The sequence below is a fragment of the Coregonus clupeaformis genome, chromosome 35 (genome assembly GCF_020615455.1).
Source record: "Coregonus clupeaformis isolate EN_2021a chromosome 35, ASM2061545v1, whole genome shotgun sequence".
In the NCBI taxonomy this organism is placed as follows: Eukaryota; Metazoa; Chordata; class Actinopteri; order Salmoniformes; family Salmonidae; genus Coregonus; species Coregonus clupeaformis.
Genome location: NC_059226.1, coordinates 30,321,794 through 30,465,972, shown reverse-complemented (window position 1 = coordinate 30,465,972; position 144,179 = coordinate 30,321,794). Strand labels below are relative to the sequence as shown.

Genomic DNA, 144,179 nt, shown 5'->3' with positions numbered 1-144,179 from the left:
TTGAATTCCATGCTGTCACAGTCACTAGCCCATTCAAGCTTAACATCCTTGTCATTTATCGCCGTCCAGGTTCCCTTGGAGAGTTCATCAATGAGCTTGATGCCTTGATAAGTTCCTTTCCTAAAGATGGCTCACCCCTCACAGTTCTGGGTGACTTTAACCTCCCTACGTCTGCCTTTGACTCATTTCTCTCTGCCTCCTTCTTTCCACTCCTTTCCTCTTTTGACCTCACCCTCTCACCGTCCCCACCTACTCACAAGGCAGGCAATACGCTTCACCTCATCATTACTAGATGCTGTTCTTCTACTAACCTCACTGTAACTCCCCTCCAAGTCTCCGACCACTACTTTGTATCCTTTTCTCTCTCGCTCTCCTCCAACACTACTCACTCTGCCCCTACTCAGATGGTAATGTGCCGTCGCAACCTTCGCTCTCTCTCTCCCGCTACTCTCTCCTCTTCCATCCTATCATGTCTTCCCTCTGCTAAATCCTTCTCCCTCCGATCTCCTGATTCTGCCTCCTCAACCCTCCTCTCCTCCCTTTCTGCATCTTTTGACTCTCTATGTCCCCTATCCTCCCGGCCGGCTCGGTCCTCCCCTCCTGCTCCGTGGCTTGACGACTCATTGCGAGCTCACAGAAGAGGGCTCCGGGCAGCCGAGCGGAAATGGAGGAAAACTAGACTCCCTGCGGACCTGTCATCTTTTCACTCCCTCCTCTCTACATTCTCTTCCTCTGTTTCCGCTGCTAAAGCCACTTTCTACCACTCAAAATGTCAAGCCTCTGCCTCTAACCCTAGGAACCTCTTTGCCACCTTCTCCTCCCTGCTGAATCCTCCTCCTCCTCCCCCTCCCTCCTCCCTTTCTGTGGATGACTTCGTCAACCATTTTGGAAAGAAGATTGACGAAATCCAATCCTAATTTATTAAGTCAAATGACACCGTTGGTCCTGCTCACACTGCCCTACCCTATGCTTTGACTTCTTTCTCCTCTCTCTCTCTCCAGATGAAATCTTGCGACTTGTGACGGCCGGCCGCCCAACAACCTGCCCGCTTGACCCTATCCCCTCCTCTCTTCTCCAGACCATTTCCGGAGACCTTCTCCCTTACCTCACCTCGCTCATCAACTCATCCTTGACCGCTGGCCATGTCAAGAGAGCGAGAGTTGCACCCCTCCTCAAAAAACCTACACTCGATCCCTCCGATGTCAACAACTACAGACCAGTATCCCTTCTTTCTTTTCTCTCCAAAACTCTTGAGCGTGCCGTCTCTAGCCAACTCTCTCTCAGAATGACCTTCTTGAACCAAACCAGTCAGGTTTCAAGACTGGTCACTCAACTGTGACTGCTCTTCTCTGTGTCACAGAGGCTCTCCGCACTGATAAAGCTAACTCTCTCTCCTCTGCTCTTATCCTTCTAGACCTATCCGCTGCCTTTGATACTGTGAACCATCAGATCCTCCTCTCCACCCTCTCCGAGTTGGGCATCTCCGGCGCTGCTCACTCTTGGATTGCGTCCTACCTGACAGGTCGCTCCTACCAGGTGGCGTGGCGAGAATCTGTCTCCGCACCACGTGCTCTCACCACTGGTGTCCCCCAGGGCTCAGTTCTAGGCCCTCTCCTATTCTCTCTATACACCAAGTCACTTGGCTCTGTCATATCCTCACATGGTCTCTCCTATCATTGCTACGCAGACAACACACAATTCATTTTCTCCTTTCCCCCTTCTGATAACCAGGTGGCGAATCCCATCTCTGCATGTCTGGCAGACATATCAATGTGGATGTCGGATCACCACCTCAAGCTGAACCTCGGCAAGACGGAGCTGCTCTTCCTCCCTGGGAAGGACTGCCCGCTCCATGATCTCGCCATCACGGTTGACAACTCCATTGTGTCCTCCTCCCAGAGTGCAAAGAGCCTTGGCGTGACCCTGGACAACACCTTGTCGTTCTCTGCTAACATCAAAGCGGTGACCCGATCCTGCAGGTTCATGCTCTTCAACATTCACAGAGTACGACCCTACCTTACACAGAAAGTGGCACAGGTCCTAATCCAGGCACTTGTCATCTCCCGTCTGGATTACTGCAACTCACTGTTGTCTGGGCTCCCTGCCTGTGCCAATAAACCCCTACAACTTATCCAGAACGCCGCAGCCCTTCTGGTGTTCGACCTTCCCAAGTTCTCTCATGTCACCCTGCTCCTCCGCACACTCCACTGGCTTCCAGTTGAGGCTCGCATCTACTACAAGACCATGGTGCTTGCCTACGGAGCTGTGAGGGGAACGGCACCTCCTTACCTTCAGGCTCTGATCAGACCCTAAACCCAGATGAGGGCACTACGTTCATCCACCTCTGGTCTGCTAGCTCCCCTACCTCTACAGAAGCACAGTTCCCACTCAGCCCAGTCAAAGCTATTTGCTGCTCTGGCACCCCAATGGTGGAACAAGCTCCCCCACGACGCCAGGACAGCGGAGTCACTGACCACCTTCTGGAGACACTTGAAACCCTACCTCTTTAAGGAATACCTGGAATAGTATAAAGCAATCCTTCTACCCCCCCCACCCCCCCATAAAAAAATAAGAAAAAAAGTGGTTGTCCCACTTGCTATCATAAGTTGAATGCACCAATTTGTAAGTCGCTCTGGATAAGAGCGTCTGCTAAATGATGTAAATGTAAATGTAATTGTTGAGCACAGTGCTCATCCCTTTAGCAGTAACTGGAGGTAGAGCTGTAAGCGTTACAGGGTGCTGCGTTAGCCTCTGTCATTAAGAGTGGTGCACATTACCTTGTTGATGGTGGGAATGGCTTGTCTCATTATTTAATGTAAATTTGCCCAACGGTTTTGATGTCAGTTCATCATGATCGATTACACCTCATAGCAAAACAAACACCTTAATACTATTTTAGAACAAGGTACATGGCACTATTAAATATTCGTAACTTGCAAAAACGTAATAATTCTATATCAGCACAACACAGATAAATCAAGTGTTTTTTACTCAAATATCAATGTGTCTGACGATTACTTTGTATTTTAAGTAAAGATGTAAAACATAATAGAATCAAGTAAGAACAACTTATTTAATAAATGTTAGATTGACTTTAAAATATTAACTAATCATAACTTGTAAAAACTCAATAACCTTAGGTTAGTAGAATACAAATAAATAAAGTTATATTTACTCAATAACATAAAATTTGTTAACAGTACTCAAAAACATTCAGTGATAAGAAATCTTATTGACATGAGTTCAAATCAAATCAAATCAAATTTTATTTGCCACATGTGCCGAATACAACAGGTGTAGACATTACAGTGAAATGCTTACTTACAAGCCCTTAACCAACAATGCAGTTTTTTAAAGAAAAAAATGTAAAAGAAAATAAGTGTTAATTAAAGACAAATAAAAAATAAAAGCAAATAACTAAAGAGCAGCAGTGGTGTGGGGGGCAGCGCAAATAGTCTGGGTAGCCATGATTAGCTGTTCAGGAGTCTTATGGCTTGGGGGTAGAAGCTGTTGAGAAGCCTTTTGGACCTAGACTTGGCACTCCAGTAGCGCTTGCCTTATGGACACAGTTAATTTTACAATAATTATATTATATTATATATATATATATATATATATATATTTTTTTTTTTTTTTTTGCTCCTGAACTTCTTCTACTCTCAACCTCTCCGATCATTTTCATGATGTCCATCCGGTTTGCTTCTATATGCCATATCTTTCTAACTGTGCTCTTTCCCAAAAGCTCCCAACATACAACCTATATACTTATTATGGACACAGTATGCTTACATTATTAGCTACCTTCAACTCTATTCAATACCTCCCATCTATCTCTTAACACCATCCATATAGGATTTCTATTTGCCATATATATTTCAACCGTACTGTGATGTTTTACAAAAGTTCTGAACCTTTTTATTCTCATTGCTTCTACAGATTGTGAATAAAAAATAAAAAATGTTGCTAAAAGTATTATTATATTATTGATCGATTGACTATGACTTTTCAGATCACCCAGTAATGCTATCTGCAAGGTTAGCTCCAGGTAAATATTGCAATCCTTTAGCCATTCCTGGACCTGTGTCCAAAAACAAGCTACAAATGGACAGAACCAAAACAAATGATCTAATGATTCTGTCTCTTCACAGCAAAATCTGCAGAGCTGGGAAGATTGTATCCCCCATATAAATAACATTCTATTGGTAGCAAGAATTTTATATAATAATTTAAATTGAAAGATTCTAATTTTTGAATCCGGTGTCGTTTTGCATGTCAGTTCATAAACACTATTCCATGGGATCGGTACGTCAAAAATCTCTTCCCAACTATTTTGCAATCTATATGGGACGGCTGTCAATCCTTTGGTCCTTAAGTGAAACTGATATACTTTTTTATTTATCACAGTTTTCCTTAACCAATTATGTTCTTTAATGCAAGGCCGACAGACAAGTTCCTTACTTTCTCCCCCTTCCACTTTCTTCTTCCACTTTTGCGGTAAGGCTGCAATTATTTGGTTGTAATTTTGGGTAGAGCAGACATTTCCATATGTTTTTGTTAGCTGCATGTGCGACATATCTCCACCAGTCCTACCAATGATATCATTTACGAAGATTATACCTTTTTTAAACATTCTGTCAAAAAATAAAGTTTTTTTGTCAATTAGTATATTTGAATTTAACCACAATATTTGTTGCATTATTTGATCTGTCGTTTCTGGAGGATTAAATTGAAATTGCAACCAACTTTCTATGGCTTGTTTTAGAAATAGTGATATTTGGGAGATGATTTCCTTTTCAAATAACTGCAAATGAGTTGTTGTAATCTGAATAAAGGGAAAAAGGCCTTTCTTGAACATTGGGTGAGACAATTTTACTAATTTGCTTGAGAACCAGTTCGGATTTAAGTATAACTTTTGTATGACTGAAGCATTTAGTGATAGGTCTAATGCTTTAATATTTAATAATTTCTGTCCTCCGAATTCATATTCATTATATAAATATGCCCTTTTAATTTTGTCTGGCTTGCCGTTCCAAATAAGATTGAATATTTTATTCTCATATAATTTATAAAACTGTTCGCTAGGCGTAGGCAAGACCATAAGCAAATAGGTAAACTGGGATAATAATAAAGAGTTAATCAGGGTGATTTTTCCACAAATTGACAGGTATTTTCCTTTCCATGGTAGTAAGATCTTATCTATTTTTGCTAACTTTCTATTAAAATGTATTGAAGTGAGATCATTTATTTCCTTTGGGATATGTATTCCGAGTATATCCACATCACCATCAGACCATTTTATTGGTAAACTACATGGTAATGTAAAATTTGTATTTTTTAGTGATCCAATACGTAATATAGTACATTTGTCATAATTTGGTTGTAATCCAGAGAGGTTAGAAAATGTATTTAGATTCTCTATGAGGCTGTGGAGGGATTCTAGTTGTGGATTTAAAAGAAAACATGAATCATCAGCATACAATGACACCTTTGTTTTTAAGCCCTTGATTTCTAATCCTCTGATATTATTATTGGATCTGATTTTAATAGCTAACATCTCGATGGCCACAATAAATAGATATGCCGATAGTGGACAACCTTGTTTCACTCCTCTTGACAGTTTAAAACTTTCTGAGAAATAGCCATTATTTACTATTTTACACCTAGGGTTACTATACATGATTTTGACCCATTTTATAAGAGATTCTCCAAAATTGAAATGCTCCAGGCATTTATATATAAACCTCAGTCGAACTTTATCAAATGCCTTTTCGAAGTCTGCTAAGAATAGCAGGCCTGGTTTCCCATATTTTCCATAGTGTTCTATTGTTTCCAATACTTGCCTTATATTATCTCCAATGTATCTTCCATGTAAAAAACCTGTCTGATTAGAATGAATAATATCCGACAATACGTTTTTAATTCTATGCGCTATACATTTTGGTAGAATTTTTGCATCACAACACTGAAGTGTAAGGGGCCTCCAATTTTGTAAATGGACTGGATCTTTATATTTTCCACTTGTATCCTGTTTCAGTAATAATGAGATCAGACCTTCTTCTTGAGTGTCAGATAATCTACCAATTACATAGGAGTGGTTAAAACATGCTATTAACGGTCCTCTTAGTATATCAAAAAAGGTTTGGTGTACCTCGACTGGTATGCCATCCAACCCTGGAGTTTTCCCAAACTTAAAGTCTTTAATTGCATCCAGAAGTTCCTCCTCTGTAATTTCACCTTCACATGAGTCTTTCTGTGTGGCTGTTAATTTGACATTATCAATAGAAAAAAATTCTCTACAATTAGCTTCAGTTAGAGGAGATGGAGGCGACTGAAAAGAAAACATATGCTTAAAGTACTTTGTTTCTTCCTTCAAAATATCATTTGGTGAATTATGGTTGACTCCGTCAATTGTAACCAGTTTCATTAAGTTCTTTTTGGTAGCATTCCTATGTTGAAGATTAAAAAAGAATTTTGTGCATTTTTTCCTATATTCCATCCAGTTTGCTTTATTTTTTATAATATATTACACTTGATCTTTCTTGAAGAAGTTTCTCCATTTCTTTTTGTTTTTCCTCTAATTTATTCTGAGCCTCTATGTTACAGTTTTTATTGCCATCTATCTGTTCTGTTAGACTTTCTATTTCCTTTCTTAGTATAAACTCTTTTGACCTAAATTGCTTTTGTTTTCGAGATGAGTACTGAATTGCATGGCCTCTAAAGGCACATTTAAATGTGTCCCATACAATAAGGGGATTCGCTGTACCTATGTTATGTTGGAAAAAGTCAGTTATAAATTCCTTTGTTCTAATTATAAATAAATTATCATCCAATAGGCTTTGATTAAATTTCCAATATCCTCGCCCACGTGGAAATTCAGTAAGACTAATGTATATGCCTAGTATATGATGGTCCGACCGCATTCTGTCCCCTATCAACACTTTTTTTTTTTTACTTTTGGTGCCAACGAGAATGAGATAAGAAAGAAGTCAAGACGACTAGCTTGATTCAGTCTCCGCCATGTATATCTCACTAGATCAGTATATTTAAGCCTCCATATATCTACTAGTTTTAATGTATCCATGACATTCACCATTTCCTTAGGAGCATGTGGGTGATTGTTTGTGGTGTGATTTCCTTTACGGTCCATTGAGCTATTTAAAACAGTATTATAATCCCCCACCATAATAATATTGTCTTGAATTGCTTGCAGGGTTGATAATTGAGGGAGAGGTTGTTATCCTAGCACCACACGGCCAGGTCTCTGACCTCCTCCCTATAGGCTGTCTCATCGTTGTCGGTGATCAGGCCTACCACTGTTGTGTCGTCAGCAAACTTAATGATGGTGTTGGAGTCGTGCCTGGCCATGCAGTCATGGGTGAACAGGGAGTACATGAGGGGACTGAGCACGCACCCTTGAGGGGCCCCCGTGTTGAGGATCAGCGTGGCAGACGTGTTGGTACCTACCCTTACCACCTGGGGGCGGCCCATCAGGAAGTCCAGGATCCAGTTGCAGAGGGAGGTGTTTAGTCCCAGGATCCTTAGCTTAGTGATGAGCTTTGAGGGCACTATAGTGTTGAACGCTGAGCTGTAGTCAATGAATAGCATTCTCACGTAGGTGTTCCTCTTGTCCAGGTGGGAAAGGGCAGTGTGGAGTGCAATAGAGATTGCATCATCTGTGGATCTGTTGGGGCGGTATGCAAATTGGAGTGGGTCTAGGGCTTCTGGGATAATGGTTTTGATGTGAGCCATGACCAGCCTTTCAAAGCACTTCATGGCTACAGATGTGAGTGCTACGGGTCGGTAGTAATTTAGGCAGGTTATCTTATTGTCAAGCAGACTATGGTGGTCTGCTTGAAACATGTTGGTATTACAGACTCAGTCAGGGACATGTTGAAAATATCAGTGCAGACACTTGCCAGTTGGTCAGCACATGCTTGGAGTACATGTCCTGGTAATCCGTCTGGCCCTGTGGCCTTGTGAATGTTGACCTGCTTAAAAGTCTTACTCACATCGGCTACGGAGAGCGTGATCACATAGTCATCCGGAACAGCTGATGCTCTCATGCATGCTTCAGTGTTGCTTGCCTCGAATCAAGCGTAGAAGTGATTTAGCTCATCTGGTAGGCTTGTGTCACTGGGCAGTTCGCGGCTGTGCTTCCCTTTGTAGTCTGTAATAGTTTTCAAGCCCTGCCACATTCGACGAGCGTCAGAGCCGGTGTAGTACGATTCAATCTTAGTCCTGTATTGACTCTTTGTCTGTTTGATGGTTCGTCGGAGGGCATAGCGTGATTTCTTATAAGCTTCAGGGTTAGAGTCCCGCTCCTTGAAAGCGGCAGCTCTACCCTTTAGCTCAGTTTAGATGTTGCCTGTAATCCATGGCTTCTGGTTGGGGTATGTACGTACGGTCACTGTGGGTACGACGTCATCGATGCACTTATTGATGAAGCCAGTGACTGATGTGGTGTACTCTTCAATGCTATCTGAAGAATTCCAGTCTGTGCTAGCAAAACAGTCCCATAGCTTAGCATCTGCGTCATCTGACCACTGTTGTATTAACCGAGTCACTGGTGCTTCCTGCTTTAGTTTTTGCTCATAAGCAGGAATCAGGAGGATAGAGTTATGGTCAGATTTGCCAAATGGAGGGCGAGGGAGAGCTTTGTATGCGTTTCTGTGTGTGGAGTAAAGGTGGTCTAAAGTTTTTTTTCCTCTGGTTGCACATTTAACATGCTGGTAGAAATTAGGTAAAACAGATTTAAGTTTCCTTGCATTAAAGTCCCTGGCCACTAGGAGCACTGCCTCTGGATTAGCGTTTTCCTGTTTACTTATGGCTTTATACAGCTCATTGAGTGCAATCTTAGTGCCAGCATCGGTTTGTGGTGGTAGATAGACAGCTACAAAAAATATAGATGAAAACTCTCTTGGTAAATAGTGTGGTCTACAGCTTATCATGAGATACTCTACCTCCGGCGAGCAAAACCTTGAGACTTCCTTAGTATTAGATTTTATGCACCAGCTGTTGTTTACAAATATACACAGACCGCCACCCCTTGTCTTACCGGAGTCAGCCATTCTATCCTGCCGATGTAGCGTATAGCCCGCTAGCTGTATGTTATCCATGTCGTCGTTCAGCCACGACTCTGTGAAACATAAGATATTACAGTTTTTAATGTCCCGTTGGTAGGATAACCTTAATCTTAGGTCATCCATTTTGTTTTCAAATGATTGAATATTGGCTAATAGGATTGATGGAAGAGGCAGTTTTCTCGCTCGCCGTCGGATCCTTACAAGGCACCCCGACCTACGTCCACGATATCTCTGTCTCTTTCTCATGCGAATGACGGGGATTTGGGCCTTGTCGGATGTCTGTAGGATATCCTTCGCGTCCAACTAGTTGAAGAAAAATTATTCGTCCAATACAAGGTGAGTAATCGCTGTCCTGATATCCAGAAGCTCTTTTGGTCATAAGAGATGGTGGCAGAAACATTGTGTACAGAATAAATTACAAATAACACACAAAAAACACACATAATAGTACAATTGGTTAGAGGGCTGTAAAACGGCAGCCATCTTCTCCAGCGCTACTTCTTCTTAGTTAGTATCACTTTTATGATTTGAGTTCTACTGATGGTTGGAGATGTTTGAGTAGCCACTAATCAATGTATTTAATGAGTTAGGCAGTTACTTTTTACAGTGTATGAATGGTAGAAAGGACATGGGAGGAAACTTAACCCTTACCTTAACCCTAACCTTTAGAAATACCAAGACTACCAATATTTTACCCATTCAAAAATCACCCTATTTATTGTGTTGGACCATGTCAGAACCATGGATAGTTCCCTTAACCATTCGAGATTCTGCAAGGCCAATAGAACTGTCCATGGTGCTTAAAACGACCCACAGCAACAGTTCCGTCAACAAACAATTTTCAGCACCACGGACAGTTCCGTTTAGTCGAATCAGCTGTGTAGCGCTAGGGCAACAAAAAAAAGTGTGCACCCCTTTGTGTCCCCAGGACCAGGGCTGCGTTCAGTACGTTTTTACGTTCGTTCAATTGCACGGAAACAGTGCTGTACTGAACGACCAGTTGAAAAACGTTGGGTTGTGGGTTGGGGAACGCTGTCAGCATGGCCACTGCCCTTTAAATACGCCATAGTCTATTCAAGAACGTACAATGATGTTTTGGGGAAACGTGTTGTTCAGGACAAACCGTTCCACAACGTAGCAAAAGTTCAAGCGAACTGAACGCACCTCAGGATTAAGAAACACAAGCCTTGTCCGAATACCATACCAGCGTAGGCTACTACATACTTAAACTGCATAGTCATTTCGGCATTTGATCTAGTAGAATTAATTTGTCTTTTCCGACTCAAGTGTTTGACAACAGCTGATAATCAGATACATTGACGCGCTTTACCAAAATGAACGAATGGGGCGAGTCAACGCAATCGAGCATTAGATCATGCATTCGGAGTACTATTTTCGAAATGTCACATACTATAAAACTATTTTTTCGCATACTATTTAGTACGCTAGTATGGTTATTTGGACACATCAATTGCGCTAGAAGACACATAGTGGTGCTGAAAATGACCCAAAGCAATAGTTCCAACAACGGGTCGTTGAATTAGGGTTGATGCTGTGGACCATTTCAGCGCCACAGACAGCTATTGGCCCTGCAGCAGTTGAATGGGAAAATGGAACTAGCTACCCATGGTGCTGAAGCCGCCCAGTAGAATATGGGGATTTCTAGGAAAGGGTGATAGGATAGGATGAACTTTAATGTCCCCGAGAGGAAAATAGTCTTATACACACAGTACTGATGTATACAAAATAGACACTGTACATTACACATTCAGCATAATACATACATTGGACGTTACCCATCATACACATTGTGCACTTCTCATATAGCCACATACATAATACATATTGCACCCATTTAGGCCACTGTCACTCATGTGACACACATGGCCTTCCTGGGTGGATCATTCCCCCAGTCAACAAGCAAGAGAGACTTCTGAGGAGCGGTGGGGGTCGTGTTGAATTGGGCACGGCGGCGGCAGGCATGCTTGAGCTGGCCCATAGAAATAGAGTCCGTGAGCTGGCCGCTATCTGGCTCTTTGCGCCGGTTTAGAGATGCGCTCTGTCAGCTTGGATGAACCGCCGTGCCGGATCTAGCGCCTCCCTCCCCTGCAGGCGGCCTGGTTTGTGGTTGCCGTGTCTGTGTGTGATTCCGTGTCCCGTGGACATACCCGTCTGATGCTAAACGCATCGAATGCGCTTGAGCAGGTCGAACTCTGAGCTAGAGGAATACATCAAAATCAGAAACAGAAAAAAGCACTGTGTAGAGAAAAAGATGGATGGGTGGAGAGTGCAATATGGTACACAGTAGAATATCAAACGTGGGGTGTAGGGGCCAACTAAACTCATGAAAGAAGCACCTTTTTAGCTATGGCAGTAGGCCTATGAATAAATTGAAGGGGGGGGGTTAATTCTAAGATGTGTGTGTGTGTGTGTGTGTGTGTGTGTGTGTGTGTGTGTGTATGTATGTATGTGTGTGTATGTGTGTGTGTGTGCGCGCGTGTTTGCAGTGCATGTGTGCCCATTTGTCCCACGCTTCTGTGGCATACTTGTCACTGTCATTGTTTGATATATGCTGTCTGTGTGGCCAGCTGATAATCTCTGTCACCCTGGAGTGTGCTGTGCTCTCAGTCAGAGGTCCCTAATCATCCCCTGCAGGAGACCCGGTCTCTCCCCCTTCAAGCATAGCCTAGCCTAGCCTCATCCTCCTCCTTTTCCTCCTCCTCCTCCTCTTCCTCCTCTCCCATACTCTGTAGAAGAAGCACTGGGAAAATTGGAACTAAGATACTTACCAGCAATGAGAGAAACGCCATAGTCAACACCAATGGCAATGGACAACTAACAATGGATAAGTATGGGTATGTGTGCAGAGTTACAAAACCCTCTCAGGGGTGGTTGCCTTATTTGCCTGGACCCATAATAACACAGGTTCCAATAAGCACCCTCAATGGAGAGGTCCCTGAGTAGGCTTCATCTGGGTCTGTGCAACCATCCATATAACTTATGAAACCCATGTTAAGCCCTAGGTGGTGTTTTTCTGAAAGCTCAGGTCAGACCAAGCGGTGGGTGGGTGCATCCTGCAGGCTGTGAGGCTGGGTGAGGCTGGGTGGTTCTGGGTTGCAGCCTAAGAAGGAGCCGTATGTGACTCAATGATTCATAAAGCTGAATAATTCATTGGCTGGAGGCATGTAGAGCTTTCTCCCTCTGCCTCTGCCTCTCCGTCCCTGGTGAACCGTATCTCTCTGCCTCTGCTCTGACAGACCTACTGCAGTAAGTAGTCACTATGTGGACAGGCAAGAAAGAACAACTCCAGTAAGAAGTCACTATACAGACAGGCTACAAAGGACACAACTTACTCCAGTAAGAAGTCACTAGACGGCCAGGCTACGAAGGACAGAAATAGCTATGTTGCCAAAACGGTCATCTTTCTCCAATGCAGTGTCCCGGGAACCCACTGGGAGTGTAGGCTTTTGTTCCAGCCCAATACACACCTGATTCAATTTATCAACCAATTATCAAGCCCTTAAATCAGGTGTGTTAGTATTGGGCTGTGTGTGTTCATGTGATCAGGTTGATGAGTAGACTATGTTAATGATGCTTAAAACTGGGACTCACAGAATGCTCACAGATAGAGGGCTGCTAATTCCTCAATCCCCTGTGTGTGTGTGTGTGTGTGTGTGTCTTGGTGTGCTGTGCTGTGCCTGTCTAGGCGCTGCAGTACACACAGGCAGGCAGAAGCGGTGCTGATGTAAGCACAATACATTTTTGAACAGCTGGAATTATTAACCAGCTCATAAGTAGGCTCCTACTGCTCACAGTCTTCTACCAGAGGAGCAAGAGATTTTCTGTAACATTTTCAATCTAATTCAATGGTGTCTTCTTGGCTTACAGTACATACAGTACAGTACCGTGTAGTGCAATGCAAGAATAAGTGCAAATCATGTACTTCTCTAAGAGGAACCTATCTCTGCCAAATGGAATGTATCTCCATCAGATTCACTTGACATTCTATTTTCCTTGAGGAACACAGATTATTATTATTATTTTTTTAAATACGTTAAAAAAGGACTTGTTTTGCAAGATGAGAGGAGGTTAGCCTGGAAAGAGAAGAGGGAGTTGGGAGTGATGTGATGGGGATGGAGGAGACGTGTGGAGAGAGAGGGAGAGAGAGAGAGAGAGAGAGAGAGAGAAGAGAGAGAGAGAGAGAGAGAGAGAGAGAGAGAGAGAGAGAGAGAGAGAGAGAGAGAGAGAGACAGAGAAAGAGAGACAGAGAAAGAGAGAGAGAAAAAGAGAGAGGGAAGGAGGGAGGGAGGGAGGGAGGGAAAGAGCGAGACTGGCAAATCTGTCCTTGGTGTAAGTAGGCCAACATTGTTTGCTGGTGAGGATGAAGCTGCATGTAGTACCACCCCACAACTGTCAATCACATAGACCCCATTGAGAAAAGGCTCAGGGGGAGGAGCTAAGATGGAGAGCAGCCAATGAGAGCAGCCTGGAGGACTGAGTGAGGGAGGTGATCAGGCATGGAAGGCAGTCAGTGAGGCACGCACTGGATGACCTACCCTTTTCTCTCTCTCTCTCTCTTTCTTTCCTCCCTGCCTCTCCCATTTCTCTCTCTCTCTCTCTCTCTCTCTCTCTCTCTCTCTCTCTCTGTGTCTCTCTTTGTGTGTGTGTGTCTCTGAGCCATGATAGTAGTAGCACAGTCAGCCATTGTAGCAGTGTAGCAGCAACAGTAGCAGAGCTGTCTGATAGAACTGAGTATGTGGATTAGCAGTGCCTTAACTCAGCCAAACCACCACTGCTACTACTGGCCGACCTTCACAATTGGCAGTGATTACAGTCATTACAGACGTGAGGCCTAATCGATAGGAAGAGTGGGCTATAGGCATTACACGGATGTCACTCCATTTTAAAAGACAGTGTGTGTGTGTGTGTGGGGGGGGTGCTATGTGAGGGAATTTGATTGATTTGATGCATTAGGATCCCCATTGTTGCTGCTAGTCTTACTGGGATACTACACATAACGAAAAATATATTACAGATAAAATACTTTACAATTTACATACATTTAAAAACATTAACGTGTAGTGTGTGTGTGCATCTATCAGTTACACATACATGTCAGTACATACACACAACAAGTAGGTCACATGGGGGAGAGATGTTGTGCTGTGAGGTGTTTCTTTATTTGTTTTTTGAAACCAGGTTTACTGTTCACTTGCGCTATATAAGATGGAAGGGAGTTCCATGCACTCATGGCTCTGTATAATAATGTACGTTTCCTTGAATTTGTTCTGGACCTGGGGAGTGTGAAAAGACCCCTGGTGGCATGTCTGGTGGGGTAAGTGTGTGTGTCAGAGCAACTCTTAGCCAAGAGAGACTGGCATGCATAGTATTAATGTTAGCCCTCTGATTACAATGAAGAGCATAAGTGCCACTCTGTTCTGGGCCAGCTGCAGCTTAACTAGGTCTTTCTTTGCAGCACTTTATGTCTGGACAATAATCAAGATAAGATAAAACTAGAGCCTACAGAACTTGCTTTGTGGAGTGTGGTGTCAAAAAAGCAGAGCATCTCTTTATTACAGACAGACCTCTCCCCATCTTTACAACCATTGAATCTATATGTTATGACAGTTTACAATCTAAGGTAACGCCAAGTAATTGAGTCTCCTCAACTTCAACAGCCACACCATTCATTACCAGATTCAGCTGAAGTCTAGAACTTAGGGAATTATTTGTACCAAATACAATGCTCTTAGTTTTAGAGATGTTCAGGAATAGTTTATTACTGGCCACCCATTCCAAAACAGACTGCAACTCTTTGCTAAGGGTTTCAGTGACTTCGTTAGCTGTGGTTGCTGACGCGTAGCGTATATGGTTGAATCATCAGCATACATGGACACACATGCTTTGTTTAATGCCAGTGGCAGGTCATTGGTAAAAATAGAAAAGAGTAAAGGGCCTAGAGAGTAGAGCCTAGAGAAGGAAAGGTTCTCATTGAAGCGTTCATGATACAAGCAGGAACTATGATACTATACTCTCACCTAGTGTCTATGAGTAGTACTGTCAATGTGTCAGCCTCCCTCTCCTTGTAGCGACATGACGTCATCATGCATAGCAGACAGAGGGCACATCCTCTGCCCAGGCGCTGCTGACGCATGCCAGATCTTATAAGGCATGGATAGATATTTTTGACATATCAGCTAACCACATCATATGTTCTAGCAATAAGTCAGTCGATGACACAGTCGATGACGTTGTTATTAAGCATTGGTTGATTCATGCAACATCTGAGCAGGGGAAAGCGACCTGAATCTACCAAGATGCCACTGTTAGCTCTTCCACAGTTGGCTCTCCACTGTTTGCTCTTCCACTGTTGGCTCTTCCACTGTTGGCTCTTCCACTGTTGGCTCTTCCACTGTTGGCTCTCCACTGTTGGCTCTCCACTGTTGGCTCTTCCACTGTTGGCTCTTCCCAATACACACAAAAGAGGGCTGTAGAGCCTATCGCCACCTCCAGGCTGTTTATAATGTAAATATACCAACACAGGGATGGAGACCAGTTAAACTTCTCATTTATAGACCACTCAACTAACATAAAAATAATACACACAGTCCACCTACACCACAACACACACAGACCACCTACACCACAACACACACAGACCACCTACACCACAACACACACACAACACCTACACCACAACACACACACAACACCTACACCACAACACACACAGACCACCTACACCACAACACACACACACCACCTACACCACAACACACACAGACCACCTACACCACAACACACACACACCACCTACACCACAACACACACAGACCACCTACACCACAACACACACAGTCCACCTACACCACAACACACACAGACCACAACACACACACACCACCTACACCACAACACACACACAACACCTACACCACAACACACACACAACACCTACACCAGAACACACACAGACCACCTACACCACAACACACACACACCACCTACACCACAACACACACAGACCACCTACACCACAACACACACAGACCACCTACACCACAACACACACACACACCACAACACACACACACACCACCTACACCACAACACACACACACCACCTACACCACAACACACACACACCACCTACACCACAACACACACACACCACCTACACCACAACACACACACACCACCTACACCACAACACACACACACCACCTACACCACAACACACACAGACCACCTACACCACAACACACACATACCACCTACACCACAACACACACAGACCACCTACACCACAACACACACAGACCACCTACACCACAACACACACAGACCACCTACACCACAACACACACAGACCACCTACACCACAACACACACACACCACCTACACCACAACACACACACACCACCTACACCACAACACACACACACACCACCTACACCACAAAACACACAGACCACCTACACCACAACACACACACACACACCACCTACACCACAACACACACAGACCACCTACACCACAACACACACAGACCACCTACACCACAACACACACACACCACCTACACCACAACACACACACCACCTACACCACAACACACACAGACCACCTACACCACAACACACACAGACCACCTACACCACAACACACACAGACCACCTACACCACAACCCACACACATCACCTACACCACAACACACACAGACCACAACACACACAGACCACCTACACCCCAACACAAACAGACAACCTACACTACAACACAAAGACTACATTTTCTATCTGAACCTTCTGTAACCTTGCACCTTGCTGAACAGATTTCAGGTAGAGGACCCTCCCCAGATTTTCTTTCTTCTTCCCCTTCTCGAAATGTCCACGAGAATCTGACATCCTCCCAAGACCTAGTGCTCTTGCTCCTAGTTCTGGGTTTCCGAGACTAGTAAATCCAGCCAGTAGGCCCCTACCAGTCTCTCACTACATTAGAAACAAGGAAATAGAAAATCTAAAATGTAAATCTTTGTAAAATCTGTCATGATTTATGCGAAGAGGACCACAATGTAGCTATTAACATCCGAGTTGGTTTTTTAGATGTTTTCACTGCATAATATTTCAAAGTTGTCCTTTTTGGGTTTAGAAAAAATAAATGTAGGCTCATTTTGATGAGCGGCCATGAGGAGATTCTTGATCTATACCACACGAGTAGTCTCGAAAACACGACCCTAGGGAACAGAGTGACTAGAGTCTGGTTTCAATGATGGACTCTTTTCAGAGGAACTACGTCACCACCCACGTCACCACCCACGTCACTTCTTTATCCGCATTAATAAAATAAAACATTTTAGCTAGCAAGATGGAGATCACAGAGGTTATTGTCAATGAGTGCATTTCGCAAGTGGCTAGTTTGCATCAACTACCTTAACTAAAACCACTGCAAAGGTTTTGCCTGCAAACTTTGGTTTTGAATAACGATGTTCTGGAATGTCCGCGTTGTGATTTGTTGGGAGAGTCCCCAGAATGTATTTTTGTTCCTTTATCTACGTAGGCAATGACATCCCACTAAGCATTTACCAATGCCGACGTCTATTGGACGTCTCTTTTTGGTCCTGTCTGGGCCATCCGACTTCTTTTGGTGCAGTCCGGACCAAATCTGAACCAATCATACACATCTACTGTATGTCTCACAAGATTGAACAGCACAATACATCACAATACAGTAGAGCACAGCAGAGTATAGTACATTACAGTAGGTACTAACTGTAAGTCGCTCTGGATAAAAGCGACTGCTAAATGACTAAAATGTAAAATGTACACAGTACAGTAAAGAAAGGTAGAGTATACCACAGTATAGTACAATACAGTAGAGCACAGTTAAGTAAAGAAAAGCATAGTGTACTTTATGGTACCCTACTTTACTCTAATGTACTCTACTCTACTGAATTAAACTCTACTCTAGTATACTGTACTCTAATGTGCTCTACTGTACTAAACAGTGCCGTTGTCATGAGCACTCTCTCTCCCTGGTAGCAACATTAATTGCATTCATTATCTTCCACTCTGCTCACCTCCCTCTCTCTACTCAGCCTAACTAGCTCCACCTGCCCTGCTCTGCTCTTGTTACCTGGCCAGCTGCACTGCATTTCCCACTCACCATCCTCACCTTGCCTCACTCTGTTCTAATTACTCTGCCAGCTGAACTGCATTTCCCCACTACCTCTCCCAGTATATCAAGCCCTGTTTTTCAGCCAAGCCCTGTCAGATCGTCTTCAAACCCGGACCAGTAACCTGCCTGTCTGCGCTCTGACTCCTGTTTGTGATACCGATCCTTTCTTGACTGCCTCCTTGTTCTACTGCCCCGTCTATCCCAACCTGCCTTCTGGACCTCGACTACTCTCCGATCTTCAGCCCCTCCGGTAACTTCGTTTCTGCCTTCTGTCTCTCACCACGATATTTGCCCAGCCCTGATCTGTACTTCTGCCTGCCATTCATATTGCTGTTGTGTGTGTGTGTTCCCCCAGGTCTCCGACCACCAGAGGAGCGTGCCCAGACGTTTCACCACCCTCAGCCCGATACGCCGCTCCATCACTGGGGAACACACACACTAAGCACTTGGACTGGACACCCCCGGACAATTGGTGACCCCCGGAGCACAGGTACCCACAGGAGGACCCTGAAAGACCCCTGACACCCCTGGGACTCCTCTTCCCGCCTGTAACCTTGAATTAAGAACTCTGAATTTGAACTTGCGCTCTATGGGTCCTCTTCTGTTCGTGACAGCCGTATTGTACTGTGATGTTCAAACTTGTGAAATATAGCTTAGACGTCTATGATTCGTTCAGATTTGGATCTGGTCTAAACTGACCAAATACCCAGCATGCTTTGCAAGAGTTTGTTTTTACATTTACATTTTGGGCAGTCAGCAGAGGCTCTTATCCAGAGCGACTTACAATCAACAACATATTACAGTCATAGCTGTTCAAACCTGTAACCATTACTGAGAATGTTATTGTAGTTGAAGTGGTCTGTTGGGTGGACTACTTTGAACATGATCGCTGATATAATTGCATGTGATTAATGGGAGCAATAATAAGTGTTCTGTTGCAATCTCCAGTTGGCTCCTCTTTCCTATATTAAGTGGCTTGAAACATTTATATTGTGAAATAATGCTTACTTCATTGAGAATGTATATGCTGTTGAATTGTGGCCTTATAATCAATGACTGAAAAATATGCATTTTCAATATCTCTAAATTATGTCTTTTCAATGTCCGGAAATACGTATTTTTTTACATCTGAAAAATGCACATTTTCACCTTTCATTTAGCACCTAATTAGGTATTTTTCGAGGTCCGGAAAATACATATTTTCGCCTTTCATTCGGCACCTAAAATGCTCCTGAAGTCAACGTCTGGAAAATATGTATTTTCAATGTCATTTTGCTTACTGTGGTAGTTCCTCTGACAAAATAGTCCATCATTGAAACCAGACCCTAGTCACTGTTGCTTAGGGTCGGGTTTTCGAGACTACCCCAAGGGGAGATGCGTGCGTGGCATTTCCATTGTTTTGGTCGAACTCTGACCTGATCTAACTGAACATTCTGTAACCTTGTACCTTGCTGAACCAGCTGTGCAAGCAATATGAAGCAGAGGCATGACAACCTGGTTAAGGATCAAGAGAAAATGGACACCTACCTTCTTGGCTGCACCCTTCCTGTGCCCCTTTTTGTTTTGTTTCTCCCCCAACTGGAAGGTAGGCTATTTTAGGAAAGATAGCATGTCCCACAAAGATAGCATGAGCATAGCCTAGTGAGCAAAAGACAACACAAAAAAAATACAATAAAAGAGAACAATCTAAACAGCAGTAATCAAGTCATTTACCATTCGCAAAGAAAGAGGATGTATCCAGATTACAACCTCTCACTTTCAGTTAACTGAAAATTGAACCTTTTTCAAAATATCCCCCTTTCTAAAACAAGCCATACAAAGCTGGTTGCAATTCCAGTTTCATCCTCCAGAAAAGACAGAAGAGATATTACAACAAATAAAAATGGTTAAATTCAAATATTCTAATTGAAATATTTTTTTAAACTTTCATTATAAAAATGTATTATCTTTGTTAATAATATTATGAATAGGAAAGGTGGAGTTATGTCACATGTGCGGTTAACAAACATACAGTACAGTATATACAGTGGGCGAAAAAAGTATTTAGTCAGCCACCAATTGTGCAAGTTCTCCCACTTAAAAAGATGAGAGAGGCCTGTAATTTTCATCATAGGTACACGTCAACTATGACAGACAAAATGAGAATTTTTTTTCCAGAAAATCACATTGTAGGATTTTGAATGAATTTATTTGCAAATTATGGTGGAAAATAAGTATTTGGTCAATAACAAAAGTTTCTCAATACTTTGTTATATACCCTTTGTTGACAATGACACAGGTCAAACGTTTTCTGTAAGTCTTCACAAGGTTTTCACACACTGTTGCTGGTATTTTGGCCCATTCCTCCATGCAGATCTCCTCTAGAGCAGTGATGTTTTGGGGCTGTCGCTGGGCAACACGGACTTTCAACTCCCTCCAAAGATTTTCTATGGGGTTGAGATCTGGAGACTGGCTAGGCCACTCCAGGACCTTGAAATGCTTCTTACGAAGCCACTCCTTCGTTGCCCGGGCGGTGTGTTTGGGATCATTGTCATGCTGAAAGACCCAGCCACGTTTCATCTTCAATGCCCTTGCTGATGGAAGGAGGTTTTCACTCAAAATCTCACGATACATGGCCCCATTCATTTTTTCCTTTACACGGATCAGTCGTCCTGGTCCCTTTGCAGAAAAACAGCCCCAAAGCATGATGTTTCCACCCTCATGCTTCACAGTAGGTATGGTGTTCTTTGGATGCAACTCAGCATTCTTTGTCCTCCAAACACGACAAGTTGAGTTTTTACCAAAAAGTTCTATTTTGGTTTCATCTGACCATATGACATTCTCCCAATCCTCTTCTGGATCATCCAAATGCACTCTAGTAAACTTCAGACGGGCTTGGACATGTACTGGCTTAAGCAGGGGGACACGTCTGGCACTGCAGGATTTGAGTCCCTGGCGGCGTAGTGTGTTACTGATGGTAGGCTTTGTTACTTTGGTCCCAGCTCTCTGCAGGTCATTCACTAGGTCCCCCCCATGTGGTTCTGGGATTTTTTGCTCACCGTTCTTGTGATCATTTTGACCCCACGGGGTGAGATCTTGCGTGGAGCCCCAGATCGAGGGAGATGATCAGTGGTCTTGTATGTCTTCCATTTCCTAATAATTGCTCCCACAGTTGATTTCTTCAAACCAAGCTGCTTACCTATTGCAGATTCAGTCTTCCCATCCTGGTGCAGGTCTACAATTTTGTTTCTGGTGTCCTTTGACAGCTCTTTGGTCTTGGCCATAGTGGAGTTTGGAGTGTGACTGTTTGAGGTTGTGGACAGGTGTCTTTTATACTGATAACAAGTTCAAACAGGTGCCATTAATACAGGTAACGAGTGGAGGACAGAGGAGCCTCTTAAAGAAGAAGTTACAGGTCTGTGAGAGCCAGAAATCTTGCTTGTTTGTAGGTGACCAAATACTTATTTTCCACCATAATTTGCAAATAAATTCATTAAAAATCCTACAATGTGATTTTCTGTGACTTTTTCTCAATTTGTCTGTCGTAGTTGACATGTACCTATGATGAAAATTACAGGCCTCTCTCATCTTTTTAAGTGGGAGAACTTGCACAATTGGTGGCTGACTAAATACATTTTTTCCCCACTGTATCTGTAGCTCAATTGGTAGAGCATGGCGCTTGTAACGCCAGGGTAGTGGGTTCGATCCCCGGGACCACCCATACGTTAAAATGTATGCACACATGACTGTAAGTCGCTTTGGATAAAAGCGTCTGCTAAATTGCATACTATTATATTATTATGGAAATGTTTACTCTATCCAAAATTACAACCAACTGATTGCAGCATTACCACAAAAAATGGAGGAGGCAAGTGGACGGGGGAGAAGGTAGGGAACATGTTTTTTTGCCCTTTATTAAAGACCAACATTGGCAACAACAAAAAAATGAAAAATTTAAATGTATATCTGTTTTACTTGAGGACCAAAATGTTGACCGCGTGTGATGAGTGTGATGAAAGGAGTCAGGCGCAGGAGGGTAATCACCAAATACAGCGTTTAATACTTTGTTGACACATAAATGCGCTCAAATAGCGATCAACAAAACAGGCACAGGGGAAACTATCATCCCTGGCAAATACACTGTAACGGTAGAATCCAATAAACATAGGCACAGGGGAAAATTCTACCCTGGCAACAGCAAGGTAAGGGTAGCTCAACTGAGCTACATACAGCTCACTACAAACAATCACCCACACAGACAAGGAAGCAGAGGGAACACTTATACAATGAATAATGAGGGATAAGGACCAGGTGTGTGTGATTGATAAGACAAGACAAATGGAGTGATGATAAATGGATCGGCAATAGCTAGTAAACCGGTGACGCCGAACGCTGAAACCTGCTCGAACAAGGATGGGAGGCAGCCTCGGCGGAAGTCGTGACACCGCCATGCCATACAGGTTGCAAAATAGTGAGGAAGAGATTTTCGATGTGCCGATTCCATGGCACATGGTTTATGAACTTATACACAAAATAACGCCAGATTCAAAACGTAGTTTTTCAATTTAAATTATTATACAAAATTCTTGCCACAAACATAATGTTATGTATATGGAGCATACAACCATCTCAGCTCTGCAGATTTAGCTATGAAGAATCATTAGATCACTTATTTTGGTATTGCCCCCATGTAGCTTGTTTCTGATCATAGGTTCAGGAGGGGCTGAAAAAATCGCATTTATCAAAAAATAACCCTACAAATAGCATTGTTGGGAGATTTGGAAAACCATAGTCAATCAATCATTGTAAAAATATGTATCTTTAACTTACAATCTGTATATACTATGCGATTAGACAGGTTCAGAATTTAAGTAAAACATCCCTGCACAGTTGAAAAATATATGGCACATGGAAATCATAAGAGGGTGATTTACAGAGACACTGTAGGTGGGATGGACCGATTTTGCAGGTTTTCCTACTTACAAAGCATGTTGTCACGACTGTCTGTGAGATGCGGTAAACGAAGTCAGGCGCAGGATACAGAACTCTCGGATACGTACTTTTAATACGAAAAGGATCCAAAAGGACACAGAAAATAACTCCACGCAGGGAGGAAATAACCCGCTCACAAAATAGACAACCGTGAAGGGGAAAACAATCACACACAAGGTACAGATGAGAGACAGGGGTAATTATAAGGGAAACAATTAACATAATGACGAACAGGTGTAAACAATACAGACAAAACTAAACAAACACCGATAACATCGAACGGCAGTAGCTAGTACTCCGGGGACGACGAACGCCGAAGCCTGCCCGAGCAAGGAGGAGGAGCAGCCTCGGCAGAATCCGTGACACATGTAGAGGTCTGTAATTTTTATCATAGGTACACTTCAACTGTGAGAGACGGAATCTAAAACAAAAATCCAGAAAATCACATTGTATGATTTTTAAGTAATTAATTTGCATTTTATTGCATGACATAAGTATTTGATACATCAGAAAAGCAGAACTTAATATTTGGTACAGAAATTTTTGTTTGCAATTACAGAGATCATACGTTTCCTGTAGGTCTTGACCAGTTTTGCACACACTGCAGCAGGGATTTTGGCCCACTCCTACATACAGACCTTCTCCAGATCCTTCAGGTTTCGGGGCTGTCGCTGGGCAATATGGACTTTCAGCTCCCGCCAAAGATTTTCTATTGGGTTCAGGTCTGGAGACTGGCTAGGCCACTCCAAGACCTTGAGATGCTTCTTACGGAGCCACTCCTTAGTCGCCCTGGCTGTGTGTTTCGGGTCGTTGTCATGCTGGAAGACCCAGCCACGACCCATCTTCAATGCTCTTACTGAGGGAAGGAGGTTGTTGGCCAAGATCTCACGATACATGGCCCCATCCATCCTCCCCTCAATACGGTGCAGTCGTCCTGTCCCCTTTGCAGAAAAGCATCCCCAAAGAATGATGTTTCCAGCTCCATGCTTCACGGTTGGGATGGTGTTCTTGGGGTTGTACTCATCTTTCTTCTTCCTCCAAACACGGCGAGTGGATTTTAGACCAAAAAGCTATATTTTTGTCTCATCAGACCACATGACCTTCTCCCATTCCTCCTCTGGATCATCCAGATGGTCATTGGCAAACTTCAGACGGGCCTGGACATGCGCTGGCTTGAGCAGGGGGACCTTGCGTGCGCTGCAGGATTTTAATCCATGACGGCGTAGTGTGTTACTAATGGTTTTCTTTGAGACTGTGGTCCCAGCTCTCTTCAGGTCATTGACCAGGTCCTGCCATGTAGTTCTGGGCTGATCCCTCACCTTCCTCATGATCATTGATGCCCCACGAGGTGAGATCTTGCATGGAGCCCCAGACCGAGGGTGATTGACCGTCATCTTGAACTTCTTCCATTTTCTAATAATTGCGCAAACAGTTGTTGCCTTCTCACCAAGCTGCTTGCCTATTGTCCTGTAGCCCATCCCAGCCTTGTGCAGGTCTACAATTTTATCCCTGATGTCCTTACACAGCTCTCTGGTCTTGGCCATTGTGAAGAGGTTGGAGTCTGTTTGATTGAGTGTGTGGACAGGTGTCTTTTATACAGGTAACGAGTTCAAGCAGGTGCAGTTAATACAGGTAATGAGTGGAGAACAGTAGGGCTTCTTAAAGAAAAACTAACAGGTCTGTGAGAGCCGGAATTCTTACTGGTTGGTAGGTGATCAAATACTTATGTCATGCAATAAAATGCAAATTAATTACTTAAAAACCATACAATGTGATTTTCTGGATTTTTGTTTTAGATTCTGTCTCTCACAGTTGAAGTGTGCCTATGATAAAAATAACAGACCTCTACATTCTTTGTAAGTAGCAAAACCTGCAAAATCGGCAGTGTATCAAATACTTGTTCTCCTCACTGTATGTAAAATGTGTGTAGAATGTACATGTAAAACAGAAAGGAAAACGCTGCACACTGTACACGTAACAACTAAAGAAAAAGCTGTAAAAACAAAGTTTATTTTTGTCCTCCGAAGAGGATGGGCACTAAATAAATAAATAAATAAAAGGTGCATTGTGACAGCTGTGGAGAGCAGGGCCTGAACGAAGACCTGGTCATTGTCTATGACGTCCACAGGAACATGTCCATGGGAGATCTCAAGGAGTCAAAAGGATATTTTGTCCATCACCTTGCTCCCAGTGACCTACCACGCATACCAAAAAATATGGTCTTCATCGTTGATCGGAGTGGCTCCATGCATGGCAGGAAAATGGAGCAGACCTGTGAGGCCTTTTTGAAGATCCAGGTAGACCTGGCAGAGGACGACCACTTTGGCCTAATCACCTTCGACTACTTTGTATCTACCTGGAAGAAGGAGCTGCTGCCGGCCAACCAGCAAAACCTGGAGGCTGCCAAGAGCTTTGCACTACACATTCACGACAGAGGAGCCACCGACATTAATGCTGCAGTCTTGGAGGGTACAGCCATGTTACACCGACTCCCATGAGAGGGCTCAGCCTCCCTCCGCACACTGCTCACTGATGGAGACCCAACCACAGGTGAGACCAACCTGGAAAAGATCCACAAGAACGTAAAGGAAGCCATTGGTAAGAAATTCCCGCTCTACTGTCTCGGCTTTGGAATGGATGTCAACTTTGAGTTCCTGGAGAAGATGGCACAGTCTGGGATGCAGAATATATGAGGAATCTGATGCTGCTCTGCAGCTGCAAGAAAGGGAACACACACTGTGAGGCAGTGTATTCACACTACAGTCTCTGCACTACAATGGATTTGAATTTTTTCTTACATACACTACATGACCAAAAGTATGTGGACACCTGCTCGTCGAACATCTCATTCCAAAATCATGGGCATTAATATGGAGTTGGTCCTCCCCTTTGCTGGTATAACAGCCTCCACTCTTCTGGGAAGGCTTTCCACTTGATGTTGGAACATTGCTGTGGGGACTTGCTTCCATTCAGCCACAAGAGCATTAGTGAGGTCTGGCACTGATGTCTGCGTTCCAATTCATCCCAAAGGTGTTAGATGGGGTTGAGGTCAGGGCTCTGTGCAGGCCAGTCAAGTTCTTCCACACCGATCTCGACAAACAATTTCTGTATGGACCTCGTTTTGTGCACAGGGGCATTGTCATGCTGAAACAGGAAAGGGCCTTCCCCAAACTGTTGCCACAAACTTGGAAGCACAGAATCGTCTAAAATGTCATTGCATGCTGTAGCGTTAAGATATCCTTTCACTGGAACTAAGGGGCCGTTGTTGCTCCTAGACGTTTCCACTTCACGATAACAGCACTTACAGTTGACCGGGGCTCTAGCAGGGCAGAAATTTGACAAACTGACTTTTTGGAAAGGTGACATTCTCTGACGGTGCCATGTTGAAAATCACTGAGCTCTTCTGTACGGGCCATTCTACTGCCGTTGTTTGTCTATGGAGATTGCATGGCTGTTTGCTCAATTTGATACACCTGTCAGCAACGGGTGTGGCTGAAATAGCCGAATCCACTCATTTGAAGGGGTGTCCACATACTTATGGCTATGTAGTGTAGCTCAACATAAATCATAAAACACAAATGATCAAAAATGGTCCCGACTATGCTTCAGTAGCTGGAATATAAAAGGGCTAAACCAACCTTTAAAGCACAATTAGATTGTATCTCATCTAAGGAGGCTTGACTGTTATTTCCTGATTTCCTCAATGTAGATCATGTGAGAGGCAACAAGGAGGAGCAGGGGGCGGGACTAATGGCTTCTGGACATTTACATTTTAGTCATTTAGCAGACACTCTTTTTTTTGGGGTGGGGGGGGGGGCGGATGGATCAGCTTAATATTGCAGATAGATTGTATCTTCTATCAATGTAGTTGTCTGCATCACTTCCAATCCCCCATGTTTTTTTTTATATATATACTCCCTTTTATTACTTTTCACATTGTAGGATTTTTAATGAATTTATTTGCAAATTATGGTGGAAAATAAGTATTTGGTCACCTACAAACAAGCAAGATTTCTGGCTCTCACAGACCTGTAACTTCTTCTTTAAGAGGCTCCTCTGTCCTCCACTCGTTACCTATATTAATGGCACCTGTTTGAAATTGTTATCAGTATAAAAGACACCTGTCCACAACCTCAAACAGTCACACTCCAAACTCCACTATGGCTTAGACCAAAGAGCTGTCAAAGGACACCAGAAACAAAATTGTAGACCTGCACCAGGCTGGGAAGACTGAATCTGCAATAGGTAAGCAGCTTGGTTTGAAGAAATCAACTGTGGGAACAATTATTAGGAAATGGAAGACATACAAGACCACTGATAATCTCCCTCGATCTGGGGCTCCACGCAAGATCTCACCCCGTGGGGTCAAAATGATCACAAGAACGGTGAGCAAAAATCCCAGAACCACATGGGGGGACCTAGTGAATGACCTGCAGAGAGCTGGGACCAAAGTAACAAAGCCTACCATCAGTAACACACTACGCCGCTAGGGACTCAAATCCTGCAGTTTTCTGGATTTTTTTCCCTCATTTTGTCTGTCATAGTTGACGTGTACCTATGATGAAAATTACAGGCCGCTCATCTTTTTAAGTGGGAGAACTTGCACAAGTGGCTGACTAAATACTTTTTTCCCCACTGTATATTTCAACCGTACTGTGATGTTTTACAAAAGTTCTGAACCTTTCTATTCTCATTGCTTCTACAGATTGTGAATTAAAAATAAACATTTTGCTAAAAGTATTATTATATTATTGATCGATTGACTATGACTTTTCAGATCACCCAGTAATGCTATCTGCAAGGTTAGCTCCAGGTAAATATTGCAATCCTTTAGCCATTCCTGGACCTGTGTCCAAAAACAAGCTACAAATGGACAGAACCAAAATAAATGATCTAATGATTGTCTCTTCACAGCAAAATCTGCAGAGCTGGGAAGATTGTATCCCCCATATAAATAACATTCTATTTGTAGCAAGAATTTTATATAATAATTTAAATTGAAAGATTCAAATTTTTGAATCCGGTGTCGTTTTGCGTGTCAGTTCATAAACACTATGCCATGGGATCGGTACGTCAAAGATCTCTTCCCAACTATTTTGCAATCTATATGGGACGGCTTTCAATCCTTTGGTCCTTAAGTGAAACTGATATTCTTTTTTATTTATCACAGTTTTCCTTAACCAATTATGTTCTTTAATGCAAGGCCGACAGACAAGTTCCTAACTTTCTCCCCCTTCCACTTTCCTCTTCCATTTTTGCAGTAAGGCTGCAATTATTTGGTTGTAATTTTGGGTGAAGCAGACATTTCCATATGTTTTTGTTAGCTGCATGTGTGACATAACTCCACCAGGCCTACCGATGATATCATTTACGAAGATTATACCTTTTTTAAACATTCTGTCGAAAAATAAAGTTTTTTTGTCAATTTGTATATTTGAATTTAACCACAATATTTGTTGCATTATTTGTTCTGTCGTTTCTGGAGGATTAAATTGAAATTGCAACCAACTTTATATGGCTTGTTTTAGAAATAGTGATATTTGGGAGATGATTTCCTTTTCAAATAACTGCAAATGAGTTGTTGTAATCTGAATAAAGGGAAAAAGGCCTTTCTTGAACATTGGGTGAGACAATCTTACTAATTTGCTTGAGAACCAGTTCGGATTTAAGTACAACTTTTGTATGACTGAAGCTTTTAGTGATAGGTCTAATGCTTTAATATTTAATAATTTATGTCCTCCGAATTCATATTCATTATATAAATATGCCCTTTTAATTTTGACTGGCTTGCCGTTCCAAATAAAATTTAATATTTTTTTCTCATATAATTTACAAAACTGTTCGCTAGGCGTAGGCAAGACCATAAGCAAATAGGTAAACTGGGATAATGCGAAAGAGTTAATCAGGGTAATTTTTCCACAAATGGACAGGTATTTTCCTTTCCATGGTAGTAAAATCTTATCTATTTTTGCTAACTTTCTATTAAAATGTATTGAAGTGAGATCATTTATTTCCTTTGGGATATGTATTCCGAGTATATCCACATCACCATCAGACCATTTTATTGGTAAACTACATGGTAATGTAAGAATGGTATTTTTTAGTGTTCCAATACGTAATATATTACATTTGTCATAATTTGGTTGTAATCCAGAGAGGTTAGAAAATGTATCTAGATCCTCTATGAGGCTGTGGAGGGATTCTAGTTGTGGATTTAAAAGAAAACATGAATCATCAGCGTACAATGACACCTTTGTTTTTAAGCCCTGTATTTCTAATCCTCTGATATTATTATTGGATCTGATTTTAATAGCTAACATCTCGATGGCCACAATAAATAGACATGCCGATAGTGGACAACCTTGTTTCACTCCTCTTGACAGTTTAAAACTTTCTGAGAAATAGCCATTATTTACTATTTTACACCTAGGGTTACTATACATAATTTTGACCCATTTTATAAGAGATTCTCCAAAATTGAAACGCTCCAGGCATTTATATATAAACCTCAGTCGAACTTTATCAAATGCCTTTTCGAAGTCTGCCATGAATAGCAGGCCTGGTTTCCCATATTTTCCATAGTGTTCTATTGTTTCCAATACTTGCCTTATATTATCTCCAATGTATCTTCCATATAAAAAACCTGTCTGATTAGAATGAATAATATCCGACAATACCTTTTTAATTCTATGCGCTATAAATTTTGCTAGGATTTTTGCATCACAACACTGAAGTGTAAGGGGCCTCCAACTTTGTATATGGACTGGATCTTTATATTTTCCACTTGTATCCTGTTTCAGTAATAATGAGATCAGACCTTCTTCTTTAGTGTCAGATAATCTACCATTTACATAGGAGTGGTTAAAACATGCTAATAACGGTCCTCTTAGTATATCAAAAAAGTTTGGTATACCTCGACTGGTATGCCATCCAACCCTGGAGTTTTCCCAGACTTAAAGTATTTAATTGCATCCAGAAGTTCCTCCTCTGTAATTTCACCTTCACATGAGTCTTTCTGTGTGGCTGTTAATTTGACATTATCAATAGAAAAAAAATCTCTACAATTAGCTTCAGTTAGAGGAGATGGAGGCGACTGAAAATAAAACATATGCTTAAAGTACTTTGTTTCTTCCTTCAAAATATCATTTGGTGAATTATGGTTGACTCCGTCAATTGTAACCAGTTTCATTAAGTTATTTTTGGTAGCATTCCTATGTTGAAGATTAAAAAAGAATATTGTGCATTTTTCCCCATATTCTATCCAGTTTGCTTTATTTTTATAATATATTACACTTGATCTTTCTTGAATAAGTTTCTCCATTTCTTTTAGTTTTTCCTCTAATTTATTCTGAGCCTCTATGTTACAGTTTTTATTGCCATCTATCTGTTCTGTTAGACTTTCTATTTCCTTTCTTAGTATAAACTATTTTGACCTAAATTGCTTTTGTTTTCGAGATGAGTACTGAATTGCATGGCCTCTAAAGGCACATTTAAAGGTGTCCCATACAATAAGCGGATTTGCTGTACCTATGTTATGTTGGAAAAAGTCAGTTATAAATTCCTTTGTCGTAATTATAAATAAATTATCATCCAATAGGCTTTGATTAAATTTCGAATATCCTCGCTCACGTGGAAATTCAGTAAGAGTAATGTATATGCCTATTATATGATGGTCCGACCGCATTCTGTCCCCTATCAACACTTTTTTTTTTACTTTTGGTGCCAACGAGAATGAGATAAGAAAGAAGTCAAGACGACTAGCTTGATTCAGTCTCCGCCATGTATATCTCACTAGATCAGTATATTTAAGCCTCCATATATCTACTAGTTCTAATGTATCCATGACATTCACAATTTCCTTAATAGCATGTGGGTGATTGTTTGTGGTTGCTTGCAGGCTTGATAATTTATTATATATATTGTCAAATAATTGTGGATCATCATTATTTGGTCCGTAAAGGTTAATAAGCCATATCTGTTTATGGTCCAATAACATATTTAAAATAATCCATCTACCTTGCGTATCTATTTTGACAATTTGCACATTCGGATCGAAATTACAATTGATTAATATCATCACCCCTATTGAATTTCTTTGCCCATGGGAGAAGTATATCCCCCCCCCATTATTTATTTCCACGCTACTTCATCTCGAATTGTTGAATGAGTTTCCTGTATACAATAGATATTATATTCCTTCTCTTTGAGCCATGTAAATATTGTTCTTCTTTTGTTATTATCAGCTAAGCCATTACAATTACAACTGGCTATACTTATTTCACCATACACCATAATGAGATGCAAGTTTCAAGTCTATTTATCATTATATATGTTTGTAAATTTACCAATAAAAAGTACCGTAATGATTGAGTGTCCATATAGCTGTACCGTGATATTTGCATTGCTACGGAGTAACCCTTCAATTGTTTTCCACTAATTCCCCCGCTAAAGCCCCTCCCCATCCCAAACTGAGCCGTCATCCCAGTGATCAGCATCCCACCCACGTCCCTCCGGATCCCTAAGGCCCCGAGAGGCCAGGACCCATCCATCGAAAACAGCACACAGTGCCACCCACAAAACAGAAGCAGATTAACCGCCAAAAGCATTTCAAATGTTTTCACCTCTATATATATATATATATATCTATATAACTATTTTAAAAAAATTATGCATATCCTATTTTCCATCATTATCAATTAATATGCGTAATAATGTCGGCAGTTCACGCGTAGGATTCTAACATATAACCCGGATTGCCATTGTATTACATTTAATTCATTGACAAGCAATTATTATCCTAGCAAATAATTCCCGTGGTCCATCCCATACCCCCCCCCCCCCCAACATCCCCACCCCCCCACAACAGATGCCAGACAAGCACACACACACATACTCACATACTCCAACACACTCTTAACCAGAGTGTCTTATAGGAGCAATTAGGGTTGAGTGCCATGCTCAAGGCCACATTGATATATTTTTCACCTAGTCGGCTCTGGGATTCAAACCAGCGACCTCTCGGTTACTGGTCCAACACTCATAACAACTAGGCTACCTGTACTGTATGATTAACAGGGATTTTATGAAGAGGTGGCCACACCCCTATTGATGGACATGCAGATGGTGTACCTGAGTGGGGCTAACCTGACCCAGACCAACTTCAGCCAGTACTACAATGGCTCCAAGATCGTGGTGTCTGGCAAGATCACCGACAACAACATAGAGATGTTCACTGCAGAGGTCATAGCCATAATCGAAAATAAATAGGGTGATGTACTCTGAGACAATACCAATGGAGGACCCCATTGAAGCCAGTTCTGACAGAAACATCCAGAGGCTGTGGGACTACCTCACTGTAAAGCAGCTACTGGACAAAACGGTGCAGTCGAGCGGGAAGGCGAAAGAGAAGGTGTAGAATGAGGCCCTGGATCTTTGTCTGAAGTGTGGCTTCGTGACTCATCTCACCTCCATGGTGGTCACCAAGCCCCAGGGAGAGGACTCACAGGTGGCCCACAAACCCAAGGAGGGGGAGAAGCCCTCAGGATCCAGGCAAGGCTTCTCTGGGTCAATCTTCCAGTTCATGAGCGGCCACCCCGGACTCCCCAGGCTCCCTGCACAGCCAGGGCCAGATAATGGTGGACAAACTCCGACAAAAGGAGGAGTCGGCTTGATGCTTGATGCTGAGGAGGAGCATGAGTCATATCCTGCCTATAAAATAGTGAGACCTCTCATGAGGTTCCTGTTGCCAGCTTGAAACTTAAGATTCAGGACAAAGAAGTAGCTGTCTCCAGGAGCTTTGCTGTGGATCTCAGTGTTCGCTCTGCCTCCACCGTGGCATGCTGGTTGCTGACTCTTCAGTCTGCCCTACAGGGGGAGCTAGCTGATTTCACCATCACACAACTCTAAATTACCATGTATACTGAACAAAAATATAAACGCAACATGCAACAATTTCAACGATTTTACTGAGTTACAGTTCATATAAGGAAATCAGTAAATTGAAATAAATTCATTAGGCCCTAATCTATGGATTTCACATGGCTGTACAAGGGTGCAGCCATGGGTGGGCCAGAAAAGGATACATTTATTCAACAAGGATTTTGTAACAGGAGATGTTAGAAGTGTTATTATGTGAACTCATAGGACTCTATAAAGAAACCTCAGTCTTTATTGTTGCTCTTCTTAATTCTAGAACATAATTACTGAATGTATAGTGTTTATCAGTTGGTGATTGGAGCAACTATACTGAACAAAAATATAAACACAACATGTAAAGTGTTGGTCCTATGTTTCATGAGCTGAAATAAAATATCTCAGAAATGTTCCATACGCACAAATATGTATCTGAAATTTGCCACAAAAATGTGTTTACATCCCTGTTAGTTAGCATTTCTCCTTTGCCAAGAGAATCCATTCACCTGACAGGTGTGGCATATCAAGAAGCTGATTAAACAGCATGATCATTACACAAGTGCACCTTGTGCTGGGGACAATAAAAGGGAGCATGCAATTGGCATGCTGACTGCAGGAATGTCCTCCACAGCGGTTGCCAGAGAATTGAATGTTCATTTCTCTACCATAAGCCGCCTCCAACGTCGTTTTAGAGAATTTGGCAGTATGTCCACTTGGCCTCACAACCGCAGACCACTTGTAACCACGCCAGCCCAGGACCCCGACATCTGGCTTCTTCACCTGAGGGATTATCTGAGACCATCCACCCGGACAGCTGAGGAAATTGTGTGTTTGCACAACCAAAGAATTTCCGCACAAACTGTCAGAAAGCGTTTCAGGGAAGCTAATCTGCGTGCTCGTTATCCTCACCAGGGTCTTGACCTGACTGCAGTTCGGCGTCGTAACCAACTTCAGTGGGCAAATGCTCACCTTCGATGGCCACTGGCATGCTGGAGAAGTGTGCTCTTCACAGATTGATCCCGGTTTCAACTATACCGGGCAGATGGCAGACAGCGTATATGGCATCATGTGGGCGAGTGGTTGGCTGACGTCAACATTGTGAACAGAGCGCCCCATGGTGGCAGTGGGGTTAAGGTATGGGTAGGCATAAGCTACGGACAACGAAAACAATAGCATTTTATCTATGGCAATTTGAATGCATAACGAGATCCTTATTTAGACTTTTACTTTTGATTCTTCAGTATATTTAAAACCAAAGACTTTTAGACTTTTACTCAAGGAGTATTTTACTGAGTGACTTTCACGTTTACTTCAGGTATTTTCTATTAAGATATCTTTAGTTTTACTCAAGTATGACAATTGGGTACTTTTTCCACCACTGGCTATTGGTACACTGTAATTACAAGTAAGTAACCCTCAAGATAAACGTAATTATAACTAGCCAAATCCTGTGTAACATCTAGTATTTAAATTGTACTTATGTGAATATTACATGTACTCTATGGCGTACTAGTGTGTTTATTCTCCCACTTGGATGGCGCTTCCAGAAGCTTTAAATTGAGGGCCAGGTTGTCAGGATGGGCAATGTACTGTATAAGTACACATTAATTACAAATAAGTACCCCTCAAGATATACTTAATTTTAACTAGCTAAATCCTGTGTAACAACTAATAATTGCATTGTACGTAGGCAAACATTACATGTACTATGCTTTGAAATAGTGTCTTATTCCTCATCTGAGATGACACTCGTACTAGATCGGTTTTCGTAAGCTCAACCAAGTTAACACAGATAGTACGCTTTATTTTGTGGGCAATTGCTAGCAACAATGTTAACTGGAGATATATTTTGAACAGTGCACGTTCATGGTTAAGTAATTATAGCCTATTGAGCATAGGCTATAATCTCTCAGACATCCAGCGCTTCGACAAGGGATCCCAACCTTTGTCACAGTTGTTAATGAATCGGATGCAGCTGAGAAGAAGCAAAACAATTAGTTGGTGAATTTAGTGGAAACCTGCCCATTTGTAACAAGCATGGCAACAAGCATTCCTTGTTACACTTCTGTAATTACAGATCGGAATTACTACCAGTTACATGTTGTTATTAAACTGTAACTATGAGTTGTTAGTTAACTACAATACTTGTTACAGTGTAATTACACTGTAATAAGGACGCCTTAAAAGGACGTTTTACCAAAAAATCGATCTTAAGGGGGCTATCAGTGACAGAGTGGACAACAGACACTCAAAACAGACAGATTTTGCCTCTAAAAATAAAAGCTAAACACAAACAATTCTAAAATATGGAAAGTTATTCATTTGAAAATCCCCAATAAAAACATAATCATTCTATTAGAACTTTCAGCACTCTGATGGAGTTGACATTAGACAAAGGTTTGACAGAGTTGATGTTTTACAGTTGACAAAAACTGAATTGTTCTTCTTCATTCAAGTGGTATACACAGTAGCAATTCTAAAACCAAATTAAAATAAACATATTTGAACCAAAATTCATATTCTATCTTGATCTATTAGATAGATGGAGTTGACAGTTTATGGTTATGACCATGGTGATTCCAATATTGTTTGTTTAAATCAATCAAAAGTAGAGAACTTTACAGACCATGAGTGGTCTTGTTGCACTACATGTTATGAGGACATGAAGAAGGGGTCCTTATGGTATAGCTGACCATGCTTATTCCTGCTTAATTTATGATTTTAGACAAATCTGACGGAGTTCACCAAATCTCCTGACACATCTTTTAGGAATCACAGTTTTGAGAGAAATACTCTTTAAAGTCACAGAGGGCTATTGCAAGAAACTACATAAGATTATTTTTCAGTTAATATCCATTGTTGCCGTTTTTAGAATGGTAAACACTTTTTTGTTTGAAATTGGGATCCTTTGCTCCAGACAAGGGCATTTCCAGGCATGGAAATGAATAATTAAAGTATTTTGAATATTCCCAAAACAAATATTTTCCCTTATAAAATACCCTTATCTTTGATTTCTAAGTTCAAATAATGAAAAAGATTAATGTTTTTACTATAACAATAACGTTTCCCTGATGGACAAGGATTGTCCTGACATTCAAGAATCCCTGATTCACATGGTTGAAGGTCCTACTCACTTTGGCCAGAGAGATTGAGAAGTCACAGTCCTCTACGGCAATGGGGGCCCTCGTGGGAGCTCAAATGTTGAAGAGTACTTTATACTTAATCTATTTGTAATAGAGCAATAATCCACAGCCACATAATAGCCTGCAGACCCATTATGACATGCACCAGCCTCAGAAATACCACTTTTTGAGAACTTTTGAAGTGTTATCATGACATTGGTGTAGTTTAACTTATATTACATTTTTGGGGTGATTAGTTTGATATGTTGTTTCTGGTTGCTAAATTGTTTTTTCCTTATATATGCAGGCTACACAATGAGCAAAAAATAACATAGTCGCCCCATTCACAGAAGCATTTCTATAGGCACATTCAAAGTGACGGTTGGGAGGGTTGTAGTAAGCTGCATGACTGTCCTCAATAAAACCCCACCTGATTAGGCTATAATTGTGTCCTCTGTTGAGTAATGGCAGGTGGGTGCATCAACCATTAACCATTCATGGTTGGCTTTAGTTTGTTTGAGGCCCGCCAAAGAACCTGTTTTACCTTTGTTTGTTTTGTTGCATAAAAGGAGACTAGTTTGTCTAGTCAATCATTTGCATATGTTGTTTGTACAGCAGCAATTAGAGAAGTGTCCACATACATGTACATACCTACAGTGTGTATATCGGCTGAGTTAGCTTTGTAGAGTGTTTAACGCCAGAACTCATATCAGTCCTCCACACCCATGTCATCACCCTCCATTGTGCAAGATAGATGAAAGTAGTCCACAGAGAGGCTATGGTGGGGAAGTACGAGTAAGAGACGTTGGGATTTTATGAGTGTAGGTCATGCTTCACAAAGTTAGCACGACCCGGAGCCATATGTAGATATGGAAATAAATTACTTATTTACATAGCCTCTAACTGTATGGCTCTGGCATGACGTACAAAGATAGCATGGGCATAGCCTAGTGAGCAAAAGACAACACCCAAAAGACAATAAAAGAGCTCACAGCATTAGGCCTAGTTTAGTACCGTTCTTGTAAGACTATCTATTTGATTTAAAAAGACTTATACATTCCTTTTTTACATAGCCTTTATGCATTTGACATGGATAACATAGAAGCTTGTTGTAATTTCAGGGAAAAGGTTAATAGCTTGTTATTTTAGGCCTAGGCAGCTAGGCTTTATTTATTTATTGAAAAGTGTGATGATAATACAACTCCTGATTGTCGTGGAGCTTTATTTGGGTGCAATGAGGCTGATTTTATGGGAGGATACCATGGAGGATTGGTGTAGGCCTCCATTGTCATTGTCATTGTCATTGCACATTGGGACATGGGAAATGGGAAGATGGTGGAAGCGGATGATGAAGTGGAATCTGAGTACAATGGTGGTAGAATCAAGGAGAATTGGAGTATTGTTCAAAAGAATGGAAAACGGAGCAAAGTAGGGTACAGTGATGAGAATGACCCTTCGTATCTAGTAGGAGTACGGTTTGTTAATGAGGAGCAGCTGAGCAGAGTACCAATCTTGAAGAAACCATTTGAGTTATCCAAACTGGTGGAGAGAGTGCTGGGTAAAGTGAAGATGTGAAGATCACGAGAGTCGGGCTTGTTTGGATTTTTTGTGATTCTGCGGAACAGAAGGAACGTGCGTTGTGTATTAATCGATTTGATAAGTTTGAAGTGTTGTGTGTGTGTCTCTTCGGAACAGGGCACCCCTCAATGGGGTTATATCTGGCGTTTCGTGGGAAGTTGATTTGGAAGAGAAGAAAAATATTCCTGGAGGGATTGAAGCACGTTGGATGAATCGAGTGGTGAATGGGGAAAAAGTGAAGAGTTTATCTGTTCTTTTGTTTTTTGAAATGGAGTCTCTCCCAAATGAAGTGTGGCTAGGGTATATTGACTACAGAGTTAGAGCATTTATCCCAAGACCAATGCAGTGTGAACATTGTAAAGCTTTTGGTCATGTAGAAAGTGTTTGCAGAAGGGAGAAGCCGAGATGTACAAGATGTGGAAAATATCATATTATGTGTTATAAAAGTGAAGAAAATGTGACATGTTGTAATTGCGGTGGGAATCATGAAGCCAAGTCTTCTGAATGCACGACAAGGGTAAAGGAGAATGAGCTGACCAAAGTCAGGGTCGTACAGAGCATTTCATATGCAGATGCTGTGAAAAGGGTTGAGGGTTTGAATGTTGCACCAGAAGAGTCCATGGTAGGGGACAGGCCTTCACTGCAGGCTGCAGGGGTTCTCTTACACCAAGACGATCTGACATTTTAAAGGTTAAAAACGTGGACTTTGTGGCCTTTATCACAATGGTGATAAATGGCACTGCCAAGGTGGAGAAAAGATCTAGGAAGATTGAAATCATTGTGATTGCGGCGGAGCGATTCCTGGGGCTGAAAGATTTCACAGCAAGGGAGTTACATGGAATATTAGCAAAAGCCCTATCACCTTCTCAGGTACTAGAGCCTGAGAAGGGAGAACTAAAAGAAGGAAGACGTGGGATTTTGTTTGTTTAGGCAATGTACTATTTTTATTAGTGTGGATTGTTAGAATCACTATTAAGTATGGATTTATTTATAGGTATTTTATTTTGGGTTTCAAACCGTCCAGTTGGTGGCGGCAATACAACTTTTGGATGTAGTCCGCCATAAAACCCACAGAAGAAGAAGAAGAAAATACAGCTCCCACAATACTGTGCGTTTTCAAAATGTCGCCCTCCTTCGTGATCTGACTTCTGTACCACCAGACAACAACAAAGCATAGCTTCATTTAGAAAATCTGACAGTCTACATAAATACTTTTATTTAATGAAGCATGAGACTGCTAATTACAGTTGCCAGAATAATTCATAAACGGCCTTTGTGCAGTTCAACATCATGTATAAGTTCGGCAGAGAGTTGCTCCGGAGCTGCTACGAAGAGCGGCCTGCAGTTCAGAGATGACCAGCTAGTCTGCGGTTCGACCCGGGAGTTGGTCCAGAGGCTTCGAGGACAGGTGGAGGTGAGGACGGAATTCATAAGTGAGGAAGAGGAGGGTGCTCTCATTAAAGAACTCGAGCCTGGGCTGAGGAAGAAAAGATACGAGTTCGACCACTGGGACGATGTAAGTTGTAAATCGACCTTGCTTGTTGACTACAAGGTGCCCAGCTCACACTAACTAGCTAGATAATGGATGTGGCTAAAGCTGCTGCACGTCTTACACTCAGAGGGGCTGCTTCAGTATGCAAGGAGGAGCTCTTTTGGTAAATTTCCCTATTGGCATCATGCAAATGCTTTGTAGTCTTATATTTCACTTACAAACATGTAGAGATTAAAACAGTAGCAGCAATAACAACAATATCCATATTCTACTAGATGCTGTAAAGTGTCATATTTGAATTGAGTTAGGCTATTAATCATCGCCATTATGCATTAAAAGTTTAATAGATCTTAATTTAGATTTTTTTTTTTTTTTTTTCACCTTTATTTAACCAGGTAAGCCTCTCATTTACAACTGCGACCTGGCCAAGATAAAGCAAAGCATTGCGATAAAAACAACAGAGTTACATATGGGGTAAAAGAAAACATAAAGTCAAAAAAATACAACAGAAAATATATATACAGTGTGTGCAAATGTAGCAAGTTATGGACTTAAGGCAATAAATAGGCTATAGTGCAAAATAATTACAATTAGTATTAACACTGGAATGATAGATGTGCAAGAGATGATGTGCAAATAGAGATACTGGGGTGCAAATGAGCAAAATAAATAACAATATGGGGATGAGGTAGTTGGGTGGGCTAATTTCAGATTGGCTGTGTACAGGTGCAGTGATCGGTAAGGTGCTCTGACAACTGATGCTTAAAGTTAGTGAGGGAGATAAGAGTCTCCAGCTTCAGAGATTTTTGCAATTTGTTCCAGTCATTGGCAGCAGAGAACTGGAAGGAATGGCGGCCAAAGGAGGTGCTGGGTGGGTGTTGCTATGGTGACCAATGAGCTAAGATAAGGCGGGGATTTGCCTAGCAGTGATTTATAGATGGCCTGGAGCCAGTGGGTTTGGCGACAAATATGTAGTGAGGACCAGCCAACAAGAGCTTACAGGTCACAGTGGTGGGTAGTATATGGGGCTTTGGAGACAAAGATAGACTTTGGCACTGTGATAGACTACATCCAATTTGCTGAGTAGAGTGTTGGAGGCTATTTTGTAAATGACATCGCCGAAGTCAAGGATCGGTAGGATAGTCAGTTTTACGAGGGCATGTTTGGCAGCATGAGTGAAGGAGGCTTTGTTGCGAAATAGGAAACCGATTCTAGATTTAACTTTGGATTGTAGATTCTTAATGTGAGTCTGGAAGGAGAGTTTACAGTCTAACCAGACACCTAGGTCAAACCCGTCGAGAGTAGTGATTCTAGTCGGGTGGGCGGGTGCCAGCAGCGTTCGATTGAAGAGCATGCATTTAGTTTTACTAGTGTTTAAGAGCAGTTGGAGGCTACTGAAGGAGTGTTGTATGGCATTGAAGCTCGTTTGGAGGTTTGTTAACACAGTGTCCAATGAAGGGCCAGATGTATACAAAATGGTGTCGTCTGCGTAGAGGTGGATCTGAGAGTCACCAGCAGCAAGAGCGACATCATTGATATACACGGAGAAAAGAGTCGGCCCAATAATTGAACCCTGTGGCACCCCCATAGAGACTGCCATAGGTCCAGACAACAGGCCCTCCGATTTGACACATTGAACTCTATCTGAGAAGTAGTTGGTGAACCAGGCGAGGCAGTCATTTGAGAAACCAAGGCTATTTAGTTGAACAGTCAGGGCCCGGTTTCCCAATAGCGATGCAATTTAGGTTTATGCGTGTTTTAACGATGCATCGGCCGAAGATGTAACATGCGTTTCCCAAAACACCACGCAGAAAGAACGTTTGCCAAGTGCATCGTTGGATCGTTTGTTGATACTGATAGGTTTGAGAGAAAAAAGCTAGCAGTGCTCTCGGATCAGCTTTCTCCATTCAAATCTCATATTCACTTTAAAATTATTCCACAATACTGAATAGCTCAAGAGAGATATTATCACCTAGGCCTATATGGCTGCAAATATTGAGGCTGCTTATTCTAATACTTACCCAATAGTTATGCAATAAATCACAGATTTGGCACAATATTGCACACGTTACACATCATGAAATACACTGAACAAAAATATAAACGCAACATGTAAAGTGTTGGTCCCATGTTTCATGAGCTGAAATACAAAATCCCAGACATTTTCCAGACGCACAAAAAGCTTATTTCTCTCAAATTGTGTGCACAAATTTGTTTACATCCCTGTTAGTGAGCATTTCTTATTTGCCAAGAGAATCCATCGACCTGACAGGTGTGGCTCCGACCAGGACGTGTACTCCGAGCATGCGCTGACCAACTGGCAAGTGTCTTCACTGACATTTTCAACCTGTTTCTGACTGACTCTGTAATACCAACATGTTTCAAGCAGACCACCATAGTCCCTGTGCCCAAGAACACTAAGGTAACCTGCCTAAATGACTACCGACCCGTAGCACTCACGTCTGTAGCCATGAAGTGCTTTAAAAGGCTGGTCATGGCTCACATCAACACCATTGTCCCAGAAACCCTAGACCCACTCCAATTTGCATACCGCCCCAACAGATCCACAGATGATGCAATCTCTATTGCACTCCACACTGTCCTTTCCCAATGGACAAAAGGAACACCTACGTGAGAATGCTATTCATCGACTACAGCTCAGCGTTCAACACCATAGTGCCCTCAAAGCTCATCACTAAGCTAAGGACCCTGGGACTAAACACCTCCCTCTGCAACTGGATCCTGGACTTCCTGACGGGACACCCCCAGGTGGTAAGGGTAGGTAACAACACATCTGCCATGCTGATCCTCAACGCAGGGGCCCCTCATGTACTCACTGTTCACCCATGACTGCATGGCCAGACACGACCCCAACACCATCATTAAGTTTGCCGACGACACAACAGTGGTAGGCCTGATCACCGACAACGATGAGACAGCCTATAGGGAGGAGGTCAGAGACCTGGCCGTGTGGTGCCAGGATAACAACCTCTCCCTCAACGTGATCAAGACAAAGGAGATGATTGTGGACTACAGGAAAAAGAGGACCGAGCACACCACCATTCTCATCGACGGGGCTGTAGTGGAGCAGGTTGAGAGATTCATGTTCCTTGGTGTCCACATCACCAACAAACTATCATGGTCCAAACACACCAAGACAGTCGTGAAGAGGGCAAGACAAAGCCTATTCCCCCTCAGGAGACTGAAAATATTTGGCATGGGTCCTCAGATCCTCAAAAAGTTATACAGCTGCACCATCGAGAGCATCCTGACTGGTTGCATCACTGCCTGGTATGGCAGCTGCTCGGCCTCTGACCGCAAGGCACTACAGAGGGTAGTGCGTATGGCCCAGTACATCACTGGGGCCAAGCTTCCTGCCATCCATGACCTCTATACCAGGCGGTGTCAGAGGAAGGCCCTAAAAATTGTCAAAGACTCCAGCCACCCTAGTCATAGACTGTTCTCTGTGCTACTGCACGGCAAGTGATACCGGAGTGCCAAGTCTAGGTCCAATATGATCTCTTCGTAACAGCTTCTACCACCAAGCCATTAGACTCCTGAACAGCTAATCAAATGGCTACCCGGACTATTTCCATTGTCCCCCCCATGGGCTTGTAAGTAAGCATTTCACTGCAAGGTCTACACCTGTTGTATTCGGCGCATGTGACAAATACAATTTGATTTCATTTCATTTGTGCTCACCAGGCGATTCATGGTTACCGGGAGACCGAGCGTGCTCAGTGGGGAGCGGTGTGTGAGGGGGTGATGGATCGCCTCCGAGCTGTGGCGTTCTCTGAGGGCAGCCCTCTCCTAGGCCCTGTGCATGTCCTGGACCTGGACAAGGCTGGATACATCAAACCACACATCGACAGTGTCAAGGTAGGTAGACGGCTCTCATATTAACCTGAGATGAAATGCATGATAAATATGGAACATGGTGTTCTGTGTGCTAGAATTTTCCCCTGACATGATTATTGAGTGGACACAATGTGAATACTTTTTTGGCACAAGTGTTGTTTCATTTACAATGCTGTTTGGAACTCTGTCATTCTCTCGTCCCCCCTCACCCCTTTTTTTTTTGTCTTTCATCCTGCCTCTCTCTCTCCCTTTCTCTTTCACTGTCTCCCTGCCCCCTTCTATCCCTTCCTCTCCTCTCTCTCTGTCAGTTCTGTGGCAGCACTATAGCAGGGCTGAGTTTGTTGTCAGACAGTGTGATGCGCTTGGTGAGGGAGGATGAACCTGCTGAATGGCTGGACTTGTTTCTGCCCCGTCGCTCTCTCTACATACTCAGGTAAGGACCCAAGAAAACCTGCCATAGCAACATGCTGTCTTTCATTGTATACAAACGACCAGAGTCAGAGTCTACCTGCTAGGCCTAGTAGTAGGTTTTAACTACCCAAAACGATTATTTGAATTTATATGACCGGGGAAAAGAGCAACTGAGTAAATACCGTAATGAGAGTCTGCACTAAACAAACTCACAATATCTCCTGGGGAGAACAAGGACATGAAGTGGTTTAAAATGTACTTAATTGTTCTCTGTTACCTCCATGTTTGTATACTCTGACTGAACCCCTTCTATAGCATATAACTATACTTATGAGGGCCCAGAGGTCCGCCTGGTCAGATGGCCTGAGGTCGTATTCATTCATTCTTTCAAGCATTTCAGAGTAGAATTGCTAATCTAGGATCAGGTCCTCCCCTGTCCATGTTGGGGTTAATTCCACAGATTCTACAGTATTTCAATTCCCTCTCCCTGTAAATTCCATTTAATTCAATTCAAATTCCAGGACAGTCTTTGAATTGAGATAATTCCATTCCTCATACTGGAAGTTTAAATGATATATATACATTTTTAAATGCAGTCCACTTTTTATACTAAGTACATTCATTCCATTAACTGGGAATTGTACAAATATTGAATTCCAAAGATTACTTATTTTTTTTACAATTCCAATTCAAAGTCTAATTCCAATTCCATAACTTGAAGGTTGTTGACATTCGAATTGAATTCAACGTACAGTAAATTCTCCACTTCATGAGTGAATTCATTGGAATTTCTAATTAAATTGGAATTGACCAACACTGGTCCATGTATTCATATTCATTGTGATCTAAAAGGCATAACTGATCCTAAACCGGCACTCATACTCTGAGACACTTGATACAACTCCTGGCATTTCACACATTGTGCTTGTGTGGTGAATGACTGATGGCATTGTTTTCCTGCATCCATCCAGGGACCAGGCCAGATATAAGTTCACCCATGAGATCCTTAAAGATGCCGAGTCCGTTTTCTCTGGACAGAGAGTGCCCCGCCATCGCCGCATCTCTGTCATCTGCCGGAACCTTCCTGTTTGAAGCATGAGAGCCAAGAGAGACAACTGTGACAGTCTCACTGGCAATAGCCAGAGCTCGGTATTTGAGACGTTAAAAACGTCACTGTGTTAAAATTTTATGTACACACTTTCTCACTGTGCGAGAGACTGTTGTGAATGACGATTTAGACGTTTCCCTTATAATCAGTTTTCATTCAAGCACTTTTTTCAAAATAAACTACCTGTACAGGATTTAATTCTGAATTAAATGTTGGTACGGCATACAGGTATGATGCATTTCAAAGGGTCATAATGCATTACAAGACTTGTCATAAGTATCTATGAGCTTCTTATGCTAATTAATGCCATATAATGAATCTGAGTTATTAGCCTTTTCAAAAAGGCCACATAGAAAGGCATGTTGATAAGTTGTAGGAGAACCACTTGAAGGAGAACCTGCATTTTCTGGTGCGCTTCACTACCCAACTATCCAAGATCTGTATTAGGTATTTTGTTATTTGGTATTTTATTAGGATCCCCATTAGCTGTTGCAAAAGCAGCAGCTACTCTTCCTGGGGTCCACACAAAACATGAAACATGACATAATAAAGAACATTAATAGAAAAGAACAGTACAGAACTACATACATTTAAATGTAATTCACAATTGCGTTGAATTCTTTGAGGTAAATGGATACTTACTTCAAATAGTTATAGCCCTATATAGGACGTCGCTCATGGGCGTTCTGGAAGGCTACAATGCGGAGCCTGGAAAATAACTGCCAACATTTTTGAGGATACTTGTTTCATTTATGCCTTCATAATCATTTGATTCATACTGAATGGAAGTGCAATAAATGAAAATGGAAATTAAATAACACTTTTTGCTTAATTCCCCTGACATGAATATAGCAACCTTGTTTCGCTAAATTCCCCTGATGTGAATAAAGCTACCTTGTTTCTACAGCTACCGCCCGTAATGTGTATCCTGGGGTAAAGTATAGACTTTTTACAGTTACCACGCGCAATGGGTTTCATTAAGTAAAATGCAACATTCATGAACATGAAATAACCAGGCTTTGAATCTTGAGCCTTATTACTTACAGTCTAGCTCCCTTAACGGGATCTAGTATAACGTGTTACAGTCTACCGCTTATGACTGGTTAGCTGAGGTATTGTGCCAGGCATTGGACCTGTTTATATAATGAACAAGGTCCCTGTGAATCAGAGGGAGTTGTCATGCTCCTACTCATAAAATTAACCATAATCAGATGGGGGTTTCTTTAACTCTACCCACATGTACATATTACCTCAATTACCTCGACTAACCGGTGACCCCACTCATTGACTCTGTACCGGTACCCCCTGTATATACCTCTCTACTGTTATTTTATTTTACTGCTGCTCTTTAATGTTTTTCTTAACATTGTTGGTTAAGGGCTTGTAAGTAAGCATTTCACTGTAATGTCTACACCTGTTGTATTCAGCACATGTGGCAAATAAAATTTGATTTGATTCACCTAAGGTCCTTGGCTCATGCTGAGGCTTTTTTGGCGGTCGGTGCCGTTTAAGATGAGGGAGGACGATTTTCTTATTTTTTTATGAGCATGACCTTATTTCTATTACAGTGTATTGGATGACTGTCATTCATATTCCATTCACCCAGCTCAATGTATGTATCATTGATAGGTTTAGTTTACTACATGATACTCAAATTTTCCCTATACCCATCATAAGGTTGCTACAACCTAGCCTACGAATAAAAGTTTACAACGTAGGTGCACAGGTCGAGAGAAATTAGAGTAATCTAGGTGACAGACAGTGACACATTCAATACTGCGTTGCACACTCTTGCCTGCATCTAGCTGATCTAGGTTATAATCATTAGTCAGTTGAAAACAAGCGTTTTCTATTGGACAAATTCAGGAATGTTTATCCCCGCTTCGTTCCGTTTGTTTCCGTTTAAGAAACATTTTTCAACAGAATCGACGGAATGAATACACCCCTGATCACACGCAAACACAGAACTAGCAGACACATACAGTGTACAGTGAAAGTATTCAGACCCCTTGACTTTTTCCACATTTTGTTACGTTACAGCCTTATTCTAAAATTGATTAAATTGTTTTTTTCCTCATCAATCTACACACAATACCCCATAATGACAAAGCAAAAACAGGTTTTTAGAAATGTTTGCAATAAATAAATAAATATCACATTTACATAAGTCTTCAGACCCTTTACTCAGTACTTTGTTGAATCACCTTTGGCAGCGATGACAGCCTTGAGTCTTCTTGGGTATGACGCTACAAGCTTGGCACACCTGTATTTGGGGAGTTTCTCACATTCTTCTCTACAGATCCTCTCAAGCTCTGTCAGGTTGGATGGGGAGTGTCGCTGCACAGCTATTTTCAGGTCTCTCCAGAGATGTTCGATCGGGTTCAAGTCCGGGCTCTGGCTGGGCCACTCAAGGACATTCAGAGACTTGTCCCGAAGCCACTCCTGCGTTGTCTTGGTTGTGTGCTTAGGGTCGTTGTCCTGTTGGAAGGTGAACCTTCACCCCGGTCTGAGGTCCTGAGTGCTCTGGAGCAGGTTTTTATCAAGGATCTCTGTACTTTGCTCCGTTCATCTTTCCCTCGATCCTGACTAGTCTCCCAGTCCCTGCCGCTGAAAAACATTCCCACAGCATGATGCTGCCACCACCATGCTTCACCGTAGGGATGGTGCCAGGTTTCGTCCAGACGTGACGCTTGGCATTCAGGCCAAAGAGTTCAATCTTGGTTTCATCAGACCAGAGAATCTTGTTTTGGTAAACTCCAAGCGTGCTGTCATGTGCCTTTTACTGACGAGTGGCTTCCGTCTGGCCAGTCTTTTTTTCATTTTAGAGTAAGGCTGTAACGTAACAAAATGTGGGCTATTTTTAGCACTTTTCTGGGATGCTTGATTGTTTTTATTGCTTTACTTGCGAACCTTATCAGAAGTAGACATGACAATGTTATTTATGTTTGAGCTGTACGTGCAGTGTGCGCTGCACACACCGGACTTCATTCTAGGGCACACCGCCTCAGTGCTAACAGTTCATAGGCACATGATTACTGTATACAATAGATGTAGGATCGACAGAGGCATTCAGGGGAGTTAGAGGAACATAAATTAGGTGACTTATATTGACTGCCAACGCCCCTGGGATAATGTACATTTGCTGCAGCATTACCACAACTCAGCGACACAATGGTAGGGATTATCTGAGCTGGGCTTGGGTTGGGTCATTGATAAGTCATTGTCTCAATGAATGCATTGTTATTGATCCCTTTATATTTTAAAGTACTGTGGTGGCAGCATCAAGGTTGAATTAATTCAGCAAGGTTGGTAGAATCTTATTCAAAATTATTCACAGCTGAAGTGGCTGCCAAATGTGCTTCCAACAAGTATTAACTCTGGGGAGTGAAGACATATGCAATCAATACATCATCATTTTATATTTCTTAGTAATTTGGAAAATGTTATTAAATGTTTCTTTCACTTTGAAAATGTGGAGTAGGTTGTGTAGATAGATTGGTAGGAAATAAATCCAATTGATTCCCTTTTTAGATATAATTTTAAAACAGCTAAAATGTGAAGACTGTGCAAGGGGTGTGTAGACTTTAACTAGCGACTATGCTTAGATATGCCAGAAAAATACTTGGTTTAAATGTAATCTGGCACCTTATGATATCATGATATTTGTGTATTAATTATGATGCCATGATATGTGCCTGTATTGATTATGTGTGTTATGATCCCATGTACTGTGTTGTAATTTGGATGTAAAGTCTTAGGCATGTTAGGTTGCGTTTACACGGGCAGCCCAATTCACTAATTGGTCTTTTGACAAATCAAATCAGCTCTGAAAAAGATCTGACGTGAAAACTGTGGTAGGCAGTGGGAGGCTACACAGAAGTATTCAACCGGTGGTCCACGGAGTTACTGCAGGGGCTCCTCGATAAAATAATATACAGCTGTGGAAAAAATTAAGAGACCACTGCAAAATTATCAGTTTCTCTGGTTTTACTATTTATAGGTATGTGTTTGGGTAGAAATAACATTTTTGTTTTATTCAATAAACTACTGACAACATTTCTCCCAAATTCCAAATAGAAATATTGTCATTTAGTGCATTTAAATAAATACATATTTATTCAAAAAAAAAAAAAAAGATGCAGTGTTGTCAGACCTCGAATAAGGCAAAGAAAATAAGTTAATGTAAATTTTAAAACGACACAATACTAATGTTTTAATTTAGGAAGTGTTCAGAAATCAATATTTGGTGGAATAACCCTGATTTTCAATCACTGCTTTAATGCTGGATATAGATACTTGTGTACCTGTTTCCTCCAGAATCTTCACAAGGTCCTTTGCTGTTGTTCTGGGATTGATTTGCACTTTTCGCACCAAAGTACGTTCATCTCTAGGAGACAGAACGTGTCTCCTTCCTGAGCGGTATGACGGCTGCGTGGTCCCATGGTGTTTATACTTGCATACTATTGTTTGTACAGATGAACGTGGTACCGTCAGGTGTTTGGAAACTGCTTCCAAGGATGAACCAGACTTGTGGAGGTCTACAATCTTTTTCTGAAGTCTTGGCTGATTTATTTTCATTTTCCCATGATGTCAAGCAAAGAGGCATTGAGTTTGAAGGCAGGCCTTGAAATATATCCACAGGTACACCTCCAATTGACTCAAATTATGTCAATTAGCCTATCAGAAGCATCTAAAGCCATGACAACATTTTCTGGAATCTTCTAAGCTGTTTAAAGGCACAGTCAACTTAGTGTATGTAAACTTCTGACCCACTGGAATTGTGATACAGTGAATTATAAGTGAAATAATCTGTCTGTAAACAATTGTTGGAAAAATTACTTGTGTCATGCACCAAGTAACCAACTTGCCAAAACTATAGTTTGTTAACAAGACATTTGTGGAGTGGTTGAAAAACGAGTTTTAATGACTCCAACCGAAGTGTATGTAAACTTCTGACTTCAACTGTATACAGTGGGGAGAACAAGTATTTGATACACTGCCGATTTTGCAGGTTTTCCTACTTACAAAGCATGTAGAGGTCTGTGATTTGTATCATAGGTACACTTCAACTGTGAGATTTTGCATTTTATTGCATGACATAAGTATTTGATCACCTACCAACCAGTAAGAATTCCGGCTCTCACAGACCTGTTAGTTTTTCTTTAAGAAGCCCTCCTGTTCTCCACTCATTACCTGTATTAACTGCACCTGTTTGAACTCGTTACCTGTATAAAAGACACCTGTCCACACACTCAATCAAACAGACTCCAACCTCTTCACAATGGCCAAGACCAGAGAGCTGTGTAAGGACATCAGGGATAAAATTGTAGACCTGCACAAGGCTGGGATGGGCTACAGGACAATAGGCAAGCAGCTTGGTGAGAAGGCAACAACTGTTGGCGCAATTATTAGAAAATGGAAGAAGTTCAAGATGACGGTCAATCACCTTCGGTCTGGGGCTCCCCCTGCTCAAGCCAGCGCATGTCCAGGCCCGTCTGAAGGGAAAAAAGTATTTGATCCCCTGCTGATTTTGTACGTTTGCTCACTGACAAAGAAATGAACATTCTATCATTTTAATGGTAGGTTTATTTGAACAGTGAGAGACAGAATAACAACAAAAAAATCCAGAAAGACACATGTCAAGAATGTTATAAATTGATTTGCATTTTATTGAGGGAAATAAGTATTTGACCCCCTCTCAATCAGAAAGATTTCTGGCTCCCGGGTGTCTTTTATACAGGTAACGAGCTGAGATTGGGAGCACACTCTTAAAGGGAATGCTCCTAATCTCAGCTTGTTACCTGTATAAAAGACACCTGTCCACAGAAGCAATCAATCAATCAGATTCCAAACTATCCACCATGGCCAAGACCAAAGAGCTCTCCAAGGATGTCAGGGACAAGATTGAAGACCTACACAAGGCTGGAATGGGCTACAAGACCATCGCCAAGCAGTTTGGTGAAAAGTTGACAACAGTTGGTGCGATTATTCGCAAATGGAAGAAACACAAAATAACTGTCAATCTCCCTCGGCCTAGGGCTCCATGCAAGATCTCACCTCGTGGAGTTGCAATGATCATGAGAACGGTGAGGAATCAGCCCAGAACTACACGGGAGGATCTTGTCAATGATCTTAAGGCAGCTGGGACCATAGTCACCAAGAAAACAATTGGTAACACACTACGCCGTGAAGGACTGAAATCCTGCAGCGCCCGCAAGGTCCCCCTGCTCAAGAAAGCACATATACAGTGGGAAAAAAATGTTTTAGTCAGCCACCAATTGTGCAAGTTCTCCCACTTAAAAAGATGAGAGAGGCCTGTAATTTTCATCACAGGTACATGTCAACTATGACAGACAAATTGAGATTTTTTTTCTCCAGAAAATCACATTGTAGGATTTTTTATGAATTTATTTGCAAAGTATGGTGGAAAATAAGTATTTGGTCACCTACAAACAAGCAAGATTTCTGGCTCTCACAGATCTGTAACTTCTTTAAGAGGCTCCTCTGTCCTCCACTCGTTACCTGTATTAATGGCACCTGTTTGAACTTGTTATCAGTATAAAAGACACCTGTCCACAACCTCAAACAGTCACACTCCAAACTCCACTATGGCCAAGACCAAAGAGCTGTCAAAGGACACCAGAAACAAAATTGTAGACCTGCACCAGGCTGGGAAGACTGAATCTGCAATAGGTAAGCAGCTTGGTTTGAAGAAATCAACTGTGGGAGCAATTATTAGGAAATGGAAGACATACAAGACCACTGATAATCTCCCTCGATCTGGGGCTCCACGCAAGATCTCACCCCGTGGGTCAAAATGATCACAAGAACGGTGAGCAAAAATCCCAGAACCACACGGGGGGGACCTAGTGAATGACCTGCAGAGAGCTGGGACCAAAGTAACAAAGCCTACCATCAGTAACACGCTACGCCGCCAGGGACTCAAATCCTGCAGTGCCAGACGTGTCCCCCTGCTTAAGCCAGTACATGTCCAGGCCCGTCTGAAGTTTGCTAGAGTGCATTTGGATGATCCAGAAGAGGATTGGGAGAATGTCATATGGTCAGATGAAACCAAAATAGAACTTTTTGGTAAAAACTCAACTCGTCGTGTTTGGAGGACAAAGAATGCTGAGTTGCATCCAAAGAACACCATACCTACTGTTGTAGGGCTGTTTTCCTGCAAAGGAACCAGGACGACTGATCCGTGTAAAGGAAATAATGAATGGGGCCATGTATCGTGAGATTTTGAGTGAAAACCTCCTTCCATCAGCAAGGGCATTGAAGATGAAACGTGGCTGGGTCTTTCAGCATGACAATGATCCCAAACACACCGCCCGGGCAACGAAGGAGTGGCTTCGTAAGAAGCATTTCAAGGTCCTGGAGTGGCCTAGCCAGTCTCCAGATCTCAACCCCATAGAAAATCTTTGGAGGGAGTTGAAAGTCCGTGTTGCCCAGCGACAGCCCCAAAACATCACTGCTCTAGAGGAGATCTGCATGGAGGAATGGGCCAAAATACCAGCAACAGTGTTGTGAAGACTTACATAAAAATGTTTGACCTGTGTCATTGCCAACAAAGGGTATATAACAAAGTATTGAGAAACTTTTGTTATTGACCAAATACTTATTTTCCACCATAATTTGCAAATAAATTCATTAAAAATCCTACAATGTGATTTTCTGGATTTTCTTTCTCATTTTGTCTGTCATAGTTGATGTGTACCTATGATGAAAATTACAGGCCTCTCTCATCTTTTTAAGTGGGAGAACTTGCACAATTGGTGGCTGACTAAATACTTTTTTTCCCCACTGTACATGCCCGTCTGAAGTTTGCCAATGAACATCTGAATGATTCAGAGGAGAACTGGGTGAAAGTGTTGTGGTCAGATGAGACCAAAATGGAGCTCTTTGGCATCAACTCAACTCGCTGTGTTTGGAGGAGGAGGAATGCTGCCTATGACCCCAAGAACACCATCCCCACCGTCAAACATGGAGGTGGAAACATTATGCTTTGGGGTTGTTTTTCTGCTAAGGGGACAGGACAACTTCACCGCATCAAAGGGACGATGGACGGGGCCATGTACCGTCAAATCTTGGGTGAGAACCTCCTTCCCTCAGCCAGGGCATTGAAAATGGGTCGTGGATGGGTATTCCAGCATGACAATGACCCAAAACACACGGCCAAGGCAACAAAGGAGTGGCTCAAGAAGAAGCACATTAAGGTCCTGGAGTGGCCTAGCCAGTCTCCAGAACTTAATCCCATAGAAAATCTGTGGAGGGGGCTGAAGATTCGAGTTGCCAAATGTCAGCCTCAAAACCTTAATGACTTGGAGAAGATCTGCAAAGAGGAGTGGGACAAAATCCCTCCTGAGATGTGTACAAACCTGGTGGCCAGCTACAAGAAACGTCTGACCTCTGTGATTGCCAACAAGGGTTTTGCCACCAAGTACTAAGTCATGTTTTGCAGAGGGATCAAATACTTATTTCCCTCATTAAAATGCAAATCAATTTATAACATTTCTGACATGGGTTTTTCTGGATTTTTTTGTTGTTATTCTGTCTCTCACTGCTCAAATAAACCTACCATTAAAATTATACACTGATCATTTCTTTGTCAGTGGGCAAACGTACAAAATCAGCAGGGGATCAAATACTTTTTTCCCTCACTGTAGGCTTTAAAAAAGCTTAGCACTCCAATCAATCATACTCATCATAGTATATAATTCAGGGGGTCAAATTTACCTGTTTCAAATATTGAGGGGGTAATGACCCCCCTTCCCCTGTAAGTTACGCACCTGCCTATATAGCCCTATGTTGGATACAATGCTGCAGTTGTGAAACAAATAAAACATTTTTTTGATCTACTTGTGTCAGTATATTTTAATTATGGAATGATTTGATATGGTTTTATCAAAATGTTTGAGAAGGCTATACTGATGTTATGTAGTGCGGACCTGGTACAACGCCATAACACATTGCAATGTAGAGTCAACACCATAAATGCGTTAAAGTCGCCTATACATTTACCAGACATAAGTGATATTACATTTATGGTGGGGAAAACTTTTTTTTTTCAGCAAACCTATTTTAACAGTCCTGGTATTTTCTTAATGTGATACCTGAGATGGTGCGAGAAACTGGGATCGTCAGATTCGCTGCACATGATGTCACCTGTAAGGCTACTACACTCAGTATAACCCTTTTTTTCTAAGAGTGTAGCTCACAGGTAGCCTATAAGAGCGACCGCACCTTGCGCCTGCGGCTTTGCTATTGACATGTTTAGTGCGCAAGACAAGAGAGATAGCCTAGACCTCATTTATATTCTTCAGCTTACAGAAATAGGATCTAATACTGACTTTATTCGAGGAGGACAATTCTAACGAAACATTTTACAGGTTTGAATTCATACATTAACTTTGTGTATTTATGAGATACATATTTAAATAACACGAGGGTCTTGCCGAGTAAAACATTTGAATGATTATAATTCTAAATAGCCCACATAAACTATACGATTAATATTTCAAATGTTTTGCCTTCATTCATATTTGGCCTATGAATCCGATTTATAGGCCTTTTTTCTTTTGTTGAATGAATGGGTGCTTTTGACTTCAACACATTATTTTTTATTTAAAATAGTAGGCCTAGACATTTTCTTTCGACAAACTTCGTATAGGCTACTTTTAGCCTACTCTTGTTTGCGTTGCTAAAATAATGTCAGTGGTGTAGCCTATATGATCATCTGATGTTGTAATATACTATTTTGTAATATAGGCCTAATGAGCCTAACCGTTATTTCGATTAAACACATATTGTTAATTTGAAAAATCAAATACTTTATCTGTCGGTATTGGCGTAAGCTATTTGTCCTTTTGCTAAAATTAACATTATCATAATGCAATTAATTCCGTTTTGGACTCTTGAGCTTAATATTTATTTCAAAATAAAAAAGTAATTAAATGTAGACAGGAAATAAATACAATAAAGTAGCCTCCATGGTTAAACAAATAGGCTACAAAGAAATTGTAAACGAAACGAAAAGTGTGTTAATACATGTAAACTTGCGTTTGATGTATAGCATGTTATTAATTCCTTATTAGCCTAAATGTAACTATTCTTAGTTTTGTATTATCATCATTATTACGTTTTAATGTAGGCTATAAATAGGGCCATGAGGACACTGTCTTTCGTATTAGCCTACTTTGCTTAGGGCTTCATCGTAATAGCGTTCTGTGAATATCACAACTGAAAAATAAAAGTTAGCTTTCTTTGATCAGAGTGAGAGATGGATTCGCAGACTAAGGCTGAGCCGATGCGCGTGCTCGTCACGGGCGGATCCGGATTGGTCGGGAAGGCCATCGAGCACGTGGTGAAACAAGAAGGCGGCTGTCTCGAGGGCGAACAGTGGACCTTCCTCTGCTCCAAAGAAGCCAACCTCGTGTAAGTTATGTCACATTAACCTCATATTCTCAGCAGAGCTGGTCTGAGGCTTGGTCGTTGCAGATAAAAATGTCCTAGTCTATATAGAGATGCCATGATCCCATAGTCTACATGCCCGAGAAACACCAGCATGGCTGTTCTACATAACATATTTCTATAGGAAATGTATGTCACGTTGCACTGTATGAAACCCTGGTTTAAATATTTGTAAATTCCTGTTATGATCCCTTTGCTTCTGGGGCTGGTTTTGTGGTTCCAACAGTAACGAAATGGATAAAAGAAGTCCAAAAAATAAGTTCAATCCTGGAAAAATTATTAAATGTTCTGCTATTCAATTATTTTCTATTCAATTCTATAGATATATGGATTGATGGATAGATACAGTATATAGGTAGAGTTTCTACAGTGGGGAAAAAAGTATTTAGTCAGCCACCAATTGTGCAAGTTCTCCCACTTAAAAAGATGAGAGAGGCCTGTAATTTTCATCATAGGTACACGTCAACTATGACAGACAAAATGAGAAAAAAACATCCAGAAAATCACATTGTAGGGTTTTTTATGAATTTATTTTCAAATTATGGTGGAAAATAAGTATTTGGTCAATAACAAAAGTTTCTCAATACTTTGTTATATACCCTTTGTTGGCAATGACACAGGTCAAACGTTTTCTGTAAGTCTTCACAAGGTTTTCACACACTGTTGCTGGTATTTTGGCCCATTCCTCCATGCAGATCTCCTCTAGAGCAGTGATGTTTTGGGGCTGTCGCTGGGCAACACGGACTTTCAACTCCCCTCCAAAGATTTTCTATGGGGTTGAGATCTGGAGACTGGCTAGGCCACTCCAGGACCTTGAAATGCTTCTTACGAAGCCACTCCTTCGTTGCCCGGGCGGTGTGTTTGGGATCATTGTCATGCTGAAAGACCCAGCCACGTTTCATCTTCAATGCCCTTGCTGATGGAAGGAGGTTTTCACTCAAAATCTCATGATACATGGCCCCATTCATTCTTTCCTTTACACGGATCAGTCGTCCTGGTCCCTTTGCAGAAAAACAGCCCCAAAGCATGATGTTTCCACCCCCATGCTTCACAGTAGGTATGGTGTTCTTTGGATGCAACTCAGCATTCTTTGTCCTCCAAACACAACGAGTTGAGTTTTTACCAAAAAGTTCTATTTTGGTTTCATCTGACCATATGACATTCTCCCAATCCTCTTCTGGATCATCCAAATGCACTCTAGCAAACTTCAGACTGGCCTGGACATGTACTGGCTTAAGCAGGGGGACACGTCTGGCACTGCAGGATTTGAGTCCCTGGCGGCGTAGTGTGTTACTGATGGTAGGCTTTGTTACTTTGGTCCCAGCTCTCTGCAGGTCATTCACTAGGTCCCCCCGTGTGGTTCTGGGATTTTTGCTCACCGTTCTTGTGATCATTTTGACCCACGGGGTGAGATCTTGCGTGGAGCCCCAGATCGAGGGAGATTATCAGTGGTCTTGTATGTCTTCCATTTCCTAATAATTGCTCCCACAGTTGATTTCTTCAAACCAAGCTGCTTACCTATTGCAGATTCAGTCTTCCCAGCCTGGTGCAGGTCTACAATTTTGTTTCTGGTGTCCTTTGACAGCTCTTTGGTCTTGGCCATAGTGGAGTTTGGAGTGTGACTGTTTGAGGTTGTGGACAGGTGTCTTTTATACTGATAACAAGTTCAAACAGGTGCCATTAATACAGGTAACGAGTGGAGGACAGAGGAGCCTCTTAAAGAAGAAGTTACAGGTCTGTGAGAGCCAGAAATCTTGCTTGTTTGTAGGTGACCAAATACTTATTTTCCACCATAATTTGCAAATAAATTCATTAAAAATTCTACAATGTGATTTTCTGGATTTTCTTTCCTCAATGTGTCTGTCATAGTTGACGTGTACCTATGATGAAAATTACAGGCCTCTCTCATCTTTTTAAGTGGGAGAACTTGCACAATTGGTGACTTTTTTCCCCACTGTATATAGTTCCTGTTGGAATCACATTAAATTTTTAGCTAATTACATTTGTGTATGCATACTTTTATGAGATTGATGTGTTTGCCATTAAATGGGATGATGATGGTGATGAATGATGACAGTTGTACAATGTTCTGCCAGAGATCTACAACAGACAATAGCAGTTTTTAAGAAGTATCGGCCCACCCATGTCATCCACCTGGCTGCCAAGGTGGGAGGACTCTACCTTCACATGAAGGAGAACCTACACTTTCTGGTGAGCTTCATTACCTAACTACCCAGTTTGTTTCAATACCTAGGCTATATGTTTCTGTCCTAAAGTACATTTGTTCAATCAGGGATGGGACTAGAAATTCGGACCGGGCATTTCTAACTCACCGGACCATTTTTTTCCTCAAAGCTACCACACTGGCCCATTTTTTTACCTAGAGGCCCCGATTGTTAACCAAATAATGATCATTCTGTACAAAACCCCCAATTTAGACAGGCCGATGGGCTGGTTCCATCTTCAGCCTATCTGGCATTTTGCCTGAACTGTCCAAAGGCCAGTCCGTTTCTGTGTTCAATTCTGTAGAGTATTTTTTTCAGATCAGTGTGTTTTGGTCCCATAGCCTAGTATAATATTGAATGACACAAAACCGATACATCGAAACATACTATATGACTAAATATTTGTGTGTACTGTATTTGTTCTGTGTAGTTATGTCATATACAGTGTGTTTGTTTTGTGTTGTTCAGTATGTTTGTTGTCACAGCATTGCCGTGAAATGGTTTGTTTTATCTAGCTACCGGTTGAGTGCACTGACTGTAAGTAGCTCTGGAAAATATCTTCTGCTAAATTACCTAAATATAAATGTCCATGTTTGCCTGGCTGGGCAACAACCTAGGCTGACATTTAGTTGAACTTGTCAAAGCGAAGTTTACACAGTGACTTTGTTGGCACACTTCTTAATCTTATTCCGAAAGGGTATTAATCCATCTGTGAGGAGAGTTTACAGGGGAGCTTGTTATCACAGCATCCAAATGCATTCTTTGAATTAATTTGTGGGAAAACAAGTTATTGTGTAAAGCCGTAATACGGGTTTGATTGAATTGAGACCACAGTGTTTTGCCTTCACAGAGGGACAACCTTCGCATCAATGACAACGTGCTGCAGACGTCTCACGAAATGGGCGTCACCAAGGTGGTGTCCTGCCTGTCCAGCTGCATCTTTCCTGACAAGACCACCTACCCTATCGATGAGAGCATGGTGAGTTGAACAACCAATAAGACCTTATCGATGAGAGCATGGTGAGTTGAACAACCAATAAGACCCTATCAATGAGAGCATGTTGAGTTTAATACTAAAATACCATGGTTGCATCAAATGGCACCCTATTCCCTATATAGTGCATTACTTTTGACCAGAGCCCTAATGGCCCTGGTCAAAAGAAAGAGATCAACAGTATAGGAAGCCTTTTGGGAACCAACCTAGTATGTGCCCAGTGACAGTATAACTACTGTATGTTTGGGAACCTCTGGCCCTTCAAAATATGATTTTTAAGAAAAGCTGGTGTATGATCACTCATGCTTTCCTCCCCTTCACACAGATCCACAATGGGCCTCCACACGACTCGAACTTTGGCTACTCACATGCCAAAAGAATGATTGATATTCAGAACAGGTGAGCTGGTGACTAATCGGTTACCTGTGCAGGTACATTAGCACATAGTTTAAAGACCCACTCCAGCCTCCCTAGCACCTCATTTATCACCTGATTACATGGCACAACCCAGATAGCACATAATGTTCTGAGAACCATATGTTTCTTAGAGCTTGGTGAGAGTGTGGTTGTCCTATGGATATTTTCATTACAACCTTCCGACAATGTTCTGGGAATCGTGCAGGATACCCAGCTAGCACATAAAGTTCTGAGAACCATATGTTTCTTAGGTGGGAATTTCAGTACTTCAGCATAACGTTTCCTACAGGTTTCCTCATGGTTCTATTTAAAGTAATGTTCTCAAATTGTTCAGAGAACATTAAGAAACAACATTCTTCTGTGGGAATTTCAGTACTTCAGCAAATCAAATCAAAATGTATTTGTCACATGCGCCGAATACAACAGGTGTAGACCTTACCGTGAAATGCTTACTTGCAAGCCCTTAACCAAAAATGCAGTTTTATGAAAATAGAATTAAGAAAATATTTACTAAGTCAACTATTTTTTTATTTTTTTAAAGTAACAGGTTTCCTCATGGTTCGATTTAGTCATATTCTCAGAACATTAAGAAAAATGTCCATAAAAACCACAAGAACGTTCTAAGAATGTTATTTATAAACATATACATTCTGTTCTCAGCGTCAACAAAACTCTCTATCCTCTATCTTGTTAAGTGAGTTCAGGTATGTTGGCCCCACCCACTAATTGGCCACACCTGATCTTTATGAGTGCTTGTTTCCTTTGAAATGGGATCTGTTTGAATAGACTAAAATGAACAGCTTTGTATAAATTACAAAACATGGCATGCTAGTGCCATCCTGGTGGCGCAGTTGACTAATTCCATATATTGCAAACAGAAGATCATAGGTTTAAATCTCACTGGGTCCGTGCCACAATAAAAAAGAGATGTGTTTGCATGATTAATGCCTAAGCAAATATATTTCCATGTGTCCCATCTGTGCTTGGTGTTCAAAACAATTAACCTAACATAGCAGTGTTATTAAAAGTCTTATTGAAACATGTTCTCAGAACGTTATTTAATTACCTTCAAATAACCTATAATTTACGTTCTCAGAACATTAATAAAACCTCCCAGGAAAACTTTCAGGGAACCATAGGAAAACGTTCTCATAACTTCCCTGCAACCAAAAAATGGATGTTCCCAAAACAGGCAACACTTTCACTTCCGTTCTCAGAACGTTTCAAAAATGTCAGTTTCACCGGTGTTCCCAGAACCAATGGGAAACCAAAACCTTAGGTTCCCACAACTTCCAAGGAACCAAATATGCTAGCTGGGAAGTGGGGGGTGGGCCTTTCCTCTTTTGTCCTCTATTGCTCTTCTATTGTTCTGGGAAACAAGGGGGAAGAGCGATGACATCAGTGTGCATCCAATTTCAATTTAAGGGGCTTTATTGGCATGGGAAACATGTATTTACATTGCCAAAGCAAGTGAAATAGATAATAAACAAAAGTGAAATAAACAATACAAAGTTAACAGTAAACATTACACTCACAAAAGTTCCAAAAGAATAAAGACATTACAAGTGTCATATTATGTCTATATACAGTGTTGTAATGATGTGCAAATAGTACAAAAGGAAAAATAAACACAGCCGTATTCCATCATCCCAACCCCTTGAATTGCCAACTCCTTGAATTTCGCCATTGCGTAAAAAAAAAAAAAAATTTTGCAAAAAATATATGTTTTTACCCTTAAGGGTGTGTACCTTTTACTGTATGTATACTTGGAATATTGTTTTTCAACGGGAAAGTAAAAAAATAGCCGGTTGGGTCTTTAAATGTTCAAACCACAACATGATTGTGTGTGTGTGTGTTTGTGTTTGTGTATGTACAGTGGGGGGAAAAAAGTATTTAGTCAGCCACCAATTGTGCAAGTTCTCCCACTTAAAAAGATGAGAGAGGCCTGTAATTTTCATCATAGGTACGCGTCAACTATGACAGACAAAAGGAGAAAAAAAATCCAGAGAATCACATTGTAGGATTTTTTATGAATTTATTTGCAAATTATGGTGGAAAATAAGTATTTGGTCAATAACAAAAGTTTCTCAATACTTTGTTATATACCCTATGTTGGCAGTGACACAGGTCAAACGTTTTCTGTAAGTCTTCACAAGGTTTTCACACACTGTTGCTGGTATTTTGGCCCATTCTATAAGGGATCGGGGTTTGGCTGGGTCTAGACAGAGTCTGACACTCCCCCGATCTACAGAGAGGGGGAGTCATCAGACTCGATCTGTTTCACCTGAGTTCTGAGCACACCTGTCAGTAATTAGAGTTAGGATATAAGGTGTGCTCAGAAGTTCAGTCGGTGCGACGTATTGTTCCATTGTGACTTGCTAAGCCTTTTGTTCAGAGAGAGAGAGAGAGAGAGAGAGAGAGAGAGAGAGAGAGAGAGAGAGAGAGAGAGAGAGAGAGAGAGAGAGAGAGAGAGAGAGAGAGAGAGAGAGAGAGAGAGAGAGAGAGAGAGAGAGAGAGAGAGAGAGAGAGAGAGAGAGAGAGAGAGAGAGAGAGAGAGAGAGAGAGAGAGAGAGAGAGAGTGTTTGTTATTTTGATTGCCAGTGTATCAGACCTGTGCTTCGTTGTTTGACTCCCCGAATTGCTTAATCCTCTGCTTGTTTCTCCCAGTGATTACCGTACTCTGATCCTGTGTCTGTGCCCTCGACTACGACTACGCCCGCTCCCTTGGTACCTCTGCCTGTCTCTGCCTTGCCCGGTTTTCGACCACGATTAAGCAATTCCCTTGTCTGTACTTTAATAAAACATCGCAATTCTGCGATTGGATCTTACCACTCTGTCCGAGTATTCATTACAGAATACCTCGCCTCAACCATGGATCCAGCGGAATTACAGAGGCGATGGGAGATACAGGAGAAACGGATGGATGAACTCCTGCAGCTACTCAATGCTGGTGCGGCTGAAGGCACCACCCCGAGCACGGTCAGTCCTCGTCATGCACCTCCGATTTCTCTACCGACAAAGTACGACGGGGAACCTGGCAAATGTCAGGGGTTTCTACTCCAGACGTCCCTGTATACGTCTTATAATCGTACTATGTTTCCCGATGACCGTAGCAGGGTGGATTTCATGATTTCTCTGCTAACGGGAAGAGCACTGGATTGGGCTACTGCGCTGTGGGCAGCTGAGGTCCCCGAGTTGAATGCGGAAGTTCAGTTTAAGAAACTGTTCCGAGAGGTGTTCGACCACCCAGTATCTGGGCGTAGTGTTGGAGACCAACTATGCGAACTTCAGCAGGGCCGTCGCACAGTAGCCGACTACGCATTAGAGTTCCGTACTATAGCAGCCGGTAGCGGATGGAGCGAGACTGCTTTGCTCACCGTTTTCCGAAGAGGGCTGCGCAAAGAAGTGCAGACTGAGTTGGCTTGTCGGGGAGATATCACTGCGCTGCATGAGTTTATCAACATAGCCATCTCTATTGATAATTTGTTAGTGCAACACAAGGTATCCGCAGTCCGGGAGCCCTCGGTCACTGGTCCTAAGCAATCGACAGAGCGGAGGAGAGAATCTGAGGAGGAACCCATGCAACTGGGACGGTCACCCTTACAAAGCTCGGTGAGACAACAACGTCGGCAAGACGGACTATGCCTGTACTGTGGTCAGTCGGGTCATTTCATTCGTCAATGTCCGGTACGACCAAACCGTACCCCAGAATATCGCCTCGGAACTGCCAAACCGGTGAGTGAGACTCAAGTTTTCAACATTATCTAAACAAATGTATGTGCCAGTTACCTTATCTGTCGGAGAGAGAGTGCGCAGGTTGGAAGGTCTTATTGATTCCGGGGCGGCTGCCAGTTTTATGGATGTGGGTCTCGCTGAGGAATTGGGAGTACAACTTATCCCAATTCAACCACCCCTGCGAGTCAACGCGCTAGACGGTGAGCCCATGGGCACTGGGTTCATTACGCACCGTACAGAGGTAATAAAGTTACAAGTGGGCTCCATGCACCATGAGAACATCATTCTGTTCGTCATCTCCGCTCCACGGGAGCCGCTAGTTCTCGGCCACCCCTGGCTCGTCACCCATGATCCGGTCATCTCCTGGAAATCTGGTAATATCACTGCTTGGAGTGAGGTATGTAGGGCAGAGTGCCTTAATTTACCTTGCAAAACATCTACTGTGGAGAATGCGCAGGGTGCGGTGTCTACTGTTGTTCCAACAGAATACCAGGATTACGCGCAGGTGTTCTCCAAGGAGAGGGCTACCGTGTTACCACCTCATCGGGCCTGGGACTGCGCAATTGATCTGCTATCCGGGGCTACACCTCCTCGCGGAAGAATCTATCCTTTGTCACAGCCGGAACGAGAATCTATGAGCAAGTATATTGATGAGGCGCTACAGCAAGGGGCCATTCGCCCATCTACGTCTCCCGCCGCATCCAGTTTTTTCTTCGTTAAGAAAAAGGATGGCGGACTGCGTCCTTGTATAGACTATCGAGGTTTGAACGATATTACCATTAAAAATCGTTACCCTCTTCCTTTGATTCCGGCAGCCCTCGAGCAGGTGGGGCAGGCCTCAATCTACAGTAAACTGGACCTCAGGAGTGCGTACAATCTGGTGCGCATTAGAGAAGGGGATGAATGGAAGACCGCCTTCATCACACATCGAGGGCATTATGAATATTGTGTCATGCCCTATGGACTTACCAACGCGCCCTCAGTGTTTCAGGCGTTCATGAATGACATTTTCAGGGACTTGATTGATCGCTTTGTTATAGTGTACATTGATGACATTCTAATCTACTCTAACTCTCTGAGTGAACATGTGTCCCATGTACGACAGGTTCTGGACCGACTCCGACAACACTCTCTGTTCGTGAAGGCAGAAAAGAGTGAATTCCATGTCACTACGATTTCCTTCCTTGGGGCCATACTCACTCCCGAAGGGGTAAAACTGGATGAATCCAAGGTGCAAGCGGTACGAGACTGGCCTCAACCCCCAGACGGTGAAAGAGCTCCAGAGATTCTTAGGGTTTGCCAATTACTATAGACGGTTCGTGCGTAATTTCAGCACAACCGCAGCTCCCCTGTCGGCGATGACCAGCTACAAGGGTCGCGGTCTGAACTGGACGGAGGGGGCAGTGCGTGCTTTTGAGACTTTGAAACAACGCTTTACCACCGTTCCCATTTTATGTCAGCCGGATCCTACCTTGCCGTTTATCGTGGAGGTGGACACCTCGGACGTTGGAGTTGGAGCCGTGCTATCCCAGCGCCAAGGTGAGCCGCCTAAATCACGACCCTGTGCTTTCTTTTCTAAGAAACTGAATTCGGCCGAGCAGAACTACGACGTGGGAAATCGTGAATTACTGGCGGTGAAGTTAGCACTGGAGGAGTGGAGACATTGGCTGGAGGGAGCAGATCATCCTTTCCAAGTGCTCACGGACCACCGCAACCTGGAGTATCTTCACAGTGCTAAACGACTGAACTCCCGACAGGCAAGGTGGTCTCTATTCTTCAACCGTTTCTGATTCACGGTCTCTTATATCCCCGGGTCCAAGAATGGTAAGGCGGACGCGCTTTCCCGACGGTTCGAGCGCGCGGAAAGACCCGTGGAACCAGAACCTATCCTCCCCATGAGTTGCCGTGCTGGTCCTGTGAGGTGGGCTATCGATGACACTATTCAGGAGAGCCTACAAGCGGAACCAGCCCCTCCAGAAACCCCGGTGTCTAAGGTGTTTGTACCAGCTCTGCTTCGACCTCAACTGTTGGAATGGTGCCACACGTCGCTGGGATCTGGTCATCCCGGAATCACTCGAACTACATGACTCATCAGCCGAAAATACTGGTGGGATTCCCTAACAGATGACGTCAGAGACTATGTCTTATCCTGTCCAGTATGTGCTCAATCCAAGGCGCCTCGTGCATACCGGAGGGTAAGCTGATGCCATTGCCAACTCCTCAACGACCCTGGTCGCACATTGCAATGGACTTTGTTACAGATCTACCAGAATCAGAGGGCCATACTGTAATTCTCGTGGTCATCGACCGATTCTCCAAGATGTGCCGGTTAGTACCCATGACCCGTTTGCCTAACGCCACTCAGATGGCTGAGACTGTGTTTAACCAGGTGTTCCGGAAGTTTGGAGTTTCGGAGGATATTGTGTCAGACCGAGGACCCCAGTTTGTATCCCGGGTATGGAAAGCCTTCTGCGAACGCTTGGGCATCTCGGTGAGCCTAACCTCCGGATATCATCCCCAGGCCAATGGGCAGACAGAACGGCTCAACCAAGAAATTGGGAAATATCTACGGCAACAATGTTCGCGGCAGCCGCAAGAGTGGAGCCGATTCCTTCCTTGGGTAGAGTATGCTCAGAACTCCCTCATTCACACCTCCCTACGTCTAACGCCCTTCCAGTGTGTTCTAGGGTATCAGCCACCCCTGTTCCCGTGGGATACCGAACCAGGGATGGTACCGGCTGTAGACGAGTGGTTCCGTCGGAGTGCGCAGGTCTGGGAGACGGCCCATCAACATCTCAGTCAGGCCTCACAACAGCAAAAGACCTACGCCGACCGACGCCGGAGACCTACTCCCACTTATCAACCCGGGCAACGAGTGTGGCTGTCTACCCGGGACCTGCGGCTCCGACGGAGCTGCAAGAAGCTCCAACCCAGGTACATCGGGCCTTTCAAGGTACTGAGACGTATTAACCCTGTCACCTACCGTCTGTTACTCCCTCGACACTACAGGATAACCCCTACGTTCCACGTCTCTCTGTTGAAACCTGCCCACTATAGCCCGATGTACCCCCCAATCGCTCAACAACCTACTACACCACCTTTGGAGGATGAACAGGACACCACCTATACAGTCCACGAGATACTGGATTCAAGACGGAGACGAGGGGGCATCGAATATCTCGTGGACTGGGAGGGATATGGACCTGAGGAACGGTCCTGGATCCCTGCTAAAGACATACTAGATTCCGCTCTCAAGGCCACTTTCCACGCTGAACACCCAGATCATCCAGGACCCCGACCCAGAGGAAGACCACCCGGTAGAGGAAGAAGGCCGTCAAGAGCCGGCCCTGGGGAGGGGGATACTATAAGGGATCGGGGTTTGGCTGGGTCTAGACAGAGTCTGACACTCCCCCGATCTACAGAGAGGGGGAGTCATCAGACTCGATCTGTTTCACCTGAGTTCTGAGCACACCTGTCAGTAATTAGAGTTAGGATATAAGGTGTGCTCAGAAGTTCAGTCGGTGCGAGGTATTGTTCCATTGTGACTTGCTAAGCATTTTGTTCAGAGAGAGAGAGATTTTGTTATTTTGATTACCAGTGTATCAGACCCGTGCTTCGTTGTTTGACTCCCCGAATTGCTTAATCCTCTGCTTGTTTCTCCCAGTGATTACCGTACTCTGATCCTGTGTCCGTGCCCTCGACTACGACTACGCCCGCTCCCTTGGTACCTCTGCCTGTCTCTGCCTTGCCCGGTTTTGACCACAGCTCGCCCGACCACGATTAAGCAATTCCCTTGTCTGTACTTTAATAAAACATCGCAATTCTGCGATTGGATCTTACCACTCTGTCCGAGTATTCATTACACATTCCTCCATGCAGATCTCCTCTAGAGCAGTGATGTTTTGGGGCTGTCGCTGGGCAACACGGACTTTATAATAATAATAATATAATATGCCATTTAGCAGACGCTTTTATCCAAAGCGACTTACAGTCATGCGTGCATAAATTTTTGTGTATGGGTGGTCCTTTTGGCCCACTCCTCAATACAGACCTTCTCCAGATCCTTCAGGTTTCGGGGCTGTCGCTGGGCAATAGGGACTTTCAGCTCCCTCCAAAGATTTTCTATGGGGTTGAGATCTGGAGACTGGCTAGGCCACTCCAGGACCTTGAAATGCTTCTTACGAAGCCACTCCTTTGTTGCCCGGGCGGTGTGTTTGGGATCATTGTCATGCTGAAAGACCCAGCCACGTTTCATCTTCAATGCCCTTGCTGATGGAAGGAGGTTTTCATTCAAAATCTCACGATACATGGCCCCATTCATTCTTTCCTTTACACGGATCAGTCGTCCTGGTCCCTTTGCAGAAAAACAGCCCCAAAGCATGATGTTTCCACCCCCATGCTTCACAGTAGGTATGGTGTTCTTTGGATGCAACTCAGCATTCTTTGTCCTCCAAACACGACGAGTTGAGTTTTTACCAAAAAGTTATATTTTGGTTTCATCTGACCATATGACATTCTCCCAATCCTCTTCTGGATCATCCAAATGCACTCTAGCAAACTTCGGACGGGCCTGGACATGTACTGGCTTAAGCAGGGGGACACGTCTGGCACTGCAGGATTTGAGTCCCTGGCGGCGTAGTGTGTTACTGATGGTAAGCTTTGTTACTTTGGTCCCAGCTCTCTGCAGGTCATTCACTAGGTCCCCCCGTGTGGTTCTGGGATTTTTGCTCACCGTTCTTGTGATCATTTTGACCCCACGGGGTGAGATCTTGCGTGGAGCCCCAGATCGAGGGAGATTATCAGTGGTCTTGTATTTCTTCCATTTCCTAATAATTGCTCCCATAGTTGATTTCTTCAAACCAAGCTGCTTACCTATTGCAGATTCAGTCTTCCCAGCCTGGTGCAGGTCTACAATTTTGTTTCTGGTGTCCTTTGACAGCTCTTTGGTCTTGGCCATAGTGGAGTTTGGAGTGTGACTGTTTGAGGTTGTGGACAGGTGTCTTTTATACTGATAACAAGTTAATTAATACAGGTAACAAGTGGAGGACAGAGGAGCCTCTTAAAGAAGAAGTTACAGGTCTGTGAGAGCCAGAAATCTTGCTTGTTTGTAGGTGACCAAATACTTATTTTCCACCATAATTTGCAAATAAATTCATAAAAAATCCTACAATGTGATCTTCTGGAATTGTTTTTCTCAATTTGTCTGGCATAGTTGACGTGTACCTATGATGAAAATTACAGGCCTCTCTCATCTTTTTAAGTGGGAGAACTTGCACAATTGGTGGCTGACTAAATACTTTTTTTCCCCACTGTATGTGTGTGGGCTTGATTGACAACAGGGGATACTTTGCACAGCATGGGCGTCGCTACACCGCCGTAATCCCGACTAACGTGTATGGTCCCTATGACAACTTCAACTTTGAAAATGGTCACGTGCTGTCGGCACTCATGCATAAGACACACACTGCTAAAAGTAAGTAACACACACACTACTTGTATGCAAACACACACACACACACACACACACACAAACAGATACAAACACTTACTCCTTTCTACTCTCCTTCTAACAGAGGAGGGAACCCCTCTACAGGTGTGGGGCTCCGGAACACCCAGGAGACAATTCATCTACTCTCTGGTATGTTTAGTGAATTACTCTGTGTGTGTGTGTGTGTCAGATATGTGTGTGTGTATGCATTACATCTCTGTGTGTGTGTGTTCTCTCAGGATGTAGCACGTCTGTTCCTCTGGGTGCTGCGGGAGTATGATGAGATTGACCCCATCATTCTCTCTGGTGAGTCCAACATGGTGTGTGTGATCAGTCAATGTGTGTGTGTGTGTACAGTATGTAACTGGACCAAGCTCCTTTGACACTTGTCTCTCACAGTGGGGGAGGAGGAGGAGCTCCCCATCAAGGACGCCGTAGACATGATCGCAGATGCCCTGGACTTCAAAGGTCAAATAGTTGTATCCTTCCACAGGCTGTGTACTCCTGATAGGAGTTGCCCCTAGGCACATATCTAGGATCAGCGTATCTTCCCAAAATCCTAACCATTATTCCAATTTGACCTTAGATCAGTGTCTAGAGCCAATCTAGTACAATCCTTAGTACAACACCAGCAACCACATCTAGAGGTTCATTACACCTGTTGGACTGACAGACGTACAGTTGTAGTAGGTTAAATGCCCACTCGGGCTGGCTACCCCCCATATCCATTGTACTGTAACTATGTAATCTCCCTGTCCTTTGCCTATTGTGACCCTTGACCTATGACATCAGTTTGACACCAGCAAGTCAGACGGTCAGATAAAGAAGACGGCCAGCAACGCCAAGCTGCGACGCTATCTCCCTGACTTCACCTTCACGCCGCTCTCTGAAGGTCAGAGGTCAAAACACAGAGGGATGCAATTTCTGTCCAGAAAACATCTCAATGTTGTAGTGGGAATTAGTTGCCTTGTCAATAACACAGACACATTACCGCATGATATTTGATACCTATCCAGTTATCGGTAGTTTTATGATTATGATGAAAGGAACGTTCATGGTAATTAAACCACTCTTCCAAAATGCACAGTATCCATAAATGACTGACTGTGTCTCTCCTCCCCTACAGGTATCAAGAAGACCTGTGATTGGTTCGTGAACAACTACGACATAGCCCGAACATGAAGATAGAGACATGAAGATTGTTTAATGAAGAAGACTAGGGCTACGACCCAATACTACTACTGTGCCTTCCTTCTCTTGTGTCCTTGCCTTCATGTCAACTGATAAGTGAAAGTTCTGGATAGGTTTCACCATATGGCCGGTTAATTTCTGTCAGATCAGTGGTCATGAAGGAAAGGCACACAGCACACACAATCTCTGTGAAAGTGGAGGCAGGTATACCCCACCTTGTTGTTCTCCCCAGCACTGTCTGGAAGCCATTTTGGATCCTCTCTCCTCTATTTTCACCGTTGATGTCAGGGATTGACATTAAGGTCTGAAAGGCTCTTGCCCATCGGACAGCAGTATTTTTTTGGTGGTTGCCTGATGATTATTGTCACCAGAAAATTTGAAAGTAGTTGTTTACACGCAAAATGGTCAATTAAAGGGATACTTGGGGATTTTGGCAGTGAGGCCCTTTATCTACTTCCTCAGAGTCAGTTGAACTTGTTGATACCATTTTTATGTCTCTATGTCCAGTATGAAGTTACTTAGAGGTAGTTTCGTGAGCCAATGCTAACTAGCGTTAGTGCAATAACTGGAAGTCTATGAGTATCTGCTAGCACGCTAGGAAGCAGAAAAATATTTTTGGATGCGTAACTTTTGCAGAGCGTGAGACCCTCCGACAACCTGGTTGTAAGCGTGCCGGCTCTGGGGGAGACTTATATTTCAAAGCACAGCTCACACCTGAGAGCAATAGGATATAGTATTGGCTGGCGCTCTGCTCACCCTGACCAGAAGTTACACTTCCTGTGTAGTAGGTCAAAAAAGCCCCAGTGTAGCCCCTATGTTAGGCTACTGAAATTCAGCTTTTAAAAAATAACCTGGCTAATGGGGCAACCACAGAGCAGGTTCAACTTGTTCAGTGCCCATAAATTGTCTGTCTTTCACTTAAACAATGGAGTGGTGCAGTGGTCTAAGGCACTGCATCGCAGTGCTAGCTGTGCCACTAGAGATCCTGGTTCGAATCCAGGCTCTGTCGTAGCCGGCCGCGACTGGGAGACCCATGGGGCGGTGCACAATTGGTGTAGGGGAGGGAATGGCTGGCAGGGATGTAGAGCATGGCGTTTGCAACGCCAGGGTTGTGGGTTCGATTCCCATGGGGGGCCAGTATGAAAAAATAAATAATAATGTATGCACTCACTGACTGTAAGGCGCTCTGGATAAGAGCGTCTGCTAAATGACGTAAAATGTAAATGTAAAAAAATGGGATGAACCAGAAAGATCTATTTTAGGCTAGGTCTACTGGAATTTTTGCAGTTTTGTTTTCAGTAAAAATAAAAATCACCTGGGAAAACCTCAGAGCAGGTTCAACTTGCCCGACTGCTCAGTTCACTTGCTCCAGGCAATAGGGCAACCCTTAAGGTCAATCCCTGATTATGTCCTTCCCTGACGGTGGCTGAAACGGTCCAGCCACCTGATCACCTATGACTACCAGTTACTATGAGCAATACTGCAGGGTAATGTTTACACTCAAATATATCACATTTTTATTTCAATATCTAAAATATATAGTTGAAGTGTATGATCTATTTGTGATTGAATATTGACAAAAATATTAAAGGGCTTTTTCTTGATGTAAGAATGAGGTGTCAGTCGTTGAGGAGAGTGATACTGCATGACGTTTTCTCACTACAAAACAACAAGTAAAAGCCTACAGTAAAGTAGCCTGGATCTAATCATTGGAGCCAACTGTTTCTCATCATTCACTTGCCTTGGTCCAGACACTGCAGATAATAATACTGGTTTGTATTAAAATAAGATAGACACACCATGTGATTTATCTGGGATGAACATAAACTAGAAGAATAGGCCTACCTATGTAGAGCCATCAGACACTGTAATATAAAGTCAACTTTCTGAAGAATCTTGAGATTTATGACATCACGGTCGCTCCATCTCATTGTAAAAAATTAAATCAATCAATCATAGAAACAGGAGCGGAAGCAGGTTTTTAGGAGTCACATGACAGTTTCAAATGTCAACGAAGTTTGACGATAACACTGAGGAAACCAAGATCAGTTGGGATCTGCCAGTAATCGTGCCATTAACAGACGGTCAGATGTGCCATTAGTAAATTTGACTCTACTTGGCACATCTTAAGCAATTTTCCTCAGGAGAGGAAGCAGGTGTACCATTAATAAGCCTACACCTGTCATGTCATGCTGAATAAAGATGAATGACTCATGACTTATGTTTAACATGGTTTCTCACTACACAACCACTTCTCTATGGCATGAAGAGCTACAGTCCAACAGTACTGTCATTGAAGTAAGTACACACTGATATTATCCAAGTAAGTACGTACACATCGGTGCCAACAGTTACTGCAAAGTAGATTTCCAATGAATCCACTGGATAGCACAGTAGACTTCCGGCAGAACCTCAAAGAATATTAGAGCTTCTATATTGAAGAGCCTTAAGATGTATGACATCCTTGTCCAGTGTTCTGCTTCTAATTATGCAAACCAACCAGAAACATGACAAGGAGACCAGCCACGGCAACAGCAGAGTTTTTATTATAAATGACAATAAACAAACAAAACATTTGAGAAAAAGATAACCCACACTTGTTTTGTTGAATCCAGTGGTTTGTTGTGGGAGATGAGTCGGCAGGCAAGATCTACACGGAATGTTTTCATTGATACCTTCACATTGACTAATTCATGGATAAACCTATGTCTTGTAAGAGTAAGTGGTTTGACCTGAAAGGAATGCCACAGGTACACTTAACTTCAAACCATTTCTAGAGACAGATATTGAAGCTAGTTTACACCGCATCTCAAATCACCGTTAAATAACACTTTTCTTTTTACCTTACTCCACTTTTTATTCCTCGTCTACCCTTCCTCTTCCTAGGACCCTATTCTATTAATCTCCTCCTTCCTCCCTGGGTTATTTTCATTAGGCACCAAAGGGACTGAAACAGGGACTTGGACTTTGTTTTCCATTTTAAAACGCATGCCCTAATGAAACACGAGTCTGGTTCACTCGGTGAGATAGAAGTGCATCTTGTCGTTGACATTCTTCCTCTCAGGGTTGAGGCGTTTGAGGATCTGGGCCAGGTCGTTGACCGTCTGCTCGCTGCTCAGGCCCGTCCTCTTTGTCTGGAACTTCTTCAGCAGGTCCTTGGTGGTCATGGGCTTCCGAATCAGGTAGCCGCGCACCGCCTCCTCTGTCAGCTGAACATCACTGTGGAGAGGGAGGGGAGGATGGAGAGGGGTAAAACAAAGCAGGGGGAGGGTAGGTTGTGGAAGGGGGGAGGGAATGAGGCAAGAAGAGTAGGGGAGAGAAAGAGAGGGTGATAGAGAGTGGGAACATGAGAAAATAAGAGAGGAGGGGAGAGAAGAGGAAGAAAGAAAGAGTGTGTGTGTGTGTGGGAGAGGAGAGTAGGGGACAGAGAAAAGAGGAAGAGGAGAGAGAGACAAAGAGAGAGAACGAGTGTGTGTGTGTGAGCTAGAGAGAGGGTAAGGGTGAGAAAAGAGAACAAACAGGAGAGATTGAAGAGGAGGAATATACCTGGAGCTGGGAGTTGATTTGCCTGAGGGGGGCAGGACTCTGGGTGGTGATAGCCGTGCTGCTGGACTCCATCTTCAGCCTCTTGGCAGCTGGAGACTCAGAGCTACCACCCACCACCTGTCTCTTACCTGTGAGGAGGGAGGGAGGGGGGAGGCAGAGCGCAGGATGACGGAGACAGTGTTAACAACCCTTTATTGTTCAATCAAGAAGAGTTAGCATACAGTGCTGAGGTCACACATAGCCTTAAGGTAAGACAAACAAAACAAGACTTTCAGATCCTGTGAATGTTAATATACATGCAAATATTACAAATATAAATATCTATTTCCGATATGTGAAAATGTGTGTGAGTGCGTGCGTGTGTACCTTGCTCCAGTTTGCTAGCGGCGGCTCGGAGTGTGTTGGAGGTGGAGGCGGAGTCTATGGACGGTGTTCCGGAGTGACTGCCAGTCCTGGAGCTGCCTCCAGAGCCACGCCCACCACCACGCTTAGGAGGAGTACGCTTCTTCTGAGAGGGGGGGGGGAGAGCGAGCAAGAGAGCGAGGAAATTGGGAATGGCGGGAAAACAGAAAATGTCAAGAGCGGAAGTCAAGAGTAAAGTCCACGAGAGCCACTCTCAACCTCTCAAGATCCAGACCAAGAGACACCCAGTGTTTAGAGACCATTACCACACCAAGACCAGTTGAAATGTGGAAAACCAAGATCGAGAGCCAGACCAACACCAACCACATCAAAGTGTTCAAAAGGCATATTTTTGTGCCCACACTGCTGCCACACTAGAGAAGCAAGATACCCTAGAAATTGTGTGTTGTGTCACCCCTTTTGTGCCACATAAAAACGACAAAATATGGCATCAGGTTAATCAACTACCATAACCAGGGTCTTGTTCAAGACTTTTAGAAAAGACCCAGACCAAGATCTTGGGCACCATGACCCAGATCAAGAACACGAGATCAAGACTCCATCTCTGCGAGAAAGAGAGAGAGAGTGGGGTCGACATTGAACAGTGGCACTACAAAAGGGACCACACACAAACTGTAACACACACTTACTTTCTCTCACACACACACACACACACACACCACCATGAAGAGAGCTGAGGCTGCCTCTCCATCGATGTCGCTGTCCTCTGAAGTGTCCGACTCACCACTGCTGTCTGAAACGCACACACAACATTGTTATCACAACATAGCCTTCAACAAAAACACACAGTATATTTCCATGGGTTCAAGTCTTTTCACTTCCCTGTGAAACCTGATCAGTAAAGATTCAATAAAGATTCTAAAGAAGAAAAAAGACTGCTACCTCTCTTCTTCTTCGTCTGGACCGGGGTCTTCTTCCCTTCCTCTTCCTATTCCTCCTCCTCCTCTTTCCCCTCTTCCTCGTTCTGTTTCTCCTCCTCGCTCTCCTCGTTGATTCCTGTGAACATAGTTAGAGTTCTTAGAATTCACACACATGCACACGTTGTATTGTTGCCATGGGGGTGCCCTCTGACCTTTGGGAACGGCCTCTTTATTGGACTTGGCCTTCTCTTCGCCGGCCTCTTCCTCTGAACTGCAGGAACAAGGGAGTAAGGAGCAAGAGAGCGAGGAAGGGATGAAGGATAGAAACAAATAAATGAGAGGTTGCAGGAAGTGTTTGTGTGTATGGCACTACAAGTGTCAGCTGTGGTGTGTTTGACCCTACAGCTGTCAATAGAAGCTCTGGTGTGTGTGTGTCTCAACTGCTCTCATCCGACATGTAGTCGACCTCCAGGCCCTCAAAGTCTCCATCGTCACTGTCCTCGTTAGCCTTGCTGTCATTACACTTCTTCTTCTTCTTCTTCTTCTTCTTCCCCTTCGCATCCCCCTCTTTCTTCTTGAGCTTGCTGTCTCCATCTGAGAGGAAAAGAAGAAGAGGGGTGAGAAAAGAAAGAAAGAAGGGCGTTGAGAAAAGAAAGGAAGAAGAGGGGGTGATAAAAGAAAGGAAGAAGAGGGGGTGAGAAAAGAAAGGAAGAAGAAGGGGGTGAGAAAATAAAGGAAGAGGGGGTGAGAAAAAAAAGGAAGAAGAGGGGGTGATAAAAGAAAGGATTAAGAGTGGGTGAGAAAATAAAGGAAGAAGAGGGGGTGAGAAAAGAAAGGAAGAAGAGGGGGTGATAAAAGAAAGGAAAAAGAGAGGGGGTGAGAAAAGAGAGGAAGAGGGGGGGTGAGAAAAGAAAGGAAGAAGAGGGGGTGAGAAAATAAAGGAAGAAGAGGGGGTGAGTAAAGAAAGGAAGAGGGGGGGTGAGAAAAGAAAGGAAGAAGAGGGGGTGTGGTGAATTACTATTAATGAACTGTAGAGTTTAATGGACTATGAGGTAGAACTGGGTTAATCAAGAGCATAGAGTTAGATTTCTTTATTACTGGGCCAGGAATTGAATTGGGTCATTTCACTGTGTGTGGGGGGGTAAAGGGGGAATCTGACCTAGGGTCAAATTGCTCGCTCTGACTTAAATCGATGGCTGTCTTATCTGATCAGAGACTGAAACCAGCTTGTGGCCTTTTGTCTCTCTCTTCAAACACCGTGAAGGGAGCGGCACCAGGGTTGAATGGAGTTTGGGCTAGACCTTTTTCTCCTTGGTATCTTCTTGAATGATTACAGCATGATGGGGTAGGGTTTGTGAATGTTTCAAGGATTTAGGGCAGGGGTGTCAAACTCATTTTAGCTCAGGGGCCACATGGAGGAAAATCTATTCCCAAGTGGGCCGGACTGGAAAAATCATGGTATATATAACTTAAAAACAACAACTTCAGATTGTTTTCTTTGTTTTAATACGATCAACATACAACATAAAGCTGGAGCCTGAGGACAGTGTGTCCAAAATAGTACAAGCACAACATCACTATTAATCATAAAACACGTCAAGTTTATTTGAAAATTCTAAAGAAAAAGAACACACAAACACACAATGCCTCAGTGATTAACAGAACTGTTTCACAGATCACAGAACTATATCAGGGTGTCATTTCTCAGGCAGAAATGTAGATAAAAATATTGAAATCCTGTTCCCCAAACAAGTGCAAGAACCACAAAGTCAAGAATAGGTTAAATATACAAATAAAATAAAATCAATTAAAAACAATAGCACATCAACATAAAAACATATAAACATAAATCTGAAAGCGTTGCTCAAACTCCCGTAACAGTCCTGTTATTTTATCTTTGAACCGCTTCATGTCTGCCACATGTTGGGTCGCGCACACATTTTTCAGACAGGGGAAGTGAGCTGCATCACCACCGGCAAGTTGCGTCTCCCACAATGACAGCTTCAACTTGAAAGAACGTATGCTGTCATAATACTGTGTGACAACTTTGTTGCGCCCTTGCAGCTGTTTGTTCAAGTTATTCAGGTACTCTGTAACATCCACCATAAATGCAAGGTCCTGCATCCATTCTGCGGAATGAAATTCTAACACTGGTTTGCCCTTTTCTTCCATGAACTGTTCAATTTCTTCTCGTAAATCAAAGAAACGCCTCAGCACAGCACCTCGGCTTAACCATCTTACCTCAGTGTGGTATGGCAGGCCATAGATGTGGTCTTTCTCTCTGAGAAGGCTGTCAAACTGACGGTGATTCAGGCTTCTGGATCGGATGAAATTAACAGTTTGGATGACCACCTTCATGACGTTATCCATCTTTAATGACTTGCAACACAAAGCCTCCTGGTGCAAAATACAGTGAAAAGTCAAAAAATCACGTCCTCCATTTGCAGATTGCACTTTCTCTCTGAACTTTGTCACAACCTCTGCTTTTTTCCCGATCATTGAGGGCGCACCATCTGTAGCCAGGCTGACAGCGCGAGACCAGTCCACTCCGACCCTGTCCAGCGCGCCGACGAGTGCGGTAAAAATATCAGCTGCTGTCGTTGTATCTGTCATCGGCACCAACTCCACGAACTCCTCGGTGACGGTCAATGTGTCATCAACTCCGCGGATGAAAATGGCCAGTTGTGCAACATCTGTAATGTCCGTGCTTTCATCAATTGCAACCGAAAACGCAATAAATGACTTTACTTTTTGCTTCAACTGGCTCTCCAAATCCATATACATATTGGGGCAATGAGGGTGCCAAAGCACATAATGTTAAAAGTAGAAGCCGTAATAAATATCGCGGGCAAAACAAAGTAGCTCATTGGCTGCACGTGCTTGACCTACTTGCTCTGCCCCGGTATAAACAGTTTGCTTGCTTAACACAATTGCTATTGCACCATCCAGTGGACGCAATTGGAACAGCAGTTTATTTTATTGAAAAATTGCAGCGCATTTTTATACTTTACAAAAAAATAAAAACATTTTTTTTTTCTTTTTTTTTTCAAAATCATCTCGCGGGCCGGATTAAACCCGTTTGCGGGCCTGATCCGGCCCGCGGGCCGGACGTTTGACACCCCTGATTTAGGGCCTTGTCATGTTTAAACTAAACATGAGTGTGTGTGCAAGACAGGGGAGTGAGTGATTGGTTGGAGTACTATGTGTATAATAAAAGTCGAGTTTAGCCGCCCTCAGAGACAAAGGAAGTGGGCGTGGAGTGGAAAAGAGCGGGAAACTGTAGGAGGAGGGATTTTAAGTGAAGAGAGAGACGGAAGGGGGTATATATAGAGGGAGAGCAAGAGAGAGGCGGGGCTACTCTGCAGACCGGCCTGACTTTGTTGAAACTCTAATAAAGTCATTTTTGTTGCAACAAAAACTCAGAAAATATTTTGATTTCTTATAAAATACAGTGATTGATTTTCCACAACAGGGGTGAGAAAAGAAAGGAAATGGAAAGAGAGATGCACCTTCTAACAATTTAACAGTTGAAGATCTAAAATGTACTGTCCATTATTTGTTAGACATTGAGATGAGTCTTCGGCTAACAGGCATGTGGTTCATACACATTGTATACTAGTGATGAGCACCGACATGGATAATCCATGTTGATATCAGTTGCATTTTTCCTGTTTAATATTGATATCATAATATATCAAAAGCACTTTACTGTAGCCTACATGTTGTTTCTTAACAAATAAACTACATTGCATCTTTGTTCAGTTTTTTTTGTGTATCTCTGTGAAGTCCAGACAACTAAGGGGTCTGTGGGTGGCTTTTGACCATTTATTTGGATTCCTCGCGTCTTAATCACTGTGAAGAGGAGGTTTGGTCCATATCGGATGTTGGGAACTATATTTATTGAATATTACATTAATCCAATCAATTGAAATGGCCAATTTGGGTGTAATCAACTAACTTTCAATTAGAGTTCTAATTGTCTTTCAGAAAAATAATGTTCAAGAAATGCTAATCTCATGCCTCTCTTTCTACTCTTCCTTCATTCTCCTCATTACTGGGCTCTCCTCCCTCCATCCATCCTTCTCTCCTCCCTCCATCCTTCTCTCCTCCCTCCATCCTTCTCTCCTCATCTCCACAGAAGCTGCTGTCGCTTTCCTCTACTCCATCCTTGGCTCCATCTCAATTTATCTTTCTGTGACTCCTCACGTCCTATCTCCTCGCCTCCTCCTCAACTGTATTAGAGGAGAAGGTCCAAGTCCCTCCCCAAAGAACTTTGTCTCCGATGAGTTTTGAGAAGGAGACGAGAGGATGCAATGAATCGAGAAAAGATGAATTGAAGAAAAGCCCAAACCTTCTAACACACCACTGTTGCTCTTGTCACTTCTTAGGTCTCCTCTCTCCTGTCCTTTGTCCCTCACTCCTTACCTTCTCCTCCGCTGCTGTCGCTCTCATCACTGCTCAGCTCCAGGTCGTCCTCCAGGTCATGGATGCGCAGGTCCCCTCCTCTTCCTCCCTTCTTCTTTTTCTTCTTCCCCCCCTTCTCGCCCTCCTCGTCATCATCGTCCGGCCCTCTCTCCTGCTCCCACAGGCGCCTCTGGAGCATGATGCTGAAGTGGTTCACCACCTTGTTCCTCCTGAGAGGGGGGGATGAATTGTGTGTTTGAGAGTGTCACCATCACATTTTCACTCTACTCTCCTACGCCACTACATTCCCCCCCCCCCCCGCCCCTACCCCATAGTGTTTTTACCTGAGGGGTGAAGTTGCACCCCCAATCTTTATTCTTCCCCTCAGTATCTTCCCTTCTCCTGTCTCTTTCCCCCCACACCTGTCTCCCCCTCCCATCCACCTTCCCCCCTCTGCTCTCCTCCCCCCACCTCACCTGCCCCACTCCTCGGCGGTCAGTGTTTGGCCTGGGGGACAAATTTATACCAGCCGTTAACAGGGAAGGCTTCGAAGGCCCCGTCGGGACACTGGGTAAAGATGTAGTAGGACGCATTCTCCGTCACACCCCCCTTCTTCGTACCCTTGAACCTGAGACAGAAAAGAGAGAAATAGAGAGAGAGAAAGAGTGGGAAACAGAGAGCGAGATACAGAGAGAGAGAGAGAGAGGGGCTTCATGTTGATATAAAAAGGATAGTGCAGGAAATATGTGAGACAGAGAAAACAGAGTGAGAGGGGGATGGGACAATGGGAGAGGAGTGGCGGAAAGAGAGAGAAGTGTAGAAGGTAATATAATTAATAGAAGGGGAGGAGAGGAAGGTAGAGAGGGGAGGAAAGTAGAGTGGGGAGGAGAGGAAGGTAGAGGGGGAGGAGAGAAAGGGAGAAGAGAGGAAGGTAGAGAGGAAGGTAGAGGGGGAGGAGAGGAAGGTAGAGAGGGGAGGAGAGGAGGGTAGAGAGGGGAGGAGAGGAAGGTAGAGGGGGAGGAGAGGAAGGTAGAGGGGGGAAGGAGAGGAATGAAGAGGGGGGAAGAGACGAAGGTAAAGAGGAAGGTAGAGGGGGGAGGAAAGGAAGGTAGAGAGGGGAGGAGAGGAAGGTAGAGGGGTAGGAAAGTGATGAGGGAGGGGTAGAGAGATGTTTAGCCAATGTATGTAGAATAGTAGAGGGAGCGAGACGGGGGAGACAGGGAGAGAGATGGAGATGGAGAAAGATGGAAAGAAACAGGGAGGGATTGTTAATAGAAAGTTAGCAAAAATACATATGATCTTGCTACCATGGAAAGGTAAATACCTGTCTATTTGTGGAAAAATCACCCTGCTTAAGTCTTTAGTATTATCCCAGTTTACCTATTTGCTTATGGTCTTGCCAACGCCTAGCAAAAAGTTTTTTAAATTATATGACAAAAAAATATTCCATTTTATTTGGAACTGAAAGCCAGACAAAATTAAACAGGCCTATTTATATAATGAATATGAATTCGGAGGACAGAAATTATTAAATATTAAAGCATTAGACCTATCACTAAAAGCTTCAGTCATACAAAAGTTATACTTAAATCCGAACTGGTTCTCTAGCAAATTAGTAAGATTGTCTCACCCCATGTTCAAGAATGGCCCTTTTCCCTTTATTCAGATTACAACCTGTCGAGAGTGCTGTATGTGGATGTGGTGCAGGAATCAGGCGCAGGACACAGAAGCTTCGTCCAACAGACTTTAGTACTCCAAACACAACACGAGCCAAAAGGAGCCCGGAGACGAGCGATTACGCACACAGGCGTAAACTAGCAAAGAAAATACTAACGCGCACACACGTGCGGAAACCTCTCCTACAACAACGGAGAAAAACCAAACACAGTCTCAGTAGACAGGTAGCGCAATCACACACAACACCTGACAAACAAAACGAGAACTTAAAGGACACATAATCAACGCTAAACGACAACAGGTGTACAACATTAAGACAAAACCAAACGAACATCGAAAACATACAACGGTGGTAGCTAGTACTCCGGGGACGACGACCGCCGACGTCTGCCCGAGCAAGGAGGAGAAGCAGCCTCGGCCGAAACCGTGACAGTACCCCCCCCTTGACGCGCGGCTCCAGCCGTGCGCCGACCCCGGCCTCGGGGACGACCAGGAGGACGCGGAGCAGGGCGCGCAGGGTGACTACGGTGGAACTCTGTCAGGAGAGACGGGTCTAGGATGTCCCTCCTCGGCACCCAGCACCGCTCCTCCGGGCCGTACCCCTCCCACTCCACAAGATATTGGAGACCCCCCATCCGGCGTCTCGAATCCAAGATGGACCGAACTGTGTACGCCGGAGCCCCCTCGATGTCCAGTGGGGGCGGAGGAGTCTCTGCAATCTCATCTTCCTGGAGTGGACCAGCTACCACCGGCCTGAGAAGAGACACAGGGAACGAGGGGTTAATATTCTTATACTCAATAGGCAGTAGTAACCTGTAACACACCTCGTTCAATCTCCTCAGGACTTTAAAAGGCCCCACAAACCACCGACGCAGCTTCCGGCAGGGCAGGCGGAGGGGTAGGTTTCTGGTCGAGAGCCAGACTCGATCTCCAGGTGCGTACACCGGCCCCTCACTGCGGTGGAGATCGGCGCTCGCCTTCTGTCGACGGATGGCCCGCTGCAGATGGACGTGTGCAGCGTTCCACGTCTCCTCCGAGCGCCTTACCCACTCATCCACCGCAGGGGCCTCGATCTGGCTCTGATGCCACGGTGCCAGAACCGGCTGGTAACCCAACACACATTGGAAAAGGGTTAGGTTGGTGGAGGAGTGGCGGAGAGTGTTCTGGGCCATCTCTGCCCAGGGAATATACCTCGCCCACTCCTCCGGCCGGCCCTGGCAATACGACCTCAGAAACCTACCCACATCCTGGTTCACTCGTTCTACCTGCCCATTACTCTCCGGGTGGTACCCCGAGGTAAGGCTCACTGAGACCCCCAAGCGCTCCATGAATGCTCTCCAGACTCGGGAGGTGAACTGGGGACCTCGATCAGACACTATATCCTCGGGTACCCCGTAATGCCGGAAGACGTGGGTGAAGAGTGCCTGAGCGGTTTGCAAGGCAGTAGGAAGACCTGGCATTGGGAGAAGACGACAGGCTTTAGAGAACCGATCCACAACGACCAATATGGTGGTATTCCCCTGAGAGGGGTGAAGGTCTGTAACAAAATCCACCGAGAGGTGAGACCAGGGTCGTTGTGGAACGGGCAGGGGTTGTAACTTACCCCTGGGCAGATGTCTGGGCGCCTTACACTGGGCGCACACCGAACAGGAGGAGACATAAACCCTCACATCCCTGGCTAACGTTGGCCACCAGTACTTCGCGCTAAGGCAGTGCACTGTCCGGCCAATACCTGGATGTCCAGAGGAGGGTGACGTGTGAGCCCAATAAATGAGTCGATCCCGAACCTCGAGCAGAACGTACGTCCGACCCACCGGACACTGTGGAGGGCTAGGGTCGGTACGCAACGCCCGCTTGATTTCAGCATCGACCTCCCACACTACCGGTGCCACTAGACAAGACTCCGGCAGTATGGAAGTGGGCTCTACGGACCTCTCCTCTGTGTCATACCACCGGGACAGATCGTCTGCCTTACCGTTCTGGGACCCAGGGATGTACGTGATCTTAAATACAAACCGGGTTAGAAACATGCTCCACCGAGCCTGGTGAAGGTTCAGTCTCCTTGCTGCCCGAATGTACTCCAGGTTACGATGGTCACTCAAAATGAGGAAAGGGTGTTGAGCCCCCTCAAGCCAATGCCTCCACACCTTTAGGGCTTGAACCACGGCTAACAGCTCCCTGTCACCTACGTCATAATTACGCTCCGCCGGGCTGAGCTTTTTGGAGTAAAAGGCACAGGGGCAGAGTTTAGGTGGCGTGCCGGACCGTTGAGATAGCACGGCCCCTATACAGGCCTCAGACGCGTCCAACTCTACCTGAAATGGTAAGGCGGGATCTGGATGCGCAAGCACTGGAGCCTAAGTAAACAGGGCCTTCAGTCTCCCAAAAGCCCTGTCCGCCTCCGCTGACCACTGCAAGCACACCGGACCCCCCTTCAGAAAAGACGTTATGGGAGCTGCCACCTGTCCAAAACCCCGGATAAACCTCCGGTAGTAATTCGCAAAACCCAAGAACTGCTGCACCTCTTTAACGGTGGTTGGGGTTTGCCAATTACGCACGGCTGACACCCGGTCAACCTCCATCTTCACCCCTGACGCGGACAACTGATAACCCAGAAAGAAGACCGACTCCTGAAAAAACAGACATTTCTCTGCCTTGACATACAGGTCGTGCTCCAACAGCCTACCCAACACTCGGCGCACCAGGGCTACATGCTCGTCTCGGGTAGGCGAGTACACCAGGATGTCATCTATGTACACGACCACACCCTGCCCCTGCATGTCCCGGAAGATCTCATCCACGAAGGATTGGAAGACTGAAGGAGCATTCATCTACCCGAATGGCATGATGAGATACTCGTAATGACCCGAGGTGGTACTAAATGCCGTCTTCCATTCATCGCCCTCCCTAATGCGCACCAAGTTATATGCGCTCCTGAGATCCAGTTTCGTGAAGAAACGGGCTCCGTGCAAAGACTCTGTCATAGTCGCAATCAGAGGGAGTGGATAACTGTATTTCACAGTGATCTGATTGAGACAACGGTAATCAATGCACGGGCGCAACCCTCCATCCTTTTTCTTCACAAAAAAGAAGCTCGAGGACGCAGGAGAAGTGGAGGGCCGTATGTATCCTTGTCTCAGAGATTCGGCTATGTAAGTTTCCATAGCTCTCTTCTCCTCTTGGGACAGAGGAGCCTCTCCGCGGAAGCGCTGCTCCTGCCTGGAGGTCTATCGCACAATCCCCCTGTCTACGAGGAGGCAACCGCGTCGCCCTCGATTTACTGAACACAAGTGCCAAATCCTCATACTCAGTGGGAATGCGCATTGCGGACACCTGGTTTGGACTCTCCACCGAGGTCGCCCCCACGGAAACACCCAAACATCGCCCCTCACACTGGGCAGACCCCTCCTTAAGAGCCCTCTCTTGCCACGAAATAGAAGGATTATGGGTACTCAACCAGGGAATTCCCAGCACCACCGGATACGCAGGAGAGTCGATCAGATATAGCTGGATAGTCTCCTCATGACCCTCCTGCGTACACATCCTAAGTGGCGCTGTGACCTCCCTGATCAACCCCGATCCCAACGGATGGCTATCTAGGGCAAACCTCCTTTGGCCGCAATTCCTTCCAGTTCTCTGCTGCCAATGACTGGAACAAATTGCAAAAATCTCTGAAGCTGGAGACACTTATCTCCCTCACTAACTTTAACCCTCCCGTTGTCCTAGGGTCAAAATGACCCGCCACTGTGTTGAACCAACTTTCTTTAATTTTTATATTTTTTGGATCATTTGTGAGAAGGAGGCAGTGATACTTTCTTTAAAGTCTCACTGCCTCCTTCTCACAAATGATCCCAAAAATATAAAAATTTAAGAAAGTTGGTTCAACACAGTGGCGGGTCATTTTGACCCTAGGACAACGGGAGGGTTAAGCATCAGTTGTCAGAGCACCTTACCGATCACTGCACCTGTACACAGCCCATCTGAAATTAGCCCGCCCAACTACCTCATCCCTATATTGTTATTTATTTTGCTCATTTGTACCCCAGTATCTCTATTTGCACATCATCTCTTGCACATCTATCATTCCAGTGTTAATACTAATTGTAATTATTTTGCACTATAGCCTATTTTATTGCCTTACCTCCATAACTTGCTAAATTTGCACACACTGTATATATATGTATTTCTGTTGTATTTTTGACTTTGTTTTGTTTTACCCCATATGTAACTCTGTGTTGTTGTTTTTATCGCACTGCTTTGCTTTATCTTGGCCAGGTCGCAGTTGTAAATGAGAACTTGTTCTCAACTGGTTTACCTGGTTAAATAAAGGTGAAAAAATAAAAATAATAAAAAATGAACGGGAAATGGGACGTCAACAGGAAGAAGGGGAATCCCTAGTTCTAAACAAAATTTACGATCAACAAAATTCCCAGCTGCGCCTGAATCTACTAGTGCCTTATGCTGGGAATGAGGTGCAACCTGTGGAAATCGCACAGGTATACAGAAGTGCACAACAGAGAGCTCTGGGTAAGTGGGACGCCTACTCACCTGGAAGGACTCCCCAGTGCGGGGCCTGCCGTCTTCTCCCCTAGGAGACCCTCCCCAGCACCTGGCCGCGGTGTGTCCTCCACGGCCACAGTTGGTGCAGGGGACGGCCCCCCTCGTGCTCCTTCCTCTCCTCTCTCTAGCGCCAGCACCCCCGAGCTCCATAGGGCTCGGCTCGGAGGTGCTGGAGGGTGGAATGGACGAATCCCACTCGGAACGTCCGCGGGTGACCAGCAGGGTGTCCAGCCGGATGGACATGTCCACCAACTGGTCGAACGTGAGGCTGGTATCCCTGCAGGCCAGCTCACGACGGACGTCCTCCTGTAGACTACAACGGTAGTGATCGATGAGGGCCCGCTCATTCCACCCTGCATCCGCCGCTAGAGTCCGGAATTCCAAAGCGAACTCCTGGGCGCTCCTCTTCCCCTGCCGGAGGTAGAATAGACGCTCCCCCGTCGCTTTCCCCTCAGGTGGATGATCGAACACAGCCTTGAAGCGGCGGGAGAACTCCGCGTATGTGATCGTGGTGGCGTCTATCCTCCTCCATTCGGCGTTGGCCCACTCCAACGCCTTGCCGGTGAGACAGGAGATGAGGGCGGAAACGCTCTCGTGTCCCGAGGGCGCCGGGTGTACGGTGGCCAGGTAGAGTTCCACCTGCAGGAGGAACCCCTGACACCCGGCAGCGGTGCCATCATACGCCCTTGGGAGCGAGAGCCGAATCCCACTGGGTTCCGGAGCTTGGATGGGCGGACTGGCCGATGTTGATGGCAAGGTAGGTGGAGATGTGGATGCCCCTCTGTTCTCCCAACGGTGCAGAGTGTTTATTACGTCCTGAAGGGCGGTCCCGATACGAAGGATCTGGTCGTTCTGTTCGCGGACGCGCTCCTCCAGTGACTCGGGTGCTGCTGCTGCTCCTGTTGATTCCATAATGGTGTGTGATTCTGTCAAGAGTGCTGTATGTGGATGTGGTGCAGGAATCAGGCGCAGGACACAGAAGCTTCGTCCAACAGACTTTAGTACTCCAAACACAACACGAGCCAAAAGGAGCCTGGAGACGAGCGATTACGCACACAGGCGTAAACTAGCAAAGAAAATACTAACGCGCACACACGTGCGGAAACCTCTCCTACAACAACGGAGAAAAACCAAACACAGTCTCAGTAGACAGGTAGCGCAATCACACACAACAACTGACAAACAAAACGAGAACTTAAAGGACACATAATCAACGCTAAACGACAACAGGTGTACAACATTAAGACAAAACCAAACGAACATCGAAAACATACAACGGTGGTAGCTAGTACTCCCGGGACGACGACTGCCGAAGTCTGCCCGAGCAAGGAGGAGAAGCAGCCTCGGCCGAAACCGTGACACAACCTCTCACTTTCAGTTATTTGAAAAGGAAATCATCTCCCAAATATCACTATTTCTAAAACAAGCCATATAAAGTTGGTTGCAATTTCAATTTAATCCTGCAGAAATGACAGAACAAATAATGCAACAAATATTGTGGTTAAACTCAAATATACTACTTGATAAAAATACATTATTTTTTGTAAAAAAGGTATAATCTTTGTAAATTATATCATAGGTTGGACTGGTGGAGTTAGTTCGCACATGTTGCTAACAAAAACATATCAAAATGTCTGCTCTACCCAAAATTACAACCAAATAATTGCGGCATTACCGCAAAACTGGAAGAGGAAAGTGGAAGGGAGAAAAAGTAAGGAACTTGTCTGTCGGGCACTGCATTAAAGAACATAATTGGTTAAAGAAAATGCTGATAAATAAAAAAGTATACCAGTTTCATTTAAGGACGAAAGGATTGACAGCCGTCCCATATAGATTGCAAAATAGTTGGGAAGAGATATTAAGTGAAGTTACTGCAATCTGGCTTTGTTCCACTGTGTTTTGACTGCAGTTGCCTCTGTATTTATTCTATAAGGCTCAGAGTTCAGGCCAACCTGATCATGACACACTCTCACACAAACCACGAGACAGCCAAGAAAGTTGGTTAAACACATTTCGATTTAAGATAGTTGTAACGTCCCGCTGTTTAGATTGCTTATGATTATAAGAACTGAGGTCGGGGCGTTTGTGTACTTTAGTTTAACTTTACTCAGAAGTCTGCTGGCATTACATGGTTCACATGGCATAACACTCCCACTGTCCGGCTACTGTAAAACATGAAACTGGAATCCCACGGTATGAATACACGGACTGGATTATGGCATAATGTTCTCTACATTGCAATAGTGCACTTAGCTTTTGCATTGAACATATAGTTATTTAATGTCATACAAAGGCAGAGTGCAGTATCAGCATTTCAGGGGTCATTGGTCAGATCAGTGGTCATGGTTAATTAGGCATAAAATATTACTTCATAATAAGATAAATCAATGCATTATCACTTATCGACCTACAACATATGGCTGGAGAGCAAACAAAACATTAAAGCCATTTTTCTTAGATTAACTGTTTGCGTAGACTGCTCTTTGCGGGGTTCAGGTGGCTGCCCTTTCCCTTAGTTTGCCTCCTGTCCATCGGTACATTTACGTCATTTAGCAGACGCTCTTATCCAGAGTGACTTACAGGAGCAATTAGGGTTAAGTGCCTTGCTCAAGGGCACATCGACAGATTTTTCACCTAGTTGGCTCGGGGATTAGAACCAACAACCTTTCGGTTACTGGCACAACGCTCTTAACCACTAAGCTACCTGCCGCCCAGGTACACACCTTCCTGAAAACTATATACTATAATTTGCTTAAACCTGTTCTGCCTTAAATATATTTTCTTAAAAGTTTAGAATGTTCCAATGTGGTTAGCCAAAAAGATGACAAGATAGTACACACATTCATAATTCAGGGGAACTATAAAACAGGTTTGTCCTTAACTTGTTTCCTGCTTATGTTTGCAGGAATCCTTTTCTCTAACTATGTCACTTGATTTCATGAGAAGTGTTTCTGCAGTGAGGATGTGTAATGCAAGTCAATGGGCTTGTTCGACATTGCAACCGACAGTACAGGCTGACTGACTGATCACAATTACCCATGATACATTACTGTTTTGATCCTCTCTAACACAGTCAGTGTGTCATTGGATGAATGTCAACAAGATGCATAACCAGTATTGTTGAAATAACTGTGTTAAATGTGTCCACACCAGTTCACACCCTAAAAGAACAACGTTCAAATGTAGACAATGATGAGGTAATTTGTGCACAGCTATAACTGTATGTAACAAAGGCATCCCCATTACAGCAAACATCCAAATGAAGTTGCTGGAGTCTTTTTGATTGGGGCGGGGGTTGACACTGCTTTACTTAAATTGCATTGGGCAACACAGTACTCTAATATATGCCATTTATGTAGAAGGCGCTTTTATCCAAAGTGACTCCACACATTTTCGTATGTGACCCCAGTGTGAATCGAACCCACAACTCTGGTGTTGCTAGCGCTATGCTCTTACTAATTGGCCCACAAGGATGTTAGAGAGAATATAGAATGAACCACAATAATTGTTTGCTAAAATAATAATTGCTTGACAAAAATGTCAATGGAAAGCCGGGTTGACTAACTAATATCTTAGGCTAATTAATTTGGGGTTCAACACCTGAAGAAGTGGAAACTCAAAACACATTATCTACATTTCTAACTCTAAGCATAATACCCACTGCTAGTAGCCATGTATTCGTGATCCAACAGTAAATTCAATGTCCTTTAAAAAACATGCAGTTGTAGGCCTATGCCCTCGCAATGGCTGGGGCACACTTCGCGCGCAACTCTCCATATCTCAAAGCCATATCAAATATTTCGGTTGTAAAATAGTTGCTATTGAGCTGAAAATTGAGAAGTAAAAATCATACAGAAAGCTGAGACACTCCTTTCGTCGACATTGACAAGGTGACAAACCTTCCAAATCTGAACGCATTTTTCTCTCGAGCGCATGGGGGGAGAGGAGAGTAGCTCGCTCAATACTGAAGCAGGACCCAGCAAAACAAGCACAGGGGCAGGGCAGACACTTTCAATACAGGAATCATGAGGATAATGCAATTTACTGTTTGACCAAATCATGGTAAAAAAAAAGTGAGGTGACAATGTAGAATGTATACCTTACTACCATAATTAGGTACCCTTTTCGTTTTTTAAGATCCATGATATTGTGACGAGTACACGAAGAGGCAGGACACAGACGCAGGAATTAACAAGGTCAAGGTTTACTTAAACAATGACAAAGAGAAATAACAAAGATTTTACACGACACAAAGCTAAACAATCACACACAACATCATAAGGAACAGACCAGGGCTAAATAGGAGTGATGATGAGGTGCAGGTGCGCTGGAGGTTATTAGGGTGCATTGGGTTTCCATTCTGGTGTTGCCGAGGTGGTGCGCTCAGACCGGTGGCACAGTAGACCGGCGAATCAGAGCGCCAGAGGGGAGCAATGGGAGGAGACGTGACAGATATGGTCTAATTAATGACAGAGTTGGAGCAGGTCTCTTTGCTAATGCCACGTTTGACTTTGAATGTGAGTTACGTGACCTCATCTCAGTCTATCAGAAAACCGTGCCAGCCCATCTTGGCAGGGGGGCCGGCCGTTACCCACTGATTAACCAAAGGCTCATTATAAATTAGAATAACAAAGAAATTGCGCATTGGGCCACCAGCCATGTCATCTCTTTCTTTATTTTCTTTTTTTGTGTGTGTGTGTATGAATTTCGACGGCCCCACTCAACAACAAAAAATAGTCCAGCTGATCTGCCATTTGCCAGAATTGCCAGATGGCCAATCCGCCCCTGTAAATTTACACTCAAATATATAATATTATTTTTATTTGAAAAATGTTATGTAAGAATGAGTCGTGAGAGTCGTTGAGGAGAGTGATACTGTATGACTTGTTTTCTCACTACAAAACCACATTGGTCTAGAATGGTACAAGGAAGAATACGCCTACAGTAAAGTATCCTGGAGTCAAACATTGGAGCCAACTGTTTCATTTCATTTTCATTTACATCATTTAGCAGACGCTCTTATCCAGAGCGACTTACAGTTAGTGAATACATATTTTTTTATACTGGCCCCCCGTGGGAATTGAACCCACAACCCTGGCATTGCAAACGCCATGCTCTATCAACTGAGCTACATCCCTGCCGGCCATTCCCTCCCCTACCCTGGACGACGCTGGGCCAATTGTGCGCCGCCCATGAGTCTCCCGGTCGCGGCCGGCTGCGACAGAGCCTGGATTCGAACCAGGATCTCTAGTGGCACAGTTAGCACTGCGATGCAGTGCCTTAGACCACTGCGCCACTCATCATTCACTGGCCTCCGTCCAGACATTGCAGATCACAATAGGGGTTTGTATTAAAAGAAGATCAAATCAAATTTTCTTTGCCACATGCGCCGAATACAACAGACCTTAAAGTGAAATGCTTACTTCCAAGCCCTTAACCAACAATGAAGTTTTAAGAAAAATAAGTGTTAAGTAAAACATTTAAATAACTAATAATTAAAGAGCAGCAGTAAAATAAAATAACAGTAGGGAGGTTATATAGAGGGGGTACTGGTAGAGAGTCAATGTGCGGGGGCACAGGTTAGTCGAGGTAATTGAGATAATATTTACATGTGGGTAGAGTTAAAGTGACTATGCATAGATAATACACTCCCGAGTGGCGCAGTGGTCTAAGGCTGTGCCACTAGAGATCCTGGTTCGAATCCAGGCTCTGTCGTAGCCGGCCGTGACAGAGAGAACCATGGGGTGGCGCACAATTGGTCCAGGGTAGGGGAGGGAATGGCCAGCAGGGATGATGGTAGAGCATGGTGTTTGTAACGCCAGGGTTGTGGGTTCGTTTCCCACGGGGGGGCAGTATGAAAAATACAAAAATAATGTATGCACTCACTAACTGTAAGTCGCTCTGGATAAGAGTGTCTACTAAAATGTAAATAATAAACAGAGAGTAGCAACAGCACAAAAGAGTGGGAAGGGGTGGGGGACAATGCAAATAGTATGGGTAGCCATTATGGCTTGGGGATAGAAGCTGTTAAGAAGCCTTTTGGACCTAGACTTGGCGCTCCGGTACCGCTTGTCGTGCGGTAGCAGAGAGAACAGTCTATGATTAGGGTGGCTGGAGTCTTTGACAATTTTTAGGGCCTTCCTCTGACAACGGCTGGTATAGAGGTCCTGGTTGGCAGGAAGCTTGGCCCCGGTGATGTACTGGCCGTACGCACTACCCTCTGTAGTGCCTTGCGGTCGAAGGCCGAGCAGTTACCATACCAGGTAGTGATGCAACCAGTCAGGATGCTCTTGATGGTGCAGCTGTATAACTTTTTGAAGATCTGAGGACCCATGCCAAATCTTTTCAGTCTCCTGAGGGGGAATAGGCTTTGTCGTGCCCTCTTCATGACTGTCTTGGTGTGTTTGTTGGTGATGTGGACACTAAGGAACTTGAAGCTCTCAACCTGTTCCACTACAGCCCCTTTGATGAGAATGGGGCGTACTCAGTCCTCTTTTTTTCCTGTAGTCCACAATCATCTCCTTTGTCTTGATCACGTTGAGGGAGAGGTTGTTATCCTGGCACCACACGTTATCCTGGCACCACCCGGACAGGTCTCTGACCTCCTCCCTATAGGCTGTCTCATTGTTGTCGGTGATCAGTCCTACCACTGTTGTGTCGTCGGCAAACTTCATGCTTGTGTTGGAGTCGTGCCTGGCCATGCAGTCATGGGTGAACAGGGAGTACAGGAGGGGACTGAGCACGCACCCCTGAGGGGCCCCTGTGTTGAGGATCAGAGTGGCAGATGTGTTGTTACCTACCCTTACCACCTGGGGGCGGCCCGTCAGGAAGTCCAGGATCCAGTTGGAGAGGGACGTGTTTATCCCAGGGTCCTTAGCTTAGTAATGAGCTTTGAGGGCACTATGGTGTTGAACGCTGTGCTGTAGTCAATGAATAGCATTCTCATGTAGCTGTTCCTCTTGTCCAGGTGGGAAAGGGCAGTGTGGAGTGCAATAGAGATTGCATCATCTGTGGGTCTGTTGGGGCGGTATGCAAATTGAATGGGTCTAGGGTTTATGGGACAATGGTGTTGATGTGAGCCATGACCAGCCTTTCAAAGCACTTCATGGCTACAGACGTGAGTGCTACGGGTCGGTAGTCATTTAGGCAGGTTATCTTAGTGTTCTTGGGCACAGGGACTATGGTGGTTTACATTACATTTTACATTTTCGTAATTTAGCAGACACTCTTATCCAGAGCGACATACAAATTGGTGCATTCACCTTATGATAGCCAGTGGGACAACCACTTTACAATTGTTTTTATTATTTTTTTGGGTGGTGGGGTAAGGGGGGGTAGAAGGATTACTTTATCCTATCCCAGGTATTCCTTAAAGAGGTGGGGTTTTAAGTGTCTCTGGAAGGTGGTGAGTGACTCCGCTGTTCTGGCGTCGTGAGGGAGCTTGTTCCACCATTGGGGTGCCAGAGCAGCGAACAGTTTTGACTGGGCTGAGTGGGAACTGTGCTTCCGCAGAGGTAGGGGAGCCAGCAGGCCAGAGGTGGATGAATGCAATGCCCTCGTTTGGGTGTAGGGACTGATCAGAGCCTGAAGGTACGGAGGTGTGTCGTCTGCGTAGCAATGATAGGAGAGGCCATGTGAGGATATGACAGAGCCAAGTGACTTGGTGTATAGCGAGAATAGGAGAGGGCCTAGAACTGAGCCCTGGGGGACACAAGTGGTGAGAGCACGTGGTGCGGAGACAGATTCTCGCCACGCCACCTGGTAGGAGCGACCTGTCAGGTAGGACGCAATCCAAGAGTGAGCCGCGCCGGAGATGCCCAACTCGGAGAGGGTGGAGAGGAGGATCTGATGGTTCACAGTATCAAAGGCAGCAGATAGGTCTAGAAGGACGAGAGGAGAGAGAGTTAGCTTTAGCAGTGCTGAGAGCCTCCGTGACACAGAGAAGAGCAGTCTCAGTTGAATGACCAGTCTTGAAACCTGACTGGTTTGGATCAAGAAGGTCATTCTGAGAGAGATAGCAAGAGAGTTGGCTAAAGACGGCACGCTCAAGAGTTTTGGAGAGAAAAGAAAGAAGGGATACTGGTTTTTTGAGTCGGGGTGCAACTCTCACTCTCTTGAAGACGGAAGGGACATAGCCAGCGGTCAAGGATGAGTTGATGAGCGAGGTGAGGTAAGGGAGAAGGAGAGGAGGGGATAGGGTCAAGCGGGCAGGTTGTTGGGCGGCCGGCCGCCACAAGTCGCAAGATTTCATCTGGAGAGAGAGGGGAGAAAGAAGTCAAAGCATAGGGTAGGGCAGTGTGAGCAGGACCAGCGGTGTCATTTGACTTAACAAACAAGGATTGGATGTCGTCAACCTTCTTTTCAAAATGGTTGACGAAGTCATCCACAGAGAGGGAGGGGGGGAGGATTCAGCAGGGAGGAGAAGGTGGCAAAGAGCTTCCTAGGGTTAGAGGCAGATGCTTGGAATTTAGCGTGGTAGAAAGTGGCTTTAGCAGCAGAAACAGAGGAAGAAAATGTAGAGAGGAGGGAGTGAAAAGATGCCAGGTGCGCAGGGAGTCTAGTTTTCCTCCATTTCCGCTCGGCTGCCCGGAGCCCTGTTCTGTGAGCTCGCAATGAGTCATCAAGCCACGGAGCAGGAGGGGAGGACCGAGCAGGAGGGGAGGACCGAGCCGGTCGGGAGGATAGGGGACATAGAGAGTTAAAGGATGCAGAAAGGGAGGAGAGGAGGGTTGAGGAGGCAGAATCAGGAGATTGGAGGGAGAAGGATTGAGCAGAGGGAAGAGATGATAGGATGGAAGAGGAGAGAGTAGCGGGAGAGAGAGCGAAGGTTTGCTACGGCGCATTACCATCTGAGTAGGGGTAGAGTGAGTAGTGTTGGAGGAGCGCGAGAGAGAAAAGGATACAAAGTAGTGGTCGGAGACTTGGAGGGTTGCAGTGAGATTAGTAGAAGAACAGCATCTAGTAAAGATGAGGTCAAGCGTATAGCCTGCCTTGTGAGTAAGGGGGGACGGTGAGAGGGTGAGGTCAAAAGAGGAGAGGAGTGGAAAGAAGGAGGCAGAGATAAATGAGTCAAAGGTAGACGTAGGGAGGTTAAAATCACCCAGAACTGTGACGGGTGAGCCATCCTCAGGAAAGGAACTTATCAAGGCGTCAAGCTCATTGATGAACTCTCCAAGGGAACCTGGAGGGTGATAAATGATAAGGATGTTAAGCTTGAATGGGCTAGTGACTGTGACAGCATGGAATCCAAATGAGGAGATAGACAGATGGGTCAGGGGAGAAAGAGAGAATGTCCACTTGGGAGAGATGAGGATTCCTGTGCCACCACCCCGCTGACCAGATGCTCTCGGGGTATGCGAGAACACATGGTCAGACGAGGAGAGAGCAGTAGGAGTAGCAGTGTTTTCTGTGGTAATCCATGTTTCCGTCAGCGCCAAGAAGTCGAGGGACTGGAGGGTAGCATAGGCTGAGATTAACTCTGCCTTGTTGGCCGCAGAACGGCAGTTCCAGAGGCTGCAGGACACCTGGAACTCCACGTGGGTCGTGCGTGCAGGGACCACCAGGTTAGAGTGGCAGCAGCCAAGCGGTGTGAGGCGTTTGTATAGCCAGTGCGGTGAGGAGAGAACAGGGATAGACAGACACATAATTGTCAGGCTACAGAAAATGGCTACAATAATGCAAAGGAGATCAGAATGAAGTGAACTAAACATCTGGGAAAGCGAGAGAGCGGGGCCTCCCTCACTTACGTTTCACTGAAACACCCAAATATAACTCTCCCAACTTCTACCTCAGAAACTATAATTGTTGTAAACTCCAGCAGTTCAATGTTTTCTAGGAATAGACTAACTTAGTTTATTCAGCTAGCTAACTTGGTACAGCATTCTTCTGTGAAAACCGTCCAGGGCACCGAATCCTATGAAACCACACGGTTTAGCATGTTGGTATTACAGACATTTTGAAAATGTCAGTGAAGACACTTGCCAGTTGGTCAGCGCATGCTCGGAGTACGCATCCTGGTAATCCGTCTGGCCCTGTGGCCCTGTGAATGTCGACCTGCTTAAAAGTCTTACTCACATCGGCTACGGAGAACGTGATCACATAGTCATCCGGAACAGCTGATGCTCTCATGCATGCTTCAGTGTTGCTTGCCTCGAAGCGAGCATAGAAGTGATTTAACTCGTCTGGTAGGCTCGTGTCACTGGGCAGCTCTCGGCTGTGCTTCCCTTTGTAGTCTGTTATAGTTTGCAAGCCCTGCCACATCCGACGAGCGTCGGAGCCGGTGTAGCACGATTCAATCTTAGTCCTGTATTGACGTTTTGCCTGTTTGATGGTTCGTCGGAGGGCATAGCGGGATTTCTTATAAATGTCCGGGTTAGAGTCCCTCTCCTTGAAAGTGGCAGCTCTACCCTTTAGCTCAGTGCTGATGTTGCCTGTAATCTATGGCTTCGGGTTGGGGTGTGTACGTTTTCCTGTTTGCTTATGGCCATATACAGCTCATGAGTGCAGTCTTAGTGCCAGCATCGGTTTGTGGTGGTAAATAGACAGCTACGAAAAATATTGATGAAAACTCTCTTGGTAAATGGTGTGGTCTACAGGTTGTCATTAGATACTCTACCTCAAGGGAGCAAAACCATCGAGACTTCCTTAATATTAGATTTTGTGCACCAGCTGTTGTTTACAAATATACACAGACCGCCACCCCTTGTCTTAACCAAGTCAGCCGTTCTATCCTGCCGATGTAGCGTATATCCCGCCAGCTGCTCGGTGAAACATAAGATATTACAGTTTTGAATGTCCTGTAGGTAGGATATCCGTTATCGTAGGTCTTCTATTTTGTTTTCCAATGATTGTACGTTGGCTAATAGGACTGATGGCAGAGGCAGATTACTCGCTCGCCGTCGGATCCTTACAAGGCACCCCGACCTACGTCCATGATATCTCCAACTCTTTCTCATGCGAATGACAGGGATTTGGGCCTTGTCGGGTGTCTGTAGAATATCCTTCGCATCCGACTCGTTGAAGAAAAAATATTTTTCCAATACGAGGTGAGTAATCGCTGTCCTGATAGACACCCCATGTGATTTATCTGGGATGAACATAAACTATAAGAATAGACCTACCTACGTAGAGCCATCAGAAACTGTAATATTGTGATTTATGACATCACTGTCTAGTCACTCTCCATCTCATTGTAAAAAATAAAATCTATCAATTGTAGAAACAGGAGAGGAAGAAGCAGGTTTTTAGGAGTCACATGAGAGTTTCAAATGTCGATGACGTTTTACGATAACACTGAGCAAACCAAGATCAGTTGGAATCTGCCCAGTCTGTTCTCAGAGCATTTCATATTATTCTGTACGTAAATCCGAGACACTCCATTTAGTATGATATGTTACATTTGGTATGGTTACATAAGACAGATGGTTACTTAAGGCAAAAACGACTTACCCTTTAAGCTATCCCTTCCCCTAACCCTAACCTTAATTTAGCCTAACTCCTAAACTTAACCCTAACCTTAACCCGAACCCCTAACCTTAACCCCTAGCCTAGCTAACATTAGCGAGCTAGCTAGCATTAGCCACCTATCTAAAATTCATAACATATCATACATTTTGCAAATGTGTAATACAGTTGAAGTTGGAAGTTTACACCTTAGCAAAATAAATGTAAACTCAGTTTTTCACAATTCCTGACATTTAATCCTAATAAAATTCCCTGTCTTAGGTCAGTTAGGATCACCACTTTATTTTAAGAATGTGAAATGTTAGAATAATAGTAGAGAGAATGATTTATTTCAGCTTTTATTTCTTTCATCACATTCCCAGTGGGTCAGAAGTTTACATACACTCAATAAGTATTTGGTAGCACTGCCTTTAAATTGTTTAACTTGGGTCAAACGTTTCGGGTAGCCTTCCACAAGCTTCCCACAATAAGTTGGGTGAATTTTGGCCCATTCCAGAGCTGGTGTAACTGAGTCAGTTTTGAAGGCCTCCTTGCTCGCACACGCTTTTTCAGTTCTGCCCACACATTTTCTATAGGATTGAGGTCAGTGCTTTGTGATGGCCACTCCAATACCTTGACTTTGTTGTCCTTAAGCCATTTTGCCACAACTTTGGAAGTGTGCTTGGGGTCATTGTCCATTTGGAAGACCCATTTGCGACCAAGCTTTAACTTCCTGACTGATGTTTTGAGATGTTGCTTCAATATATCTACATACATTTCCGTCCTCATGATGCCATCTATTTTGTGAAGTGCACCAGTCCTTCCTGCAGCAAAGCACCCCCACAGCATGATGCTGCCACCCCTGTGCTTCACGGTTGGGATGGTGTTCTTCTTTTGATTTTCCCATGATGTCAAGCAAAGTGGCGCTGAGTTTGAAGGTAGGCCTTGAAATACATCCACAGGTACACCTCCAATTGACTCCAATGATGTCCATTAGCCTATCAGAAGCTTGTAAAGCCATGACATCCTTTTCTGGAATTTTCCAAGCTGTTTAAAGGCACAGTCATCTTAGTGTATGTAAACTTCTGACCCACTGGAATTGTGATACAGTGAATTATAAGTGAAATAATCAGTCTGTAAACAATAGTTGGAAAAATGTATTGTGTCATGCACAAAGTAGATGTCCTAATCGACTTGCCAAAACTATAGTTTGTTAACAAGACATTTGTGGAGTGGTTGAAAAACAAGTTTTAATGACTCCAACCTAAGTGTTTGTAAACTTCCGACTTCAACTGTATATAGTACGTTTTACAAATTTGTAACATATAATACGAATTGGAATTCATAGAATATCACATGAAAAGTGTGATGGACATCCACAAATGAATACAAAACGTAACATAAAGTGCAGTCAGAAAGTATTCAGACCCCTTCACTTTGTCCACATTTTGTTACGTTACAGCCTTATTCTAAAATAGATGAAATATTTTTTTTTTCTCATCAATCTAATCTACACACAATACCCCATAACAAAAATAAGCGAAAACAGGTTTTTAGACATTTTTGCACATATATTTTAAAAAATCTACAGAAATACCTTATTTACATAAGTATTCATACCCTTTGCTATGAGACTCAAAATTGAGCTCAGGTGCATCCTGTTTCCATTGACCATCCTTGAGATGTTTCTACAACTTGATTGGAGTCCGCCTGTGGTAAATTCAATTGATTGGACATGATTTGGAAAGGCACACACCTGTCTATAAAAGGTCCCACAGTTGACAGTGCATGTCAGAGAAAAAACCAAGCCATGAGGTCGAAGGAATTGTCCGTAGGCATCTGAGACAGGATTGTGTCGAGGCACAGATCTGGGGAAGAGTACCAAAAAATGTCTGCAGCATTGAAGGACCCCAAGAAGATAGTGGCCTCCATCATTCTTAAATGGAAGAAGTTTGGAACCACCAAGACTCTTCCTAGAGCTGGCCGCCTGGCCAAATTGAGCAATCGGGGGAGAAAGGCCTTGGTCAGGGAGGTGACCAAGAACCCGATGGTTACTCTGACAGAGGTCCAGAGTTCCTATGTGGAGATGGGAGAACCTTACAGAAGGATAACCATGTCTGCAGCACTGCACCAATCAGGCCTTTATGGTAGAGTGGCCAGACGGAAGCCACTCCTCAGTAAAAGGCACCTAAAGGACTCTCAGACCATGAGAAACAAGATTCTCTGGTCTGATGAAACCAAGATTGAACTCTTTGGCCTGAATGCCAAGCGTCACGTCTGGAAGAAACCAGGCACTGCTCATCACCTGGCCAATACCATCCCTACGGTGAAGCATGGTGGTGGCAGCATCATGTTGTGGGGATGTTTTTCAGCGGCAGGGACTGGGAGACTAGTCAGGATCAAGGGAAAGATGAACGGAGCAAAGAGATCCTTGATGAAAATCTGCTCCAGCGCGCTCAGGACCTCAGACTAGGGTGAAGGTTCACCTTCCAACAGGACAACGACACTAAGCACACAGCCAAGACAACGCAGGAGTGGCTTCGGGACAAGTTTTTGAATGTCCTTGAGTAGCCCAGCCAGAGCCCAGACTTGAACACGTCCGAACATCTCTGGAGAGACCTGAAAATAGCTATGCAGCGATGCTCCCCATCCAACCTGACAGAGCTTGAGAAGATCTGCAGAGAAGAATGGGAGAAACTCCCCAAATACAGGTGTGCCAAGCTTGTAGACTCAGGCTGTAATCGATGCCAAATGTGCTTGAACAAAGTATTGAGTAAAGGGTCTGAATACTTATGTAAATGTGTTAATTCCGGGGGTTATTCCAGTTTTTGCTTTGTCATTATAAGGTATTGTGTCTAGATTGAAAACTATTTAATCAATTTTAGAATAAGGCTGTTGTCACACGCTGATCTGTTTCACCTGTCTTTGTGATTGTCTCCAACCCCCTCCAGTTGTCGCCCATCTTCCCCATTATCCCCAGTGTATTTATTCCTGTGTTCCATGTTTGTCTGTTGCCAGTTTGTTTTGTTTCGTCAAGCCTACCAGCGTTTTTCCCCTTGCTCCTGTCTTTTTCAAATTCCTGTTTTCTAGTTTTCCCGGTTTTGACAATTCTGCCTGCGCTGACCCTGAGCCTGCCTGCCATTCTGTACCTTGTCACACCACCCTGGATTATTGACCTCTGCCTGCCCTGACCGCGAGACTCCCTGCCGGTCTCTACCTTTTGTACTCTGATCTGGATTACTGACCTCTGCCTGCCCCTGACCTGTCATTTGCCTGCCCCCTGTTTTTGTAATAACTTTTGTTACTTCGACACTGTCTGCATCTGGGTCTTCTCCTGAAACATGATAGTACAAACTGGCCATGACTGACCCAGCAGACTCGGACCAGCTTCGCAACACCATCTCCTCCCAAGGAGTCACCATTGGAAGGCACGAGGAGTTGCTTCGTGGTCTCAAGGAAGGGTTCCAGACCTTGGCCGAATGCCATGACCGAGCGTTTAACACATTTCTGGAGCAATTTCGCGGGTTGTCTGTTAGGCAGCCTACCACGACGGTAACCTCCCAGCCACTCAGTAACCCAGCTAATAGCAGTGCGGCCTCCCCGGCCACCCCGGTTTCCCAAATAACCAGATGTTTGTTCCTGACGCTGTCCGCTTCTCGGTCCTGGAGTGGGCCCACTCCTCCAGGCTTGCCTGCCACCCAGGCTCCCGTCGGACCCTGGCCTTTGTGCGACAATGCTTTTGGTGGCCTACCATGGTTCCTGACGTCTCCAAGTTCGTCGCCGCCTGCATGATCTGTGCACAGAACAAGACTCCTCGACAAGCTCCGGCTGGTCTCCTCCAACCTCTGCCTGTTCCTCACCGTCCCTGGTCTCACATATCCCTGGACTTTGTCATGGCTCTTCCCCCGTCTTACAGCAACACCGCCATCCTGACAGTTGTGGACCGGTTTTCCAAAGTCGCACCCTTCATTCCTCTCCCCAAGCTACCCTCCGCCAAAGAGACGGCCCAGCTCATGGTGCAGCACGTCTTCTGGATCCATGGACTCCCAAGTGGACATGGTCTCTGAAACGGGGTCCTCAGTTCTCGTCCCGGTTCTGGAAGGCGTTCTGCACACTCATTAGGTTGTCGGCCAGCCTGTCCTCCAGTTTCCACCCTCAGGCCAACGGCCAGTTGGAGCTAGCTAATCAAGACCTGGAGACGACTCTGCACTGCCTGGTCTCGCTAACCCCACCACCTGGAGCCAGCAACTAATGTGGGTTGAATACGCCCGCAACACCCTTCCCTGCTCTGCCACGGGTCTTTCGCCCTTTCAGTGTTCCCTGGGTTATTGACTTCTGCCTGCCCTGACCCCGAGACTGCCTGCCGTTCTGTACCTTTGGACTCTGATCTGGATTACTGACCTCTGCCTGCCCTTGACCTGTCGTTTGCCTGCCCCCTGTTTTTGTAATTACTTTTGTTACTTCGACACTGTCTGCATCTGGGTCTTCTCCTGAAACGTGATAGCTGTAACGTAACAAAATGTGGGAAAAAGTGAAGGGGTCTGAATACTTTCCGAATGCACTGTATCATACTAAATGGAGTGTCTCAGATTTACATACAGAATCATACGAAATGCTCTGACCAGTTTGATCTGCCAGTAATCATTAATAGATGTTAGATGTGCCATTGGTAGATCTGGGTTTAAGATAATCACAGCAAGCTACTTGGAAATCTAAGTAAAGATTTCCCAATAAACCCACCAGAACAATAAGATCCGGTTACATACAGTTTCATAACCCTCTGGGTCTGGGTTCAGCACAGCAGATGTGTAATATTCAGATAATAAAATATAATTTAGAACAAATATACCTCTCTGACATGCAAAATAAGGAACCACATCCTGGTCTGTGGACTGGGCTGACACTGGCCCCTGGGACGTTGTTGACTGGTTCCTGGGATAGACGGTTAGCTCTCACCAATTCAGTCAGTCCTCAGGTGCTAGTTTTCTGTGGAAAGACCATAGCCTGCTAGTCCCTGGTGCAAATAATTTGTAAGGTTAGAGAGTATAATTTTAAAATCATGATGGTCAGGGACAGAAGACATTATAATCACCAATGTTCCTTTTTAGAGATAATTTGTGTTTACCTCAATATTTTTGTTAACTTCCTGGGACAACTCAACAAAGGACAGAGAACACCTTTCATTTCAGCATGCTGGGTATTGCTATACAACAGATTATTATAGGTGGCAACTATAAAACCAATATGCTACCGAATCCGCTGTTGGAAAAGCATTCCAGGTGAGGCTGGTTGAGAGAATGCCAAAAGTGTGTAAAGCTGTCATCAAGGCAAAGGGTGGCTACTTTGAAGAATCTAAAATATAAAATATATTTAGATTTGTTTAACACTTTTTTGGTTACTACATGATTCCATATGTGTTATGTCATAGTTTTGATGTCTTCACTATTATTCTACAATGTAGAAAATAGTAAAAATAAAGAAAACCTATTGAATGTGTAGGTGTGTCCACATTTTTGACTGGTACATGGCCGCAGACGACTCCAACACTATCATTAAGTTTACCGATGACACGACGGTGGTAGGCAACCAACTACAATTAGACAGCCTATAGGGAGGAGGTCAGAGACCTGGCAGTGTGGTGCCAGGATAACAACCTCTCCCTCAATGTCAGCAAGACAAAGGAGCTGTTTGTTGACTACAGGAAACGGATGGCCGAGCACACCCACATTCACATCGACAGGGCTGTAGTGGAGCGTGTCAAGAGCTTCAAGTTCCTCGGTAATCACATCACCAAGGACGTGTCATGGTCCAAACACACTAACACAGTTGTGAAGAGGGCACGACACCGCCTCTTTCCCCTCAGGAGGCTGAAAAGATTTGGCATGGGCCCTCATATCCTCAAAAAGTTATACAGCTGCACCATTGAGAGCATCTTGACTGGCTGCATCATCGCTTGGTATGGCAACTGCTTGGCATCCGACCGTAAGGTCCTACAGAGAGTAGTGCATATGCCCCAGTACATCACTGGGGCTGTGCTCCCTGCCATCAAGCTCACCTCTATACCAAGCGGTGTCAGAGGAAGGCCCTAAGAATTGTCAAAGATTCCAGTCACCCAAGTCATAGGCTGTTCTCTCTGCTACCGCACGGTAAGTGGTACCAGAGCACCAAGTCTAGAACTAAAAGGCTCCTGAACAGCTTCTACCTCCAAGCCATAAGACTGCTGAACAGTTAATCAAATGGCTACCCAGACTATTTGACACACTCACTGGACTCTACTGATACACACACACACACAGACACACACACACAAACACACACAGAGAGACACACGCACACACACACCACATACACTCACACACACAAAACATACACGTGCATGTTGACGACACGCACACACACACTCACACTCACACATGGACACACTTTCACACTCTTTCACACTCTTCACATTATACATGTCTAGACAATAGTGACCCATCCACTTAGCTACATGTGGCTGGGGGGTGGTTATAGCATTTCTTTCACATGACCCATTAATTTAGTGTGTCTGGGTAAGCATGATATAATAATTATAAAATATTGATACAATATATTTATCTGGACACTTTCTATTTTTTATATTGCTACTATGCAAATATGCAAGTAACCAGTTCACTGTACCATGTACGCCTTCTGTATCATGTGCATGTGACAAATAAAGTCTGATTTTATTTAATATAGTCTGTGTTTACCAGAGACAGTAATGTGAAGAACAACATGACCTGCACCAAAGTCAGAATAGGATATAGGCCAAAGACTAGATAAAGTGTATTTTTACCTGGAGTTTTTCCTTATTGTAGGCTACTACTTTCACCACTTTTAGTCTTGAAATCTTTGTTTGGTTACTACACTACCTTACTCATCCTGTTTAGCAAATGGCCTCATATGTGAATTCTTAAAGAGATGGGTGGGGCTAAGGCTTAAGAGAGTGTGAACAACGCAGAATAGGAGTAAACAAAGAAGAGCTCTCCAGTAGGTGTACCAAAACTTTCAAGGGCCATTTTCTCAAAAGTGGGGTTAAAAGCAAAATTAATTTAATGTTGTTCCTCAACTGCAGTGTATGATATACCATTGTGTAACTCTGAGTCTCTACTTTTACCCAATGTAAAAAACACAATTTCAAAATTTGCAAAATAAGACCAAATAGCACCTCTATTTGGTCTTATTTTGCTAAATTTGAAATTGCGTTTTTTACATTGGATAAAAGTTTTGGTCACATATTTTTATTTATTTATTTATTTCTTTAACCTTTATTTAACCAGGTAAGCCAGTTGAGAACAAGTTCTGATTTACAACTGCGACCTGGCCAAGATAAAGCCTAGCAGTGTGATAAAAACAACAACACAGAGTTACATATGGGGTAAACAAAACATAAAGTCAAAAAATATATATATATATATATATATAGTGAGGAGAACAAGTATTTGATACACTGCTGATTTTGCAGGTTTTCCTACTTACAAAGCATGTAGAGGTCTGTAATTTTTATCATAGGTACACTTAAACTGTGAGAGACGGAATCTAAAACAAAAATCCCGAAAATCACATTGTATGATTTTTAAGTAATTAATTTGCATTTTATTGCATGACATAAGTATTTGATACATCAGAAAAGCAGAACATAATATTTGGTACAAAAACTTTGTTTGCAATTACAGAGATCATACGTTTCCTGTAGGTCTTGACCAGGTTTGCACACACTGCAGCAGGGATTTTGGCCCACTCCTCCATACAGACCTTCTCCAGATCCTTCAGGTTTTGGGGCTGTCGCTGGGCAATACGGACTTTCAGCTCCCTCCAAATATTTTCAATGGGGTTCAGGTCTGGAGACTGGCTAGGCCACTCCAGGACCTTGAGATGCTTCTTACGGAGCCACTCCTTAGTTGCCCTGGCTGTGTGTTTCGGGTCGTTGTCATGCTGGAAGACCCAGCCACGACCCATCTTCAATGCTCTTACTGAGGGAAGGAGGTTGTTGGCCAAGATCTCGCGATACATGGCCCCATCCATCCTCCCCTCAATACGGTGCAGTCGTCCTGTCCCCTTTGCAGAAAAGCATCCCCAAAGAATGATGTTTCCACCTCCATGCTTCACGGTTGGGATGGTGTTCTTGGGCTTGTACTCATCCTTCTTCTTCGTCCAAACACAGCGAGTGGAGTTTAGACCAAAAAGCTATATTTTTGTCTCATCAGACCACATGACCTTCTCCCATTCCTCCTCTGGATCATCCAGATGGTCATTGGCAAACTTCAGAGGGGCCTGGACATGCGCTGGCTTGAGCAGGGGGACCTTGGGTGCGCTGCAGGATTTTAATCCATCACGGCATAGTGTGTTACCAATGGTTTTCTTTGAGACTGTGGTCCCAGCTCTCTTCAGGTCATTGACCAGGTCCTGCCATGTAGTTCTGGGCTGATCCCTCACCTTCCTCATGATCATTGATGCCCCACGAGGTGAGATCTTGCATGGAGCCCCAGACCGAGGGTGATTGACCGTCATCTTGAACTTCTTCCATTTTCTAATAATTGCGCCAACAGTTGTTGCCTTCTCACCAAGCTGCTTGCCTATTGTCCTGTAGCCCATCCCAGCCTTGTGCAGGTCTACAATTTTATCCCTGATGACCTTACACAGCTCTCTGGTCTTAGCCATTGTGGAGAGGTTGGAGTCTGTTTGATTGAGTGTGTGGACAGGTGTCTTTTATACAGGTAACGAGTTCAAACAGGTTCAGTTAATACAGGTAATGAGTGGAGAACAGGAGGGCTTCTTAAAGAAAAACTAACAGGTCTGTGAGAGCCGGAATTCTTACTGGTTGGTAGGTGATCAAATACTTATGTCATGCAATAAAATGCAAATTAATTACTTAAAAATCATACAATGTGATTTTCTAGATTTTTGTTTTAGATTCCGTCTCTCACAGTTGAAGTGTACCTATGATAAAAATTACAGACCTCTACATGCTTTGTAAGTAGGAAAACCTGCAAAATCGGCAGTGTATCAAATACTTGTTCTCCCCACTGTATATATATATGCTGCTACTCTGTTTATTATTTATCCTGATTGCCTAGACACTTTTACCTCTACCTACAGTTGAAGTCGGAAGTTTACATATACCTTAGCCAAATACATTCAAACTCAGTTTTTCACAATCCCTGACATTTAATCCTAGTAAACATTCCCTGTCTTAGGTCAGTTAGGATCACCACTTTATTTTAAGAATGTGAAATGTCAGAATAATAGTAGAGAGAATGATTTATTTCAGCTTTTATTTCTTTCATCACATTCCCAGTGGGTCAGAAGTTTACATACACTCAATTAGTATTTGGTAGCATTGTCTTTAAATTGTTTAACTTGGGTTAAACGTATTGGGTAGCCTTCCACAAGCTTCCCACAATAAGTTGGGTGAATTTTGGCCCATTCCTCCTGACAGAGCTGGTGTAACTGAGTCAGGTTTGTAGGCCTCCTTGCTCGCACATGCTTTTTCAGTTCTGCCCACATATTTTCTATAGGATTGAGATCAGGGCTTTGTGATGGCCACTCCAATACCTTGACTTTGTGGTCTTTAAGCCATTTTGCCACAACTTTGGAAGTATGCTTGGGGTCATTGTGTAGTTATTTTTTTGTTTAATCAGACCAGAGGACATTTCTCCAAAAAGTAAGATCTTTGTCCCCATGTTCAGTTGCAAACCGTAGTCTGGCTTTTTTATTGCGATTTTGGAGCAGTGGCATTTTCCTTGCTGAGCGGCCTTTCAGGTTATGTCGATATAGGACTCGTTTTACTGTGGATATAGATACTTTTGTACCTGTTTCCTCCAGCATCTTCACAAGGTCCTTTGCTTTTGTTCTGGGATTGATTTGCACTTTTCGCAACAAAGTATGTTCATCTCTAGCAGACACAACGCGTCTCCTTCCTGAGCGGTATGACGGCTGCGTGGTCCCATGGTGTTTATACTTGCGTACTATTGTTTGTACAGATGAACGTGGTACCTTCAGGCGTTTGGAAATTGCTCCCAAGGATGAACCAGACTTGTGGAGGTCTACAATTGGCTGATTTCTTTTGATTTTCCCATGATGTCAAGCAAAGAGGCACTGAGTTTGAAGGTAGGCCTTGAAATACATCCACAGGTACACCTCCAATTGACTCAAATGATGTCAATTAGCCTATCAGCCTATTTTCTGAAATGTTCCAAGCTGTTTAAAGGCACAGTCAATTTAGTGTATGTAAACTTCTGACCCACTGGAATTGTGATACAGTGAATTATAAGCGAAATAATCTGTCTGTAAACAATTGTTGGAAAAATTACTTGTGTCATGCACAAAGTAGATGTCCTAACCGACTTGCCAAAAACTATACAAACTTCTGACCCACTGGAATTGTGATACAGTGAATTATAAGCGAAATAATCTGTCTGTAAACAATTGTTGGAAAAATTACTTGTGTCATGCACAAAGTAGATGTCCTAACCGACTTGCCAAAAACTATACAAGTACTATACTAAACAAGTGTTATTGTGTTACTATTTATTTTCTTTTTTTTGCAAAATGTTTATACTTTTAAAATTTCACAGTAAAGTGGTCTCCCGAGTGGCGCAGTGGTCTAAGGCACTGCATCGCAGTGCTAGCTGTGCCACTAGAGATCCTGGTTCGAATCCAGGCTCTGTCGTAGCCGGCTGCGACGGGGAGACCCATGGGGCGGCGCACAATTAGGCGAGGGAATGGCCGGCAGGGATATAGCTCAGTTGGTAGAGCATGGCGTTTTCAACACCAGGGTTGTGAGTTCGATTGCACTATCTGTAAGTCACTCTGTATAAGAGCGTCTGCTAAACGACTAAAATGTAAAGTCTACACCTGTTGTTTACGGTGCATGTGACTAATATATTTTTATTTGTTTTGAAATGCGTTAAAATATATAGTCAGATACAGTCCTATTTCCTTAATTACATCACCATTTCCAATCAGAAGTTATATACAACGTTTTTTTCACCAAACGTATCTTAACAGTAGGCTATTCCTGGTATTTTCTTATTGTGGTACGTGGGTGATGTTTCCGAGAGAGTGGGATAGTCATTCTCTGCACATGCTGTCACACATTGGCTACTAGCTTACAGGTAGCCTATGGAAGAGCGAATGCATCTCCCGCACGCTCCTTTGCTATTGACATAGTGCGTAAGAGATAGCCTCAGTTCTGTACTTGAGCGCACAAAGGATCTAATACCAACTTTATTTGAGGAGGAAAATTCAAACGGAACACTTTGCAGGTTTGAATTCAAACAATTACTTTATGTATCTATTGATGCGATAATATCAAAATAACACGAGAGTCTTGTAGAATTAAAAATGCCCGACTGATTTTAATTCAAAATAGCCCACATAGACTACGGATTAATATTTGCAATTATTTCCCTACAATGTTTCTCCTATAAGGCCAATTTATAGTCTTTTTTTATTGAATAAATGGGTGCTTTTGACTTAAACTAGGCAACATTGTATTTAACATATTAGTAGACATATTCTTTCGACCAACTTCACATATTTTTAGTGTACTATTTTGTTTGCGTTGCTAAAATATTGTCAGTGGTGTAGCCTATATGACAATCTGATTTTGTAATATACACAGTAAATTTTGAAGTGTTAAAGTAACACTTAAAGAGTTAAATTTAACACTATTTCTGAGTGTATATGGTCCCACCCTGAAATAGTGTTAATTTGACTCTTTTCATAGTGTTAACATTTTAGAGTTAAATTAACTCTAAATAGAGTAAAAATTTAACACTCGCTTACACTGAATAGTGTTATTTTAATTTTACACTAAAGGTTAAATAACACTGGAGAGTGTAAATATTACCCTTGGAAGAGTTAATCATTTACTCTTCTAAAATAACAAATCAACTCTGATTGAGTTTGATTCCAGTCCAGTTTAACACTGCATGGAGTTGACACTCAAGGTTAAAATAACTCTGATAAGTGTTGATGTTACACACTATTGTGTTGATAATTGACTATCTTGCAGTGAAAAACAAGCTCAAATAGAGTCAAATTCTAACACCGTATAGTGTCACGGAAATAAATCTCAGCATTATTCATTTTACACTTTTTTAGTGTCAAATTACACCAAATACTCCATTAAGTGAGTAAAAATCACAACTTACCACAAAATAATGCATTTCAAATTTTTATTAACAGCTCAACTATGTCAGGCTAAAATATATTAAGAATACAAATCCCTTTTTAAAACATTGACCTTAGGTTTCCATAAAATGGCAATAGGGAACAACATACAAGGAGGAATCTGTCGTTCCATACTTCATTTGAACATCAAAAGGTTTAAAGTAACACAGTTCAGTAATGTTGATCACCTTTTGAACCCTGTCTGGATGCATCCTGACCTTAAAGGCATAGTAATGGTAATCAAAACACACTGTTTCCATCAGTTTTCCACAGAGCAATACACAGTCATCTTTCACAGCAATAATTTTGATTTTACAAAATACAGGCATTTCAAATGCTACCTCAGTACAGATAATGAAGTCACGGCGGTACTCTGTACCATGATGTTTGATCCACTTGGCAGAAAACACACTGGTAGACAATACAGACCCACATTTTAAAGCAATCTCGGGACCTTCTTTGAGCTCACTAAGTGTTACCATCTTCCCCGAACCTAAAGTTAATCTTTCCTTGCTAAAGGACTCTCGATACATTGCCATACAACTTTGGTGCTTTTTGGCTAATGTTTTTGTTACATTTTTAAAGCTTTTTAATTGCTTCTTAAAAAAATTATGTTTAGCTTCATAACGCATGCACCACATGTGCAGAACTGGGCCGATGTTTTTATATTACGAGGGTAATGAATCATGAAGTGATGCTTTGGTAAGAGATTGATTGCAGGAAACAACTGCTTGAAGAGCTGATGATGATCAATGATTAAATGTTTGAGGTAAATGGTCATGCCTTCTGTAAGGACTGGGGAAAATACAATGTTAACAATGTGTAGAAGCAAAAGTAGAAGATGCCAGTGCTGGTCATCTGACTGTATTAAATCACCAAATAGCAAAGGCATATTACGTAATAAGCACCAAGACTGTATAGCATTCAACCCCAAATCATTACTTCCATCAAACAACTTTACTCTAGGTGGACGGTTTCGCTGCTGATTGTATCCATAGTCAAAAGCATGTATTCTACCAGCCAGTTGTTCAGCATTTAGGAAGTTTTCCTTAATGTACTGCAGGACAAGTTTGACTTCAAACTGAGCAACTCCTTCTAAAATATCGTGCATTATATCTACAGAAAAATTGTTGGCTGTATTAAAATACTGTAGTGAATTCAGCAGACAAATGCGTTTGACACCATAGATATGAGGTAGTGTAGGATCTGTTTGTAAAGTTTGACAGTGCAGTTTGTGCATCTCGATAGTTCGTAGTACAACTTTTGGATCATCTTCACAGAACACAGTTTGAAAACAATCTTTCTCAAGGAGACAGAAACGACAACAATACCTTGCCCCAAATGACTCCACAAAGCCAAATAAACCATGCAACCCAAGATTATCACCAGTGACCTGAACTATGGTACCGTGAATCACATCTTTCAATCTGGGAACTTTAAGTCCCTCTGTCTCGAGTACTTTAAGATCACTGACAAGTGGCTCAAGTATCAAATTAAAACCATAACGCTTGATGTCCTGCGCATGGAAAAGAGCACCCAAATGAATATTTATCAATGATGAATTAAAGATTGGGGGAAAATTCCTTAATGTAAAGTATATAGCACCTAATTTGTGTATACCCTTTTTAGACCCCAAGGGGTTTGCTGTTTCAAAGTCGTCATAAAATAGCTGGATCTGTATGGCATCTTTTTCTATAGAGAATAAGGGACTTTTTTTTAAAAATAGGCGGCATCTCTCAAGTCTGCATACACACCTTCCTTGGGCATGTGCCTGGGCTTGAACATGTCTGCAAGTTCTGGGTTTTGAAAAATGGCCTTTAGTGTTTCTAAAATAGGAATATATGCAAACTTGTCAGTTACAACGACCTGATCATATGTCCCAGTTGTTTTGTTTCTTCTGCTGTCAAATCTTGTGCCAAGCACCTTTTCAACAGGTTCTACGATTCCCCATTTCTCTTTGAAGTGTTTATTTCGTTTAGCTTCTGAATTTAAGGGTGTGAAAGGGTTTTCCAACTTTTGCAAAGATTGTTCTATTCTGTTCTTATTTTCAGTTTCCTGTGGAGATAAGCACTGCAAAGCTGCATCTGTAGCTTGACTTTGAATCTCAAAAAACACTTCTTCCATGGAGGAAACAAAACTATTTACAGTAGATTGACTTAATCCAGCTGCTTTTAGTTGTGTAACAGCAGAGGCACACATATCTAGAGTGCTCCTGTTGGACTTTTTCAACAGAGTAGATGTGGCTACCTCGTGTTCATTAACTGTCCGTGACGTTGTAGCTGTCTCCTCTACATTAGTGGTCACTGCCTCTCCAATGCTGCTTAAATAAACATCAGGGTCAACCTGTTGGTCAATATACTCAGTGTGTTTTGTGTTTAAATGTTTCCTAAAACCAGAAAACGTACCAAACGCACAGCCACATCCAGTCTGAGCACATTTAAGCCGGAGATTTTTTCCAGGCAAGTAACCGTGAACTAATCGTAAATGCCTAACAAGCATATTTGAACTCGATAACTCAGCCTGACAAACAAAACACTTCATGTTCGAGGAGAAACTTCAAGCACTAATGAAGTAACCTCGCCCTGATTTCAGCAACACGAGGGCTCTCTTTGACCTTGCCAGCATCGATGCTGTACACTGTAGTTTGGATGAAAGTGTACATGTTGTGGAGCATGGTGTTGTAGGATGTGCCAAACACAAAATGTAACTTAAATAGTTCGTCAAAAGCAACAAGAGAAGAGGTTGACCTGCAAGGTATGGCATTCTTGTCGATAATGATGAAGAACTGGTGGATTGCATTCTTCTTAACTCCAACAGCTAGGAGATAGGGCTGAGCGCTAGTAGTGATGGCATCGAGATGCTCTTGAATGTTTGTTCCGGTCTGCGAAGACAAATGAGGGAAAACTGTAGTTAATGGCCAAGTAGTTGTAGAATATGCAGAAAGAGCCAATACACTACTCTTATTGAATATGAATATTGAATGAATACTTGTAGCCTAATATTAGGTGTTCATACCACAAATTAGAAAAAATACAAACCTTCTTGAATACCACAAGATGTTTCTCTGCTTGGGATGCGGAAACCTTTCCTGGTCTCTTCCGACCCTGAGCGGAGGGTGGAATCAGGTGTATAAGCAGTAAAACCGATGACAGATCACTGTCCCAACCTGTAACAACACAAGTTCAATGTTAACACACTTCAGTTACGTTGTTTTCTTTACAAAAGACCCCCCAGACAGACAGCAGTTCTACATCACAAGAAGTTCTCTAACTAAAACATCCACAGGGCTGAGTCAAATCTCAAAAGTTTTGTTCAATATACTGCTACAGAACGTACTCGTAAATCTTTCACAGATCCAGCTTCTTAGTATTATGTTGATATTTAAATGTTTACACATAATGTTGATATTGCAATACAACACAAAAGGTAGGCTTACAAGCATCTTACCAAAGTCAACATCCAATTCAGTGCCATCCTCAGGAGGATCAGCTGCCAGCAAGAGTTCTTCAAGCTCACTTGTGGATGGAAGCTTTCTGCAATAATAGACACCATGAACTTCATAAAACAAAGAAATAACGTATTCATTAATTAGTCTAATTAACTGAAACAAACCTGAGTCATATTTGATGGTTAGCACCCCAGTTGAGGGATCCTTTATAATATCCTCAAAAACATCATCATCCAATTCAGTCCCTGAACTGTCAACAATTTTCACACCTTCTGTTACAGCTGGGACACCAAACTTTGCAAATGCTAGAAAAAACAGGGATAAAAGCTTGTGTAAACAAAAGTAAATCATTATTTATATAATAATTTCACTGTGTACACCTACCTTACCCTATAAAATAGGTTTTAAACAAACACTATTAAGTGATTAAAATGTTTTTTTTTGTAGCATCATAACTATACCTTAAGCAATGCATCCACAATTAAAGTGTAGTTACCAAGGGCAAAACAGAAGAAATTTAGACGTACAAAAATGGACCAGTTCCAAAAACCTGAGAACTTAACATGTCCCATCATTTTAGGAATATTCCAGTATATCAATTTTAAACAGCTAAATTCAGACAGTTATTACTAACATTGTCAAATTCTTACCTGCAATCAAAAAGTCTTTCAGATTTGGCTCAGTTATTCTGACAAATTTTTGGACATCTCCAAGTTTAGCTTTAAGCAGCATGCTCCCTGCAAATAGTATCAGTACAATTTCTCACAGTTAAAAAGTTGATGGTCTTATTTTAGCAGTATTTCCTCAAATATAAGAAAAAATATTGTTTCAAGCCACCAAAGTGCTGAGAAATGATCAGCACTTTTGCAGAAATGGCCAGTTAAATTGAAGTTACTGTCAAACACATTAAAAAGGATAACGTCTGATTTTCATCCTTGTAACATTAATGTTACCGCCTTGCCCGCACAATTACTGCAATTGTTGGGTCTTGGTATATTATAGAGTGTGGTCTAGACCTACTCTGTCTGTAAAGTGTCTTGAGATAACTCTTGTTATGATTTGACAATATAAATAACATTGAATTGAATAATGTTAGCTAAACGTTACACCATAAGTGTGTGCTAAGATAGTGCTTAAGTATTTTAACAGTACTGCTGCTGCTTTGAAACCCGAAAGTCATTTTGTATAATATCCAGGAAAAAAATAAAGGCACACCGCTTAAGCAGTGTCCAAGGTTAATGTCTACCCGCCGTTAACATAATAAATCCATGCCACCCGCACATAGTTAGCCAGTCAAGCTAACGTAGCTAACTGTAGCTAGTTTAGCCAACTCCCCTTAGTCTTTGCTATGTTCCTGTAATATCTGAACGTTAACAAGAAGTACACAATCCCCCCTCCACGTTGTATTAACATAACTTACAATAAATCGGGCTGACATTGTCTAGTTTGAACGTTATGTTCGTCAGTTAATGTTAATTAACGTTAGCTTAATACTGCTGGCACATGGACTGGACAGAAGTCAGTCACAACATGTTAACGTTAGCCTTTTTAAAATTCGACATTTTAAGACCTAAAACCAACTAGAGTGCACTGTTAGCAACGATATAAAGTAATTCTTAAATGCTGCTTCTGTTAAAATGACAAATAATGTGTGTATAGTCGCTTAGGAGAAACTTACCGCAGTCATTCCACATGAAGAAAATGGCGCCGTGAAAATGTGTGGTCCGTTTGAGACGAGTCGTAGGTGGGCGGAGCTTTCCAGAGTACGTCTGACACTGCGTCTTTTAACAACGTACTTTTTCACCAACACTGGGCGGTATCTTACTCCAACTGTTGTAGTAATAACTCTGTAAGAGTCAATGTACTTTGACACTGCATATTTAACACTATGGAATTTACTGTGTAGGCTACTAGTTTGTAATATAGCCTAACCCTTATTTCACCTTCGATTGGCGTAGGCTGTTTGTTTATCGTTTTTATAGGATACAATTAACATTAGCATAATACCATTCACTCCCGTTTTGGACTCTTGAGCTTAATTTTTTATATGTACAATTGAATTTATTTCAAAAGAAAAAAGCCAATAAATGTAGATAGGAAATAAATACAACAAAGTAGCCTCCGTGATTAAACAAATAGGCTACAACGAAATTGTGAACAAAACGAAAAGTATGTTAATACGTTTCAACTTGCGTTTGATGTTGTATAGCATACATTTGATTAATTCCTTATTAGCCTAAATGTAACTATTCTTATTTTTATTATCACAATTATTACGTTTAAGTAGGCTATAAATAGGGCTATGATGACACTGTCATTAATATCAGCCTACTTTGTTTAGGGCTTCAGCATAATAACATTATGTGAATATCACAACTGAAAAATAAAAGTTAGTGTTCTTTGATCTTAGTGAGAGATGGATTCGGAAAGGAAGGCTCAGCCGATGCGTGTGCTCGTCACGGGCGGATCCGGATTGGTCGGGAAGGCCATCGAGCACGTGGTGAAACAAGAAGGCGGCTGTCTCGAGGGCGAACAGTGGACCTTCCTCTCCTCCAAACAGGCCAACCTTGTGTAAGTGATGTCACATGAGCCTTAAATTCTCAGCAGAGCTGGTCTGAGGCTGGGTCGTTGCAGAGAAAAATGTCCTACTCTATATACAAGAGATGCCATGGTCCCATCTACATGCCCGAGAAATATTAGCATGTCTGTTCTACATAACATATTTCTATAGGAACGTTATGTCATACTGATTTTAATATTTGTAAATTCCTGTTATGGCCCTTTTACATCTGGGGTCGATTTTGTGGTTCCAACAGGAACGAACTAGATAAAAGAAGTCCCAAAAATAGGTTCACTCATAGAACAATTATTTTAATCTATTCTATGCTATTCTATTATTTTCTATTCTATAGATAGATGGATTGATGAATAGATAGATATATATATATAGTTTCTAGCTCCTGTTGGAACCACATTAAATGTTTAGCTCATTAGATTTGTGTGTGCATAATTTTATGAGATTGATGTGTTTGCCATTAAATGGGATGATGATGATGATGATGATGATGAATGGTGATGAATGATGACAGTTGTACAATGTTCTGCCAGAGATCTACAACAGACAATAGCAGTTTTTAAGAAGTATCGGCCCACCCATGTCATCCACTTGGCTGCCAAGGTGGGAGGACTCTACCTTCACATGAAGGAGAACCTACACTTTCTGGTGAGCTTCATTACCTAACTACCCAGTTTGTTTCAATCACTAGGCTATATGTTTTTGTCATAAAGTACATTTGTTAAATCATTTCTAACTCACCGGACCATTTTTTTCCACAAAGCTCCCACACTGGCTAATTTTTTACCTGGAGGACCTGATTGTTAACCAAATAATGAAATATTCTGTACAAAATCCCCAATACAGACAGGCCTATAGGCTAAAGATGGAACCAGCTCATCTGGCATTTTGCCTGAACTGTCCAAAGGCCAGTCCGTTTCTGTGTTCAATTCTGTAGAGTATTTTGTTCAGATCAGTGTGTATTTGTCCCATAGCTTAGTATAGTATTGAGTGACACATAACCAATACATCAAACATACATACTTTATGACTAAATATTTGTGTTTAACTGTATTTGTTCTGTGTAATTATGTCATATACAGGGTGTTTGTTTTGTGTTGTTCAGTATGTTTTTTGTCATTGCATTGCCGTGAAATGGTTTGTTTTATCTAGCTACCGGTTGAGTGCACTGACTGTAAGTAGCCCTGGAAAATATATTCTGCTAATGACCTAAATATAAATGTTTGACTGGCTGGGCAACTACTTAGGCTGAAATTCAATTGAGCTTGTCAAAGTGAAGTTTACACACAGTGACTTTGTTGACATAGTACTGCTCACACCCACTTCTTAATCTTTTTCGGAAAGGGTATTAATCCATCTGTGAAGGGAGCTTACAGGAGAGCTTGTTATCACAGTATCCAAATGCATGCATTGAATTCATTTGTGGGAAAACAAGTTGATTGAATTGAGACCACCGTTTTTTGCCTTCACAGAGGGACAACCTTCGCATCAATGACAACGTGCTGCAGACATCTCACGAAATGGGCGTCACCAAGGTGGTGTCCTGCCTGTCCAGCTGCATCTTTCCTGACAAGACCACCTACCCTATCGATGAGAGCATGGTGAGTTGAACAACCAATAAGACCTTATCGATGAGAGCATGGTGAGTTGAACAACCAATAAGACCCTATCAATGAGAGCATGTTGAGTTTAATACTAAAATACCATGGTTGCATCAAATGGCACCCTATTGTCACGGTTTCGGCCGAGGCTGCTCCTCCTCCTTGTTCGGGCAGGTTTCGGCGGTCGTCGTCCCCGGAGTACTAGCTGCCACCGATCTATGTTTCATGTTCGTTTGGTTTTGTCTTGATGTTGTACACCTGTGTCTAGTTAGTCCTCATTAGTGTCCTATTTAGTTTTCGTTGTGTGTGTATGGTGTTTTGTGTGATTGCTCTTCTGTTTTGGTGTTCTGAGCTACAGTGGGGAAAAAAAGTATTTAGTCAGCCACCAATTGTGCAAGTTCTCCCACTTAAAAAGATGAGAGAGGCCTGTAATTTTCATCATAGGTACACGTCAACTATGACAGACAAATTGAGAAAAGAAATTCCAGAAAACAACATTGTAGGATTTTTAATGAATTTATTTGCAAATTATGGTGGAAAATAAGTATTTGGTCACCTACAAACAAGCAAGATTTCTGGCTCTCACAGACCTGTAACTTCATCTTTAAGAGGCTCCTCTGTCCTCCACTCGTTACCTGTATTAATGGCACCTGTTTGAACTTGTTATCAGTATAAAAGACACCTGTCCACAACCTCAAACAGTCACACTCCAAACTCCACTATGGCCAAGACCAAAGAGCTGTCAAAGGACACCAGAAACAAAATTGTAGACCTGCACCAGGCTGGGAAGACTGAATCTGCAATAGGTAAGCAGCTTGGTTTGAAGAAATCAACTGTGGGAGCAATTATTAGGAAATGGAAGACATACAAGACCACTGATAATCTCCCTCGATCTGGGGCTCCACGCAAGATCTCACCCCGTGGGGTCAAAATGATCACAAGAACGGTGAGCAAAAATCCCAGAACCACACAGGGGGACCTAGTGAATGACCTGCAGAGAGCTGGGACCAAAGTAACAAAGCCTACCATCAGTAACACACTACGCCGCCAGGGACTCAAATCCTGCAGTGCAAGACGTGTCCCCCCTGCTTAAGCCAGTACATGTCCAGGCCCGTCTGAAGTTTGCTAGAGTGCATTTGGATGATCCAGAAGAGGATTGGGAGAATGTCATATGGTCAGATGAAACCAAAATAGAACCTTTTGGTAAAAACTCAACTCGTCGTGTTTGGAGGACAAAGAATGCTGAGTTGCATCCAAAGAACACCATACCTACTGTGAAGCATGGGGGTGGAAACATCATGCTTTGGGGCTGTTTTTCTGCAAAGGGACCAGGACGACTGATCCGTGTAAAGGAAAGAATGAATGGGGCCATGTATCGTGAGATTTTGAGTGAAAACCTCCTTCCATCAGCAAGGGCATTGAAGATGAAACGTGGCTGGGTCTTTCAGCATGACAATGATCCCAAACACACCGCCCGGGCAACGAAGGAGTGGCTTCGTAAGAAGCATTTCAAGGTCCTGGAGTGGCCTAGCCAGTCTCCAGATCTCAACCCCATAGAAAATCTTTGGAGGGAGTTGAAAGTCCGTGTTGCCCAGCGACAGCCCCAAAACATCACTGCTCTAGAGGAGATCTGCATGGAGGAATGAGCCAAAATACCAGCAACAGTGTGTGAAAACCTTGTGAAGACTTACAGAAAACGTTTGACCTGTGTCATTGCCAACAAAGGGTATATAACAAAGTATTGAGAAACTTTTGTTATTGACCAAATACTTATTTTCCACCATCATTTGCAAATAAATTCATTAAAAATCCTATAATGTGATTTTCTGTAATTTTTTTTCTCATTTTGTCTGTCATAGTTGACGTGTACATATGATGAAAATTACAGGCCTCTCTCATCTTTTTAAGTGGGAGAACTTGCACAATTGGTGGCTGACTAAATACTTTTTTTCCCCACTGTACGTACTTCCCTCCGTTGTTTGGAGAGGTTTTCGCACATGTTAGTGCGCCTTTTGTTTGATGCCTGTGTGTGCCTTTATTTCGCCTCCGGGCTTATTGTGCTCGCTTACTACGTGATTAATTCACTAAAGTCTTTTGGACTTAGCTTCTGCGTCCTGCGCTTGATTCCTGCACCACACCCACCTTCAGCACCCCTGACAGAATCACACACCTTTAATAATGGAATCAGCAGGAGCAACAGTCACGCCTGAGTCGCTGGAGGAGCATGTCAGCGGCCAGGATGACCAGATATGACAACTGGGGACCACTCTACAGGACGTCATCAACACCCTGCACTGATGGGAGTCCAGAGGGGTACACACACCTCCACCTACCCTGCCACCCCCATCGGCCGGTCCACCAGTCCCAGGTCCGGAACCCAGTGGGATTCGGCTCTCGCTCCTGAGGGCGTATGACGGATCAGCTGCCGGGTGTCAGGGGTTCCTCCTGCAGGTGGAGCTCTACCTGGCCACTGTACACCCGGTGCCCTCGGGACACGAGAGCGTTTCCGCCCTCATCTCCTGTCTCACGGGCAAGGCGTTGGAATGGGCCAACGCCGAGTGGAGGAGGATGGACGCCACCACCATCTCCTACGCCGAGTTCTCCCGTCGCTTCAAGGCCGTGTTCGACCATCCACCTGAGGGCAAAGCGGCGGGGGAGCGTCTAGTCCACCGGAGACAGGGGAGGAGGAGCGCACAGGTGTTCGCGCTGGAGTTCCGGACTCTAGCGGCAGACGCAGAGTGGAATGAACGGGCCCTCATCGACCATTTTCGATGTAGCCTACGGGAGGACGTTCAACGTGAGTTGGCCTGCAGGGACACCAATTTCACCTTCGACCAGTTGGTCGATATGTCCATCCGTCTGGACACCCTGCTGGCCACCCGTGGACGTCCCGAGTGGGGTCTGTCCATTCCACCCTCCGGCACCTCCGAGCCGAGCCCTATGGAGCTCGGGGGTGCTGGCGCTAGAGAAAGGAGGAGGAGGAGCCCGAGGGGGCCTGTCCCCTGCACCAAGTGCGGTGGTGGAGGGCACACTGCGGCCAGGTGCTGGGGAGGGTTCCCCGAGGGAGGAGACAACAGGCCACGCACTGGGGAGCCTTCCCAGGTGAGTAGACGCCCCACTTACCCAGAGCTCTCTGTTGCGCACTTTTGTATACCTGTTTGTTTTCCACAGGTTGCACCTCATTCCCAGCATAAGGCGCTAGTAGATTCAGGCGCAGCTGGGAATTTTGTTGATCGGAAGTTTTGTTTAGATTTAGGGATCCCTCTCCTACCTGTTGACAAGCCTTTTCCCGTTCATGCTTTAGATAGCCGCCCGTTGGGGTCGGGGTTGATTAGGAAGTCACAGCGCCACTTAGGATGTGTGCGCAGGGGGTCATGAGGAGACTATACAGTTGTATCTGATCGACTCTCCTGCGTACCCGGTGGTGCTGGGAATTCCCTGGTTAAGCACCCATAACCCTGCTATTTCGTGGCAACAGAGGGCTCTCAATGGGTGGTCTGCTCAGTGTGAGGGGCGATGTCTGGGTGTTTCCGTTGGGGCGACTTCGGTGGAAAGTCCAAACCAAGTGCCCGCACTGCACATTCCGCCTGAATATGGGGATTTAGCTCTCGTGTTTAGTAAAGCTAGGGCGACGCAGTTGCCTCCTCATAGACAGGGGGATTGTGCGATTGATCTCCAGGCAGGAGCAGCGCTCCCACGGAGCCACGTGTATCCCTTGTCTCAAGAGGAGAGAAAAGCTATGGAAACTTACATAGCCGAATCTTTGAGACAGGGATATATACGGCCCTCCACTTCTCCCGCCTCCTCGAGCTTCTTTTTTGTGAAGAAAAAAGATGGAGGTTTGCGCCCGTGCATCGATTACCGTGGTCTCAATCAGATTACTGTGAAATACAGTTATCCACTCCCTCTGATTGCGACCATGACGGAGTCATTGCATGGAGCGCGGTTTTTCACAAAACTGGATCTCAGGAGCGCGTATAACTTGGTGCGCATTAGGGAGGGCGACGAATAGAAAACAGCGTTTAGTACCACGTCAGGTCATTTCGATTATCTCGTCATGCCATATGGGTTGATGAATGCTCCATCAGTCTTCCAATCCTTCGTAGATGACATCTTCCGGGATATGCAGGGGCAAGGGGTGGTCGTGTACATTGATGACATTCTAGTGTACTCGTCTACCCGAGCCGAGCATATAGCCCTGGTGCGTCGTGTATTGAGGAGGCTGTTTGAGCACGACCTATATGTCAAGGCAGAGAAATGTCTGTTTTTCCAGGAGTCGGTCTCCTTTTTGGGCTATCGGTTGTCCGCGTCAGGGGTGAGAATGGAGGTGGATCGTGTGTCAGCTGTGCGTAATTGGCAAACCCCAACCACTGTCAAAGAGGTGCAGCAGTTCTTGGGCTTTGCGAATTACTACCGGAGGTTTATCCGGGGTTTTGGACAGGTGGCAGCTCCCATCACGTCCCTTCTGAAAGGGGGTCCGGTGCGCCTGCAGTGGTCAGCTGATGCGGACAGGGCCTTTAGGAGACTGAAGGACCTGTTTACGTCGGCCCCGGTGCTGGCGCATCCGGATCCCGCATTATCCTTTCAGGTCGAGGTGGACGCGTCTGAGGCCAGTATAGGGGCCGTACTCTCTCAACGGTCCGGCACGCCACCTAAACTCTGCCCCTGTGCTTTTTACTCTAAAAAGCTCAGCCCGGCGGAGCGAAATTATGACATCGGGGACAGGGAGCTGTTAGCTGTAGGTCAGGCCCTTAAGGTGTGGAGGCATTGGCTTGAGGGGGCTCAACACCCTTTCCTCATTTTGACTGACCATCGGAACCTGGAGTACATCCGGGCAGCGAGGAGACTGAACCCTCGCCAGGCTCGATGGAGCATGTTTCTCGCCAGGTTCGTATTTAAAATCACGTACATCCCTGGGTCCCAGAATGGTAAGGCAGATGCGCTGTCCCGGCGGTATGACACGGAGGAGAGGTCCGTTGAGCCTACTCCCATACTACCGGAGTCTTGTCTTGTGGCACCGGTGGTGTGGGAGGTCGATGCCGAAATCGAGCGAGCGTTGCGGTGCACCGACCCCAGCCCTCCACAGTGTCCTGAGGGTCGGAAGTACGTTCCGCTCGAGATTCGGGATCGACTCATTTACTGGGCTCACACGTCACCCTCCTCTGGACATCCGGGTATTGGCCGGACAGTGCATTGTCTTAGCACTAAATACTGGTGGCCCACGTTAGCCAGGGATGTGAGGGTTTATGTCTCCTCCTGCTCGGTGTGCGCCCAATGTAAGGCGCCCAGACACCTGCCCAGGGGTAAGTTACAACCCCTGCCCGTTCCACAACGACCATGGTCCCACCTCTCGGTGGATTTTGTGACAAACCTTCCCCTCTCTCAGGGGAATACCACCATCCTGGTCGTTGTGGACCGGTTCTCTAAGGCCTGTCGTCTTCTCCCTATGTCGGGTCTTCCTACTGCCCTACAAACCGCAGAGGCACTATTTACCCACGTCTTCCGGCATTACGGGGTACCCGAGGATATAGTGTCTGATCGAGGCCCCCAGTTTACCTCCCGAGTATGGAGAGCGTTCATGGAGCGTTTGGGGTCTCGGTGAGCCTTACCTCAGGGTACCACCCGGAGAGTAATGGGCAGGTAGAACGAGTCAACCAGGATGTGGGTAGGTTTCTGAGGTCGTATTGCCAGGACCGGCCTGAGGAGTGGGCTCGGTACATTCCCTGGGCCGAGATGGCCCAGAACTCTCTCCGCCACTCCTCTACCAACCTAACCCCCTTCCAATGTGTGTTAGGTTACCAGCCGGTTCTGGCACCTTGGCAGCAGAGCCAGATCGAGGCCCCTGCGGTGGATGATTGGATGAGGCGCTCGGAGGAGACGTGGAACGCTGCACACGTCCACCTGCAGCGGGCCATCCGTCGTCACAAGGCGAGCGCCGATCTCCACCGCAGTGAGGGGCCGGTGTACGCACCCGGAGATCGAGTCTGGCTCTCTACCAGAAACCTACCCCTCCGCCTGCCCTGCCGGAAGCTGGGTCGGCGGTTTGTGGGGCCTTTTAAAGTCCTGAGAAGATTGAACGAGGTGTGTTATAGGTTACATCTGCCTGTTGAATATAAGAATATTAACCCCTCGTTCCATGTGTCTCTTCTCAGGCCGGTGGTAGCTGGTCCACTCCAGGAAGGTGAGATAGGAGAGACTCCTCCGCCCCCACTGGACATCGAGGGGGCTCCGGCGTACACCGTTCGGTCCATCTTGGACTCTAGACGCCGGATGGGGGGTCTCCAGTATCTCGTGGAGTGGGAGGGGTACGGCCCGGAGGAGCGGTGCTGGGTGCCGCGGAGGGACATCCTAGACCCATCTCTCCTGTCGGAGTTCCACCGGGACCATCCCGCGCGCCCTGCTCCGCGCCCTCCTGGTCGTCGCCGGGGTCGGCGCACGGCTGGAGCCGCGTGTCAAGGGGGAGGGGGGGGGGGGGTACTGTCACGGTTTCGGCCGAGGCTGCTCCTCCTCCTTGTTCGGGCAGGTTTCGGCGGTCGTCGTCCCCGGAGTACTAGCTGCCACCGATCTATGTTTCATGTTCGTTTGGTTTTGTCTTGATGTTGTACACCTGTGTCTAGTTAGTCCTCATTAGTGTCCTATTTAGTTCTCGTTGTGTGTGTATGGTGTTGTGTGTGATTGCTCTTCTGTTTTGGTGTTCTGAGCTACGTACTTCCCTCCGTTGTTTGGAGAGGTTTTCGCACATGTTAGTGCGCCTTTTGTTTGACGCCTGTGTGCGCCTTTATTTCGCCTCCAGGCTTATTGTGCTCGCTTACTACGTGATTAATTCACTAAAGTCTTTTGGACTTAGCTTCTGCGTCCTGCGCTTGATTCCTGCACCACACCCACCTTCAGCACCCCTGACACCTATTCCCTATATAGTGCATTAATTTTGACCAGAGCCCTAATGGCACTGGTCAAAAGTAGGAGGTCAACAGTATAGGGTGCCATTTGGGAAACAACCAGTGGGATGACAGTAGAACTGTGTTTGGGAACCTCTGGCCCTCCAAACTGTAATTTTTAAGAAAAGCTGGTGTATGATCACTCATGCTTTCCTCCTTCCCACAGATCCACAATGGGCCTCCACACGACTCGAACTTTGGCTACTCACATGCCAAAAGAATGATTGATATTCAGAACAGGTGAGCTGGTGACTAATCTGTTACCTGTGCAGGTACATTAGCACACAGTTTAAAGACCCACTCCAGCCTCCCTAGCACCTCATTTATCACCTGATTTACTTAACAAAAGGTGCATTTCAGTAGCTGGTACAGGTCCCTCATTACATGGCACAACCCAGCTAGCACATAACGTTCTGAGAACCATATGTTTTTTAGAGCTTGGTGAGAGCGTGGCTGTCCTATGGTTATTTTACATACAACCTTCCCACAATGTTCTGGGAATGGTGCAGGATACCCAGCTAGCACATAATGTTATGAGAACCATATGTTTCTTAGGTGGGAATTTCAGTACTTCAGCATAATGTTTTCTGCAGGTTTCCTCGTGGTTCTATTTAAAGTCATGTTCTCAGAACATTAAAAAAAACTTTCCATGAAAACCACAACGTTCTAAGAATATTATTTATAAACATATACAGTGGGGGAAAAAAGTATTTAGTCAGCCACCAATTGTGCAAGTTCTCCCACTTAAAAATATGAGAGAGGCCTGTAATTTTCATCATAGGTACACGTCAACTATGACAGACAAAATGAGAAAATAAAATCCAGAAAATCACATTGTAGGATTTTTAATGAATTTATTTTCAAATTATGGTGGAAAATAAGTATTTGGTCAATAACAAAAGTTTCTCAATACTTTGTTATATACACTTTGTTGGCAATGACACAGGTCAAACGTTTTCTGTAAGTCTTCACAAGGTTTTCACACACTGTTGCTGGTATTTTGGCCCATTCCTCCATGCAGATCTCCTCTAGAGCAGTGATGTTTTGGGGCTGTCGCTGGGCAACACGGACTTTCAACTCCCTCCAAAGATTTTCTATGGGGTTGAGATCTGGAGACTGACTAGGCCACTCCAGGACCTTGAAATGCTTCTTACGAAGCCACTCCTTCGTTGCCCGGGCGGTGTGTTTGGGATCATTGTCGTGCTGAAAGACCCAGCCACGTTTCATCTTCAATGCCCTTGCTGATGGAAGTTGGTTTTCACTCAAAATCTCACGATACATGGCCCCATTCATTCTTTCCTTTACACGGATCAGTCGTCCTGGTCCCTTTGCAGAAAAACAGCCCCAAAGCATTATGTTTCCACCCCCATGCTTCACAGTAGGTATGGTGTTCTTTGGATGCAACTCAGCATTCTTTGTCCTCCAAACACAACGAGTTGAGTTTTTACCAAAAAGTTCTATTTTGGTTTCATCTGACCATATGACATTCTCCCAATCCTCTTCTGGATCATCCAAATGCACTCTAGCAAACTTCAGACGGGCCTGGACATGTACTGGCTTAAGCAGGGGGACACGTCTGGCACTGCAGGATTTGAGTCCCTGGCGGCGTAGTGTGTTACTGATGGTAGGCTTTGTTACTTTGGTCCCAGCTCTCTGCAGGTCATTCACTAGGTCCCCCCGTGTGGTTCTGGGATTTTTGCTCACCGTTCTTGTGATCATTTTGACCCCCACGGGGTGAGATCTTGCGTGGAGCCCCAGATCGAGGGAGATTATCAGTGGTCTTGTATGTCTTCCATTTCCTAATAATTGCTCCCACAGTTGATTTCTTCAAACCAAGCTGCTTACCTATTGCAGATTCAGTCTTCCCAGCCTGGTGCAGGTCTACAATTTTGTTTCTGGTGTCCTTTGACAGCTCTTTGGTCTTGGCCATAGTGGAGTTTGGAGTGTGACTGTTTGAGGTTGTGGACAGGTGTCTTTTATACTGATAACAAGTTCAAACAGGTGCCATTAATACAGGTAACGAATGGAGGACAGAGGAGCCTCTTAAAGAAGAAGTTACAGGTCTGTGAGAGCCAGAAATCTTGCTTGTTTGTAGGTGACCAAATACTTATTTTCCACCATAATTTGATAATAAATTCATTAAAAATCCAATTTTTTTCCTCAATTTGTCTGTCATAGTTGACGTGTACCTATGATGAAAATTACAGGCCTCTCTCATCTTTTTAAGTGGGAGAACTTGCACAATTGGTGGCTGACTAAATACTTTTTTCCCCCACTGTATATATAAAAAACATGGGGGATTGGAAGTGATGCAGACAATTACATTGATAGAAGATACAATCTATCTGCAATATTAAGCTGATCCACCCCCCAAAAAAAAATAATAAGAATAAAAAATAAAAAATAAAATAAAAATTAAATGAGAGGTTGCAGGAAGTGTTTGTGTGTATGGCTCTACAAGTGTCAGCTGTGGTGTGGTAGCATTACAAACCTGCCTGGAAAACGCCCTCCATTCACCTCTTATGGTACAAAAACACCCTAATTTGCTGTATGATTTGGAGATGTTGAAACTGGGCCATGTACGTTTCTAAAAGATAATGCAATGACAAATTAGATCACATTTATATAAAGATGTGGGCAGAATGTTTTTATCTTTTGCAGTGACTTTTTCAAACAAAAAATGCATGCCGCTTATAGCAAGTGCCAAACACTGGAGTGCATTTTGCAAGTTTGATTTTCGTTTACTATGTTACGTCTACCCCCGAGTCCAGGTTTAATATTTTGTTCATCAATAGATGATTGTGTTTCTATCTGCTGCGTTGGTATAAGCTCTGAATTTAAATAGGCTATGATGTTGTGCTCCTACTGCACTGCAATAGGCCAACTGTAGCCTATGCTGTCAAATATTTTAAATAGGCTACCTGTCTAGCTATTTACTTTTGAGGAAGTTTGGCTATTGACCCTCCCATTGTCCTGGTATTCTGTACACACGCCGTGCCCTCCGGGTCGAACTGTCCCCCTCTCACTAAAGGCCCAATTGGAACATGTGGGACAGTATGCGTGCGAACAGCCTTTGCAGATGTATTTGTTACACCTGGTGCACACAGTGTGTGTTTTACAGTCCTTCTTTGTGGGGCAGACCTGACACCTCTTCCTCTTACTGGGTTGTCCGGGGTCGGGTGCTTGGGCCGGTGCGTGGGCCGGTGCGTGGGCCGGTGCGGCGGGGGCGTGATCCCGGGGCTGATCACGATACGTAGCCCTCTGAACAGCTTTGACGAGCGCCGCAGAGGCTTCGGTGCGAGGGAGACGGGCCCTTCTTTGTATGAACGGAGTCACTAGTGCCTTTCCCAGCTGCTCGAGGAACACCCTCCTCTTGTTTCGCTTACCAGGCATCCAAGTAGGGTTGAGCTCTCGCCATATGACAAAAGCGTTGTAGGAGGACACGTCAAGGATGTTGTGGAAGATGACCAGGGGCCAGCGGGCGGTCATCCTGCTGCAGCTGTAGGTTCCAATCACCTTGTCTAGGTTGTCCACACCTCCCTTGTTGCTGTTGTAGTCTAGGACGATGGCCGGCTTCTTGTCCTGGCGATGGCTAACGTGAGCCTCCGTGTGCAGCGTGCTCAGGAGTAAGACATTCTTGTTTTTCTTTGGCAGGTAGGACACTAGAGCGGTGGTGGGCGTGAAGGAGCCTGTCCTTTGAGGCGAGCAGCGCCGGCGGGAGCTCTGGCTTGTTCTTTCTGACTGTGCCGACCACGGTGACGTTCCTCCTCAGGAGCTGGCGCACGAGCTCGTATGAGGTGAAGAAATTGTCGCAGGTGACGTTGTGACCCCTGAGTCCCTGCGTCAAATCGAGCACGACCCTCATCCCCTGGTTCTTCTCGGGGCCTCCGCAGGTGGCCTTCCCGGTGTAGACCTGCATCTTCCAGGCGTAGCTGGATTTGGAGTCGCAGGCCACCCAGGTCTTGATGCCGTATTTGGCCGGCTTGCTTGGAATATACCGGCAGAAAGGACATTGGCCTGGAGAAGAGAGAGAGAGAGAGAGAGAGAGAGAGAGAGAGAGAGAGAGAGAGAGAGAGAGAGAGAGAGAGAGAGAGAGAGAGAGAGAGAGAGAGAGAGAGAGAGAGAGAGAGAGAGAGAGAGAGAGAGAGAGAGAGAGAGAGAGAGAGAGAGAGAGAGAGAGAGAGAGAGAGAGAGAGAGGAGATTAGCTTTAGCGTGTTGTGTACGGTGTTGTTGTGCTCTTGTACGGTGTTGTTGGCCCGGAGCGGCAGCCTCTCGACCCACTTGTCCCAGACCTCTCTCAAGGCCGCAAGTTTGTCACCGCCGCCTGCTGCGCGTCTCTCGGCTCTGGTCTGGCGGTCGTCGAAGCGAAGGAGTCTCGAGTAAGCGTGAAAGACTGAGCGGCATGGTTGCGCGGAAAATGGTCCTCCGGCTCACGGCGTCCCAGAGACTAGAGGCTGCTTCGCCTCGGGACCTGTACACGCCGGCTAGGATGAGCAGCCCTACGTAGGCACGCAGGTCGGTGGAGTCCATCGCTTTCCAGCGGTCGTGTTCGCGGTCGTCGGCGTAGTGGCGGTGGTCGTCATCGCCGTTGCCGTCGCCTCAGGCTCCGTATTTTCGAACGCCCTCCAGATTGGTCATCTCCAGGATGATGTCTTCTATCTCCGGTGTGAAAAACAGGCGGAACGTGGAGAGGATGTCGCGGGCTTGGCCTACGGCCTGCCTAGTAGGCCCGGGCCTCATGTCCTCCGGCACCTCAGCAACCGGCCTGTTACTTTTTGCCGCTGCGGCGGCCCCTCTGACGCCCCGATTGTTGTCACAGGGCATCGAGCACCATTGGATTTGGCCGTTTCTCGACACGAATGTCTCTCTTTCCACTCGAGGGATATCGTGTTGTGGTCGGGGGCTGAGGCGGCGGCGGCGGCGGTCTCCTGGCTCTCCTTCACCTTCACCTTCTCCTTGTTCTTCTTCTCCTTCTTCTTCTTCTTGGTCGTCGTCATCATCATCGTCGTTGTCGTCGTCGTCATCGTCTCGTTCGTCTTCTACGCCTTGACCTTCTTCTACTTGGGCGTCGTCCTTGTCGTCGGCGGCGGCGGCGTCGTAGTCGTCGTCGTGCTCGGGGGTCTCCTCGTCCTCTGGGTTGTATTCCTCCCCGTCTTCTTCTTCGGACGCTTCCTCCTCCGCTTCCTCTTACGCTTCCTCGTCGCAGTCAGAGTCATTGGAAAATATATGTTCTAGGACCTGTTTGGCCGTGAAACGCACAGCACTCATAATAGCTTCGGCACCCAGGCTGGGGAAGTCCCCAAGACCTCTCTTCGGGACGTGTCCGGACATGCCACCGAGGCAATATTAGTAGTAGTAGTAGTAGTAGTAGTAGTAGTAGTTGTAGTAGTAGTAGTAGTTGTAGTTGTTCTTGGTGTTGGTGTTTGTTTACGGCTTAGCTACTACCTCTGGCTCAGAGCTTATGCCTCTAACGCGTAGCCTGGGTCGTTTTGACCCCGGCCAGGACAGGACAGGACAACGCTAGGGGTTATACAGCCACTCGCTCTAACACTCTAACACGTAGCCTGGGTCTTTTTGACCCCAGCCAGGACAGGACAACGCTAGGGGTTATACAGCCACTCGCTCTAACACATAGGCACTGACACGTAGCCTGGGTCTTTTTTTGACCCGGACAGGACAGGACAACGCTAGGGGTTATACAGCCACTCGCTCTAACACTCTAACACTCTAACACGTAGCCTGGGTCATTTTGACCCCGGACAGGACAGGACAACGCTAGGGGTTATACAGCCACTCGCTCTAACACTCTAACACGTAGCCTGGGTCTTTTTGACCCGGACAGGACAGCGGGAGGGGATATACAGCCACTCGCTCAAACACGTAGGCTCTGACACGTAGCCTGGGCCGTTTTGACCCCGGCCAGGACAGGACAGGACAACACTAGGGGTTATACAGCCACTCGCTCTAACACTCTGACACGTTGCCTGGGTCTTTTTGACCCGGACAGGACAGGACAACGCTAGGGGTTATACAGCCACTGGCTCTAACACTCTAACACGTAGCCTGGGCCGTTTTGACACCAGCCAGGACAGGACAACGCTAGGGGTTATACAGCCACTCGCTCTAACACTCTAACACGTAGCCTGGGTCTTTTTGACCCGGACAGGACAGCGGGAGGGGATATACAGCCACTCGCTCTAACACGTAGGCTCTGAAACGTAGCCTGGGCTGTTTTGACCCCGGCCAGGACAGGACAACGCTGGGGGTTATACAGCCACTCGCTCTAACACTCTGACACGTAGCCTGGGTCTTTTTGACCCGGACAGGACAGGACAACGCTAGGGGTTATACAGCCACTCGCGCTAACACTCTAACACGTAGCCTGGGCCATTTTGACACCAGCCAGGACAGGACAACGCTAGGGGTTATACAGCCACTCGCTCTAACACGTAGGCTCTGACACGTAGCCTGGGTCTTTTTGACCCGGACAGGACGGCGGGAGGGGATATACAGCCACTCGCTCTAACACGTAGGCTCTGACACGTAGCCTGGGCCGTTTTGACCCCAGCCAGGACAGGACAACGCTAGGGGTTATACAACCACTCGCTCTAACACTCTGACACGTAGCCTGGGTCTTTTTGACCCCGGCCAGGACAGGACAACGCTAGGGGTTATACAACCACTCGCTCTAACACGTAGGCACTGACACGTAGCCTGGGTCGTTTTGACCCCGGCCAGGACAGGACAACGCTAGGGGTTATACAACCACTCGCTCTAACACGTAGCCTGGGTCATTTTGACCCGGACAGGACAACGGGAGGGTTAAATGAGTGATGGATAGGCTAATATCTGTTGTGTAGTGGGAATAAGTCAGTCATGTCAGAAAAGGAGAGACATCGTGCAATATGATTATGATTTAGGCCTATATAAAACGAGTAAAATAAGCACATAAGGCTACATGCTGCCTTGCGATCTACTTACCAACGGCAAATGCATCTGTTTTATCATTAGGCCTACATTATAATGTTTTTATTAGATTACTATTATTATAATTCATCTGCATCAAAAAAACGTCAATTTCCCTCAAAATAACAATATTTTCTTGCAATACAATTGATCAACCACTAGAAGTTGTGCATACACATGGTCTGAGAGTGTGTGGACTATGGAGATAGTCATAGTTTCCTGTCAAGTTCATAATTGATAAATACCAACTTTTGCGGGAAAACTGGCTCACACAAGAGCTGAGTTCAGTACGTTTTTACGTTCTGGAACATTCAATTAAACGGAAACGGTGCTGTACTGAACGACCAGTTGAAAAACGGGGATGGGTTGAGTTGTGGATTGGGGAACGCTGTCAGCATGGCCACTGCCCTTTAAATAGGTCACTCATTGTTTCAAGCCACACCTCGCCACACCCACCAAACGGGAGCAAAAGTACCTCAAAGTCTGTTCAAGAACATACCAGAAAGGATGTTTTGGGGAAACGTGTCGTTCAGTACAAACCGTTCCGCAACATAGAAAACGTTCAAGTGAACTGAATGCACCTTAGGTTTAGAGTCTTTTTGTGTGCATGCACCTTTGATAAATGAGGCCCCTGGATTGGGAAACGCTCATCTAACTCAATTTGTATTGCAATTATTGGAAATTCAGAATAAGGAAGGGAATACTATAGTATTTACATAAATTTTAAGAAGCAAATAAACAAAAACATTATAGAATAGTCTACTAATGAAGACTCAGAGAATTGACATAAGTGGGCTTTACATAGTATTTTTGCTTTGGCCTCACTCATCACTCAAATTAACCACCCTAACCCCCTGAAAGCATGTTGAGAGAGTACTGTAGATAATGGTTGAGAGATGGTTGAGAATGTGTTTATAAATAAAACCAGGTTTGCACAAAGACAGCTGCGATTCACCTTCTCAAAACGTACTCACAAGAACACGGGGAGTTGAAAAACGTGTTTTTGTTCTTGGTTTCTTTATTTTCCATTTGTCTTGTCGAGGCTCTGTATTTACATAGAGATCATCAGATGCAACAGAGCATGCCCAGCTTTACAAGACAAATTGACAGCACAGGCAAAACAGTGAGTAATGACGCACTCTTCTACTTCTTTCCAGGTTCTACTTCTTCTTTCTGTCTTCGTTCTCCATCAGCATGGTTTTATCCCTTTTTTTGTGTGACCAACTTTTTAATTAGTTTGTAATTTTTTCAGAAGGGAGTTACAGGTACTGGTATAACATTCAAAATCATATTAATTCAGATATATTCATACATTCAGTTATAGTATTTGCATTTCATATTTCATACTTTCCTGTACCTGTGGCCAGCCACTCAACAGAAGAACAATAACAAGTAAAATGCATACAAAGACAGACAACATCATCAACAGTTTTGTAATATTCTGTATGTAAGGAAAATAAACAAAAAATACTTCCCCTCCCCAACCCATTCCCCCCAACTCCCTCAGTCCCCATCCCCCCACCCGCATCCTCCTTCCCCACCCGGAAACCATGTTTCCCACCCCTTCCCACCCTGCCTAGCCCCCATCCTCCCGCATCTGAGATTGTTCTTTACAGAGTGAAGGATATTTGTCCAGGCCTCAATTGTTCCTTGACTAGCACCATTCATTCTCGCTGTCGATAATTTTGTTATAACTTCTGATAGTAACTGTATCCACTGGTTAAATGGGAGAGAGTGAGGTGGTTGCCATCTTAGAGCAGTGCTGCCTGCCATCAGTAATCTTATTTGACTGATTGAGAGATTCAATGAGCTATCATCATTAAGTAACATAATGGTTGGGGAGCATTTAACTGCAGGGCACTCCCACATCATATGAAGGAATGTCCTTACCTGATTTAGGGGATATAGTGAGCACTTGGAAGTTGGGGCCAATTTCATTATAAAATGTTTCTTGGGTGTTAGATAATGTCTGTGAACAAACTTGAAATGTTTTTTATCCCTTTTGAAAGAATCATAGCGCTAACATAACTGAATATTGAATTGTTCTCACATATCTTTGATAACTGGCTGGGTAGTCTAATATAGGTATCACAAACTGCATGTTGAAAGATTAGTTGGGTAAAAAAACACATACAGTATGTCATCTGTATGACTAAATAAATACAATTTCAGCCTACTGAGCTAAGGTGTGTTCTCTGAGAACCATCAATTGTCAACAGGTGAGATCCCGAGTGGCGCAGTGGTCTAAGGCGCTGCATCGCAGTGCTAGCTGTGCCACTAGAGATCCTGGTTCGAATCCAGGCTCTGTCGTAGCTGGCCGCGACCGGGAGACCCATGGGGCGGCGCACAATTGGCCCAGGGTAGGGGAGGGAATGGCCGGCAGGGATGTAGCTCAGTTGGTAGAGCATGGCGTTTGCAACGCCAGGGTTGTGGGTTTGATTCCCAAGGGGGGCCAGTATGAAAAATAAACTAACTGTAAGTCGCTCTGGATAAGAGCGTCTGCTAAATGACTAAAATGTAAATGTAATAGAGAGCAAGTGTAACTGGTGTGAAATGGCTAGCTAGTTAGCGGTGCGCACTAGTAGTGTATCAATCGGTGATGTCACTCGCTCTGAGACCTTGAAGTAGTTTCCCTTGCTCTGCAAGGGCAGCGGCTTTTGTGGAGCGACGGGTAACGGTGCTTCGAGGGTGACTGTTGTCGATGTGTGCAGAGGGTCCCTGGTTCAAGCCCAGGTAGGGGCGAGGAGAGGGACGGAAGCAACACTGTCAAACAAGGCCCAACACTGTCTTCAAGCTGAGCCTGGATTCTAACTTAACCTGACAGCAATGTTTACAGAGTTTCTTTGCTTAAAAAACACTGCCCTGACATGCACACACACTTGTCATTCTGAAACCTGCAAGGGGAGTCTAAGTGGCAGCAAGGGACTTTCACAGTATCCAAAACTTTGAGAATCTGTGATTCTATTTGACAAATTGTGTAAATTCCTCAATTGGATTCAAACATAATGTAAGTGCCTGTGATATGCTGTAATCTTTTATAAGCGCCTCTTTTATCTTGCTGCAAATTTGAATTAAGCTTGAAGTATTCTGTAGATTAGGGAATTTAGCAGTCATACGGACAGAGACTCAGCAAGAGGCAAGGCAGGTTGAAGTGCTCAAAGTGTAGATTTCGGAGATTATAGCTACAGGTCTTAGTGATCCAAAGGTGGAGGTGCCATATAATACAAAATGTCAATCAAATTGTCTTAGAAGATTTACTACATTGACTATACACTGGCAACAGCCAAATGAAAAAGCCTATGTATCAGGCTTAACCTATCATAGCTGAACAGACACAGGTAAGGCAAGTGCCAGCTCCCATGAACAAATTGGCCTCAAAGGACCTCAAAGGGGTACAAAACAATTTGGCCCCGCCCAGGATCATACCATTAGTCTACTAAATTACAATGAGGGGATTCAATTAAGCTGGCCCGGGTGGGCGGAGTTTGCACCGGGTGAAAGTGATTGCATTCCTTTTGGAACCAGGATGCCTCCCTGGCGTGAGCCGGCTGCCCCTTTCTAGCCAACGGCGAAGTCCAAAAGTGCTCAAAACAAAAGTGCCGTTGGTTAAACACGTGGAGTAATGAATAGGATTCAGTGTTTTCACATCTAAAAGTGTTTCCTCTCTTGATAAAAATGCATATCTTCTTTATCTGCCTTCCCAAGTAGGCCTTAAACTAGTTAGAAAAACATACAGTATTCTTTATGGAAAAGACGTGTGTTTCAGAACGATGCACCATGCTGCCTTGTCCACAATATGGGCAGCGCAGATTACCGGGCAGCCCAGATTACTGTTAGATTTGAAAAGGGCGCTCCTCCCTCACCTCTTTTACCTGTTCATGTCACGGGCCATAGCCCGGCACAACCCGTGGCAGCTTAATCGAATCCCCTCAGTTACAGCCAGTAAACTGGTTCTGCAATGTAAAAGGCAATTTCCCTGTCCTTCATTCAATTGATAAATTCAACTAATCTGTTCTTGGCGATACTTTTTTCTTTCTCGATTCTGTAAAAAGTGTATCTGATAAATGTCTGTGTCCAGTTGGTTCTCAAAAAGCCCGAGAAGATTCAGAAAGATATTAAATCCATGTTTTACACCAAGTGAGGAGTTTCCTTGACATTTTAGCAGCCAGACATCTTACATTTCCAAACATCTTTGCAGGAGCAAGTCATTTCTATGTGATGCGGCCGTGGCCACGTGTAGAAGTAGATCACACAGTGCTACCAAAACAAAGATCTACACACATGCAAGAGGCATTTCTCACTTGATACAAAACATGGATTTAATATATTTCTGAATATTCTCTAGCTTTTCGAGAATCACCTGCAACTGGACACGGACATTTATAATATACACTTTTTGCCGAATCGAGAACAAAGAAAGTATCGACAAGAACAGGTTAGTTGAAAAATTCCTTGCTTTCAATTAGCCAGGCTGTAATGGGTATGGAGCACCACATATCCCATTAACAATTATGTAGCTAACGTTCTAGATGACTGCGAAATGACAGGGATTAATGGTAAATGCATTACAGCTGATAGGCCTATATATTTTGCAGGGGAATTGATAAACATCACAAAACAAACTCACAGAATGAAACAAATGAATGCGCCCGAATTGGTGGGAGGCAGAGGGCACATGATTCCATCCAATGATGCATATAAACCCTGGATTGCTGATGCTATGTATTGGCCAATGATAGGCTATGAAGCTACTGGCTGCCATATTGGTAAGCCTACTCCACAGAAGGAGCTGTCCTCCCTAGGAATTAATAGAATTTTACAGTAATTAAATGTAAGTATGTTTTTGTTGTAGTGGAGACAGTAATTTTAGTGCTCTCAAAATGTTTTACTGAAAAAATATATATTTTATTCAAAATAACCCGAATGTATACATTAATAAATGCATTTCTACTGTATATCTTCCTAAATCTTTTTTACAATGGTGGATGAGTACAAAAATGGCTGCAAAGTGGCTTCAAACCAGCCCCCGGGATTCATCTAGGGTTTATACACATCATTGCCTCCATCCCATCGGTAATAACCGTTTTGTGACTGAGAGCATATTGGTGGTGTGAAGAACCTATAGCACTCACTTCACCATATACAGTGGGGGAAAAAAGTATTTAGTCAGCCACCAATTGTGCAAGTTCTCCCACTTAAAAAGATGAGAGAGGCCTGTAATTTTCATCATAGGTACACGTCAACTATGACAGACAAAATGAGAAAAAAAATCCAGAAAATCACATTGTAGGATTTTTAATGAATTTATTTGCAAATTATGGTGGAAAATAAGTATTTGGTCACCTACAAACAAGCAAGATTTCTGGCTCTCACAGACCTGTAACTTCTTCTTTAAGAGGCTCCTCTGTCCTCCACTCGTTGCCTGTATTAATGGCACCTGTTTGAACTTGTTATCAGTATAAAAGACACCTGTCCACAACCTCAAACAGTCACACTCCAAACTCCACTATGGCCAAGACCAAAGAGCTGTCAAAGGACACCAGAAACAAAATTGTAGACCTGCACCAGGCTGGGAAGACTGAATCTGCAATAGGTAAGCAGCTTGGTTTGAAGAAATCAACTGTGGGAGCAATTATTAGGAAATGGAAGACATACAAGACCACTGATAATCTCCCTCGATCTGGGGCTCCACGCAAGATCTCACCCGTGGGGTCAAAATGATCAAAAGAACGGTGAGCAAAAATCCCAGAACCACACGGGGGGACCTAGTGAATGACCTGCAGAGAGCTGGGACCAAAGTAACAAAGCCTACCATCAGTAACACACTACGCCGCCAGGGACTCAAATCCTGCAGTGCCAGACGTGTCCCCCTGCTTAAGCCAGTACATGTCCAGGCCCGTCTGAAGTTTGCTAGAGTGCATTTGGATGATCCAGAAGAGGATTGGGAGAATGTCATATGGTCAGATGAAACCAAAATAGAACTTTTTGGTAAAAACTCAGCTCGTCGTGTTTGGAGGACAAAGAATGCTGAGTTGCATCCAAAGAACACCATACCTACTGTGAAGCATGGGGGTGGAAACATCATGCTTTGGGGCTGTTTTTCTGCAAACCTCCTTCCATCAGCAAGGGCATTGAAGATGAAACGTGGCTGGGTCTTTCAGCATGACAATGATCCCAAACACACTGCCCGGGCAACGAAGGAGTGGCTTCGTAAGAAGCATTTCAAGGTCCTGGAGTGGCCTAGCCAGTCTCCAGATCTCAACCCCATAGAAAATCTTTGGAGGGAGTTGAAAGTCCGTGTTTCCCAGCGACAGCCCCAAAACATCACTGCTCTAGAGGAGATCTGCATGGAGGAATGGGCCAAAATACCAGCAACAGTGTGTGAAAACCTTGTGAAGACTTACAGAAAACGTTTGACCTGTGTCATTGCCAACAAAGGGTATATAACAAAGTATTGAGAAACTTTTGTTATTGACCAAATACTTATTTTCCACCATAATTTGCAAATAAATTCATTAAAAATCCTACAATGTGATTTTCTGGAGAGAAAAAAATCTCATTTTGTCTGTCATAGTTGACGTGTACCTATGATGAAAATTACAGGCCTCTCTCATCTTTTTAAGTGGGAGAATTTGCACAATTGGTGGCTGACTAAATACTTTTTTTCCCCACTGTAGGCCTGTTTGTTGATTGTCCAACATTCATATCCAGTTTTATTTTGCCATGTAGGCTATAAGGGCAAAGTGGGCTACTGTGAGAGATTTTTTAAGATGCATTTTAATTACAGTAGGCTAACAACGACAAGATCTGATCTATGGTCAAGCCACACCACAAGCATAACATCTCTAGGCTATAGGCCTAGTCTTGATGGTTGGGTATTTCCAGAGATTACAAAAAAATCCTTATTGGGCTTCTGAATTGCAAAGCCACATTTAGTTGCCTGCTGTGTTATGCTACTTAAGCGTTTACCGCAGAGCAGGCCTCAAAATGGATGACATCCCCCTCTCCCCCCTCCCTGCCATCAGTGAGAGAATAGCTTCTGACCTCAGCCATCGTCTCCCTCACTTTGTTTTGTTAAGATGGAGGTTTGTATCCAAACCTAAACCAGAGAATTTGCATAAGTCTCAAACCTTCTGATAACAGAGTTTTGGATGGTGTGCAAATTGAGATGTTTCTCTTGGGATGTACGTATGGGTTAGACTGGGTGAGGGTATTCAATGTATTCAGCGCTGGAAGAGGGATCTGTCAGGATGAGCTACTGTTCTCTGTCTCTACTCCTGGGTGAGTGGACTGATATTTCAGTATTTTATCCCAAATGATCATCATGTAGTAATACTGTCTGCCCTTGACTTTGTGTCCTCTCCTTCCTTTCAGGTTCTCTGTTCATTATTGGGACTTCGTCTTATCCTGCTGGTAAGTACCCACTGGGCACAGACTGGTTGAATCAACATTGTTTCCACGTCATTTCAATGAAATTATGTTGAACCAACGTGGAATAGATGTTGAATTGACGTCTTTGCCCAGTGGGAAGTTCTATAACCCCTGCATGTTCTTATTTTTATTCTATCTGATCAGTTTGATTTTGAGTTCTGATATTTGGCAAGCGTGGTTAACAGTACAGCAGTAACTCGTCCTAGGGCAATGTGTCCAATTTCTCCTGATGGCCCATAGCTAAACCCTGGCATTGCAGCTATATTTTTTATTGTCTTCTTCTTCTTCTTCCACCCAGGTTCCTGTGACGGCTACACGGCTCTGGATGAGCCTCGACGTAACTATCTTTTCACCTCTACCTCTATCCCTGGCTTCCCCATCAATACCGACATACAGCGAACAAACATATGGGTGCGCTACATCGGGATCGGAGGGGACACTGTCATTCCACAATGTGCCCCAGTCTATTACGGCGGGGTATATTATCCCATCTATGTGACTTTTACACATCCTCAGTCTGAGTCAGAGACTCCAACAACGGGCTACGCATGTGGAAACACAGGTCTATGCTGTAATTACTATGTAGCTATTGAAGTGATCTACTGCTCTTCTGGAGGATTCTATGTGTACAAGCAAGTGAACAACCACCCAATCAATTACATGGGTTATGTGACATGTGAGTAGCGAGTATATAAATCCCCTGCTTTTTATATGACTTGTACAGTACTCTTACCACACACGTTTAATTGTCTATTGAGCTAAGTATATTGAGCTGTTTAAATGCACTTTATCTGAAGTTTGATTGATGGATTGGTGTATAGTAAAATAGTTCTAAAGCATAAAGCAAGCTACTTGTTTTTGAAGCTGTCAATCTGTTAAGGTCACACAGACATTATATTTGACTTGAAGTGAACCTGCTCTTGTGTCTCATTGTTCCAAGCTAAAATAGTAGACTGTTAAAGTAGACTCTCTGTGTGTCTCTTCTCTCTGTCCAGACCATAGGAACTGTGTAGCAGGCTCCTGTGGTCCCCTTGCAGAGTGCAGTACGACCAAAAATGGAGGCTGTGAATGTGTCTCTGGATACAAGATACCTCCAACACATATACCCACAAACGAATCCTACGGCTGCCAAGGTAGAAGTGACGTAGGGTAATCCAGTTTAACTCAAGCAACGGGTGCTATTTAGGAGCTATGCCCACGGACTGTGTGGTTATATCTGTTTGATCAGTTAAGACAGTATGATGGTTGTTCATTCAGCAGAGACCCACCAGTACAGTACACTGCACTTCTCACATGGAGATAAAAATAGGCAGTCACAAATTGGAATTGGATTGTTTAAACTGGTTGATTTATTGTGTGTGTGTGTGTGTGTGTGTGTGTGTGTGTGTGTGTGTGTGTGTGTGTGTGTGTGTGTGTGTGAGAGTGTGAGTGTGTGTGTTGAACAGGGCCAGCGATAGGCACACTTTTTGGCTCGAGGGCCACATCAGGATACAGAAATTCAACGGCAGATTTGTTAGTCAAAATTCATTTCAAAGACAGAAAAGAAGGTGGTTATTTGAAGATGTGTATACTGAAGCCGTTCTTCTATCCAAAATAATAATTTCTAAAGAAAAAAGTGTTTCTTAAAAAATAATCTACTGCGGCCCGCATTGAATCAATTCACCCTTTATGTAGAAGAAAGCCTCTGACCCTGTCCTAACTCTCCCCAACAGATATCAATGAGTGTGCAGAGACTGCTAATCTCTGCGGTCCGCATTCCAACTGTACTAATTTACCAGGAGCCTACAACTGTAGCTGTCTCGAGGGGTTCGCACCCTCAGACCCAGCCTTAGCACTCAACCCGTCCCGCAACCCCTGCACAGGTGTGTTTATCACACATACACCTACAGCACCAATCATATCAATGACATGAGGCCAGAGTTTGAATTTCATGGCTGCTATGAATAACATACCTGCATTTTTTGCTGTTTTTAACTTTGTGAATATGTACATGTGAATTTTTCTGCTGCCTCCTGTGTAAGCAAGATTTTAAAAAACACACATAAAATAATATTGCTGAACGTTGTCTAGTTTTGTGTGCAAACCACACTTTGATTTGTGGAGCTTTGTCAATATTGGTGTATTAAATCTATGTCCCCCCAGATGTGAATGAGTGTGTGGAGATTGAGAAGGTCTGTGGTGGTTTCGGTACATGTACAAACACACCAGGAAATTACACCTGCACCTGTTACAAGGGATACAAGCCTGACGGACCCTTCGACTGCCAAGGTCTCTGAACAGCACTGACACTAGTTTCCTGTGATAAATCTGATTAAACTTTTTAAATGTTTTAATATAAACCATTTATTTATATAGGGACAGGTACAACATTGACATATTGAATGGATAACAACTGTCATATGCATTGCATCATTACACCTAACTTACACTAATTTACAGTGCTTCCTAAAAGAGATGGAAGAACTCATGGTAGCATTTTATGTTACAGTATATTATTATCTATATCATACACTACGGATCATAATGTTGTCAACCTGGATGCTGCCTGGCACCCTGTCGTAAGATGCTAACTGAACTATTAAACTATTGATCCCCCACAGATATTGACGAGTGTTTTAACTCAACCATCTGTGGTCAGGAGTCTGTCTGCACCAACACACCAGGAGCCCACAACTGTACCTGTCTCCTGGGCTTCTCACCCACAAATCCAGTCCTAGACCCCAGCAATGCCAACCCCTGTAGAGGTACTGTGTTGTCACACTACTGTTGTCGTTAACATACTGTATCATGCGTCGTTGACTAGGTTTACATCCCAAATAGCACCCTATTCCCTATGTAGTACTCTACTTTTGACCAGGTCTGGTCAAAAGAAGTGCACTACTGTATATAGAGAATAGGCTGCCATTTGGGACACAACCTAGGTCTAGGATAAGATAATGGTGTTAGGCGATTCTTGGCCCATATTCACAAAGTGTCTCAGAATAGGAGTGCTGATCTAGGATAAATTTTTCCTTTTAGATCATAATGACTGAGATTGTGGATAGGTAGCACCTGATATTAGAGCAGCAGTCATACCAAAGATGTGTTATAACTAAACCAAGATAGACCACAGCCTGTCGTTTCAAATGGAAACAAATGAGCCATAGTGGGCGGAACAAGCAACGAGGTGGGCAGAGCCAAGCAGGAGCTAGCGAGATCCTACTATATTTGGTAGTGGGTGGAATCGCCAACCGGATGCTTCACATTTATACATCCGGTGAAATATCTGTCTCATTGTTCTATCTGTGGTCCTACTCTTAGATGCTTTGTGGCAATAACTTGTTCTTAGGAACTGTATCTGTGGTTTGAACCCTACAGACATTGATGAGTGTCTGAATGCAACCATGTGTGGTCCCAGTGCCAACTGTACCAACTCTTATGGGGCACACAGCTGTACCTGTCTCTGTGGTTACCTACTCACCAGCCCAGATGCCATAGCCAGCATGCATGTAAACATTTGTGTGTGTGGTGTGTCTTTGAATGTACAGTCGTGGTCAAAAGTTTTGAGAATGACACAAGTATTGGTCTTCACAAAGTTTGCTGCTTCAGTGTTTTTAGATATTTTTGTCAGATGTTACTATGGTATACTGAAGTATAATTACAATCATTCCATAAGTGTTAAAGGCTTTTATTGACAATTACATTAAGTTTATGCAAAGAGTCAATATTTGCAATGTTGACCCTTCTTTTTCAAGACCTCTGCAATCCGCCCTGGCATGCTGTCAATTAACTTCTGGGCCACATCCTGACTGATGGCAGCCCATTCTTGCATAATCAATGTTTGGAGTTTGTCACAATTTGTGGGGTTTTGTTTGTCCACCCGCCTCTTGAGGATTGACCACAAGTTCTCAATGGGATTAAGGTCTGGGGAGTTTCCTGGCCGTGGACCCAAAATGTTGATGTTTTGTTCCCCGAGCCACTTAGTTATCACTTTTGCCTTATGGCAAGGTGCTCCATCATGCTGGAAAAGGCATTGTTTGTCACCAAACTGTTCTTGGATGGTTGGGAGAAGTTGCTCTCTGAGGATGTGTTGGTACCATTCTTTATTCATGGCTGTGTTCTTAGGCAAAATTGTGAGTGAGCCCACTCCCTTGGCTGAGAAGCAACCCCACACATGAATGGTCTCAGGATGCTTTACTGTTGGCATGACACAGGACTGATGGTAGCGCTCACCTTGTCTTCTCCAGACAAGCTTTTTTCCCAAACAATCAGAAAGGGGATTCATCAGACAAAATGACTTTACCCCAGTCCTCAGCAGTCCAATCCATGTACATTTTGCAGAATATCAGTCTGTCCCTGATGTTTTTCCTGGAGAGAAGTGGCTTCTTCGCTGCCCTTCTTGACACCAGGCCATCCTCCAAAAGTCTTTGCCTCACTGTGCGTGCAGATGCACTCACACCTGCCTGCTGCCATTCCTGAGCAAGCTCTGCACTGGTGGTGCCCCGATCCCACAGCTGAATCAACTTTAGGAGATGGTCCTGGCGCTTGCTGGACTTTCTTGGGCGCCCTGAAGCCTTCTTCACAACAATTGAACCTCTCTCCTTGAAGTTCTTGATGATCCGATAAATGGTTGATTTAGTTGCAATCTTACTAGCAGCAATATCCTTGCCTGTGAAGCCCTTTTTGTGCAAAGCAATGATGACGGCACGTGTTTCCTTGCAGGTAACCATGGTTAACAGAGGAAGAACAATGATTTCAAGCACCACCCTCCTTTTAAAGCTTCCAGTCTGTTATTCTAACTCAATCAGCATGACAGAGTGATCTCCAGCCTTGTCCTCGTCAACACTCTCACCTGTGTTAACGAGAGAATCACTGACATGATGTCAGCTGGTCCTTTTGTGGCAGGGCTGAAATGCAGTGGAAATGTTTTTTGGGGATTAAGTTCATTTTCATGGCAAAGAAGGACTTTGCAATTAATTGTAATTCATCTAATCACTCTTCATAACATTCTGGAGTATATGCAAATTGCCATCATAAAAACTGAGGCAGCAGACTTTGTGAACATTAATATTTGTGTCATTCTCAAAACGTTTGACCACGACCTTATATCCGTTACAGTATGTGTGTATAACCCTGTGAGTGTATGTTTCTCCCTGCAGACATAGATGAGTGTGCTGACACCCCTGGTCTATGTGGTCTCCACTCTGTGTGTACCAATGCACCGGGGAGCTTCCACTGTTCCTGTGTGGAAGGGTACTTCTCCTCCACTGGAGTACTGTGGGAAACTGATGTCACTGTGTGTGATAGTGAGTCATACTTGTATTGTTTGGAAATATATTATGTACAGAAGAGGTCCAGTGTAGTGAAATGCTTGGGAGATCAGATGGGAACTTGATATATTATTTTCTCTCTTTTCTCTCTTTTCTCTCTTTTCTCTCTTTTCTCTCTTTTCTTCTCTCTCTCTCTCTCTCTCTCTCTCTCTCTCTCTCTCTCTCTCTCTCTCTCTCTCTCTCTCTCTCTCTCTCTCTCTCTCTCTCTCTCCCTCCCTCTTCACAGGTGTTGATGACATTATAGCCTCCATAGTTCCCCCAGAGGTAAGTGGTTGGAAACACACAGGGCTTTAGAATGGATCCTGTGCAAGTACCACCCATACAGTATGGTGGGCTTTAAAATGGATCCTGTCAGAAGAAAGTTGAAGGAAAAGTATCACTGACGACAAAGACATTGTAACAATGTTGTCATCTGGTTGTGCTGATGTTGTTGTGTTGATGTTGACGTGCTGATGTTGTGTTGAGTTGATGTTGTGTTGATGTTGTGCTGATGTTGTGCTGATGTTGTATCTGTGTTCCCGCTGCAGGGCCAGTCTAAGGAGATGTACTTCCTCTACCAGATGAACCAACAGCTGAGGGAGAACCCTGACATTGTCCTACCAGAGGGGGTCAGTACAGCAACCTTTACATCTGATAGACTAGCCAATCCAGAAACAACCCCTAGCTCTTACTATCTATTCTAGACACTTCTGTAGACCTTGGGCCATATGTATCAAGTCTCTCAGAGTAGGAGTGCTGATCCAATTTTATTTATGTGATCTAAAAGTTTAAACTGATCCTAAATCAGCACTCCTACTCTGAGATGCTTGATACAAATGGCCACTGACATGCTCATTCATTGATCTCTGGCACCACTTAGTGGATCATTTGGATATGGGTCAGGTTTCAGTACATAGTTCTATTCCCCACCCAGAGGGTCCTGTTTTATGTCTCCACATGCTAACTAATGTCATTGTATCTCTCCCTCCATTCTTCTGTCCCTTCTTTCTCTCCCATTTTATTTTTTCCTCAGTCAGTGACAAACAGCCTCTCCACAGCCCTGGTAATGGCCCCTTCCAACTCTGTCTCATGTTTTAAGTAATAATAATCGGAGTGGGGTTAGTTTGTCTTAGTCAAGGCAGTATGTTTATCATTGAGTACCTTTACATGCACACTAATAATTTGATATTAAACTGATTATGGCAGAAGGCCGAGTATGGCATTAGTCATGTAAACACCTTACTCTGCTTATCTTAATCGGCTTAAGGTTATAATTGAAGTAAGCGTACGCAGATTAAAACACCTGGTTTTGTGAGCAATCTTTCTCATTATTAGGACACGTAAACAGCTTAATCGGCGTTCCAGCTGTGTATTTGATCTTATGCGCGAGTGAAGTGAGTTCGCAAAAACAGAAATTATGCGTCTTATAAATAAAAGTTCGGACATACACATCCAATAGTCTTCGCAAAATTAACATGGTTACTGTGGTAGAACGTTTATTTTGATTGGCGATTTCCTGCATTTATCAAAAGGCCCATCAGTAGCCTGATCTCAGATGTGTCAATGTAAACAGGATTATTAGGG

At 44.0% G+C, this 144,179-nt stretch overlaps 3 protein-coding genes and 2 pseudogenes across 4 annotated transcripts; 4 read left to right on the top strand and 1 right to left on the bottom strand.

The window, feature by feature from the left end:
• The window catches only part of LOC121551820, a 38,936-nt pseudogene extending 5,949 nt beyond the window's left edge, over positions 1-32,987 (top strand).
• A 5,962-nt stretch (positions 32,988-38,949) lies between these two features.
• Positions 38,950-44,907, top strand: alkbh7 (alkB homolog 7). The gene is made up of 4 exons (XM_041863956.1): positions 38,950-39,361; positions 43,043-43,216; positions 43,504-43,628; positions 44,578-44,907. Exons 1-4 carry the CDS (start codon positions 39,074-39,076, stop codon positions 44,696-44,698), a joined length of 708 nt encoding a protein of 235 aa, XP_041719890.1. The 5' UTR covers positions 38,950-39,073; the 3' UTR covers positions 44,699-44,907.
• A 9,072-nt stretch (positions 44,908-53,979) lies between these two features.
• Positions 53,980-70,213, top strand: LOC121551352 (GDP-L-fucose synthase). Of its 2 annotated transcripts, none has more exons than XM_041863958.2 (11): positions 53,980-54,106; positions 54,995-55,151; positions 57,284-57,398; positions 58,263-58,391; positions 58,732-58,805; positions 67,898-68,031; positions 68,132-68,196; positions 68,286-68,352; positions 68,446-68,525; positions 68,839-68,938; positions 69,173-70,213. In XM_041863958.2, the coding sequence occupies exons 2-11, from the start codon at positions 54,997-54,999 to the stop codon at positions 69,226-69,228; spliced, it is 975 nt and encodes a 324-aa protein (XP_041719892.1). In that variant the 5' UTR covers positions 53,980-54,106; positions 54,995-54,996; the 3' UTR covers positions 69,229-70,213. The 2 variants fall into 2 exon arrangements, with proteins under 2 accessions (XP_041719892.1, XP_041719891.1); XM_041863957.2 differs by having other exon boundaries at positions 54,989-55,151.
• A 1,556-nt stretch (positions 70,214-71,769) lies between these two features.
• Positions 71,770-100,077, bottom strand: LOC121551821 (annotated as a pseudogene).
• A 14,132-nt stretch (positions 100,078-114,209) lies between these two features.
• LOC121551353 (GDP-L-fucose synthase-like) lies at positions 114,210-123,290 on the top strand. Its single transcript, XM_041863960.2, has 4 exons — positions 114,210-114,366; positions 114,904-115,018; positions 115,843-115,971; positions 123,076-123,290. Exons 1-4 carry the CDS (start codon positions 114,212-114,214, stop codon positions 123,151-123,153), a joined length of 477 nt encoding a protein of 158 aa, XP_041719894.1. The 5' UTR covers positions 114,210-114,211; the 3' UTR covers positions 123,154-123,290.
• The last annotated feature ends 20,889 nt before the right edge of the window (positions 123,291-144,179 follow it).

Excerpts from the sequence above, each read along its gene's own strand:
- alkbh7 (XM_041863956.1), top strand. The coding sequence starts at position 39,074 with ATGAGACTGCTAATTACAGTTGCCAGAATAATTCATAAACGGCCTTTG. Across the intron at positions 39,362-43,042 it reads AGTTCGACCACTGGGACGAT|GCGATTCATGGTTACCGGGA; the intron begins GTAAGTTGTAAA and ends TGTGCTCACCAG. Across the intron at positions 43,629-44,577 it reads CGCTCTCTCTACATACTCAG|GGACCAGGCCAGATATAAGT; the intron begins GTAAGGACCCAA and ends GCATCCATCCAG.
- LOC121551353 (XM_041863960.2), top strand. The coding sequence starts at position 114,212 with ATGGATTCGGAAAGGAAGGCTCAGCCGATGCGTGTGCTCGTCACGGGC. Across the intron at positions 115,019-115,842 it reads AGGAGAACCTACACTTTCTG|AGGGACAACCTTCGCATCAA; the intron begins GTGAGCTTCATT and ends TTGCCTTCACAG. Across the intron at positions 115,972-123,075 it reads ACCCTATCGATGAGAGCATG|ATCCACAATGGGCCTCCACA; the intron begins GTGAGTTGAACA and ends TCCTTCCCACAG.
- LOC121551352 (XM_041863958.2), top strand. The coding sequence starts at position 54,997 with ATGGATTCGCAGACTAAGGCTGAGCCGATGCGCGTGCTCGTCACGGGC. Across the intron at positions 58,392-58,731 it reads ACCCTATCGATGAGAGCATG|ATCCACAATGGGCCTCCACA; the intron begins GTGAGTTGAACA and ends CCCTTCACACAG. Across the intron at positions 68,353-68,445 it reads TGACCCCATCATTCTCTCTG|TGGGGGAGGAGGAGGAGCTC; the intron begins GTGAGTCCAACA and ends TGTCTCTCACAG.